This window comes from Polyodon spathula, chromosome 8 (genome assembly GCF_017654505.1).
Source record: "Polyodon spathula isolate WHYD16114869_AA chromosome 8, ASM1765450v1, whole genome shotgun sequence".
NCBI classification, from domain to species: Eukaryota; Metazoa; Chordata; class Actinopteri; order Acipenseriformes; family Polyodontidae; genus Polyodon; species Polyodon spathula.
This window is the reverse complement of record NC_054541.1, coordinates 24,604,833-24,710,520: the sequence shown is the minus strand read 5'-3', so window position 1 is coordinate 24,710,520 and position 105,688 is coordinate 24,604,833. Positions and strand designations below refer to the sequence as shown.

General features: G+C 38.2%; 1 protein-coding gene across 1 annotated transcript; it reads right to left on the bottom strand.

The window, feature by feature from the left end:
- Positions 1-9,311: 9,311 nt before the first annotated feature.
- On the bottom strand, positions 9,312-104,254 carry LOC121319641 (protein O-mannosyl-transferase TMTC1-like). The gene is made up of 19 exons (XM_041257271.1): positions 103,886-104,254; positions 99,919-100,096; positions 93,025-93,098; positions 92,199-92,375; positions 68,153-68,234; positions 59,540-59,643; positions 56,630-56,819; positions 49,530-49,651; positions 34,916-35,083; positions 33,861-33,974; positions 26,849-26,992; positions 20,997-21,105; positions 18,484-18,586; positions 18,077-18,212; positions 17,566-17,710; positions 15,315-15,452; positions 14,601-14,723; positions 13,174-13,251; positions 9,312-12,833 (listed from the first exon to the last, which is right to left on the bottom strand). Exons 1-19 carry the CDS (start codon positions 104,176-104,178, stop codon positions 12,687-12,689), a joined length of 2,625 nt encoding a protein of 874 aa, XP_041113205.1. The 5' UTR covers positions 104,179-104,254; the 3' UTR covers positions 9,312-12,686.
- Positions 104,255-105,688: the final 1,434 nt, after the last annotated feature.

Sequence of the window (105,688 nt, the reverse complement as noted above, 5' to 3'; positions counted from 1 at the left end):
TGCAGCACCAAGCCCCCCCTTTGATCATTCTAGAATAAGCTCAATAGGTTGAGAAATTGAATCTTACCTTCATTTACATATGCTCTTCCTGGGGGGGTAGGAAGAAGGAGACAAACAGTTTAACTTACAAATCTAAGTGGAACAGATTATAGAACAGACTTAAATAGAACAGTTGTGGTGCTGTCCTTGGGTTGACCTTTCCTCTCTACAGCAGGTACCAAGCTCACCATGCACCAGCCAAGAAACAAACTACTGTAAATGGATTTCCTTGGACTAGACAAACCTTCACCCAATGTTTAACAAAGCAAAATCAGACTATGCACCAGAAGCCACATGCCAGAACCTTCAAACTATCTGCATTTACATGAAAGTCCCACCAAGACACATCAGTTTAGAAATATAAACTTACCAGAGCTAATTTTTCCTAGGATATAAGGCAATAAGTTTGATACTTTGGCGTACACTCCCGGAGTTCCTAGATTAGCACTACTTGCATCATCTGCCCATTGTCTGGCACATCCAACTCCCCAGGAGGTGACTCCTATTAGGGTCCATACACCACTGTCTCGCTTACACACAAGAGGCCCTCCAGAGTCACCCTAAAATTTAAATTAAGTTACATTAAGAGTCTCATGTAAGCAATGTCATTTTGGACCAGGCCATTTAAAATACTACCCCCCTCATTCTGTAGTTTACAATAATGGAGTGTACCTGGCATGCATCACGGCCTCCTTCTGGAAAGCCTGCACATGTCATAGTCTCATCCGTGGATGCAAGCTTTAGGGCTGTCAACACTTTGTCACACTGCTGGTTTGAAATGAGGGGGAGATCAACCTCTTGTAGAATCTCAGAGACAGCGCCACCTGTAAACAAGCAGTTAACTGGAGCACAAAAGTTGCTTGCATAATGAAACAGATGTAACAGAGTCAGCCACTAAATGCCCAGTGACTGTGCATTCAATGCACAAATCAACTGTCTACAATTGACTAGAGCAGTCTATATTAAAAGCACAAGGCAGAATTCAAACTACTAGTCCAACAGCTGTGTAACTGAAGCCCACAGGAATTACTGTGCTACTTGCTGCAACTTCAAAGTCAACAGGATTTGAGCAAGGCTCAGGAGGACTGTCACAAGGATTGCCTGTTTAATTGCAGCTTTTGACTTCCTTGCATCTTGCTAAGTCACATTTAACTTTTAGTACTCCGAGTGCAATAGTTTAAAGGACTAAATAAAACCAAGTAAAAAGGTTTACCTTCCACTGTCTTTCCCCATCCGCTTCCTAAACACATGGTGCCAGCTGGAAGGACTTGAGTTTCATCTGGAAGGCAGACAGGCTGAACTTTTGTTCCTGAAAGAAAGGGAAGACAAGGTTTTTGGAATGGGGCAGCTTTGGGTCCCATCTCCCAATTTAAGTGGTAGACTATACCATGCAGTAACAAGCTTGATTGGGGAGGCTAAAGATGATTTCATGCAGCGATACAAATACCTTCATAACAAGGTCAGCTTACCCTTGCTGCTTAAACATGTACAATTTCAGCTCAGACTACAATCAGAACATTTGACAGTCAAAGGGTTAACTAGTGAAACATTGTAAAATGATTTCTGGATGGGCAAAAACTGCAATCATGCTGGCAGGGATCAAGTCAGCTGACCCTTCTGGAAACAGAAGATAACATACATGTGCTTCAACTAATTTCCTGTCAAGGATCAGAGACTAAGTTTTATATATTCAACTTGCTCACCAAATGCAATTTTGCCTTTCAGGTGTACCAAGGCAACATCAAAATTGACAGGGTTTTGGACATTAAACTGCGGGTGAATGAAGTAATCCACCACTCCAAACTGCTGCTCCTCAGAATCTAGGGAATGCAGCTTGTACTCGCCAACTGTTATGATCAAGTCATTTATTCGGGACCTGAAATGACCAGAACAGATTGCAAGTTATAACTAGCTGCCAAATCAGAATAAGCCTGTCCCCACACACAAAAAGCATGCTCACTTGCTATAACTGGCAAAGCAATGTGCTGCTGAAATGACCCATTCATCATTGAGGATGCTGCCACCACAAAAATGAAAATTCCTCTGTTTAACAGAAACCTAGGAAAAAGAAATAAAAGGCAGGTTCAGTTTTGAGAAGCAGCCAACAGTTACATAGCTATTCCAATTTTGGCAGCCATTTCATATGCAATTATTGGTTTTTTCCTGAAAAAAATCTCCATGTCCAAATCTTCCACAATTCTATAAAACAAATAATTTCCATCAGCTTCAGATCCAACAGCAAAAAGGCTGCACAATATTTTGCTTTACAAGACCTGGCCAAGATTAAACTGGGTAACACTTAGTTTTATGCTTTATTAAATCTGCTTCGCATACCTGCCAGGGATTGCCTCCTTCCACAGAGTTTCTGCCTCCAACAATCCTGAAGGAACCGATACCAGAAAAGCCAGACACCGCTTCTATTGGCCGAGATCCACATTTAAATCCTAGAGGACCCCCAAAAGTATAACTAGTTAGTTAATTGCCACCTCTACCAGCTTTAGGTCGCTGTGGATTATTTTCTCGTTCAGACCTAGGGCATGCAATCAGCTCAATTTGGTTTTAGAACAATTAAAGAATCACACCCAAGTTCGATTTTGTGAAGTTGCTATGTGATGACAGATCGAATTTTTTGAAGCACAAAAGAAAGTTTCAGTTCTTACCAGGCAAACTTCGTTTAAATACATGCTTCTCGTTATTACTGGTGTTAGCTATGGACTCCAGCACTTGCTCAATTGTATCACCCTCCTTGGATTGAAGAGTTCTAGGGCAAACTAAGTACAAAAGAAAGCCAGTTTCAAAACAACTTACAAACAGTAAGTGGCCTAAAAAACACAATATTTAAAAGTAAAAAAAAAAATTAATAAAATATTACATGTTGTCTTACCACGCAAAATCTCTATTGCAAGCCAAATCCCTACTAAATAAAACATTTTCGAATGAATCTTCATAGTGAACCGTTTTCCAGAAATTCAGTAACAGCGTGGTCCAAACTCCATGCCTAGAAAACAAAACCGCAAATTTAACTTACAAATGTAGATTTAAAAAAATAAACTCGTAAACAAACATAATCCCAGGAGTCTATTTCGTTTACCCTTTGATTGTAAATGCTGACAGTAGAGATAATCCACCCCGATGCTCTTTAAATAGGATTTAATTTACAGGCGTTCAGTGAAAACACGTGACGGTTATCACCAGCTTGTTTAGTTGAGCACTAGAAGAATTAATTTGAAAAAGATACTGTTTCGTTATTGAATAATTAGCCCTATGTCTATAAAATTAACAATTCATCGGCAATAATTAATTCCCTTCAAGAGAAACTATTTTCACCCGCCAATAATCTAAATGGAAGTATTGAAATTATAATGATGTGCAAAAACAGTAATTGTTTGAAAAGATTTAGCAGCTTTGAACACACAGTATAGTTGCATTTCTAAAATTACATTAATAATCGACGCCACAGCATTGAGGTGTCTATAGTTTCAGTCACAAGACATCACTATTTGACACTGCATTCTTGCATTTAATTGTTAGACTACTGAATCAGTCCATTTTCATTGCCTTCTGCTAAGATAAAGGAGCACAATATTGTTTTCTAACCTATACATTACTACATGCAATGTTTTTCTTGAAAAATGTGTTCAGACTATTTATTTATTTATTTATTTATTTATTATTATTATTATTATTATTATTATTATTATTATTATTATTATTTATTATTATTCAATTTTTGGGCTGTAACTTAAGTTTTGAATTATTTCCATTCACTTTCTTTAATATATCATGTATGTAAATTAGACAAAACGTGGATGGTGTTTTTTTTTTCAGTTCAATTTGTATTAAATTCAATTGAAGGGAAAATAAGATCCATGCATCACTAACAATTGCAAGAGCACGTCTTAGTCGAATTCGCTCTTACTTCTCAGTTACTGTATACTTTATTTTGCTCTTACTTGAATTGATTTTATTGTACTTTCATATCTGCTCTTATCTGTATTATGATATTCTGTAATGTGATATTTTATAATGTGATAACCTGCAACGTTATATTTTATAATGTGATATTTGTACTCTGATAACTTGTAATAATTGTAAGTCGCCCTGGATAAGGATGTCAGCTAAGAAACAAATAATAATAATAACAATAACTTGAACTGCCAGGCACTTTTATGGATTACAAGCTCGGTACTAGTTGGAAATTTAGCAAGCTGTAGCATTGCAGCACAAGTGTCGGCAACAGATGTATGGAGTAGTTTCAATTCAAAATCCTGCATTAGTTCATTATCTCACAATGCTTTATAACTTTAAACAACATAATAAACATGACCCTATCTACACACTGTAAGAAGTTATAAGCACATTTTACATTTACCTTAGAGAGCGCAACTGTCACAGGCAAGGTGATTTTTGGATAGCGCATATATGGTTTCCTATATGTGTTCCATAGTAACCATTAACCTATTTGCACTTTGTAAGGAGTTATAAGCTAGTTTTACATTTGACCAAAGATTTTGAAAGGTTTTTAAAGAAATGTGTCAGATGTCCATATTGGATTACGCACAAAAACAATTTTTGAAAAAGTTAATTGTAATGACACAAGAATGATGCTAGTCAACTTTGGAGTTAATCAAATAAACCATTTTGGAACTGAAGTGGTTTTAAATTTAAAAAGAAAACATCGGTCTAACGACCATCTTGTTTTACAAAAGAACACCATTTTTCACTATTTGAATTCCACTGCCCCCAGGATGATGCCTACCAAGTTAAGAGTTAGTTGGTTAAACGGTTTGCAAACAGAAGCAGTTTGATGTTTGGGCGTATATTGGCAAATGTGGTGGCAGCCAATTTGATAGTAAAATCTATTGCAGTAAAATTCTGCTTCGCAAACTTGAAGAGGGTTTGGTTGCTGATTATGTATGCGAAGTTTCATATTAACCGGTTCACTGGTTACCAAGAGAAGATTTTGAAAGGTTTTTAAAAAAAAGTGTCAGGCCGCCATTTTGGTTGACACTGGAGCACAATTATTATTATTTTTTTGCATCTGAACTGTAATCTACACGGAATGATACCTCCCTTGGCTACACCACGTGCGGACAGGAGCAGTTTAAAGTTTTCTGAGGAAAAACGGCACAAAAAAACAACAAAAAACAATTTTATTTATTAGAGTTATTTTCAAAGTTCACATTTTAAGCTAACAATTAGCCGACAGCAGCGACACTTTATGGTAAAAAAAAACCCTGACTAAAACAGACTTAGTCGGTCGGCCTGGAAGAAGGCGAGACTCCGTTGCAGGAATGTATTGACCTGGAAGGTAAACGAGGTAGCAGCTGCAATTGTTTACCAAGGGGTCATGCGTGATAGCATAAAGGGGCTGGAGAATCGTAAATCTTTTCCTTCTCTTGGTTTTGCTTGTATTAAGAAACTTAAAGGACCGTGAAAGCAGCAGAGAAAGCGTTGTAAAAGTATTTGTGAGTGTTTTGTTTGTTTGTTTGTGTTTGTTTGGTAACTGTCTGTGTTTGTGTATCACTAGAGAGCTAAGCACCTATCCGGGACTGTCGCCTTGGACCTGCACAAGCTGGAACAGCACTTCACCACAGTCACAACATAAACCTGTTTATCATCCACCACAAACACTAATACGCACATCCCGAACTGGTGACCGTGTTTAGTATTGTGGGGCGGATAAGGTGTTATTATTTGGACTGTAAACCTGTTGTTATTAGCGCCGGTCATTACACATTGTTGTTTATTGCCGGGGGTTATTATTTTGGTCACCACACCCGAATTAAAAAAGAAAAATAAACCTTTCCAATCCTGATTACAGTTGTCTGTGATTATTCCTGCACTGCATGACCTCTGTACCTGTTCACAATCAGCAGCCACTTTGCCACATGCATGCATGTCCAACTAGCATCGTTCCGACCCCTATTGATAACAAATAACAATTTAATTTTTTTTTTTAAATTTTTTTTTTATATTATTCATTTATTTTTATTTTTTTTTTTTTTTTCTTCCCAAAACTTTAAACTGCTGCTGCTTGGATGCTGTGTGACTGATCAGGTTCAGCTTGACAGGTAACAAGCTGAATACATTGGCTGTCAAATGCTCAGATGCTGCAAGAATTGTGCTGCTATGTCCCTGCAATTGGTGCCCTGGCGCATTTTTCGATAAAACCTTTCGAAATTTTCTCGGGAACCGGTGAAGCGATTGATCTGACACTTGCCATATATCAGCAGCATCCAAACCTGCATCAAGTTTGCGAAGCAGAAGGATAAATTTTAATGTCAAAATGGCTGCCACAAATCTTATCGAAACGCGCCCCTAACAACAAACTGCTGCTGCCTGAAAACCGTTGGACCAACAAACTCCAAACTTGGTAGTTATTGTCCCAGTAACAATGGGATACAAATATGTGAAAATGGTGATGTTTTATAAAACAAGATGGCCGCCAGTTATACATTTACATTTGAAATTTAAACCTGCGTCAGTTGACAAACAGTTTACTTGACTAACACCAAACTTCATAAGCATCATCCATGACACTGTATCAATACAACTGACTTTTAAAAAAAATGGTGTTGACCTGAAATGAAAATGGCTGTTTGACACATTTTTTTAGAAACCATTTAAGTTCTCCTTCTTGGGAACCGGTGAAGTGATTGATATAATACTTGGCATATGTCATTAAGATCCAAACCCACTTCAGGTTTGCGAAGCAGATGTTTCTGTGATAAATTTTAATGTCGAAATGGCTGCCACAAACTTCAGCGAAACACGCCCTTAACAGCAAAGTTTTGATCTGGAGTAAGCCTTCATTTAAATTACTTGATTTAAAAAAGAAAAATCTGATTTAAATATTTTTTCTTTTACTATTTATTTTAAAAAGTTTTTATAGAAAATGTTAGCCAACATTAAAATAATAATGTGTATAACAAACCCCCTAAAAACACTTGAAAACTAAAAACTAATGTTTGTGAGTCAAACAAAATGGCCACATGACGCATCTTTGAAAAAAAAAAAAAGTCTTCTGGGGAACTAGTGGTTGCTGATTTCAAACTTGGCAAATTGAGAACTCAACTTGCTTCTACTGGTACTGTTACAGGGGCTTGGGAGCCGTAAAACTGGCTGGCAGTTCTAGTTGTTATTGTGGTCGAGCACCTTCCATCTTTTATTATTTACTGTTTGAGACCGGCGAAAAAGCCAGTCTTATAATGTGTAGTCAGTGGGGATGGGGTTAAAACCCCTTCCCTAGTACCGTCGTGGGAATGTGGCTGGAGCCTTGAGGTAATTATTGTATCAAATTAGGTAATTAAGGCTCCAGCCACAGACTATAAAAATACGCACTCCAGGCTTATTAGACGGAGAGTGTCAGATGAGAGATGTAAGTCTGTGGAAAACGTGTTAAACCAGAGTAAACAATTGCTATATGTGATGGCTAAAAACCTTCAACATGTTTGTTTGGCCAATGCGCCCTTTATTTTGCAGTGCTTTCTGTTTGTTCAAATCTTTAGTTTGTTTATGGTTAATAAAACGCTGAGTGCCTCAGTTTCATCCGTCATTTCATTGTTTTGGAGTCTGTGTTTTCTGGTCTGATGTCACCCCTGCAAAGCCACCCTTTCACAGTGGCCAAAGTGATATTTTGGACTTAATTCTAGTAGAAATGCAATGCTGTTTAACGCCATTGCACCATGATATTGAAAATACTACTGAAAATATGTAGATTGATTGCTATCTTATTCTGTCATCCAGGGAAACCCTGTCTTCAACATGCTTGCGTGTTCACTAAGTCAGATATATGCACTGTATCAGGTTTTTTTTGTATGTGTGTCTTTTTAACATAACTCCTCAGTACCTGTGATCTTAGCCATTGTTACACTTTAAGATCTACCTGTCAAAATGATAAATGCCTTTATGCTATACATTTGACAAATCAATAACTATATTTAACTGACGATAGAAAAATAGTGCGGGCGGGAGGTGGCTACAACCTGCAGCATGTATTGATATATGTGTTTCTGGTACATTAACCGCTGTGTATTTAGTAAATAACTCCATATTCTGCATACATCAATAGATTCAGAGTGTAGAGTCCATGAAAGAAAGGCTGCTTATTATTAAAACATTTAATGACTGGATTCATTTCACAAACACTTATCAGCTGATGGAATAGAAAGCCATGTACAGTGCAGGTATGCTGTCAGATTTGTTCCTCTGGGTTACATATTTGCACTTATGTACAGATGTACTGTAATTATGTGTTTCATTTACACAAATTCACAGGAAATTCAACTGACCATAGAGCGCCATACAGCATCTTTTAAAAAAGAGAATCACAAAGGCATATCTGTCAACACTGGGTTTTCAAAATAAGGGAGCTTTTGTAAACTGAAATCTTAGTGGCCTGAATTGAAGTGAATACCTAAATAAGACAAAGGCATATTATTCCACTTTATTGCTTGGTAGAATGATAGACTGTGATATGGTGCTTCTTATAATGGCTTTTAAAAAGGAAAAATATCAAACAGAAAAACAACCATGACATGCTTCTCAATCCAATCCTCTCTTGGCCCCTGCGGTTCTTATTGTATTGTAGTTGTAGGTTGCTGATTTGGCAGTATTCAATACTTTGTAAACTTTGTAACAGTCCACTGTAGTCAATTTTTTCATGATAGCAAAGCATACAGTTAGCATTGCTACTTTCATCATACAACAAACCTAAAAAGGCTGAGTTTGGCACTGTATTGACCTTGTCATCAAAGGACGAGCAGTGACACCTACTTTATAACATCTAAAAAAAACCCCTCTAAATTCAGTAAGTCCATCATAAAATGTTTTTTTTTTTAATAATTAAAAAATTTAAGAAAGGAAGAAAGCCAAAATAAACAACAGCGTGGTATTGCAGCGTTATTCATTACATTGCATATATGTGGCGGAACGATTATTCCACTGTCAGTAACATTTCATTGTCAACTATCTTCTAGTTTAAATGAAAAACCTATTCCTGTATATAAACACATATTACCAATCAATCTGAATTTCTAAAGCAATGCTGATGCTGAAATTGTAATAGAAACGCTTCACTATGTACACACCCCCTCTTGATACAGATAGGGGTTGCAGTAACCATGTTAGCGTGAAATTGACTTTTGCAGAATTGACTTTTGCAAGTAAAGGTTTGCTGACCTAAAGGGGTTTAACAGCAAAGTTTTGAGCAAAATAAGGGGGAAAAATCTGTCCTGGGAGTTGTCTGGGAGAAGTGTCCAGAAAAACGGGAGAGTTGACAGGTCTGCAAAGGTTGGCTCTGACAAGGTACAACAAAGGAAAAATGCCAATTAGGTTGTATTCAGCTGCAGGTATGGAAATATTGAATATTTGTTGACATTCAGGCTGCTGGTGTGCTCCAATAATAAGGAAACAGGTATCAAAAAAAGGTTTTATTACATTGCATAATACAGTAATATCAATTGATACTACACAAACTTTTTACAGTGAAATGCCACATGAACATATAGTATAGAAAATCCGAAAAACAAAACAAAAATGTCTTCATTTAGTTTGTTGTAAGGAGTAGGCCATGAAATAACATAATAAATGCGGCAGGCAGCATTAGTACATGAAGGAGTACCAGGGGTGAGTAATGATGAAGGATGCTAGAACTGTGGTAATTCTATGTCTGTCTACTAAAATAATTGAACTTTAGTAATGAGGATGCAACATTCAAAATAAAATCATAATGTTGTCATGTCCCCATTTAAACTTATGAGTGGTGACTACACTTATGTGTCACCTCACTGACAATTTCTTTAGAATTCTGTCAAGAGTTTAAATAACAGGATAGGATTAGAAATCAATTAGGAACACAGGTGAAAAATGGAAACTTTCAAGCACATTTTTACTTATATTTTCCTACGTATTTGCTGTCAGATACCTTGGTTCCCTTTCAATTATAAGACAACCACCAAAACATGCTTATGAGATGCCTTCCTATTGGCAGGTATTCACTGAGCTCTTTATATCAGACCTGCCAATAGGTCCCTTCCTGGGGTGACATCCTCGGTCCCGTCTATCGAGGGATTAAACAGTCAGTCCACGGAAGCCGTGTTCTATTTCTGCTTCTCAAGACAGTAAGGTAAGACCTCTGTGTACAAACTGAGAGTATTTGAAAAGAGCTTTTTTCGGTGTAGAGTAGACCTCGCCAGGAAACCTCATGCCCACCCCCCCCACACACACACACACACAAAAAAAGTGTGTTTCCTCCTGTTGTTTTTCAATTCGCCCACTGAGGCTTTAGTCTGTGTGCCTCCCTGGTATATGCTATGCGCTGACCAGGTGTGTTACTACATGCGGTCAGGGTAGGCACTGCTGCTTTAGCTGCCCCCCACTGCTCTTCAGGTCTTGGTACTCCAGAAGGAAGTGGCTGCCTTGCTGTGCAAGCAAGCCATTTGTCTTGTAGATCCCAACTCCCACAGAGAGGGGTTCTACTCAATATACTTTCTAGTACCCAAGAAGGACGGCGGATTTCGTTCCATCCAAGACCTGAGACTCCTCAACCAGTTTTTGAATGAGAGGAGGTTGCAAATGCTGACCCAACGTCACATTCTCCAGTCCATCCAGCCGGACAACTGGTTTACTGGATGTAAAAAGAGAACATGGCTTCCGTGGACTGACTGTTTAATCCCTCGGTAGACGGGACTATGGACGTCTCCCCAGGAAGGGGCCTATCGGCAGCTCTGATATACAGAGCTCAGTGACTACCTACCAATAGGAAGGCAGATCCCATAAGAATGTTTTGGTGGTCGTCTTCTCTTTCATGGAACCAGGGTTATGGTAAGTAACCTAACGTTCATCTTGCATCCTTCATGTCACAGACAAGTATGTTTAGGGAATCACTCTCAATATGATTGGAGGTAGCAAGCACATGCAGTTTAGGTATATGAAAGGCAGCTGTGATTACATGATATACCGGCAACAAGGCCCTATTTTGAAGTGTGTGCCAATTTCCCCTAATGCTTGGCATGAAGCCGTCTGAGAGCAAGAGCACATCTCATTATCAGATACAGTAGGTTCTCACTAATCAAAACCAGCTGGGACCACATCGTGTTCAGGTTAGTTGCTTGTTTTTCAGAATCTGTGTAATACTAAAAATATCTTTGTTTTATGTTTTGTTTTGCTTTTTTCCCCAACTTATATTTCATCAACAATTTACTTGTGATCAGCATGCATTTCATTATGATTGCAGGGTTCATGTTATTTATGGTCAGTTCGGACTGCCGAGGTTGGATTAGCGAGAGAGTGCATACTGTACTTAGCATTTTTACAATATTATCTTAGTAATACTGTGGTTTAAAATAAAATCACAACCTGGTTTAACACATTCAGAATAAAAAATGCAACAGTAATAATGATAATGAAAATTAATTATACACTTTTTTTTATAATAAGTTACAATAAATAACAGAACATATTTTACATTTTTTACTTGTTTTTCACCTCACTTTGAGCTGATATGCAGCTCTAAATGCAAATTTAAAAAAAAAGAAGTTTCAGAAATAAATAATAAAATACTTCCATATTAATACATTTTTTTATTCCCAGAAAAGAACACTAAAACTTCTCTACATTCATCATACATTTTAGTATGCATTTTGTCTTTTATTTAGGGTCACCTGGGCTTAATTTTTACAACCCTGTCCTAATTTTTGTACTCTCTTGTGATTCTTTTTGGCTTCTTCTGATTCTCAGTGGGTCAATTCACAATAAGTGTTTGTCATGCCAAATTATGCGTAGGATTTATATCAGTATGGCTTCAGAGTAATCACATGATTCAAGCAGTGGGGTTATTCAATTAATCTAAATGACTCGGTGCCATTAAAAGAAGTTGACTGTTACAGTGTATTTTTGTCTTTAAATGTACAGTAAGTAAAATTTCAGGATTGGAAATATTATATTATTTAAATATTATTAAAAAAAAAGAAATAAAAGAAAGCATATTGAGAATACTGGGTATGCAATGCCCAGATAGGTCAAGCTAAAGAAAATGTATTGAAAATGGAAGGGTGATTAAAAAATCAATGGAAAAAATAGTTATTTGCTGGTACCAACTGCCTTTGGTCAAAATTTACAAAACCACATTCAATAAAAAATACTGCAGCTCCCACCTTTTCTAATTGTTGTAGCAGAATATGTAATGTCACATGTTTGCTTCTGCTCTGGGTTTTATACCATTGACTTGATCATTATTGTTTTTCTGGGAAAATCGTTAAATCAATTAACTCCAGGCTTTTACTGAAGGTAATTTATGACTTCCCAAGCTCTCCATAGAAGTCCATTGTACACCAAGTAAAAAAATAAGAACTTTAACAATGTGGAGTAAACACATTAAAATAAGCTTCTCAAAACTTTAAAGTATTCATTTAATATAGTGATGTTATCTGAGAAAACATTGTTTCCATGCTCACAGGCTACCCCAAACTTTCAGCACATGTGTAGGTGTTCTTTTCTCCTTGATATTCAGATACCAGAAAAGGAACAAATCCTCTCCATAATTTCTTTGTCCTGATTTGGCAGTACACCCAAAGTACCTGATTAGGTCTCCTAATCCAGTTCTGGTCATCCTGGTTTCTTCTTCTGGCAATATATTTGCTTATTCAGGTCTTAAGCTGAAAATCTTCTTTCTCTCCCTGAAGTTGCTTTTCTAAGCGGTCCAGCTTGGCCAAGTTCTCTTTCAGAAGCTTGCTGCCCGGAGACAGCTGTAAGGCTTTTGAGTAATATACCCGAGCTGATATGTAGTCACCCTGCAAAGACAAGGCACAGCCCATTTTGGAAATACACAAAATATGTTAGGAAGAAAGTCACCATTATAAAAGTTGCAACTGTATGTCAGTGCTCACCACTTGTAAAAGGCTTAAGTATGTGAAAGGCACTACAATATACAGTATAAGTGGCGCTGATACTAATTTAAAATGTCACTCGTCAACAATGCAGAAGAGACCAAAGCTCTTTTCTTGCATTCTATTACTATTTCTGGTCCAAACATCTTTTGAAAAATTGTACTATTTTATTTTACTATTTCTGCATTCCCACGTGGTTCAGCACCATGTATTTCTATACATTAAACTTTTAAAAACACGGTACCTTGATGTGCTGGATTCCTCCCATGTTCATCCAGGCTTGTGACTGATCTGGGTTTAATGCCACTGCTTGCTTATAGCTCTGGTATTTTAAAAATATAAATAAAAGACAATGCTGATGACACATGTTGCCAGAATGCTATGACTCGTATCTATTCTTATAGATTGAGGTAAATAGCTTCCTATCTGTGTCAATCCATGGGACAGATGGACATGAGGTAATCAATTTTAAACAGGAATTATTTTAATACAGTAATTTGTCGCATATCTGACTGCGGTGGGACAACAGTAAGGGCGGATAAGTAAAAAGTCGGATAAATGAATCCTGTTTTATATACCATTTATACACAGCTGTAACAATTACTATATTCACAAAGTTATTGTAGTGAGATTTGGCTTTTATTAAGGAGCTACCCTAAATCCCTTGTTTAGAAAGATACAGGTTACTAATGCTTATGACAGAGTAGCCTTCTGCCACGTGGGTGCGTGCATTCACTGCTGAGTGACAGGCAGGAGATCGAGACGGAGGTTGAAGTTGATATGCCCCGCAGGTGAACAGGATTTATTTACATATCAACACACTGAACAGCTCACGTGACACTACCAGCAATGGCGGCGCACGGAGCACAATCAACGCAGTGTACGAAAACCTTGGTAGGATCTACACTATCTGAACTACTCTGATCAATAATGAACTAATGTTGCTGGAGAGGTTGATCATGGCCGATAAATGGTTAGAGTGGATATGGAACAGATTATTGTAACTAATGTAAAATATGAACATCTAGAGGGGAACCAAGACATTAAAAGCACATCTTCGTATTTCCATATTTGCAATAATGAGTAGTAACCCAATGATCAATTTCTTGAGTGTGGGTATCCAGGTAATTACATCCAACTGAAAATAAATTAAAACGTTATCTAAACACAATAAAATTTGTAAAAATCCTGAAAAACAACTTATTTTTTTGTTCTAATTTTGTAACGCTAAAAATAATATGCCCACAGCCTATGTGCCACAACAATGACGCTGCCTGTGGATAGGAAATAGGCGGAAGTTGCAATTCTAAACAGAGTACTTCCTTGTTGACTTCTTGTATCCGGATAGGGATTTTAAATGACCCATTATCAGCGGGATTAAAAAATAGTCAACCCAGCTACGCCTTATTCCTTGCAGGCAGTTATGTAGCATTTCATCTTCCTAGTCGTGACATGTGTATTAAAAAGGTGCAGACCTGGTTTGTTTGATTCAGCCCAGCCCCTTTACAAATAGTATAGACAGATCACTTTCCCTTTTTAGTGAGTGCTAAAAACAAATCAACGCAATTTAAATGGCATTTGTATCTATAGACCTATTTTTAATGAACCAGTTTATCAGTGCACTTATCCAATAGTGAATGTTTTATAAAGTAGACAACAAAAAATAGATACCTCAAAAGCAAGGTCAAGAAGATTCATTTCTCTCAGTTGGTTTCCTTTTGAAAAGAACAGCTCAGCCTTGACCCTGGGGTCCTTGTGATTGACCTGGATGGCTTTTTCCAGAGCATCAAGAGCCTACAAAAACAAATAATATTCATCAATGGGTCTGAAAACTGGCTTGTAATCCTCAGTAACAAAAATAAAACAAACACTATTAATAGGAATTAACAGGGGTTATTACACATCAATGTGACACAGGCAAACCAAACAAGCCTGTAATCCATGGGAATTATCAATGTAATAAACTGAATATAACAATTATGTAAAGATAGTATTTGCTCAGAGTTATGCACTACGACAGTGTAATTCAAAATCTCAAATGTGACACAAAAATGCTGGTCAGTCTTGTATTGGGCACTTTTATAACACCACAGGGCACAAACTTACCAGAACATTACTAGCATTATTTACCTATTTAAATCCACATAACAGTTTCTCTTTATTTTGGGCTGTGGCAACCTACTGTTTAGTTTGGTTTTGATTAACCATACTGCAACAACCAAAGAGAGTCCCAACATTGTTTATAGTCTTAATCTAATTTAACAGTTGACTTCATAATGGACCCTGACAAATGCAGAAAACAAGCAGTAAGCAGTAAGGGTCTTTCATAGAAACACAATAACAAAAGATGCATTGTACAGCCTCTCTAAAGATTTCTTTATGTACCTCATTATGACTTCCCCACTTGTTGTGAATTGCAGATAAGAGCCGATAACAATCTATACAGGCCAAGTTCTTGGATATGATCTCAAGAGTCATCTTCTCTGCTTCTTTTGTTCGACCAGCCATAGCCAAGACCTGGGCCTAGAAAACACATGTATATTAAATCAATCAATCTTTATTTTTATAGAGTGTTTTTCACGATAGATATCCGCAAAGCGCTTTACAAGGATACAAACATACATAAATATTACAAAAAGTAACAATAGGCAGTAAAAATGAACAACAGAATAAAAACAAACCAGTAAAACAGTAAAACACCCAGGGTGGGAGCTAGGGCTAGGCAGGTCATTCCATAATTTATAACTGAACCACCTGTGTCTTATTTCTGAATTTTTTGAATAGTAAGTAACCCAGCATCCTTTGATTGGTGCGAGCATCTAGGAACATATGGGGTTAAAATATCATTTAAGTAAGAGGTTTACATCACTTTAAAATCTATCCTAAACCGGACATGAAGCCAGTGCAATGATGCTAGCACAGGGGTAATGTGTTCTTATCTCTTAGTCCCTGTCAAAACTTTAGCAGCAGCATTTTGTACAAGTTGCACATGAGAAATAACAAGACTATGAGTACCAGAGAATAGAGCATTACAGTAATCAATCCTTGAAGATACAAAAAGCATGCATCAGTTTATCAGCATCTGGTTGGGAAAGAATACTTTTCAATTTGCCAATATTTCTTGGTTGAAAGAGCGATTTTGGTAACATTTCTAATGTGTGGTTCAAAAGAAAGGTCTGGGTCAGAGATAACTCCTAAGTTTCTCATTTCCACTCCACATTCAGGAAAGAAGCTTTCAAGGATGAAATCAGACAAATGTATATTATTTTGTTGTTTCTGAGATCCCAGAATCATCACCTCTGTTTTATCTCAGTTTAACATTAAAATGGTTTTAAATATCTATTTTTTGATGTCAGCAAGACAGGTATTCAAAATGTTTGCAGCATAGGTATAACCCTGTTTGACAGATAGATCTAATTGGGTATCATCAGAGTAACAATGAAAATTAACTGCATGTCTAAGAATATGTTTCCCAAAGGTAGCATATACAAAGAAAACAGAATTGGGCCAATAATCAAGTCCTGTGGGGCCCTATATGTAACCTTTGACAAAAATGAAACAAGTCCTCCTCAATTTTAAGAAGACAGGACACTATCTGACAATCCCACCATATTTTTAAGGCAGGCAATTAAAACAGAAAGATCAATATTGTTGAACGCAGCACTTAAATCTAGTAAGAACCAAAAGTGAGTTAATGTCAGAGGATAACAACACATTTACAATACAAGTGCGTGCTGTCTCAGTGCTATCAGAAGGCCTGAACCCAGACTGAAATTTCTTATATATGTTAAGAACTCCCAGAAATCTGCTGAGTTGCTCAGCCACTACTCTTTCTGAAACAGAGATGGGAGATTGGAAACAGGCCTATAGTTAAGAACATTGGGATCTAACACAGGTTTCATGATCAGAGGTTTTAATGACAAGAACAGTGCCTGATAAAAGAGAACTGTTAACAGTATTAAAAACTGCAGTATTTATTTTGGGGAGTCTTTAAAAAGTGAAGTGGGAGTACAGTCTAATGCACATGTTGTGGGTTTCACCTTTTTTAACTATAGTAACCAGATCCAGTTCACAAAGCAAGGAAAAATGCTCTAAAGTTTGTAAAGTGTGTTTGGATGCTGTATGACTAATGGTAAGAGTATCATTATTATTGTTAGATGACACAACTAAATTTAGTACGCAGTTAGGTATTTGATTTCTAATGTTAGTGACTTTCTTGTTCAAGTGATTCATAACAGCATTGATGAGCATTTGACAGAACATACTCTAAATGTGGATTTGTTAATTTTGCTATAGACTGAAAGAGACAATCTAGGATTGTTCTCGTTTGTTTCAATAAGATTGAATTATAAACTGATTGGGATTAAACACTCTGTTGCGCTTCCTGTTGAGAACAGTGAATATTGTTTTTATTTATTTTTTCCACTTACAAAGTACAGTAAACTATAAATTAAAGCACTAAGTAAATTTAGCTCTTAAAGGGTAATCGAACAGGCCTCTTAACTGTGCATCACACCTTTGCAATGAAAATAACAGAACAAAATATACAGTCCAAATCCAAATTGCTGCGCTCAGTAATGGATCCGGAGCTCACAGTCCATATTTCATCTGTCAGGTAATCCTTAATTGGACTCACCAATGCCAGCCAGATCTCACTGTTGTCTGGCTGAAGTGCAGCAGCCTCTCTATAGACCTGCAGCGCCTCTTCATATCTCCCAGTGTTATAGTAGAGTGCCCCAAGGGGGGTCAATATTTCAACCTTACGAGTGATCTGCAAAGCCCTGAAAAGCAAAAGAGGAGGCCCCCGTTTAACTGAGAGAAATGACACATCATTGTATTAATAAGAGATGTTAACAGAATTCATTATTGACAACATTTTGGTTTGAAGTTGCAAATTCAACCATTCTGTCCTTGATGCATAATGTAAAGGGACTTGCAACTCTTTGAACAATTTGTTTATAAAGAAGTAGTAAGTGTACACAGTACTCTACTGTGTAAAAAAAATGGCCAAAGGTTAAAATGATGTGATAGTGAAACAGTTCATTTTTATTGGACAATAGAGTTGGTGTAACTTAACACAGACAATCATTGAACAGAGCTGAGCTCAAATGCGAAGATGAAAAATGTGTACTGTAAAGTGTACGCACTTTTTGTACCAGGCTTCAGCCTCTTTGTTCTGATTGGAGGATCGAAGCAGTCTTCCTAGGTTCACCATAGCTACATAATGTGTGGGTTTGAGTCTAATGGCTTGCTGGTAATGCGTGGCTGCTCTATCCCCATCTCCTGGAAGAAACAAATGTTAAATGCATGATTGCGTTATTACAAGAAAGTGTGTTATATGAACCATTATTTACATAAAACACAGCCAAGAGGTCTGTTGCGCTGATTTGAAATAATAGGTACACTTTGCCAATTCTGATGTTTTGAATGTGATGTCTTATAAAAAGTACTACACACAGTGCACAACAAAGAGATGCCAATGCTGCCAAATGAATTTCCTGATTTTCACTTTGTTACTTCAGACTATTAAGCAGCAATGCACAATCTTACCTACCTGTGTCCACCAAAAAAACTCCATAGTTATTATGCAGATCAGAACTGTCTGGACAGTTTTCAATTCCATGCAGGTATATTTTATTTGCTTCTTCAAATTGTTTCTGAAAAAAAAACAATGAAAAGAAAAAAAGGAACAGTTAAAGCTACCATCACTGTGTTAATACCAGCTCCACATTCCCCAATGTTCTCTGCTCTGAACTAAATACATCTCTGTTCCACGAAAGCTCCCCAACAGCTGGTGGCTAGCTCTCAGAGATTGCGCGGCTCCTGATTGTATTATCCTGTAAAATAAACTCAGCAGAGAAACTGTAGAGCTTAATCACCTCAGGGTAAACAATAACAGTTCATGTTTTACTAGTAGCAGCAGCTATCCACACATGACCGTAGATATATTTGTATTGTTGTGTATGCTGCTATAAGCATTTGAAAAGTTACACACATAAATGTGGAGCACCTGCAATGCACTCTTTGATGTAATGTAATATAATATCTAATATATAATATATATATATTTGCAGAACTCTTATTTCCAGAAAGTACACAGGTTATCCCCATAAATTATTAAAAATATCTATCTAAAGTCATGAATTCTGTTTGGTATGCAAAAATTACATGAAAGTGCAGAAAACAAATTACAAAAATGAATCTAGTGTTGAATAACTTTTGAAAGAGTAATTTTTTTTTCTGCCATGCATTCATTCAAGTCGAACGGTGCTTAATTTGTGCTGGGACTTGCAGGGACACAGCCCCAGTACCTCTTATGTCAAGCAACAAGGCAGCTGAGTGATGTGGAAGTGGAGGCAGAGTGTTACTCTGAGGCTATTTGTTCGGTATGCTGTAATAACATTAGATGCAAAGATGAGAGAGCAAACCCTGGCAGAGTACGAGTGTGTAGCTGGAAAATACATCTAGACGTTAAAAAATAAATGCAAAGTCTGAAATTACTGTCATATTTTCCTCTCCTCTTTTGTTGTCCTGCGGTTGCTTTTAATAACTTTTTCTTTGCATGCTACTACTTTGTATATGATGTGAAATATGTGATTGTGAACTTGTATCACTAGTACATTACTCTTTCAAATACACTTGTTATGATTTTGAATGTGCAGTTCCAGTTCATAATTGCCACTGCTTGCACTCTGGCACCTCTCTGTACAAATTAAGCACTGATTGTACTAGTTACATAAAAAGAATAAGCCTTGAATGGTCTTGGTGTTCATTTCTCTCTTCTTTCCTCTATATAAATTTAGACAGTACATGTAGTAGGTCCTGATATCAATGTGATGCATCCATCTGAATTTCTTTTTGTTGCTTTGCCAATAATTTCTTTGTGGCAAATGACGAACTTAACCCAGCAACTGTACTTGCCACAAGAAAATTATATCGCAGAAAAAAAGGAAACAGGGATGTAGGTAATGTATCAGTGTCTACAAGAGTAGCTGTTTTAATGTAAAAGGCTCTGTAGTGTTGCTTATCTCCCTTGGTCACAAATACGTGATAGCAAGGGATGTCTTTAAAATCATCATCTCAAACTGCCAGACTGTTTCACACAATAAATTTGCTGGACCTTGCTGTCTATACCCTTACTGCAACTGCAATGGAATATTCCCTTCAGGTGTTACACCCCAGATTCAAAGTTGTCCAAGAAGACAGACAGCAAAAGTAAATCAATTATACTACTTGCATGTTGGAATCAGTTAAAACTATAGGACCGCTATAATAATGGTAATGTGCCACATGGAAACCTATGTATTTGCACTGGCACTGGTGCTGTTGCAATACAATAGCAGCAGGAGCAATTTAAACTGTTCAAACTGCTTGTGAATTTGATGTAATTCGGTAAAATATTCCATTTAAAGACCCAGAGAAAAACCATTTGCAATGATTAGCAAGAGATTTTATCTTTCAGGGGTGATAACAAATAATTAGTGCATTTCAGTGTCACAAACAATGTCACGCAATGATTTATGTACAGCATTGAGTGGATTGTATTTTTGTTTAGCAGAGGCCCTCATGAGTGCAGCTGCAGCAATTTCTCCAGTCGATCCTTGCACAAGTTTACCATGGTATTTTTGCATGGTATTTTTGCACTTTTACCATGCTTTTTTCCATGGTAATACCATGTATTAACCATAATTTACCCTGGTTTACCATGTTAATTAATACTCTTGAGGTAATACTAAATGCCAAACAATTTAATTGATAACAGGATGAAGCATAATTCAATTTAGTCAGTTTATCTCTCTACCTAACTTCTGTTTACATGTCATGTTTCTATTGTGAGAATTAGCTTGCAATCTTCAAAGAGGTAGAGAAAGAGAAACTGGGGGGCAGGATGTAATCTTAGTTAATGAATACAATACAGGAAGACTGTGTGTGGATTATCCTAAATGCATTTACTAGACTTTTAAATTCACTGTGTTATGTTACCCGTTCCCCTCAGTTTAATTCAAGTGGATATATTGCTGCATGGTCTTACTGCTCCACTTCTGGAAACGGAATGTGGCTGCCTACCTGCTCAGCGAACAGTGATGCAAGACTAGAATAGGCATCTGCAAACTGGGGGCCAAACTGAATGGAATCTCTCAGCAGCTGCTCAGCCTCCGTCTTCTTTCCCTGGGATCTGTAACCATAAAAATGTATTGACTGCACAAGCAGGGAGGGGTATTGATTCAATCCCAATTGTGAGAGTTTACATCAATTTAACACAATCAATACAGGAAGACTTATATCAAACAGATGAAGCAGTCAATTGAGAGTGATTCAATTATGTGTGATTACACAACAAATTACAGAATCTATTTATGAGATATTTATGCATATACTGTTCAGTTCATAAACCAGCCATCCAATTTATTAGAAATGACAATGTAAGACACTAAATAGACACTAGATGCTTGGTTATTTTTTTTGATGATTTGGGTTAGGGTTAGGTTGAGCATCAGAAAACATACATCCTGCCCCACTACTGGCATTTTCTGACAATGTTCTTCTTGGCAATGTTCTTCAATGTCTGTTTTATGTGCCACCATCTATTTCAGCACATTGCATATAACAAAACAAAACGCCGTCAAAACAATAACAAAACACTCGGCGTTCCGTCGTCATATATATACAAATATACAATAAATAAATCATAATAAACAAACCACACGGCTTTCGACGTCATTTATATATAAAAATAATAAATAAACAAACACAAAATAACACAGGGGCGGAGGGGGAGACCCTGCTCTAAAAACAACTGAACAGGGCTGCTCACCCTGTTACATATCCCCCCCTTGTGCAATGCACACATGGCCTCAACGGCCACCTCCTCCCTCAGTCTCAAAGTGCCGGAAGAGGGGTCTGGAATAATCCATGGGGGTGGCCATGGTGGGAGGCCGTCCTCCCCCATGTCTTCCTAGCTGGTAGCTCCCTCTTCTGGGGCTCCAGCTGAACTGTAGCAGGGGGGACTGGTCTCTTGACCTCCCCCCCCCCTTCATGTCTGGCAGCTCCCCTTTGTGGGGCTCCGGCCACTGTACTTCTTGCCGCAAAACTGCGGCTGTGGGAGCTGGTCTCCTAACCTCCTCCCCCTTCTTTGTAGCCGGCAGCCCCCTTTTCTTAGGTGCCAGCCTCGGTGCTTCCTGCGGTCCACAAGCGGCGCAAGCCAGGCAGCGGCTCCAGGCAAAGCAGAGTCGGCAGCGACCCCAGGTGAGGCAGAGCCGGCAGTGGCCCTAGGCGAAGCACAGCCCTCAGCGACCCCAGGTGAAGCAGAGCCCTTAGCGACTCTAGGAGAAGCAGAGGAGAGATAGGCAACCCCAGGCGAGGCGGGACCCTCGGCAACCCCAGGTGAAGCGGGACCCTCGGCAACCCCAGGCAAAGCGGAACCCTCGGCAAACCCAGGCGAAGCGGGACCCTCGGCAAACCCAGGCGAAGCGGGACCCTCGGCAAACCCAGGCGAAGCGGGACCCTCGGCAAACCCAGGCGAAGCGGGACCCTCGGCAAACCCAGGCAAAGTGGGACCCTCGGCAACCCTAGGGGATATAAGAGAGACACAGGCAACCCCAGGCGATGCGGAGCACCAGGCAGCCCCAGACGATGCGGAGCAACAGGCAGCCCCAGGCGATGCAGTTGTGGCATCCTTGGGTGGTGTGAGGCAGGCATCCTTGGGCGGTGCGAGGCAGGGCCGTTTCCCTCCGTGCTCCCCTCAGCAACCTATGCAGGGGCTGCTGAGGTCCGGCAGAATCCTGCCACGTCCTCCCTCTGGGTGGCGAGAGGGAGAGGAAGGTCCTGCTTCTGCTGTCCAGGTGGACGTGGCAGGCGGCAGAGGGGCGACAAGCTCTGCTCCAGGTTGCGAAGGCGGCAGGGGCGCCTCCCCTTCTGGCTGCAGTGGGGGAACCAGCAGGCATGCTGTCTCTGCTGGTGGAGGTGGGAGTGGCAAGTAGTCCTCCCATGGCGGTGGAGGTGCCACCAGCAGGTATTCTCCCTCTGCTGGTGGAGGAGGGAGTGGCAGGCAGTCCTCCCACAGCAGTGGAGGTGGAACCAGCAGGTATTCTCCCTCTGCTGGTGGAGGAGGGAGTGGCAGGCATTCTTCCTCTGCTGGTGGAGGTGGGAGTGGTATGGAGTCCTCCCACAGAGGTCTAGGTGGAACAAACGGATATTCTCCCTCTGCTGGTGGGAACTTGGGCTGCGGACGTTCGGCCTTCATCCTCTTGGGCTGTGGACGCACTGACTCCCCCCTCTTGGGCTGTGGAAGCACCGACTCCCCCCTCTTGGGCTGTGGACACACTGACTCCCCCCTCTTGTGCTGTGGACACACTGACTCCCTCCTCTTGGGCTGTGGACACACCGACTCCCCCCTCTTGGGCTGTGGATGTTCGGGCTCCTCCCACTCAGGCGCAGGACGTTCAGGCTCCTCCTACTCAGGCGCAGGACATTCAGGCTCCTCCCACTCAGATGCTGGACGTTCGGCTCCTCCCACTCAAGCTCATGATGTTTGGGCTCCTCCCACTCAGGCGCAGGACGTTCAGGCTCTTCCCACTCAGGCGCAGGACATTCAGGCTCCTCCCACTCAGATGCAGGACATTTGGCTCCTCCTACTCAAGCTCATGATGTTTGGGCTCCTCCCACTCAGGTGCAGGACATTCGGGCTCCTCCCTCTTGGGCTGTAGTGGGGGTGGGCACAGAAGGCGTTCCTCTGGTGGGAGGGGGCAGTTCGCTGGGAAATGCCCCCACTCCCCACAGATGCAGCAGCAATACTGCACTCCCATGCTGTTGAGGAGGGCTTCCCAGCTAACCTCCTCCTGTGGCTGTAACCCCAGTTCCACCTCCTCCTGCTCCTTCCTTCCTCTCTGCCTCCTTCTCCTCACCTCTGCTTTTGTTTGAGGGCAGCGGCTCTACTGGGTTCTCCAGGGTGCATGGTTTTGGGTAATTTGGGCAGCCAACACCTCTCCTGGATATTGGGAGGGGCAGATGGCCACTGTGTGCCCAAACTCCCCACAACCAGTGCACCACTCCTCCAGGATATAGACCAAGCCGACGTCCCTCTGCAGCTGCTGTTGCTGCTTTCTCCAGCTCCTCCTTTACCCTTCCATCCTCTTCTTCACTCCAGACAAAATAATACAAAAAACCCCCCAAAAAAACAAACAAACTGCAGTACCCTTTCTCTCTGGCCTGAGTCGGAGGCTGTGGTTGATTCCGCAATGACACCACGTGTGACAGGAAATGGCGCCGCGGTGACGTCAGGCCAGAATGAGGAACAACAACAGACAGGCAAGTACTGCAGTTCAAAAAGGGAGGCGTGGTACACCGTTTATTAAAGAACAAAAATAAATAAAATATTTAAACAAAGACACTGATCACAGAGCGAAAATAAAACAGGTAAACAAAAATAATCACGAACACAAAACACTAAAGGTCCGGCTGGGCAGTAGCCTTCAAGGTTCCTTTATTTTTTAATTTCTCTCCCTCTCCTCGCTCCTCTTGTTCCTCCTCTGAACACACCCACCTTGAGGAGAGAAAGCTGCAGGTATAACCACCTTCTGCAGGCGGTTAATCAATCCTGGCAGAGGACAAGTTACTCCCTCGCCTCTGCCAGAACACGTTTCATAATAATAACAAAACAATAACAAAACAAAACACAGCTATACCGTCAAAACAATAACAAAACACACAGCGTTCCGCCGTCATATATATACAAATATGCAATAAATAAATCATAATAAACAAACCACACGGCTTTCACCGTAATTTTTATATATAAATAATAAATAAACAAACACAAAATAACACAGGGCCGGAAGGGGAGATCCCGTTCTAAAAATAGGTGAACAGGGCTACTCGACCTGTTACAGGCAGTTATAAATATTGACTTGCTAAGCTTTGATTTGTTTGCCAGAAAGCAAATATAAATAGACATTTTTAAGAGTGTAAATAATATTGATGGTAAAGTGCTCGTGGATAGTATACATATTTTGTTTTGCAGGGGAAGTGAATTTGGTAAGGCATTTTTTAATTTAGGTTAGGTTTTCACATACTGTATTAGACAAACTTTTGTTATCAACACGCTCAAGCTTAATAATTTTGTAAAAAAACAAAACATACTGTATGTGGCAGGGTAGAACAGAGCCCTGCATGTAAATAAGGGGCAGGGTAAGGCCCTGCTAGAAAATAAATGTATTGTTATGGCTTTAGAACGGGTGAATTTATGGGTGTATTTAATGAATGGTTTGTAAAGATATGTGATTTGAAGGTGGTGTTTTGTTGTTATTGTTGTATGTATTATTTGGGATTATTCACTGGGGTAAATATTGTTGCATAGTTTAAGTGTGGTCTGGCGGAGGCTGTGTTGGCAGCTCATCTTTGCCAGACAGCTCGTGAGAATGCGTAGTCGACAGTCAGTGATTATTGACAAAGTGACTGTTGACCATGCAGATCCAAAAACCCTGTGCAGAATGCGGCTATATCCAGACTGACTGATTAATTTATTGCTAAACTGGAGATGGTCACATGTATAAAAATCTGCAGCTTTTGTTATTCAGGTGTGGGTGTTCAAGGAGGAGGAATGTGAGCTAGTGAGAGCTGAAAGAGAACAAAATGAAAGTAAGAGAGGAAAACAAACACGTGCTAGCACAATAGTGTAATAGGATCAGTGAAGATGACTGCCCAGCCTTACATAAGTATTATTTTATTTTATGTGTTTGAGACTTTGTTTTGTTAAACCTTTTATTTTGTTCGGTGAGCTGTATGTTTTGTAAAAGTGTTTTATTTATTTTTGGTTGCAATAAATATGTGCACACCAGCGCTTTCAACCATGCAAGTACCTGTCTTCGTGTCAGCATTCTGGTCTAGGGACGTCATCTTTACTCTGCCGTCCTGTCACCCTGTACTATTACGTATAGTCAGGATTATGACACATGCTGTATAATAAATGGCTCACTCACTGTATAATACTTTAAATTGCAGTACAGTATTTTAATTTATATTCTTGCATGAACATACATACAAAACTAATCAGCTGACTTTAATTATTACTCTTTTTTAAATGTATTGTTGTAGTTATTGTCTGGACATTTATAACTTTGAATGTTTGTCTTTAGCTATAGTAGAATGAGATTTTGAACTAAACAACAAACATGCAACACAAACAGTATATGAGAATGACTGGTGTTCCTGCTACCTGTAGTGATAACGCAGTAGAGGGTTGAAGGGTGACATTTAAATCCCTACTAGCTGTACTTCCCTGCTGTGTAGGAATCATCATTTCTGAGTAAATATATGCCTCCTGGCAGATTCTAAAGCTTTGCCCACAGGAATTCATTAATATTAGACAACTGCATGATAACTACTAATTTATATTCTGTACAGATTGGGTTATCTTTTTAATCCAATGAACTAAAAGTTAATTTAATAATGCAGATATTTATTTAATAAAAAAGAACTCTACCCATCAGCTATTGAAGAATTGTGATACTGTATCTATACCAATAACAATTGCCAGTTTTGTTTTGTTTTGTTAAAACTGATAATTGAAAGTTATTTTCGTTTTTTTGTTTTGTTTTTGTTTTATGTTAATAAATTTTACCCTTTTTTATAGTGTTTTTTTCATGTATTTTAATGGTGTCTCAAATTAATTCAGAAGACTTATTGCCATGTACTATGTTCTGGACTGGAGTATTATTCTGCTTTATTTCAAAAGAAAAAAAGGCTTTTATACTGTTTCTGAGAAATCTTTGTGTCACAGTGTAGTCCCTTTCTTTACAACCAAAATAATTATATTTAATATAATTATATTTTATTAATAAGTCTACTGCTTATTTTGCCATACTTCATAGAGATTGCTCTACGGTTTCATTAATCAAACATTGACAACTTGTTAAACTTACTTGAGGAGATTCCCGAGGTTGAATAGTGCCCGGTTGTGCTGTGTGTTTATGCGCAGAGCCTGTCTGTAGTACAGCTCTGCTTCCACTGGGTCTCTAGTCAGGGTTCCCAGGTTATTCAGAGCACTTGCATGGCGTGGGTACAGTCTATAACAAACAGGACAAATTTAAAACTTACTACATGTAATCATACATAAGAGATAGTGTCAAGAAATGCAGAAGAACAGACTTGGTGTTGAGAAGATGGGCCAGTCACCTTTGCTCATGTAACCCATTTCAACCATAAAGTATGAGAATAAAACCTCTTGGAATGATCTGATGCAAAGTTGAAGCTCAATCTGATAAAGCTGGAAGAAGGGTAAATTGTTTGTGTTATTCTCAATAATGCACTAGTTATTGACTAGGAGAAACGGCACGCGTACACTTGCTGTAATTAACTGTTGTTTGTTTATTTTCTTTTGGGGATAACACTTTGGGGAATGCTCACACTAGCCTGGATCGGAACTAGAATCTGAACAGGGCATGGCTCCCCCATGACCCATGACCCCCTCAGCTATTGGAGCTATTCCAGGGATCATGTTACAATAACTCAACTGGAATAAAACATAACTAAAACCCAGGGGACTAAACTATTAATATTCCACAGAGTTATTGAATTTCTAAGCAAAGGCTGACATCAACTGGGTTTGTCTTTGTGACCAGGCCTGCACAACTCATTTACATCGCAACTCTGTGGTCAACGAATGCTACATCCTCTTTTCACCGAGAAACATTTATCATTGAATCATTCAACAGAGCAGCTGGCTGGGGAGTCGCACTTGTTTATGGAGGAGCTATCCTTGGCTGAATGATGTACCTTAACTGAAGATCACGAAGCAGTCTTGACACGCATGGTCAAGCAAAGCCTGCAGACTCAAGCTGCTATGCCTCCTTCTGACTAAAGTTTTGAACAGAATACTAAGTCCTGTAATACCTTTTTTCACACTAGCATTTTAGAGCGTTGAGTGCGCACTGAAGCAAGACTCATAACATGTTTTGTTCAAGTTTATCTTAACAGTGTGACTGACTACTGGATTAACATTCACCTCCCAGGGGAGTTTCAAGTCTGCATTAATAAATACCAGAGTCATTTTACCCTGCATTAGCGTGTGTAAACAAACTAAGCCACTTTAAAAAAATAATGCAACTCACTTTTCTGATTGTGCATGCTTCATGCTCGTCAATTTGTGCATTACACATGCACAGACCAAAGAACTGCACTGCCAAGTCAACTTTAGCTTTAGTGTGTCTACACGGAAAAAAACTGAGCTGCATCAAATCTAGGATTAGTTTATAGTGTGAACAGACCAAGAAGCAAAGCTGCGTTAACTGCTCCTGGACTTGACTTTTGGATTCAACTAATGGATTCATTTTGCTCAAGTGTGAAGACAGTGTAAGTGTGCTTCAATTATGAGACAACAAAGGGGTAAAGAATGCTCCTATATAACGGGTACTCCACACCCCTGTGCATGTTTTGTATTATTATTTAAAATGCAGGATGGACGAAAAGCTGTCCGCCATTTATTATTTGTATTTTTCCCTTGAGACGGTGTGATTGGAGGCGGAACAAGGGTTGGGAGGTAAAGCGAGGTAAAGCTTAAAGAGAAACTAAAAACCAATAACAATTGCTACGTGTTCTGCTTTACCACCAGCACGATAGTTGTTTGTTCTGTGCCCATTTATTTTGTTTGTCTCTTTTGGCCAACGTCCCGTTTTGTTTTGTTTGTTCTGTGTTTTGTTTAAATATTTTATTTAATAAAAGAAAACTGAGTACATTTGCGTCTCGCCCTGTAATACTTGCTGTTGTGAGGTTTCATTTCCTGGCCTGGAGTTACCCCTACAGCCATCCTTATCACACTGCACAATAGCAATTAATACATCTTATTTCTCAGTGATAAATACTGTCAATAAGACCTTCCAAATGTATATTATCAAGGTTAAGAAACCATAAATCCGATCCTCTATAATACTCCTTGCATCTATTCTATTTACTTCAGCAGTTGTCCCAGTCATAAATCTGCTACAACTAAACAATCATCTCACACAGTGCAAAGAACAGCAAAGGGCTGTTAGCAGTCTGTTAGCATTTACTGCATTTACACTGTAGTGAAAGTGATGCCATTTCCACTTTTGTTGTTCTCATCACAATATATATTTTGAGGGTAATGTTTTACTTTTTCTAACATATATGTTCCTAGAAGAAGAAAAAAATGAAATGCAAACCCCCAAGCATAGCAGCTCACACCTGCTGCATAATATTATAATAATACATTAACTTATTGTAATTATAAAGAAAATGCTCCCTTGAAAATGCATTTTTTTGAAATATATATATATATATATATATATATATATATATATATATATATATACTTAAAAATAAGCCATTAGTGTGCCAGTAAGCACAGCAATTCAACACATTTAATGCCCTTCAAATGTTTCATAAATACAGTGCTTCATTTTGGCGTCCAAATACCAGTTTCAGAAAGATAAAATAATATTAAACCGTACAGTACTTAAACTGACACAAGCACTACCTTTTTATCCAGAACAGAAATGTGAATATTTTAGCACATTTAGCAAGACATTTTGCCACAGGAGATCCCAATGGCCATTTTCCTTTTCTTTGAACAGTTACAATATTGGATGTCTCAAAAGACTTATAGAAATAAAATGGACATTTAATCAACTCATGACAGAAGGATTTAAATCATTAAAATTGACCTGAACAATTTGTCACTGATATAATACAGTGTCTACCAAGCACTGTGGCTAAGAAATAAAACCTAGTACAGCAACGTGATTGTAGGATGTTTTTTCCTAACAAACTGCAGCAGAAAAGCCATCGTTCCTGTGGTGTCCTTCACAAAGAGCTCTGACTAAATTAATGGAACCCGTTGCCATGGAAGCTTAATCAAATTGAATCATAAAACAAATACCTACATGTTGTCTGCCTTAAGGTTAACGCAGTGGCACAAACTGTTCTTTCAGCCTTTTGTTTACTGACAAAACATTTTAATAATGTTGCTAAAACTACGAACTGCCTGGATATTTTAGGCAATGTCACTGAGTTTTACATTTTTTAACTCAATTATATCTTCAGAAATTAACATGTGCTGTGTTAAGTCGTGATTGATGACCATTACAAAAAACACCCCATTGTGTTCTGGCATTTACAAACACATGTATTTTACAGGGATTGTTGTATTGTACAAGCTGTTCCAGAAGAAACAACAACAAACACATTTTGTGCATCAAGACATCAAGCTGCATCAACCCCTTAAACGGATAGGAGAATGTGACAACTTTTCAGAACTCAGTTTTCACTGGCTTTATTATTAAATACTGTGGCAAAGTAGGGGGTGGAAGAGAAAAGTTGTAGTCCAGGAGAGTGCGGCCGGACTACATTCCCCAGAATGCCACGTGAGTGAGTCAGGAAGAGGTTCACCTGGCTCTAATTTTAATGAGGGACAACTGGCTGTGATTAGTAGCACAAATGTTTGGTAGGGGCTGTCTGTGTGAAAGCAGAAGTTGCGTGTGAACTTTAACATATTCTTTAAATTTGTATACTCTGTGTAACATTTTTTTTGGCTGGTAAACAGCTTAGCCATCCAGTGTGTTAGAAATGGAAAAAACCAAAAAAAAGTTTAGTTTAGCACTCCAGTGGGAGTTCGGTTTTGTTTTTATTTCTGTAAATAATACAAGGGCACGTAAGAGTTTTAAATCTGCAGTTCTTGTGTCTGGGTCTGTATTTTACAGGGCACAAACGAGCCTTGGCTGAAGGCCTGTGTTACAATACCTTCATCAGACCACCACCCTTGTAGCCTGTCCACAGCTCCTCATGTTCCATCCAAGCACAGTCTGTCCAAATGTGCACCGATTCTTAGATTTAGTGAGATTAGACTCCAAGGTGGTTTGATTGTATGTAAATCATCTCCCTCAGTAATGGGGTTAGATGGAAACTTGAGGTATGTAAAAGGTTGCCACCTGGCCCCATAATTCCGGAACACTCTGGGACAGGACATGGTTTTTAAGTTGCCCTTAAACTGAAAGTGAATTGAGCGCTAAGCACTTGCTTAATTTATACTGCTTCTTAATTATCTGAATCATTGTGATAATACAAATCTTACAAAAAAAAAAAGCACCTTGAATAAACGTGTGTAGGTTTATTCAAGATATTTATTTTTATTTTGTACAAAATTATATTTCAGTTCTCAATATTTAAAAGATGCTATTTATATCCTATTAATTAGTAACATATAGCACTCTTGAAAGCCTCTTTCTCTTACTTATTTGTTTTTCTGTGTTACACAGGAGAATTGAGCGTCCCGGATCAGTCGTTACTGAGCCAGCAATCACCCAGAGCACTTACCTGCACAAACACCACGTTTTCTTGCACCACTGTACCCAGAACAGAGCAAGCGGGACCGAGCAAGTTCACTGGACTATTGTTATTATAATTATTATTTTTGGGTCTGCAAGCCCAGCTTTTACCCCCATTCCCTCCAATACCATTGCTGGTAAAGGGACAGATTACTTTTGTTATTATTATTAAAATACACTGACTGTTTTTGGGAGAAATACTGCCTAGACATTACTTTTATTTACTGCACCACTTACACCTGACGACGCAGTTTCAAAGTAAAATGTCAGAGTCTGAAAAGCACAACTTTGTAGCACAACAGCAAAATACACTATAACACTATAAGGAAATCCATCCCATATCATACATGGCAGTGAACTGAGACTGGTAGTCTCTGTTGCAGCGCCAAGCAAAGGTCATATATATGAAACTCTACATTACACCCTCCAGAGCATTTTTGGGTATAATTACACTTTTAACAACCCAAAAGTCAGTGTGCAATTTTATGAATCTGATGTTAGCCAAAAGAAAAAGTCAAAATACTAACCGACAGCGCTTAATTATAAATTAATTTTACCCCATTTTTCTCCCAATTTGGAATGCTTAATTGTATTTAGGTTCAGTGCATCGCTACCATACCTGCGCTGACTCGGAAAAGCAAAGCCGAACACGCGCTGTCCTCTGAAGCGTGTGCAATCAGCCGACCGCTTCTTTACACACTGCAGATTCACCATGCAGCCACCCAGGAGCTACAGCGTAGGAGGACAACACAGCTCTGGACAGCTTACAGGGAAGCCCGCAGGCACTTGGCCAGTCTACAGGGATCCCTGGTGCGTGGTGTCCTGAGGACACCCTGGCTGACCTAAGCCCTCCCCCACTGGGCAGCGCTTGGCCAATTGCGCGCTGCCACCTGGGAGCTCCCATCCATGGTCGGCAGTGGAATAGACCTGAAAGAGTGACGTCCAGGCTATAGGGCCCATCCTACGCTCCATGCAGTATGTCTTTACTGGATACACCACATGGGAGCCCCATAGTTTGTGATTTTTAGTAAAGAAAAGATTTGTTTAATTTTATCTGTGCGTTGCTTTTTTTCTTTTTGTGCTGTCTTGTCCTTTGTGATGTCACAGAACTCCTTGGTGGCTTTTTACTATCTGATTATGTACAGTAGCTTGTACTTTATTCTCTATGTAATACTGTCATATACACATTCTGAATTACACTTCAGCTTCAGGATGCAGTCTAACATAAATAATGAGCTTGCAATATGGGAACTGCATTGAATCATTGCAATACCAATATGATCACCTTTGTGTTGACAGAGATTCAACTCCACTTTGAGAACTAATTTCTCACTATACTGAACATATTGTCTTTATTGTGTATTTGATACTGTCCCAGTACTGCATGGATATCCTCAAAAGCACTTACTTAAATATCATATAATGCTTGAGGGTTGAGCTCATATTAGTCAAGTATTCTTTTAATGTATTACAAAAGTTTATTTTTTTACTTTGTATATGAAATGGTTGACTATGGTCTTACCCACATCTTCAAAGATTTATTTAATGGGTCTACATGTGACCTACGTCCTTTTGGATAGACAGATACTCTCTGCAATTCATGCTTAGATATGTCTTTATCAACACTGCTCACAATCTAGTTTATTATTTAGGTATAAAAATTATATTTAAAACCCTATAATCTGTAGCCCACTGTATTAGTTCCACTGCTGCCACATACAGATTCAAGTACTTTTGATCCCATAAACATGTATTAAATTAGAGGTGTAGAAGTCCAAATCCCTTTTGAAGAGAATGTAGAATACCAGTGAACAGAATAGGTTGGACAAATATTGAATCTTTAAATACGTGAAATTTGGTACAGAACTTCACACTGCAAATACTTGAGAAGCCTGTGAATTATGGTACTAAATACACATACTATGCACAAAGGTTAAGCAAACATCTGAAATTTGCATTAATACATGCTAAACCGTCAGAAGATTGCACTCTTCATATACAGTATGTCAATCCTGGCAATGACACTCTGTTAGAAAGGTGTAGCTATGGAAACTTTTATAGTGCCTTGTCATCAGGGTGCACAGTCACCCTGGAGTTAAGCCAGCCAGCTTTCTTTCAAAAGCAGGACTTGGATATGGATCGGGAAGCCATTCATACTGTGCAGACAGAAAGCCAGAATAAAATTGGCTATTATGAGAATAGGCTTTTAGAATGCCAGGAGGCCACGGGTAAACAAACACTACACGAGGAATGTGACACTGAGGTCAGTGCAGGAAGTACGCAGAGAAGGGGTTCCTTTCCCTTAAATATGACATGATTGATATCTTTTAACGAGCTGGAACCCTGTACAGGCACAAGCAAACGGAACAGTCAAAAATGTTAACGTTGTTGAAATATTAAAAACAAATATGAGTTTCCTGTGGAGCTAAACCTATCCCTTGACTTAACAGAGGTATACTTCCATCCCAACAGTCTAGCCTTTCCTTTTATCCTAATCCCAGGGGAAATGCTGCTCTTAGAATGGTCTTTTAACTTCAAGCATAATTAACATTTGAACTTTAGACACATACTTTGCTGTGAGCTACTAACTTACTTGAGAGCGGTCTGGTAGTGATAAACAGCTTCTGGGTTTCGTCCTTGGTCTTTCAGGAAGTTGGCATAGTTGTAGTGCACCTTGGCATTGTGGGGTAAAGTCTGAATTCCAGATCTGTGGAGACCAATAATGGGAGCTTATGTTTATTCAATCAGAAATTGCCAAGTGCTTGAGGGTGTGGTCTTGAGAGATTGAAAAAATACATCAGAGTTCGGTAAATATTGAAAACCTGGGGTGATCTTCCAAGAGTAAAAGCAAGAGACTGAGAGGAGTTCTAAACCTAACAAGACCAAAGAGGCAGGGTCAGAATCAATTGTAATTATCAGTAGACCAATCACAGAGAGCAACAGACAAACCTGACACTATTCAGAGTGCTCCTGTCACGTGGCTGAGTGCTCTGAGCAAATAAACAATGGCAGTTAAAACAAAGACTGAGTATAATACCATATTCTGTTTTTCAAGTTATTGACATGGAGAACAGCACCCGATTCCAAACTGTAAGCTGCATGGATGGTAGTTTTATATTCCTGGAGGTTCTACCCTTAACCAACTAATCTAACTATTGTATATCAGGACACCTCTTTATCAAAGACTTCACAGCCCACATATATAGTGACAAATGGTTCTTCTTCCCCTTTCTAAAACAAGACTACAGGGGAGGGTTGCATAAAAAAAATTGAAAGTTGAAGCCTAAAAAAAAGTTATTTTAAGATTGGCAAGCTTTGTCTACAGTTTTGCAGATATGACTCACAAAACTACGATGAAAAAAAATCCAATTTGTTTCTAATCAATTTCTAGCTAAACTTTCATTAAGGTAAATCAGGGAAAGTTAACATAAGAGTCAATGTTTTTTAAAATACAAAGTTGGAAGACATAGAAAAGCAAGTTTAACTCTTAAAGATAACCACCAGACTGCCTATACTGGTAGATACTATGCACTTTGAGTTTATTTTTTATTAAAAATACAAATATTTTGAATATGACAGCATCTTTGACAACATGTTTAAGAGTTAGTGAATATAGAGTACTATTCAGTATGTACTTTGTATATTTACCTGAAGAGAGATTCTCTGGAAAACCAGATTTCATTCTGCTGCACTGTCTTCCATGAGAACAGCAACAGAAGCAGCAGCATGGACACAGTCAGGGCAGTTGTTCCCAATTTACCCATTAAGGTGCACAGCTTGTTAAAGCCATGGACCACCAGGATGCAGTACCCCATGCTGCAATGGAAAGGAACATAACAAGGGTTAGTCAAAATTGTTTGCCAGAGCTCTCGTCTGAAGGAATAACTCTCACACATGCTAAAATTAAATGCCTTATTTAACATTAGCAATAATAAATACATCTAGGCTCCCCCACCCCTATATTTCTTCCAGAGTACATAACTTAATTGTTCTGGTCTCTTTCATGTTCCCTCTTTGATGCTTGTAGGTTTTCTGTTTTTTTTTATCCTAAGAGATACAACATTTGATGTTGTGTAGTTTCCATTGTGTTGATATTTTGTCATAGCACACAGAGTGCTCTTTTTTAGTAACACAAGCAGCAGAGGGACTGTCAACTATCAGTCATCTTTACGGCAGTACCTGCATTCTGCTACGTCATTTCACTTCCTTCTGGGCCAAACTGGGTGCAAAAAATAAAAATAAAACAAAGAACTACTCAGCAAAAAACAAAACCAAACTATAATAATAATTTAAAGGTATCCAACTTCTCAGTTATGCCGATTAACCAACGTGCCATCTACACTCTCCCCAGGATAACTTACTGGAATATACTATATTTAGATGGTGTTAATTGTAGAGATGTTGAATAAATTGTAAACATGATGAAAAAGGTTGACTGCCATGCATCCAGTGCAGTTTCTTGATTTCTAATCGTCCCAGTTTAGAACAATGCAGCCATTGCAATTCACTACTGTAACAGCGATCCGTGATGCAACTGTGTTTCTACTGCAAACAAACTAATATAATTTCTAAACATAAAGGACTATTCTGTGATTATTTTCTTTCTGCATTTACTATGGTCTAAAGTTGACCATTATTGGAGGCACTGCATAGATACTAAACAGAACTAGCCTCACTTTGGACAGTATACTGCACTTTCAGCATACGCTTGGCTGCTGACAAAGGTATTTAAAATGACAGTCAACTGTATGAAAAGACTGAGACAACAGATAATTAAATTATATAGAATTATCCAACATAGCAGGACTTTTCTGAGATACCTGACAATTATCCACACTGACCCCTCTGTTTTTACTACCGTCTGTATTTTTCCATATTCCTCCAACAGGATTTCCAGTGTAAACACATACTGCAGGTGACACCCTTCCTGGAACAGGTTGTTAAGTACCTGAGAAAATATCATTGCCTCTGATAAAGGTTCAATGGTTTTACTTTCGTTTTATACATTTCCAGAAACATTACAAAGACAAAACCGGGAGGACCAAGCTATCTAATTTCAATACTTGTTTGCATGTGATTAAGTTTCATAATAAGTTCAAAAAAAAAAAAAGAAAGAAAGGAGTATAAACGTACAAGTTGGAATGGGAAGAATCATGTGCTTTAACACAATTGTGTCATAGAGAGATATGCATACCAGTCCTGAGTCTGTCAAGAAATGTAGACTTCAGAACAGTCAATGCATGGAACCGACTTTTGATTACTACCGACTCATTTTCCAGAAAAGCTCTAGTTTTGTGTGAGGCTCCCAGTGCTTTTCACCAAGCCTGTTGCTACATCAAACATGTTTTTTTTTTACAACTATGGGACTGAACAAATTCCAATTTATTCCATATGATTTATGTTACAAGATACTATTCAAGAGCAAGGCTAAAAGCATTCATTCTTGACAGACCTGATTATATATGCCCCCTCCAGTCTTAGAATACAATACAAATATTTACTTACAGCAGAAGCCAAGTTTCAGGACAGATTGCATTCATTAATGAAACCAGTGACCTATAAATGTCCTTTTAACTGGACCTGGACCGGAACATTAAAATATCTTCTGTTTTGTTAGGCATAAAAATTAATCATCTAGTAAATGGATTATAAATTATGTTTGAGTATTAAAGTATTCAGGGCCAATCCTTACTAAGGTCTTAGCATTGATAAGCTTGTATGCTTGTATTTGCAATCATTTCACAGGGCTAATTACATAAAGGCTTCTCTAGCCTGTGTGTATCTTATGAACCTGTGATTAATTGCTATATATATATATATATATATATATATATATATATATATATATATATATATATATATATATATATATATATACACAGTGGCTTGCGAAAGTATTGACCCCCCTTGGCATTTTTCCTATTTTGTTGCCTTACAACCTGGAATTAAAATGGATTTTTTGGGGGTTTGTATCATTTGATTTACACAACATGCCTACCACTTTGAAGATGCAAAATATTTTTTATTGTGAAACAAACAAGAAATAAGACAAAAAAACAGAAAACTTGAGCGTGCATAAGTATTCACCCCCCCAAAGTCAATACTTTGTAGAGCCACCTTTTGCAGCAATTACAGCTGCAAGTCTCTTGGGGTATGTATCTATAAGCTTGGCACATCTAGCCACTGGGATTTTTGCCCATTCTTCAAGGCAAAACTGCTCCAGCTCCTTCAAGTTGGATGGGTTCCGCTGGTGTACAGCAATCTTTAAGTCATACCACAGATTCTCAATTGGATTGAGGTCTGGGCTTTGACTAGGCCATTCCAAGACATTTAAATGTTTCCCCTTAAACCACTCGAGTGTTGCTTTAGCAGTATGCTTAGGGTCATTGTCCTGCTGGAAGGTGAACCTCCGTCCCAGTCTCAAATCTCTGGAAGACTGAAACAGGTTTCCCTCAAGAATTTCCCTGTATTTAGCGCCATCCATCATTCCTTCAATTCTGACCAGTTTCCCAGTCCCTGCCGATGAAAAACATCCCCACAGCATGATGCTGCCACCACCATGCTTCACTGTGGGGATGGTGTTCTCGGGGTGATGAGAGGTGTTGGGTTTGCGCCAGACATAGCGTTTTCCTTGATGGCCAAAAAGCTCAATTTTAGTCTCATCTGACCAGAGTACCTTCTTCCATATGTTTGGGGAGTCTCCCACATGCCTTTTGGCGAACACCAAACATGTTTGCTTATTTTTTTCTTTAAGCAATGGCTTTTTTCTGGCCACTCTTCCGTAAAGCCCAGCTCTGTGGAGTGTACGGCTTAAAGTGGTCCTATGGACAGATACTCCAATCTCCGCTGTGGAGCTTTGCAGCTCCTTCAGGGTTATCTTTGGTCTCTTTGTTGCCTCTCTGATTAATGCCCTCCTTGCCTGGTCTGTGAGTTTTGGTGGGCGGCCCTCTCTTGCCAGGTTTGTTGTGGTGCCATATTCTTTCCATTTTTTAATAATGGCTTTAATGGTGCTCCGTGGGATGTTCAAAGTTTCTGATATTTTTTTATAACCCAACCCTGATCTGTACTTCTCCACAACTTTGTCCCTGACCTGTTTGGAGAGCTCCTTGGTCTTCATGGTGCTGCTTGCTTGGTGGTGCCCCTTGCTTAGAGGTGTTGCAGACTCTGGTGTTGCAGACTCTGGATATATATATATATATATATATATATATATGTATATATATATATATATATATATATATACTGAGAGCATGTGACAGATCATGTGACACTTAGATTGCACACAGGTGGACTTTATTTAACTAATTATGTGACTTCTGAAGGTAATTGGTTGCACCAGATCTTATTTAGAGGCTTAATAGCAAAGGGGGTGAATACATATGCACGCACCACTTTTCCATTATTTATTTTTTAGAATTTTTTTAAACAAGTTATTTTTTTCATTTCACTTCACCAATTTGGACTATTTTGTGTATGTCCATTACATGAAATCCAAATAAAAATCAATTTTAATTCCAGGTTGTAAGGCAACAAAATAGGAAAAATGCCAAGGGGGGTCAATACTTTCGCAAGCCACTATATATATATATATATATATATATATATATATATATATATATATATGGAAAAAGGCTTTTTTCCTAAATCCTTATTTCAAGTTATTTTGCGTAATTCTTGTAATAAATGTTTAATTATTATAAAAACATCAGGCCAACCACATGTTCCAACCACGACTTCCTGCCGATTTAAAAAAAAAAATCCTGGTGTAGTTATTTCGAGATTGGAAAGAAAGTGCTGGTATTCTGCTCTTTCATTTGTGCAATTAAACTCTTAGCAGAGTTAACAGATGCGTCACTGTGTTGCCCTGGGGCTGACTTCCCTTAAGTAACTTTCTGAAACGACTCTCAGAAAACAGTAAAATCCAAGAAACAATTTCAAAAGTTTTGCTTCACAGCCCTTGCCTTTAAGTACCAAGCCTGTTGTAAAGGCCTGCCAAGATCAATGTCTTGAATGTTATTCAGAGCTGAGGGCAGAGATGATTTCTTAACTTAGTTGTAATGATATGGGAGTCCCATAATCTAGCAGCCAAAGCTAGACTGTCATGACCTACATCCACGTAATCCTCATGTACAAATGTAAGCTTAACATTCATACATTCTGCCACACAATAATGAACTAAAGAAACTTGTTAGTTGCTTGATATTCATAAGTTTTGTACGCAGATGTAAATTATATTGTGGTTTTTAGATCTTTTAGAGAATACAGAACGTACACTTGGCAAATGCAAACAAGGTTTCTGAAGACCAACTTCAACCCCCACAGATGCTTCAGTAGAGGACTTTTTTTTTTTTTTTTTCTTGATTGCAGCAGAATCTGACTTTGTATTGTGTTGCTAGCATGCTCTGTGTGCTAACCACCATTATCGAGACTGACATCTAAGCAATTCCCTGTGGACCAGCATTCATTCAAAACCATCTCAGTTAAACAGAGGTTAAGTGGGTCTGATTGACAAAGCTTTATTAGTGAAACTGTTCTTGACTGTCGGTTCCCTGAATTCCAAACTTATTTTACAGCAATCCAACAAAAGATACTAAGGGCCTAATTTACTAAGGGGTGCTAAAATGAGTGTGCATGTTAATTGAAATTAGCACACATGTTATTTGGTGCCCAATTTACATTTTGCAAATAGCATGCATGCTATTCATTAAAGCACATGCTAATTGCCATGCATTAAATGTAGTGCTTTAAACTATGGTAATCAGAATGTGAATTTTATGATAATGTATTTAGGTGAGCTGTATTCACTAAAGGGTGTTAATTTTAGTGTGCACCTAGTAATCATAACACTGTGTAACAAGATTTTTTTTTTTTTGTTCCTGGGTAGTAAGTGTTATTTCCTAATTGCTTATGCCTCAAAAGTATAGAACATGGCTATTATTCCCCACAAACTTTGCTTTTGTGACCAGGACAGCGATATTTCAAAATATCACTATTTCCAATGGGAAAATGGGCAAATGTGTGTCTTTTCGTTCACATAAAGTCAGAAAAAAACAACACATGAATCCAAATTAACATGTATTTATACTAAAGTAATACAAAGATGACTACAAAAGATTTAGAAGTGAGTAGTTTTTCGAGATTTACAATTATACTGTACAGTATAATTGTAAATCTTGAAAAACTACTCACTTCTAAATACATATATAAATACATGTTAATTTGGATTCATATGTTGTTTTTTTCTGACTTTATGTGAACGAAAAGACACACATTTTCCTATTTTCCCATTTTCCCATTGGAAATAGTGATATTTTGAAATATCACTGTCCTGGTCACAAAAGCAAAGTTGTGGGGAATAACAGCCATTTTCTATACTTGTGAGGCATAAGCAATTAGGAAATAACACTTACTACCCAGGAACAAAAATTGTGTTACATAGTGTAATTAAGGCTGATGTAAACCAGGCATTAACACCAATAGGTACACTATTTATAGCTCTTTTTCTGGGCATCATGTAGGCAATGCATGGATACAGAGGTTGTATGGTTAGGCTCCAAAGAGCCGCAGAAAATGAAAAGAGGAGAAAAAGGGAGCGCATTTGCAGACCCCGGCAAACTCTCTTCGGCCTTACTGCAGAAAAGATGGTAGGAAAGTATCGATTGAGAACAGAGATTATATTGCTTTGCATGATGAGCTACAAGATGATGTCGTGCTAAGAACTACCAGGAGTAATGCTGTGCCGGGTCTAGTGAAGCTGCTGTGTTCATTACATTATTTAGCCTCTGGCTCTTTTCAGGCTACTGTGGGTACAGTTGCTGGGCTTCACCAACCCATCTTTACATGGCGAGTCCAGCAGATACTGCTTGCCCTACTGAAGCTCACAGGGAATTATCGGTATATTACATTTCCCACACAAAAGACTGGTTTACTGGACCGAAAGTGGGCTTCCTCACTGTGATGGGTGCTATTAATTGTACTCACATAGCACTGTCACCACTAAGTGAAAGGAAGCATATTTTTTGGAATAGGGAGCATTCCCTGAATGTATAACTGATGTGCGATTCTCAAATGAGAATCCTGAATGTGACTCCTGGCTATCCTGATAGTGCCCACAAGAATTAAATATTTAGACATAGTGGTCTGTTTGATGATTTTGAGACAGTAAACTAAGGGGAAGGGTGGCTGCTAGGTAGGCGTTATTGCATTCCAGATCTTGAAATTTGTAATTTTGCAAGAACAATCTTGTTTATTAGGTGATGCAGGCTATGGACTAAGGCCATGATTTTTAACCTGTGGCTGACCCTAGCAGTTTAGCAGAGCTCCTGTATAATACAGCACACATGTCTACATGCTCAATCATTGAGCGGACATTTGGACAGTTAAACAGTCTATTCAGATGTCTAGACAAATCAGGAGGTGTGCTGCTGTATAGTCCTGCGAAATGTTGTTAGATCATTGTTGTATGCTGCATTTTGCACAACAGAGCTAGTCAAGAATGGTTTACCATGAGACATATCAGACTGCTGGGTGATAATACAGGACAGGGAAGAGAAGTGAGGCTACGTATTAACAATCAATATTTCTTGTATAAGGACAATAAAAATACACAAGTATGCCATTGCACAACATGACTTTTATTGTACATGCATAAAAACGAGAAAGGATTTTTTTTTTCTTTTCAAGAATAAGTTGGCTCACATGGCCAACATGTGCAATGAGTGTAGTGGTTCTCAAGAAGAAAAAAAAAATTAACTATTGATTTTTGTTTACATAAATTCTTATTTGTGACAAATGAACATTATATAAACACTACGTAAATAGTGGAGCATCTGCTTATTATTTATTTCATCCGGACTTTCTCCAAGCAGCATCCTCCGGTGACTGATGGGGTATCCCTCTTCTCTGTCTTCGCAAACCAATTCTACGTGTGTGTGGAAGACTGACGTTTGGAGTTGAAGATGTTGAGGCTGCAGCTGTGGTTGTCATTGAAGCATCGTCCTCTGTGGTGGATGATGTGTTGATGCTGTTTCTGATCAGTTATCATCTCCAGACCTCCAGTAAGTGTGGGATTTAGTGCTGTGATTCCTGCTGCTATCTGTTGATTTTCACTTCATCTATTGGCTGACAATTTATAGAGCTCTGGTCTACCCTTGTAAAGCTTGTGTTTGTCTCTCCACAGCCTTAGTGAGCTTTCTTAGAGATGCACCCTGGTTTCAGATAGCTCTAGCTTGTTCTTGTAGATGTTTCAGGTCTAATAACCTATGCTATTTCTGTTGATAACAGGGGATGGCTGTATCATATTGCACTGAATTTGATCTATCTGACCCTTGTCCTTAATTTTCAGAGAATGCTTCACCATCACCTGGTGATGGGAAAGAAACGAACTCCAAATTGAGGGTCAGCTCCTGGTCATCTGTGTTTTCATCCCCCACATGTGTGAGAACATTTGGCTCCTGAGAAATCTAGTGGTACATCATGTGGCAGTTTTGAACTTCCCCTCTTGAGCTAGAGGCACCTATAATATATTTTACATTAAGATGTTATATGCTGTATAATTACGAAATACAGTTAAGCGGTTTGTGTCATATGTAATTTACCTGTATGGTGTGAATCACGCAGAAGTCTTGAGGTGTCAGTGACACCGTGCACACCTTGTAGTTGTTCAGGGGCGAGGATGCTTTCAAGTCTCCTTTCCAGGCTGCTCAGTTCCACCTGTCCTGATGGGCCTCTTCCAGGGCCTATAGCCCAGTACGTTCTGAGTAAGCTTCTCTTTAGTTTTTCTTTTAAGCTTAGTCCATTGTTGGAAAACATGGATTGAGAATTGATTAGGGGTTTGCTACGCATGTGGACTAGCAGAGCTATACTGGTGTTCTTTTCTGAAAAGAGACTAATATTGCAGATGTCAGACTGTTTGGTTCAAATTGCATGTACTGCTAACCACTGATTGAGGCGATGCGTCTACAAACTGCCCAACAATGACTGCAAGCTAATGAGATAACAATGCTGTGGACTAGAAGGGAACAGGCTCTAGACTTCAGAGAGATCAAAAGAGATAATCCCACTGGCATCAAAGGGGGTCGCAAGGAGATAACAAAAGGCAGATGTATGGACCTTTTGTCTCCAGGAGTGTGAAGAATGCACTGAGTTCAGAGGTTGTCACATTAGACTACACACACACACACACACATACATACAGACACACACACACACACACACACACTAAATTAACAGAATAAAGTGTTGTACCTTGACCACTGGTTAATGTCAGAGAAAGGGGAGGTGGACCATCTATACAGAAGGGTATTTAATGTCGCGCAAACATTGTAATTTTGAGTATTCTGCTTGTCCTGTACCTGGGACCAGACTCCCTGCATATTTCAATAAACCTGGCAACTGATTGAAGAAAAGGACTCTGTGCATTTTCTTGAATCTACTTAATCACCATCTATTTTTTGTAAGTTACTTCATCCATGTTTATGGGCCTTTGGCTGTGGCCCAGGGCATTGACCTTCGCTTGTATGTCTGCCCATATTGCCTGCTTTCTGGAAGCAGCAGTTTTGGTGGAGGCTTGACTAGACAAGGTTTTGTAATTTGAGACAACTTCCTCCACTAGAATTACAAACACATATGAGTAAAGTTTAAGTTGCCTCAGCCTGTCCCCTGCTGAGGCCTATGTCTGCTGTTTAGTCATTTTGCCAATGTAAGCCACCTCCACCTTTCACAAAAAGCCACTGACAAATATAGGCCTGCACTGCTGGGGCCTTTGTTTCCTGCCTTTCTGGGGAAATCTTGGCAATTATCTTGCACTTTAAAATTACCGCTCACAATAAATTAACACACTCGGTAGCACACGCTATGGCTTGTAAATTTACCAAAAAGCAAACACATAGATTAGTGGCTTTTAGTAAATTAGGCGGCACTTGTTAGGCTCTCTACTTAATGTACATGCTAAATCAAATTTAGCGTCCTTTAGTATATTTATAAATAGGGCCTAAATTAGATACACTGCAGATAAGGTGCACATATTATGCTGTTTGTAATTTTCATTTTCACACTAAAAAGCAGGCCATGGTATTTGTTGGCTGTAGGCAATTTAATGGTTTGAGATGTTTGGACCTTATCCTGGTGACTCTGTCTCACATGTCTGTGCACATCACCTCAAATAATGTAGTTTTATATATTACTTGTATGGTTAGATAATATTCTCCTAAAACGTGACTCCCACTATAATCTATAATTGAAAAAAATAAGTACAATAGTAAGCAAAATTGTAATGTTTGCTTAACTTTAGATACAGGTGGATTAAATAGTGTGTTTCTAGAATTGGTTAGTTTCTGTTGACATCTCACTTCCTTCACTGCAAACATGTTGCTTCAACGACTTGTCATAGTGCTCCTGGCACCTTTCAATATTACACTTTCCATCAGCAGTGCAGTGCCAAAAATAACATTTTCACTCCCCAGCAACGTTCCTGTGCTGATTGCGGTGATGTATTTGGAGTTCACTAAAATAATAACAGCACTTGCTGCACTGCAGATAAGAATATTTTTTCTATATATTTTCTAACAAAGTGTACGGCAAAGTGGTACATGGAATATATGTCAGACCTAGGGTTGTACGAGAGGGCTGTCTGTTTAAAGTGCTCTGTAAAAGTAAGTGTAGTTCACACTTCCCTAAAGCCCTGAACAACATTTCCCATAAGGCCCGAGTCAGCCAGTCGACCACGCACCCGGGGTTAATCTCATTCACCTGTAGCTAATTAGGCAGGTATAAGAACAGGATAGAGACAAACGATAGGCCCTTTTTGTGTTGGTTTGGCAAGGCTTTGACCTGCATACAGACCCAGCATTTGCTACTCTCGGATAAGAAGAAAAGGTAGAGTTTATTTTTGATTGGAAAACTTGGAGAAGTGTTGTGTTTTTTTTTTTTTTTTTTTTTTTTTTTTTTTTTAATCGGTAAATGGGCTAGCCGTCTGATAGCTGTTAGTTTAAAGACTGTTTAAAAGAGTTTAGTTTAGTTCTCCAGTGTGGATACAGGATTTTGTTTTGTGTTATTTGGTTAAAAGTGAATGTTTGTCTTGAACTCACTGCAGTAAATAAACATACGAGCCCCGCCTCGTTTGCACCATACTTTGTGTTGTTGTGAAACTAATTTCCTTCCAACACTTCGACTGTGATAAAGAGCCCAAAATCAGCAAGATTAATGGCATAGAAATCATTGTCAGGTATTGAAATTAAAGGGTTTGCTTACAGTAATCAACATGTAAATTACATACTGGTAAATATCCTGTACTAGCACCCATAGCGTATATTTTAATATCAGCATTTTAATGCTCCACTATCACATCTTTAACTTTCAGGACTGACATTCCAAAATCCATAATGACAGAAGTGTTGGGAACATAATTGCATTGTCGTGCATCACACAGCTACTGCAAAGCAGACGTTTTGGGGGAAAAGCTCTGTATTTTTCTGTGCGATGCAAATGTTATAGCTGTAACATCTGGTATTTGACAATTGTAGTATTTGTAATAATCATTTAATTGACTATTTCTTGCTGATAACGTGTGGGCATCAGTTTGTGCGTGTCTGTCTGGGTTTCTCTCTTTGTTCTCTCTCTCATGTCTTATGAGCTCATCTGAGGAATATGCAGCAGAGTCTGGGGTTGTAGAATGTATCTGTTGTGGGCTGGGGTTTGGTCTGTAGGCGTATGTATTGTTAGTGTTAAACTCACTCACAGTTGGAAAAACAGGTGAGAGGCGAGACTTTACTTTCTGTTACTCTGTATCGGGGCTAATTCATAAACTCGAAGTAGTGCATTTCTCTGTACAATTTTACTTGTATGTTGATAATAAAACCTGATTTCTATGATTTGAAATCAATGTTTCAATAGATATAAGAAAATGTTAGGCCTTGTTTTCTTACAACTGCTCCATACAAGGTGTGTGTTTATCAGAAAAAGCCCATGTGCTCAATTTGTGTTATTATATGTTCCATGACTACTTTAAAGTTATAGCGTGTCACTTTTAACAAAAGTGGTTTTAGAACACCTTTTTAAATGGCTTGATTATGGTTTGTATATAGGCTCAAAACTGCTTTAAGCAGAAACAAATAACCCACTTTGCAACAACTACTCATTCAATCAAGCCAAGTAAGAATCTGCTTGTCCTTTAGCAGCCAGTGTTATCTTTATGGCACGTAGCTGAAATTGTAAAGTAATTAAATGTCCCTGGCACCGGACTGTGTTGAGAATTTTAAGAAAATGCATTTGCGCGCTTTGGCATTATTAGCTAGCTGAAGAGGTGCTGGGGCTGAGTCCCAGCACAAATTAACCACTGGTTCTTACCTTGCAAAGAAAGGTTACGTTCATTGAGCTTGTCAAATGTGTCGGCCGAATAGCCCAGTAAAACCTGAAAGCACTGGTCGAGTAAGTGTTGGTGAAGTAGGGAATGAGAGTTCATCAAAAACATATGCTGCCCCCCCCCCCCCAGTTTGAAAACCTCTGAGCTTAAGGGTCTGAAAATTCATCGGGGGTAATTGTTTTATATCAGTAAAAAATAAAACCTTAAAAAAAAACAAAAAAAAAAAAAAAAAAAAATATATATATATATATATATATATATATATATATATATATATATATATATATATATATATATATATATATATATATATTTATTTTTATTTTTTTATTTTTTTAGCTGGAGACATTTCCATAGTTTCAACTTGTTCATGATATTACTTTTTGTTCAGTATACAGAACTCATAACTTTGCAGGGAGTTATAAACTTTCATATATGGCATTGCAAACCTATTTATAATGAGATGTAAATATCAGCCTCATGTATAATGAGCAGACATTGATGCTGATCTTACACCTGCGCTGACAGGTATGACAGTTCTCAACAAAAAACAGATGTTAAGTACATTGCATACATCAATTCTACACCAGAGTGAGGCTATGAATTTGCAACATATACAAACACATAAGCCCTAATAGTACATAGAGCCCCATATGTTCAGTTTCATGTTCATTTACATTTATTTGGGTGAAGAAAACCAAATGTGTTTGATTGTACATTTCCAATTTTTTGTAGTTTAATCTTTTTTTCTTTCTGGCATGAATCTGAAAAATATTGCAGCTTGACAAATCTATTTAACAACCTTGTAATATTTGGATGCATATTGCGTCAGCAAACTTTGTTATATAAGTGTGCGTGCAGGGTAGGTCACAGAACGTCTTTTGTTTTGACTGTCAACTGCAAATGCATGTACAGTGTCCACCTTATGTTTTTTTCTAAAATAAGGCTACTTGACTGGCTTGTGTAGGTTGTTAACCTGACATTTGTTCATAAAAGGAAAAAAAAAAAACTGAAACCCTGAGAACGACAGAACAAGAGTTGTTATCTTGTGGATGTTTAGCAAAAATGATTAATAGAAAATGCATGACCATGGTAATTATACACAATATACTACAAAGACAGTTTTCTCTGGTGCCCTGAAAGGTAAAATGAACAAAATCGCTCTATCTGACTTTTCAACACTATGAAATAAAAAACAGCATCTGGTAGAGCTTGAAGTTTGTGATTTCATACAGTACACACATTGTTTATATCCATGTATCAGCCCTTGGAGGAAATGAATGCCTTAATTTTAGAAGACCAGGAGTATAGTGAGTCAGAAGATTAAACTGCTATTGGAGATAAGTGGCTCCCATGCTGTGTCTTGGATTAATTTATGGGAGACATTAAAAGCTCACTTTGGGAGCAGGATTATTTACACTCCTCGACTATGAGCATAGGAATGGAGGGCGGCTCTAAATCAACAGAAACATGAGCAGTTTGCAAACATGTAGTAAAATAGAAATGAGAAAGTAATCTGTACCACTGACATGCCTTGTCAGTTTTACTGGACAAAACTAGTAATGGAACTTGACTGAAAATACCGTGCTTCCTTGCTATAACATGGGTCTCGGGGGACACGCAATATGAGCTCTGTAACCGAAGAGCATTATAAACAGGGGAGGGGGTGGGGGGTGCCACATGACACAACACCACACATCTGACTAAAATACAAAAATAAAATATCTTCCACTATAATGCACATACGGTGAAGTGAATATGTAACTTTCTGTGAATTAACCATGCATAAATCACCATGTAATTGACACATTTTTTTGTAAAAAATATAGCAACATTCTCACTTGCGAATCATTTTAATTAGCAATTTTTAAACTATAAATAGCCTGGCTAAACAGTAGTTCAGTTCGAAGCGACAGAAAAGCAAACCAAGTGCGAGAAGGAGAGCGGGTCCAAAGAGGGAATGGGCTCTCCCCAGATTCGGCTGCCGGAGTGGGGCTGAAACGTCTAGTCTCCCAGAGAAAGCTGCAGCTCCGCTCACAGCAAAAACATAAATACATTAGGAAAGATAACCACATAATAGGCCTAATATTTATTATAAGATGTCTGTGTTATAAAGTGCCAGTGCAGCTTTTCTTCAGTTCAGATACTGTATCAAAAGGGAGAGACAGAATCGGAAGTTAGACTGAGAAGTTGTTTACAGTTTGAACAACACTGGCACTGTATGTACTGTAGAAATATTGCATGAATCACTAGTATAGGGAATTGGGGGACATGCTGTAGGAGCTTTATATTTGGGACACGTTATAACAGAGAGCCTGGTAGCGAGGGAGCACTGTAACAGAAAAAAGCTGTAAACTGTAATGGCACCATCTCAAAGTGTGTGGTCTGTATTGTTACAGAGGTTTGAAGGGACCCCTGTGATTGGTTAGAGACTTTCTGTTAAAAGAATCCAGAAATTCAGTGCTGGTACTCTACCACCTGAACTGGCAAAATGTATGCTATTTTATTCATTTTTTTTTATTTTTGGTCCTGCACATCATCAATTCCTGGTCTTCCAAAATGTTTACAAATAAAACAACACTGAAATTAGCATTCACCAGGCCGAAGGACCTTGTCTGCAAGTCAAGACACCATTCAGACATTTGTGTCATATTGTTAACATTTCCAAGATGTGGAGGACTCACATTGAGTATGAAAGTAATTTAAACGGAAGTCAATAAAACATGTACTACATATCGGTACATCTTAAGACAGGGATGGCTTTTCAGCAGCATTTTATAATAACATTAGAAGTACAGGAGACAAGTGGGATTGGAAAGTTATGCTATTTAGAGAGACTTGAAATTTGACAAATCTAACCATTATGATAGTACATATAGGGTACAAAGCATGTGTTATTACCTGGGCATGTAGAGAACTCTTTCTGCAACTACAAAGCCTACTCTGAAGAATAAATTGCTGGCAGGAATGAATGGGAAAACCAGGAACAGGATCCCCACTAACACCTCTCTGTTGTTCATTTTCTAAAAAAGGAAAAATCAAAAGAAATCAAAGTTGTAATAAAGCAATTAATACAGTATATCATATTTTGCAGTTGATAAGACCAAAGACTGTTATACATAGGAGCTGACACCTAAACACAGAGGACGAGGTGGATCATCAATGGAATACCCAAATGGACTGTCACTCATGCTCACAGTACTTCTACCTGTAGGTAACTCTGGAAGGTGGCTATAACGGTTAACTGCTCATTTATGTTCCTTTCCAGATTAGCAGTGTCAAACCAAGCATGTCCTTTTTCAAAAATAAAAATCTCTCAAAGTGCAACAGCCACGTGTAACTAATCATACTTAAAAATATAACATCAAACCTCTCTGAAGCACCATGTGATATTAGTCACAGTGTTAAAATTGAAAGCCACTTTAAACTTACAAAAGAGTAAAAGAGGACGTTATCCACACTGCAACTATTAAAAGTTGAACACAGCAATCCTTTGTCCTTAAGCTCAGCCCAATATTAAAACATAACAACACTGCAAAGCAGCTCTGAGCAAAATAGTTCATTTAGTACCCATGAGAGCTCTGCCAACAAAGAACTGGTGCACAGGTTAACGATGGCCTAGGGGAGTGATTCGAAATGCGAAGTCTTACACATGGGTTATGTAAAGATGGAATCAAGGGGTTCCAAAAGTTTCCATGAAATTAATTTAAAAAAAGGTTTTGCACAAGTGTTCAAATATGTCTACTGTAATCCACCAGTTACTGTACCGGTACGCTTCACAACTCAACAGGATAGGCAAATGGTTAGAAAGTGAATATAAAAACATGTGAGAAACAAACTTTTATGGAGGCATCCAGACCAATCATGCGACCGTCATTACAAAAACGAATGTCTGGGCACTTTAACCTAGACCTCAGCTGCATCTAGAGTGTCTTTGACTTTATACTTTTGGTTTTAAATTGAAAATGCATGCTTGCTATAACATGTGTTTATTTTAAAACTGCACATTTAGACATTATCAAATGCAAGTGTACAAAAGATCTATGGTACAAATTTGCATTAATACATGTCAAAATTCGATTCAATGAGAATGTATCCCGATTCTGATTAATAATGTAACGTCTTCACTCGTCGCAACAATCAAGACATCTAGGATCCCCATCATTTATAATTGCATCTTTAAGAGTAAAAGATGTCAGTTTGATCTGCATGCCATGCAAGATTTCTTCATTTGCCTCCATTATCACTTATTTAATTTTATAGGTTATTCCATATCTGAGGATTAATTGTGCTAAGTATCAATCAAATCTGCATTTACTGGTTAAATGTGTAACTATTAGTTTATTTTGTTGTGCACACTGTAACACTATACAAAGCAGGCGTGTCATTTCTTAAATTATTTCTAAAATCCCTTTCCACTCCACCCCGAACAGAAAGTTGGCAGCAATATTAAATTGTGGTGAAAATAAATTACGGATGCTGTGTGGTCCAGTGGTTAAAGATATGGCCTTGTAACCAGAAGGTCCCTGGTTCACATCCCAGCTCAGCCACTGACACACTGTGTGATCATGAGTAAATCACTTAACCTCCTTGTGCTCCATCTTTCAGGTAAGACATTCTTGTAAGTAACTTTGCAGCCAATGCATAGTTCACACACCCTAGTCTTGTATCTTGTAAAGCTCTTTGTGATGGTGGTCCACTATGAAAGGTGCTATATAAAGATTATTATTATTATTTGCATTAATTAGAGGATTTGACCTCATGATTTGAACCAATCAAGAAAATTCTGAACTTTCAACCTCTACTCCACTCTCAAAAAAAAGGTTTTCAATGACAGCCAGAACTCTGTTACAGCACCAGTTTATATCTGCAGCACTGCAAGGTCATGAGTTCATAGCTTGGCTGTGCATGTCAGGCTATGAAACAAACTGAAAACTTTTGCTAGACAGAGAAGACAATTTAGGAAGAATTTAGAATTGCATTGCAAGTCTGGGAGGTCTGACAGTCCAGTGAGGAAAGATAAGGGCTTGATATCAGCAGGTTTCTGGTTCAAATCCCAGCTCAGTCACTAACTCACTGTGTGTGACCCTGAGCAAGTCATTAAACTCCTTGTGCTCTGTCCTTTGGATAAGACATAAAACCAAGGTCCTGTGGTAAGTAACTGTAGCAACAGTTGTTGATGCTAAATGACCATTCAGTAATAATAACTCAATTCAATTTTCTCAGTGTAGCTACTGAATGTACTTTACAGCAATGCTGGAAAACAGATCACACTCTGTTTTCAGGATGACCCTGCAATAGATGATGCTTGAAAGTCAAAATAACCTAACACTACATTTTGGAGTGATGAAAGAATAAAAAACATTGACTGAGTTGACACTGTTTATTAGATTATCTGTTATACACAGTACAGTACAAACCTACCTAGTTTTCAAGATCTCAAAGGTCTCTTCTTAAGATGTGAGCAGAAATTTAAATAAACAGGTGTTATTTATATTTGCTTATCCTAATGTATTAAATTTAATTTCTTCATTTACACCTGAAGAAAAATTGTTTAGATCCTTGTACAGATAACTGAAATTAAATTGCATAAAATGTCAAAGAAAACCAAGATATTGATACCAGTACAGAATTCTTCTCTAATTTGTACAACTATGCATTTGTAATGGTTTTAGGATCAAGTCCATCCTTATAGTATAATGCTGAGTTTTTTTATGTTTAAAAAGTAGACATAGTATGAATTATAAACAGCTCTGTCTACAGATCCTGCTGGCTAATGTTAAAGAATTATACAGTTTGATGTAATTAAATTACATTTTCACAGGAACACTTTGCTCGACATGACCTCATTCCAGTCAAATTCACTTATTGTTAAATATTAAACACAATTTAAAAGAAAGCATGGTAGAAAGTGATACCAAGTTTGGTTTTCAAAGCATAGACAGGAATTTATTACACACTGTCTGACATCAGAACAGTGTAGAAAGTCATCATGAATAGCAAAAGATATAACTAGGGCTTGTGATTTTCAGGGCTTTTGCTTTTTATGTACTCAGTGTTCCATTTTTATATACTTAAGAGTTTATTTTACAAATGTTAAAATCAGTAAAAATGTGTTTTTAATTGAAAGATCTGTAAACATTGGAGGGAAAATTATCAGTATACACACTTTACATGTGGAATATGATGTGTAGCAGTTCTGGTTTCTGATTAATGTCCCTGTATGATGAAGCAGAATCTGTACAAGTCAAGGCCACATCTTCCCAAGTTAGCTGGTACTTGGAGAATGTTTGGGCAAGCGCTGTGCTGACCAAACATAAATGTTCATTTATTCTATTGGCATGAGCATGTACCTTTTAGTGCAGCAATATTTGCAGCCTTGTGCATCCTCTGCCTCATCTGGCTACTTTTGCTACCTGGCTTTTTGTGTACTTCGAAACCTTTGTTTTCTTTTGAATATTTATTAACTGATTTACATTTTCTCCCCATTCCTATATAACATCCAATATAACATGTTCTTGTCAGTATTCCAATTTATTTTTTGATCAAGCTAGTTACTATGCCCAGCACAACAATCAGACTTTGACTGGCCAACAGACTCAGTGATAATGTGTTTGTGAACAGAGAACCAATTCTCTATCCTCTGACATCTAAACGTGACTGCTGTATACAAGGATTCAGAGTCAAAATAAAAGAGCATTTTAATCAAACTATTGTGTATTTCCTATAAAATGGTACCATGAAAATATGGTAAAAAACAAAAAACAGGTACAAATTGACATAAACTGAGGTTCAGTAAAAAAAAAAAAAAAAAAAAAATTGTGTAATTTTTCAGTAAAATTTTTTCAAAATTCAGTAAAAAAACGGAAATGTGGAACACTATATATTACCTGTATGAAACTATTATTTTCGGTTACTTTCTCAAACACTACGGTATTTTTTCTGTCACAATATGTATAGTAACTCTACAGTACACTTCAACACCTTTTTTCCTTTGCTTTCTTCCACAACAAAATCCTCATGGTCACGGGTATATTCTTCTGGGGTTTTTGTGTGTTTAGGCATTTTTTTACATTTTGCCACAAACTGCAATTCTGTTTTAAATTCCACAAGTGTGTAACAACTCCCTATCGAACTGTACTACAGCTTTGAATCTTGCGAGCAAGAACATGTTTCTAATTGTAGTTTTGCTTTAAATCTTGCACGTGTGTTACAATCCTCCAACCAAAATGTAGGAATTTGCTGCCACTCAGTAGTTGGGGTGGGTTTGAATTAATCAGAACAAATCAATGCAAGAGACAAGTCAGGAAGGAGGGACATTGCCCAACTGCACTGGGAAAGTGTATTTTTTTTTTTTTTTTTTTACAATTAAAAGGGGTCAATGCATCAGGGGTGTTTTATTGTTTTTTATCGGTTAAAACCAAAAAAATGAAAAGCCCTAGGTATAACACGTTTAGGAGTTCAAATAAAGTGTAAGCTGGTGTACAGTATTAACTTTCTTTAAATCAGGGAGCAGGGGATAAACTAATTACTGCTTTAAATGTATTGCCCAGGGTTTTGCAATCAGACCCTGTTCAACAGTAAAACACCTGACTCTATTAAGCTGTCTGCTGTCATAGGTATTCGCTGTCTTGAATACCAAAGTAATTGCAAAAGGTCCTCTGGAGAAAAAAAAGCTCAGCACAATATTTCAGTGTCTGACTTAATACAAAATAAAAATATAGAATAATTTTTGCAACAAAACATTCATTTGATATAAGGATCCAAGGATCACAGAATGCTTTTATTTGATCAATCTTTCTTTTTATAAAATGCCTGCAGCAGTGATTTGTATGTAGTAAAATACTCGCCTATCAAAAACAAAACAAAATGTACTATTACTCCAGGTACCACAATATCTCCAGGTATTTTGCATTAATGGCGGTGATGGATGTACGATTTGAACCCCAGACATCAATGAGGATGTAGTACACCTTAATAGCACCAGAAGATAGCTCACATTGCCAATAACTTTTTACAAATTCACATATTTTGTTTAATGGCTTGAAGGCTGAAAAATGGTTTTAATTTGTTAGTTTTCTCTGACTCTGACTGTTTAGCCAGATAAACCAAAAAGTATATCCAATAATAGCATTAGATCGGCTTGATCTGTCCATGCCCAGTACAAACAAAGCCAATTCTACGCAAACCAAATCTCTCCCACTCATTGTACCTAAACGTAACAATCTAAATTAAAAGCTACCACAGAATGTTATTCATCTGGCCTCTTAGCAGTGCTAATACCACATTCCTTCGAATTTAAGACGCCCTCGAATTTAAGACGCAGCCCAAATTCACCACCCTCAATTCGAGGAAAAATTGACAAAGATACAACCTTAATTACGCTGTTGTATCGTACAACACTGACCCGAAACAGTGACTGTTTTAGATTAACCGTAGAGCTTGTTTATTGTGCTGCGCACTTGTGACAAAGAGAGAAAGAATCTAAGCTGTAAATCTCCTCCCAACCAGAAAGGGCGCTGGGTAAGGTGAATGGTATGCTTCCCCGTGGACTGGCTGACTCGACTGCAGGCAGAAACCTTGTGATCGGCTATGGAGCAGATAGCAACTGGAGAAACTAGGGCATGGGCGGATTGCAGGGAGGAGTTGGGTAGTATAAAGGGGACGCAGCTACATGAGTACGGCTCCTTATGCTGAGATTGTAGATTGTAGATTGTAGATAGACAGCAGATTGGGAGCTGCAGCCATGGAGCCAGCTCATTATCACAACTCACAGCCTCACTGCACAGCACAGCAGCACACGATCATTGGATCACTTTCCCTTAGATCACATAGCAGTTTTGTGCACTGAAGATTGTGGTTATTGGAGTGTTATTTGTTTGGTAGTGCAACCCGCTGTATTTTCAGACTCTCCTACACCATTGCTGGTACACCATTGCTGGTACACCATTGCTGGTATAGGGGTGGCTTGCTTTCTGCATTTTGTGTGTTATTTTCCTTGCCCCACTCACCACCCTGTCACAGCACTGTATAATACTTAAGATGGCGTCTCTGTCGTTCACATACCACCACTCACTTACGGCATCACACATCCTGGCAACAGCAAGCATGACACAACATGTAACCCAGCAACCACAACAGCATTGGACATTGCTTGGCATGTCAAATAATACAGCATATATCAGCATTTCCGATCTGTCCAAGATGGTACTGTTTGTTAGAAATGCTAACATTTTTTTCTCTTGGAATTCCTCAGGAAGCTTGGTTTGTTTTTTCTCAGCAGTGTCACATTGCTGCTTGTGTATTCTGGCAGACACCTTTGTTGTCTTTTCTTGGCAGTCAGTCATGTTGCTGTTGTCTTTTGTTGGTGATTTTAACACATGCATCTATACTGGACTCGAATTTAAGACGCAGGATATTTTTGAGATGCAAAAAGTGGTTAAAAAAGCGCATCTTAAATTCGAAGGACGACGGTAATTGCTACTTCACAGCTCCTCTCACAATGGTAGCTGTCGACTGGGGAGAATTTACTGAAACCTATGAATTTGTGCTGCTTTCATTATTTTAAGTGGGAGGCAGGAAGACTCAAATTCACATCTCATTATACAAAATAGATGGTTGACATTTTAAATCGGCTGAAATTAAACTGATCGTTGCTGTTTAGTTTGCTGAAGGCACAATATCAAAAGAAAAACACCTCACTCTCTAAGCAGCACAAATACTAATAAAATGGAGAGTTTACTTCATAGAAAATGAAACTTGGCAAAACAGTATTGCTAGCCAAATACCTCCAAAATACATTTAAAAAAATGGCAATCGTGTTTGTAACCCTTTTATAATGTCAAAATTATCACTATAAGAATCATATCCCTGTCTGAATCATATACAGTACTTTATATACTTTACAGTAGTCAAGTGCTTAAAAGTACATAATACAAGAATGGCTCTTACTTTCACGGTTATTATCAGCGTAAAAAAAAAGATAAGACAAACGAAATTACCTGCAGTGATGTAAGGCAATGTAGGCACAAGCATATCATCACAACTCCAAAAAGGACTGTCGCTACGTTTCGAACATCCCACACAGACTCCACCAGCGGGATGCTCCCCACCTGCCAGTCATAGCACAGCACGATCGGTGCCAGCAGAAGCCAGGCGTTGAAGGCCAGAAGGTACGAATAAGTCAGGAATCTAAAGACAGAACAGGAGAAATGCCACATATTATTTTATACTTGTCACCGTAATAAAAAGCCTCTTTTTTTAATTGCAGTCGGTTTTTTAACAGGACTTAAATTCGTTTTTTTAATTTGGTGAAGCAATATAATAAGGTCTATTTAATGATCCAAAGAATCTTGACATATTGAAGACTTTTTTCATTGCAGTTTTATTGTATTCAGAAAATCACCTGATACACGGAATTAAAGGTTGCCGGTTGTTAGATTGGCTCAAGTTTAGATCACTAAAATAGAGTACCGCCTTATATCTACAACTTCCATACATCATAGGCAGCTGTGTTATCGCTGTGGTAAAACTGTATACACTAAAGTAAAAAGATAAACTTTCCCTGTACAGTAAGGGGGTTGGTCTAAGATAAATCAGTTTGATTACAAATATGCAATTCAAAAAGAGTACAAGTTATATAATGTAATTAGAAACACTGTAATACATATTTGATCTAATTTACTGTAATAACAAATTTAAACAGCGTACAAAATAAGTCTACTTGTGAGTCTCCTGGCAGTTGCGAAAAATATAAGTATACAGTAGCTGCTGAAACTATTGAGGTGTAAACAATAGTGAGGACACACAGTAGATGTTTGCATTGATATTCTCTTCATGAGCCAGCCACCAACAATGCTCTGATGCAAGTTCAGCCCTCAGTGCAAAACAACTGTTTGCAGTGGGTCTTGAATGACAGTGATAACCGTAATGAGCTATCTTTCAATGCATGTTTGCAATGCACGTAACTAAATGAACCAAAATGTAGGAAATATATTTTACTTTATGTGTGCAAGTGAACCAGTTTAACCAAAAAAATGTGAGGTACTAAAATTAAAATAACTGCCAGGTCAATTCAAAATGGTGCTGTGGTAACACCCATTACATTACCATTAAAGAATTAGACAACCTATTTCATAATGTACTTTTGCCCGAGACCCCTTGGTCAAGTGATTAGAAGAGAGGATAAAATTACTTCTGACCACTACAATATTCATATTTAAACAAATAAACATTAATTACTCTTTTTACTGCTTGAAATCATTGTCCAAATAAGCTTTTTCCCCTAGCTACAAAAACTGTGACCTATTGTGCCATTGTCCTATTACCTTTCAAAATGAACTAGTATGTAGCCTTTTAAGATAACACTGTAACCACTGCACATACTTTAAACAGTACTGTATCATGTGAAAAAACTAGACCGATTAAAAATGGTAGGTGTTTTTTCTAATTGAGAGAGATTGCTTTCCCATTCACTTGAAGTGGAATGACCTCATGTCTGTACAATTCGTTGGCAGTAAAATATGTGAAACACATGTGGATGTTAAGGAACTCCAGCGGCTCAATTACAAACGCATAATATAAGGTCCTGGAACATTAGAAAAAATATTAAATGATTTGTGTTGATGTACAGATCTACACAAATACTTCCTATGGATATCTATGATTTAGCCAGGATTTCACTCATAGCTCACTGTTTCTAATGTTTTCTTTAGTACATTTGTATCCCAGTCTTTCAGGGGTCCCCAGCCACTAACATATAAGTACAATGTCGAATAGCCAATCAGACCAATACTTTGAATCAAGGAGTTCTTTATTTTAAAATCTGCCTCTTTTTAAAATGAACTCTCATTGTTTCCTGGCACCAAAAAACAGCCACCCAAAGATGTCAAAAATGCATTCTACTCCAATGACTTAATATAAGCATGTGGATTGAGTCAAAGCAGTCTAATGAACACCTGAAGAAAAAGCCAGTTTTCACACAACTGATGCTCTGAATAGTGAGAACTACAGAACTAAACACAAAAGATCTTATCAATATCAATCCAGGTCTAAAAGAACTATAGAACTACATACATGAGATCTTATCAATATTAATCCAGGTCTAAAAGAACTACAGAACTACATACACAAGATCTTATCAATATCAATCCAGGTCTAAAAGAACTACAGAACCAAACACATGAGATCTTATCAATATCAATCCAGTTTCTAAAAGAACCACAGAACTACATACATGAAATCTTATCAATATCAATCCAGGTCAAAAAGAACTACAGAACCACATACATGAAATCTTATCAATATCAATCCAGGTCTAAAAGAACTATAGAACTACATACATGAGATCTTATCAATATTAATCCAGATCTAAAAGAACTACAGAACTACATACACAAGCTCTTAGCAATATCAATGCAGGTCTAAAAGAACTACAGAACTACATACATGAGATCTTATCAATATCAATCCAGGTCTATTTTAAAGATCTTTCAGGTGTGGGATGATAATACCATCATTCTTCATTATAGTTAATAAGCATGTAAATAAATCACCCCTGAAGGGGAAAACTCCAACTGTTTGTGCATTTCTTTTCCTTAATATATAAATGATAGTTTCACAGTCAATACACTTAGTTAAAACTGTGCACTTGGTGCAACCATGAGCAAATCCAAATTTAGCTTTATTCATAATAATAATAATAATAATAATAATAATAATAATAATAATAATAATAATAAAAATAGAAGCTTTGCAGTATTATCACCCAGGAAGAGAAGAGTATTTCAAAGCTGGTGCTCGGCCCAGAGTTAATGAAAAACTAGCTGGATATTTTCTACACACAGCTGCCTGCCTCCAGGCCAGGAGACTGGCTGTATTTCAGTGTATGGTTCAAATGTGAGTGATGTTACCTTGTGAGTAGGTGTGGAGAGAACGATGCTGGGTTGTCTTGTTCAGAGAATAAAGGCATCGATCCTCCCATCATCCACAGGCGAAAGAACATGATAACAATCACCTGCATGAAAGAGGAATAAGCATCTACATTATAACTAGGCAGCGTCTGTTCATACTGTGAGACAGGGCATGAGGCCCTGTGAAAAAAATTAAAATGTGCATTATTGTTAATTAAGTTTATTATTGCTAATTGTTTTGTTAATTACTGTCAGCTGGTGAAAATTGCAAATTGCAGCCAGCTGCGGTGTATTTAAGAACAGCAGGCAGTCTATGCAGGGCTCTGCTGTGGGAAGAAGCCCGATTGAGAGCGTGCTCAGTCATTTGCAAAGGTACTGTGTGAAACTGTCTACTGTTTTGTCAACCGGTCTGGTAATTTAGGTAGGTTCCTGAAACGTGTAGTTAGTGCTCGAAGAGAGCTGGGTTTTTGTTTTCCTTTTGTTTATTTTCTAAATTAAAAACAGTGCGTCAGCGCTCAAAACCTCAAGTTGTGTGTCGGGTCAGTTTTTAAAGTAAAGATGGGTAGTGATAACTCACAATACATATTCTGGAACTGAACAGTCCCAAATTTGGGTGGGGACCCAGGTTGCACACAGGCCCACCTAAATCTGTGTCTATGTGAATGCCAAGTTTAAGTACATTTATAAAAAAAAAAATAAACGTCAACTGTCTGCCCCAAAGGCAAAAGTCAAATTAAGCTATTTTTTTTAAATGTGCAGGCTTTAGCCAATCAAATCAAAGAATCAATTGTGATGCAATATTTGGGTGGGATCTTCCTCTCACACAACGAATCATGTGCAAGTCACGTTTGACTGACAGCTTGCGAAGCTGTTGGCACTGATCTCTTGAAAGTCTGTTCAAAAGTCACAGATATTTATTTTAATGTACATTTTTAAACCCAGCCGTGTGACTAACCCAGCCGTGTGACTGGCAGCAGCTACACGCCGGTCCCAAGCCCGGAAAAATGGGGAGGGGTGGGGAAAGCAATGGCAAACTACCCCACTATTTCTGCCGAAATACTTTATGGATCACAACGAAACGTCTTCAAACATGGTGCTGGAAGGTGGGCCCCCTGGGCCGGAAGGCACCCAACAAGCGACCAGGGAAGGACAAGGACGAAGTTCGAATAGCTCAGGCAATTATGACGCGGACGGGACAAATCCACCAGGACACCGGTCGGCTGATGCAGACCCATGTGAAAGAACTCGTCTGCGTCTCACGAAGGTTCACAACATCGGAACTTGGAATGTCCGTGGCATGAATACGGGCAAATTGGACATCATAAAAACCGAAATGGAACGACTCAACATCGACATACTTGGTATCAGCGAGCTCCACTGGACAGGAAGCGGCTATTTCAACAGCGATGATTATACGGTATACTACTCCGGGAATGACAACATCAGACGCAATGGAGTAGCCATCATTGCAAACAAGAAAATTGCAAAGACCGTTCAATGTTTCAACGCTGTCAACGACAGAATCATGACCGCCCGCTTTCACGGGAAGCCTCGCTCGCTCACAATCCTGCAGGTCTACGCGCCGACCACCGACGCGAAAGAAGAGGATATCTTAAAATTTTATTCGGATCTCCAACAAGCAATCGATCAAGTCCCGGCCAAAGACATCATCCTTATTGGCGGGGATTTCAATGCAAAAGTCGGCGCTGGAGGAGAACCACCAGTCGTAGGCAAATTCGGACTAGGTGAACAAAACGAGGCTGGCGACCGTTTGGTTCAGTGCTGCCAAGAAAATCGATTACTGATCGCAAACACGTGGTTTGAGCGGCCTAAACGCCGCGCATACACGTGGATAACACCGAATGGACAATATCGCAACCAGATCGACTACCTCCTCTGCCAACAACACTGGAAGAGCTCAGTGCAAGCAGTCAAAACGCTACCCGGTGCAGATTGTGGATCCGACCATCAGCTGTTGGTCTCGAAAGTCAAACTCCGCTTCAACACCAACAAAAGGCAACCAGCACAGCTACGTTTTGACACCTGCAACATCCCAGCAAAATATGCGGTTGAGGTACACAACAGATTTGAGGCACTCAGCACAACTGAAAAAGCCCCGGACGAATTGTGGGAAGAAATGAAATCGATCATAATGGACACAGCGGAACAACTGATCCCGCACAAAAAGCCAGTGAAAGGATCACAATGGCTCTCGGATGCGACGATCGAAATCGCCAACAAAAGACGAACAGCCAAAGCCACTGGCAAGAGGCTCGAATTCAGTTTGCTAAATGCGGAATTTCAGAGAGAAGCGAGGAGGGATAAGGAGCGTGTGGCAGAGCAAAGCTCTGCTCTTTAGAAATTGGCAGGGATGGGGTTAACTTCCCCTACCTGCCTGGGTTTATTATGTTCAGGTGGCTGGGGTTGATTAGTTGATTAGGTTGATTAACGATCAATCAGCGCCCAGCCACCTGATATAAAAGGAGGCCTCTGCTTCTCATTTGGGGAGAGGGAGCTGAGGAAGCAGGTTGGTGTTTGTTTTGTGGTTTTTGAATTTTCTAAATCCAGTGAAGACATTGCCCAGCCTGGAAACTTTATTTTTGTGAGTTTTGTTTTTGCTTTATTTGTGTTTGAGTATCTGTTATTTTGCCCTTGTGCACTTTATTTTTGTTTATTTATAATAAAATAGTTATTTTTTGAACTGCAGTCTGTCTCTGGGCCTCTATCCACTCGCCAGCCTGCCACAGAGCGTTACTGGAACGAACGGTGCGCAAAACTGGAAGCTGCAAGCAAACAAGGACATACCCGTGAGCTTTTTGCCCATGTGAAGCAGGCACGGGCACCTTTCGCACCCCGAAAAGCAACGACCATCAAAGATCAGAATGGCAAAGTACTACAGAATGAAGACCAAATTAAGAGGAGGTGGCAAGAGTACACAGTGGAATTATATGCAGGAAACGGACCGAGTCCATCAGCCAGTCAGGAAGATTCGATCGAGCAAGAACCAGATATTCTGAAGGAGGAGGTAGCCTGGGCACTGAAAGAACTCCCAAGCAGGAAAGCCCCGGGCATCGACTGCATACCAGCCGAACTACTCAAGCCAATACCGATCCCGATACTCACAGTGCTTTGCCAACTGATCTGGAAGACCAAATCGTGGCCCAAAGAGTGGAAAAGATCAGTCCATGTCCCGCTTCGATCATGAGACGATGTAATCTGGAAGAATCACCGATCGGAGTGAAAATTGGAGGGAGGAACATCAACAATCTTCGATACGCCGACGACACGACTTTGCTCGCAGAGAGTAAAAAAGACCTAGAATATCTGGTCCGAAAGGTCAAAGAAGAAAGCGAGCGCATGGGTTTGTACCTCAACATCAAGAAAACAAAGGTAATGACAACAGCAGATAATGGTACACTCCACTTGACAATTGACAATGAAGAAATCGAATCAGTCCAAGATTTCCTCTTCCTTGGATCCAAGCTCGACCGAGGTGGCGAATCGGGACCAGAAATCAAACGCAGAATCGCACTTGCAGGGAATGGCAAAAATATGGAAGAGCAAAGACATCAGCATAGCAACAAAGACTCGCATAATCAATGCAATCGTTTTTCCGATTTCCACATACGCATGCGAAAGCTGGACGCTCAAGAAGGCCGACAGAAGGAGGATCGATGCTTTTGAACTTTGGTGTTGGAGACGATTGCTGCGAACACCATGGACGGCAATGGTCACAAACAAGACGATCCTTGAACGTGTCAAACCACAAACATCGTTAGAGGGAAAAATTACGAAACAGCGGCTCTCATATTTTGGACACATCATGCGAGCTAATTCCCTAGAAACAGCATTAATGCTCGGCACAGTCAGTGGGTCAAGAAGAAGAGGGCGTCAGAGAACCCGCTGGCTGGACACAATCAAGGCTGACACAAACATGCACATGAAAGATCTGAAAGAAGCGGTCAAAGACAGAAATGCGTGGAGAATGATGACCCATAAAGTGACCGAAAGTCGGCCTCGACTAAACGGATTTTAATAATAATAACATTTTTAAAGTAAGTTAGTAGCTGTGTGGCGGTTAACATATCGATATAAATATGCACACTTTTAAGAGTTTAGTAGAAAGGCTTGGGTGAACAGGACTAAGACAGCTGGTCGAATGCTGACAAATAGCTTAAAATGCCTGGTCTTGGAAGAGATATGTGCGATTTTTCTGGAGTGTCATGACAATATAACTGCAAGCCCAGATGCTTTATCCTATGTACGGTGGAGCTGAGATGAGAGGATACTAACTAGGCAATGGTAAGTAACTGACTGACTTTCACTGTATTTAGTAATTGCTTCAAATGTAATACTGTGTTCTCACTGGTTTGGTGACGCAGCCTGTTTGACTTTAAAGTGCATTCACAGCGAATATATTTAAATACTTATTTTCTGTCTACTTAAAACATTTTAAATGGTTTACATGGGAGATATAGTGGATATAGGCGGTCACATGCAGTGGCTGAGGGAAGCAGCAATGAAGTGGGACCGTGATGTAAACTACCAGCCACCAATCAGGGGAAAGTAAGAGACGAGGAAGAAAAAAAAGGACAATAGAGGAAAAGCTTGTGGTTCTGATTTCTGGTTTTCCAGAGCTGTATAATACAACATTAAGTAGGTTTGAAATCTGCCTTCATCAAAGCGGAGCTCCTGAATCAGCCAATGATATTCAGGGTGATCGCAATTATCTTTTTTTTGTTTTGTTTGCTGTTCATTGTTCCAGGTATTGTGTTGTTAGATGCAAAGTACCACTGATTGTTGCTGCGTTTACAGTCCTCCCTCCGTCCGCACCCAAAAAGTCTGATATGATCGGGTGGCAGTAGTTGCATTTTTTAATCATCTGTATAGGATAATGCTCAATAATATCAATGCATAATGATGCCTTTAACTCGCACTGTCTTGGGGAGGAGGGGGGGGGGTAAAATTAGGTTTTATAAAATATATATTCATGCAGCCGTGATGTAACAACAGACCGCCCACTGACTTTCCCGACCCGTTCGTTGTGAACTGTGGTCTGCGGCGACTGCAGAGCGACACGCAAGGAGGTGGCATGCGCGCCGCATCTGGTGTGAACGGCCCTTAACAGTATTTCACACAGTGAATTCATACTTTTATCAGCGCCATGCATTTGGTTACTATGGCAACATGGTAAAATAAATACCGACTTCATGAATGGTGTTCAAGTCATACTACAATGACCTAGTGAGTCAGTGATATGTATGATGTTACAATTTATTAATAATTTGATAGTATCTGTGGTTTTAAAACTTCATAATTCTACATTGTAAAGAAATATAAAAACTTTTGTTTTGTCTTTAAGGTTCGGCGTTAACTTTTTTCTCCAGTGTATAAGATTTATTTTAAAGGCAGCAAAGTATGGAAATTGCTTCATTAGCGTGACAATAGAATTTTAAAAGGTTTACAAAACTTGAAAAATGTTGCTGAATTTGTCACATCAATATATGTTTATAAAATATATATATATATATATATTTCTGTCTGCTTGTTATGTTTTTTTCAGCCAACGGAATATTTGTTTAGCTGTACCTGAGAAAATGCAGTGAGAACAAAAGCAGCCATATTTAGCTGGAAACAAGGTATTCTCAGCACAGCTTAGCCTGATTTTAAATTTTTGCAGGGCGAGTTAGAGGTAACAAGTTATTACAGTTTAGCGAAGAGATTACAATACAGCTTAGAAAAAATCAATAGTTTTTTTTAATATTCTGTTTGCACTTTTTTGTCAAATGAAACGGTTTTTGCAGTTGTTGTGCAGTGGATTTGTTTCTGTAGGTTGTATGCATACCTGTGCTTTGTATTTCTACAACTACTGTTAGAAACTACAAACATGTCTGTTTAGAGTACTAAGAACATGAAATCTTGGTCTTGCTATAGTCTGATATTCATGGAATTACACTTGTGATTGTATTTTGACAAATGGCACATTTTACAAAAGCCACTAAGGATAAATAATAAAGTCAGGATCGTTTTGCCAATCTCTCCTATCTCTAACAATACTGCTGTAACAAATTGTTGGACTTTGCTGGACTGCATTGAAATCATCAGGAAATTTGCACTACTGTATACATTTGTATCTGAAAAATAAACCCAAGACCTTCTGGGAAATGTGTTTAGAACCTTTGCAACATTCTGATCGACTAAGTTTGTGTCCCAGTGTTAATCCTTTGCATTAAAAGGTTACAGCATCAAATCAAATATGTGATGGTCAGACAGGCAGGAATGCACATCGAGCCCTGTGGTGTGCAAAGAGTTGACTAGACTTGTTTTGGACAATCAATAAAATAAATAAAACAGTTTCCTTTAATGACTACAGGATAAAGCAGGTTTAAATATTTTTAAAATAAAAATATTAAATAAAGTATATACGTCTATAGATATATAGATATATAATATATATATATATACTTGAGTAATTTTAGGTATATATATATATATATATATATATATATATAATATATATATATAATGATATATATATACTAATATATATATATATTGAATATATATATAACTGTACTTTGTGCAGCTTTTAAAAGTGCACTTGCAGACAGACTGGTTGAATTACTCATTTCAATGGTCTGATGGTAATCAGAATAGGAGCCTTTAAGTCTAGCGCTATAGAGGAGACAGCATTTAACATGCAGATACAGTCTTGTTTCAGCACCAGCACAACATCCTTTGGGATTTCAAACGCATGAAATTTAAAACAATAGAATGCATTCACTATGGGTCACAACAGTACTACATTATCTCATGATTATAGAATTGAAGAGCACTTTCTGGACGGAGGAATGTTGCTTCAAAAGAACAAATCTAGTTCTCAGGCCGGTACTGTTCTAATTATATTTAAAACAGATCCTTCAGACACCAACAGATTCAATTGATTACTGCTGCAATGTTTTCAACATAACCCTTCTATGAGATAAACATAATTTATGCTCTTTTGTTTAATAGAGTTTTCTAACAGCTGTACACATTTTATTTTACGTTTTATTTTTTGATTAGTTATTACCACAATAAAATATTTAACCCTGTAATGTCCAGATATTTTTTATACAGAAAAGAAACAGTACTATACTGATTACCAAACCCTGTTCCTTGAACAAAACACAACATTAAAGGTTTGTCAAGCAACATATGTATATATGAAACTGTTATTTTTTTTAAGGCTGGATTGTAAACACAATATGCTACAGACAATATTGAATCATACAGTACTGTATATGTACAACTAGCCTCTCAAGGTATAGATCTACAGAGATGCAACATCTCATTTACAAGCACGTCTTGTCCCTCTTTTACGGAACTGGGGATTGAAACCTTGTTTCTCATATTTTTCCATATATGAAATTCTATTTTTGGGGTGGGAACAAACAGTCCCAATGGTGCTACAGGGAAAATAACCAAACACAGAATGCCTGATGTAGCTGCTCCAATTTTTTTCAGCCTTTTTCAACTGTAGCCAATGTCAGATCACAGGAAAGAAGAAAGTATTTTCAAACCAAATGAATCTGAACTCCACTGGATATCCTCTGTGCATTTTTCAATAATCCATCTCTTTGAAGTGTCTTGAAATACCATATTAAATCGGTACTGTATGTGACCTGTATGAATGATGAGAGTGGCTGTCACAGTGGCTCAGCAACTGCTTTCTTTGCAGTTTGTGATCCAAATTGTATTCACCTTGTTCCTAGTCTTCTAATGGCAACCACCTTATGTGTCAGTGCAAATCCCCAGTTGCTTTTCTGAAAAACTACACTTTCCTCCAGCCTTTCTCCTCAGCAATGTTTTTGGTTCTACTTCACTTAAACTTCCTGTCTACCCAGAGACAGCACTACAATATATGTACATATAATGTGAGGAAACCTCACAGAGCGAGAGAGAGTCAAACTCCCAACCCTGTTTCAGTTTTTTCTGCACCAGCCAATTTTTTTTAAAAGAGAAAATTAAGAAATAAATAGTTTTCTAATAGTGATAGAACCCTCTCGATGCAGGCTCTAATGTTTGGTAGATGACCTTGACTTTCGTTAGTGGCCTCGCCTACGACTCGGGATGCATAATTCCAGCCCGCATCGACAGGCTCTATCGCTTAATTAGTATGTGCTTATACTACAGTCACAAAGTCTGGGCAATAATGTCAGTCCCTTGTAAATGTCCAAAATAGATAGATCTATTCAAATGATCCAAGTGTGTCAAATCTAAATACTGATTATTCAATAATTGAAACCATTAGAAGAACAGGACCCTTTGGGATGTTATAAATATTTTTTTATAGACTGAAATACACCAAGGAGATTCACACGCAAAGTCTAATTTTTCATTCTCTTTTCATTCTTAAACTAGCTTTGGGAAATGGAAATAATCAAATTGATATGGTGAAATGAAATTAGTCAACAAGTTGTGCCATTTGAAATGTGGGTCACAACAGCTTTAGCATGCTTCATACTGACATGCTAGATAAAAGTCACGCTAAATAGCTGCTGCATCAATTTAAAAATGAGGTGTGAGCGTGTGATGTGTACAAATGGTAAATCTGTTGCCTCTCATACTTACATAGACAGTAACAACTGTGGCTCTTTTAAAAAACGGTCCAGACACTCTCAAGAGACCTTTGATCGTGGCAGAAGACATATACCTGGATAGAGAGAGAAATACATGCACTTTTAATTGAAACCAAGGCATAATTATCCAAAATCATTTCTGGGTATTTTCAAAATACCAGACTGGCTGGCAGACAAACCATGAATCAATATAATGATCAGACTGATTCCAAAATTACAACACAAAAAAATTATATGGATTCAACAGAATAAACTGGATTATTGTTTTTTTATGCAAATTTAACTTGGAACTAATCTTTCAAGAATTCTGCCAGGTGTAAGATTAGATTATAGAGATTTACTGTATTATGTTGCTGGTCACTACCTCAATGCACCAAAACGGCCAGGTTAACAAATGGCGTGTTGTGACAAACATCACTGCTCTATGGCTATGTACAGAATCTATAAATGCTGGTACTTTTATGCACAAGTAGCTATGGGTTAGGGGGTCTCAAAAAAAAAAAAATAAATAATAATAATGGTCCATTTTAAACAATAATTTTTTTTTTGCAAATCTTAAATATTACTATGGTATGGAAAACGTATAACAAAACAACAGTAAAGACTGAAATTAAGCCCCTGGATAAAAGATGAGAAAAGAGGTTTATAAATAGATATTTGATTTCTCAGCATCACATGGCATTAAACCATTCAAACACAACACAATACCAACTATTTCTAATAAAAAGAGGTATTAGAAATGAGGTCATGTTGGCTGCCTTTCTGAAAAAAAGACCTAAATTGAAGCTTTGTGAGAGGTGGCTCGTAATAGGAAACTCCAAATCCCACTTCGCTTTGAAATGGAACAGAAAAGTTTTGCACTCTGACAAAAGAAAGGGAAACCTAAGTGTTATTAGGGAGGTTCTGGAACAGGCAACAATCCAGCCCTACTTGGTTATACAACAGAAAACATACATAGAATGAATTACCTTAAGATAAAGGTGCAATAACACAGTGTTCAATCAGCCAAGTTGTATTTCAAACAGATACATCCAACCAGCCTAGTATTTTGTATCCAGTTATACTTTACATAAAAAACAATATAAAGAAGCACAAAGCATCTCTGGTAGCGTAATCTAAGGGATATGGCTTATCATATTGAATGGTTTGTAAGCATGCAGTAAAATTATGTATCATATATCTACTCTGCGATTTAAAACAATGTATCGGTGAAAAGGTTCATATCTACAGCTATTGTCAAAAGTTCTGCATCACCTAGAATTTTAGGATTGAGAAATCTTTTTTTTTTTTTTTTTAAAGAGAGCATAATGTAGATCTTTTATTTAAAATCATGTAGTATTTATTTATTTATTTTTAAATGTCACTGTGGAAGGGTGTTGGGTAATTCACTGACACAGGAGACAGACAGGTGGATTTGGCAACACCGCACAGGTGCCCAGTTTTATTTTGGGTTGCTATTTTTCGTTTAGCCCACAGATGGTGCTGTTGGTCCGTGGTCTGCTTACCAACTATGGTAAACAGAACCACGGGAATACCAAATAATGGTAAAACAGTTCAGGGTGCAAGCGCACTCGAAGGTGCTTCAAACAATAATTCTAGAAGGCGAAAAGAAAAAGGGAAAATAAAATAGTAACAAAACTACAAAGAAAAGGTGCTGCACTTTGCAGCGATATCCCGGTCGCCACTGCCCGTGCGACCCGGATCACCGTCCTACGCTGCCGGCTAACTAGCCTGCTCAGCTATAATATTCAGGGGTCTGCCCAAGGGTTCCCCGCCCTCACTGTCTCGCTCTGAAACTCTGTTTCGTTCTCTCCAACTGGTTCTCGGTCGTGGACCAGCGCTTCCGCACTCTCGGCGCGTTTAAAAGGGCAGACCTGAGGAAACAGCAGAGCATTACTTTATAGGGCTAACAATCTCCCAAGACTCGCCTCTCAGCCATTCAGAGAGGGGGAAAGTCCACACACCCACTTTCCCACCTCCTCGTGTCACTGCCATGACTCACAGGCGGTTGTTGGACGACTGCCACCCTCTTCCTGCAGCCCTGTGAACACGCCAGCAGAGTCAACACAGATCTCCCCCTGCTACAGTCACATTTTAAAATTGTCAGTTTTTCATTAAGTATATATATATATATATATATATATACATATATAAAGCGGTATGTAATTCAATATGTTAACGTAACATTATTTATCAGGTTTCATTCGACTTTATGAAGCAAAGTTATTTAATTCTATAGGGTGATGCAAAACATTTGGCCATAGCTATACAGTACACCACCTGTAATTGAAACTTTATTGGGAGAATCATAGAATAGAGCTTGTAAAGACATGGATTAAAAGTGAGTGGTCTGTATCATTAATATGTTCAGAGGTTAAAACAATGTTCACTGGACACTGTATTGAGAAAATCACAGAATACATCTCTACCAACTATAAAGACCCAATGTCAAAGCATGTGGTCTTTTTCAATGTGTGCAGCGTATTTCACTTTGTTTGCAAAATCCCATGGGTTTGACCCGCAACCAAAAGTCCAGTTTATACGAATAAGTGCGCATGGTGTATTACAGTTCTCTGTGAAATGCAGGGGTGAAAGTGATGTCCGGGTTTATGCTGGCTTTCGCTACAGCTCCGGATTGTGCTACTGGTATCTATTCAAAAAAACAAACAACAGTTAACAAACACTCAGACTAATACAAGACAAAACTCACGGTTCACAATACGGCAGCACAGACTCCTTGTAGGTTAAAACACTAACCATTTACCAAGGAACAGATTACTCACGCTATGCCCCCTATTAATACCCTCGCTCATGACCCCTAGGTTAATGAGCGCATCCGCTCCTCCAATACTGAACTCCATTAGGCCCAGGAGTATATGTATATCACCGTGTATCACTGACACACCGAAAAACCCAGAGGGGATCAAGTGTGCTGGGTGAAGTGGTGCAGGCGTCGAAGCCTACTTCCAGCAATTAATTGCATGGGAACTCGAAGAAGGAGGTCTAAAGACTCAATCATAACTGGAAAAGGTTAGGGTTATACTCACCTACCTAACCTACCTGTCTATGAAAGGCAAAAGAGACTGATGTCTCTGCGCAGTGACTATTTATTACCTTGGTGAGGCGGGACCAACGACATCACTCCACGGAGGGGCCTATTAGAAGCTTTGATATAAAATGCTCAGCAAATACCTGACAAGCCGGTATATCCCAAAAGTATCATTGTAGGTCATCTTTGAATTGAAAGGGAACTATATTTTTTTATTTCTTACTGGTTTAAAATCTGGTTATTGTGTGTGTGTGTTGTGTATGATTCTCTATTGTTTTTTTTCTGCTTTTGTCATTATTTGCAATGATTACAAAGGATTACAGTAAATTGCACTTAAAAATCAAGGCTGATTTTGAAGAACTGAGGGCAGGAAACATACCAGTGTTGCACAGGCTTCCTGTGCACAGCACGCTACCATGTCTCCCCCCTCCTCACTTCCTCACAATCATCCTGGAAGAGTGTTATTAAAAACATGGCCAACAGTGACGTGAATTGTAGTGATTCTTTAGATAGATGGAAAAACTGTTAAGCATGGTACAGTCAGCACTCACATATCCGACCCTATAAAAGTTTGACTTCAGTGGTGGTTAAACGCATGTGACGCACATCTGATCATTTCATTTTGGCCTGTTCCAACCCTTGTCCGTTTTTCAGGGAATGCAAAAAAGATACAATATCAAAAATGCATATCTGAAAGGACTTTGTTTTAAAATAAGTAGGCTTCCATTTAGATGTACTCTATTGGTTTTGTTAGTATTTTCAAACAGAAGTTTTTTCAACAACTAAATTAAAATACATCATAGTATCTAAAACTGTTTAATGATTAATTGTTACATTACCCTAGCTTGTCTCGTTCGCTTTGTTTTGGCTGCATTTTTGTCAGGTGAAACTGGAAGTACCGCAGAGAAAAAAAAAGAGAACCGCAGAGAAAAAAAAAAAACGTGGGCTGTGATGGATATTCCGATAAATCGTAACATTGAAGAGATGGGCTTTGTGTCAGAAAACTGGTGACGGAGTCGGGAATCGCGTGTGATGGTTAATTTGTTACATATATATGTAATGGGGACTGTTTTTATTCTTAATAAGGGTGGTAAAATGTGACTGATGTGTATCTGGGTAACAGGCATCGAGTGCTGACTCTATCAGTAAATTGTTATCCCCAGATTCTGATACATATAGCGGGTACCTTGCATTTTATTTCAGTTGACTCTTTGGAATTAATAGAAATACATAAAATAGACACTTATTTGGTGTTGATGGAAACACAAGTTTAGGATGCAAGCTTCAGGAATTGTGCAACATTAAACTTAAATTTAAATGTATTCAGAAGTCTGAAAATTCAGACTTGGCTTAATATTACTAAATTAAATTGCTAGCCACTGTTTGAGGCAACACTGCAATGCCTTTTGTATCTGGAGTTTTACTTTGGCAAGGGAAAATGTCAAGATTTCCAAACACCACAATTTAATCATGAAAACCTGGACTCCATCTTTTTTACAGTTCAAAGGAAGGTCAAGTGTGGGCTTTTGGCAACCAGTTTGTTGTGTCTAATGAGAACCACAGCTCCAGCAGAACTGCATTACATCAACACTGAAGGCTGGCTTTTTTTTTTTTTTTTTTTTTTAAACAAAAGCACAAAGCATCTAGTGATATATATTGTACCAAACCTGGTCCTCTTTGTGGAATGAAAGAAAGTCTCAAAAACTGTGGAAAACATCCATACTACATCTTTATCAATATGTCAATATATCTGGAAAGTAGAAAAGAACTTCTGTCACAGCGATCATATTTGATTAGATCCTGGTCATGAGAATCTCTTTTAAATAAATGCCAGTTTAGTCCAGCAATCCTAAGGGCAAGATCAGTTTGTAACATATATATCTAAAAAGAAGCTGATACTCTATGTGTGTGTGTGTGTATGTATCTATCTCTCTCTCTCTCTCTCTCTCTCTCTCTCTCTCTCTATATATATATATATATATATATATATATATATATATATATATATATATATATATAAATAGTTTAATTATGTTATCAGTCTACACATTATTATTCCCTCAAATAGAAATAAAGCAGATTAAGTCATCAATGTTGATTTGTACATTTCTATTGAAAAACCTAAATGCCAAGGAAGAATTGCTTCAAGACAGCCTATTAGCACAAGAATGACATTTAATTTTTTTTTCTGCTTGACCCTTGGTATTGATGCTAATAAAAAAGTACTGTTCAAAGGTGTGAGTGCAGCAATGCAAGTAGAAAGCAGGACCAGAAATGACCATGAAATCCAGCTGTAAACAAACATCATAATGCACAACACTAGCCTTTGGTGGTGATGATTGCCATGTTTCACATCTGTACAGCACTGATGTCACTAGTCAAACCAGATACTTCTGTGGTATTCTGTCTGATAAGGGTCTGGACTCGAGCAGCTAATCCCTTTTTTTAAACATAGTGTTGTGGATGGTGTCTTGCAGTTTGCTTAGAATCATTATCCTGGACCAAATCAACATCTTCCACTGGCTCTGGTATGTTTAACCAGGATAGTGTGGTTCTGCTGCTTTGTCTGTCTTATTCTGTTAAACCATGACCAGACCTCCAACTCAACTTGTTTGAAAAAACAGCCTCAGCCCCAATAAGTTGTTTATCTGTAGATCAAACTTCAGTCACTTGCTGTACATTGCCACATTAAAGCCTTGTCTATCCATCAGTTCTGCATAAACTTTATTTTACAATTTCTTATAATACACTTAAGTATTATATATTTTTAAGTTATACACAGTGCGTTTCTTTATTAATATGCTCAACCACACTAATGACTGCTTTATTCAACAAACCTATGAAAACCAACACAGGAAAAGACTGACTACATTTAAAAGATAGCTGGTACTCTACTATTATAATTATTACATTTTTTTAATGCGACCCATGTCACTGCTTTTGTTGCTTCCCTCTTTGTATTTGTTAGAATCTGGTTGCACAGCACAAAATTATACTAAAGAAATGTCAATCTACTAAATGTCAAACTGTGACCACGTTTCCATGTAGAAGGAATAAGAAATCCTCTCCACTGGTCTTAATGAATCAAGGTCCTTCTGTAGAAACTTAAAGAGACAAATACACATTTGAGAGTTTAGAAATGCCAGTGCTGCTTATATTCTCTCTGTAGCTGTGCCAGCTGCACTGCTTTGCTGTGCCATACCCAACTAGTAATCAACTTACCGATATCACCATCTGTCCAACACATTTAATCATGAAGATATACAGCTAATATCTTTTACTAGCTAGAATGTCTTAAGTTGGCACATACATTTTTAAATTCAATTGCCTTTTTTATACTGTCTACCAAACTAACACTGCAAGATGATTTTAATCAAAAACTTTAATTTTCAAATAGAATAACTGCAGCAAATATAGATGGCATATTTGCATAATGGCACCCCCTAAAAAAGTGCATTCCTGTTAGTATTACGGTTACTCTATACTGGAAAAAGAGGCTCAGATTAGAGTTGGTTTATACACGCTGAAAACCGCCAAATTGTGCACTTTTTATTTTGTATTCTTACTTTTGTGGTTCTGTTGCATCATTACTGGGACTGCTCTACAGTTAGGTTCATTTTGAAACCATTTATTCTTTTGCATATTTTAGCTCACGAGTCAGAGTCTGCAAAATAATTTTTTTTTTTTTTTTTTGGTGGGCAAGAAAATGGTTACTGAAGGCTGTTAGCACAATGTTAAAATTAATCTCCATTTACATTAACATAATAAAAGTATAGAATTATGTAGTGAAAGCCCTAAAAATAATAATTTTTTTTTTTACCATTTCCTTAAAGCTTATTGATATTTTTCGCAAAGACTTAATGAATTTTGAACATCTTAACAGCAATCATTTACTCTCTTGGATTAGCTAAATTAACTGAAAAGTACACATTTGCCAAGGACAACTGAGCTGCTGCTGGCAGTTTCCAGCAAAGCCTCTTTAAGACATTATGGAAAAAAATAAGATGGAAAAAATGTCTTATATTGAGATAATTTATTTAATTTTTTATATCTTTGTAGTTTTACACCAAATAATTTCCCTCGAGTTACTAGATCATAATTCCTATCAGCATTTCAATAAGGGTATACAATGCAGTTAACAGGATCTGGTGCATGACGTGTGGTCCCTATGAAGATCAGTCTGAGTGACACTCAGGGGTTGGTAAATAATTTTCCAGTGAATTAGGTTTCTCCTGGGGATTACACTGTCACCTAGAGAAGGAAAGTCATGGCTGAAGCAGAAGGAATTATCATTTCCAGTCTGGAATACAATAGCCCAGTGAAAAGCAGACTGTCTCAATTAACCATGACATGGCCAAACATAATTTAAAAAGAAGCAGCTGCACAAGAATATTATTTATATATCTGAGGAAACACAGTATTCTGTAACTCACAAGTTCCTTCACAAAACAACCCTGATGGGATAAGATTGCTGTAATTGGGATACTGAAGCATTTTCTGATGCAGAGAATCACTAAAAAGCTTGGATAACATTTATAACGAGTTTTGGAGAGGCCTGACCAGCTTGGATCACGGAAAAAAGTACTGTTATTGGTTGTTAGCAAATCAACGTCAAAAAATCGACCACAAATTTTCACAATAAAAACCTGACGTAGCTTGAAGGTAAACAGCCAACCTTGTCAAATGTCCATCATAGTTACAGAACTCAACCTTGCCTCTCGCTGTTTGTATGTAACTTCTGAACTGTGCAATACAAACAATATTAAGATTTACCATTCATAAATCCACATACAAGCAGTTGCTGAAAAAGTTAATTGCATTCAAACTGTAATAAATAAAACAGTAAAATTAATATGTTATATATATATATATATATATATATATATATATATATATATATAATATTATATATATATATATATATATGCACAATACGCTGAACACAAACTTACAACCATTGGAAGTTTGTTGGGATAAATGTGTTAAGAAAACTAGGTTTACTCAGTCAGCAGAGGAATGTATTTATACAGAAAACAATTAAATATTCGGTACATCTTTATCTCCAAGAACACCCAGACATTGAGACAAAACAGGTGAAGTCCCTTCATAGCAACACCAGTCACGACAGAACGACCAACATGTGGTTACAAGATGCAGGATGCCATTTTCTCACACCTCTCAATGAATGTAAATGAAAAAGCAATGCAATTTTTCAGTGGAGCTGTGTCTGAAATCTGGCAAATACAGCAGAGTATGGAAAGAATGTGGTTTTAAGGCAGTGTTTAAACTACAGTTAAATTATTACAGTAATCTATCATGTAGCACCACAGTGGTCTACAGTTTTGAGTGGAGTTATCTCTCCTGGACCTCTACACTGTCTTGCAGTGTTGAATGAGTTAAACTGCAGCTACAGTATAGAATACACAATAATACAATTTCACAGTTTAACTTCCATTGTGGGGTAAAGAAAATAAGTAAGGCAGATTAGAAGGCAACAGATGCATGTTATGTTCATTCATTTAATTGTATCACAATAGGTACTATTGTAGAAATTAAGGATGGTGTTTGTGTGTGTATAATAGCTTAAGGTAATGAACCGTGATGAGGGGGTGATTCCAAACAGTGTGGTCATGTTCGCTGTCCAGTGACCGTCTTTATTAGCATAACAGCAACATGCATAGACAGCACATAAACAATAGCCCTGCCAAATAGGAGGGTGCTCAAAACCAAATTCACCCCAAGACGTTCCTCCAGTCCTGGTTTGGTCTTAAACCACAAATCTAGTTACGTAAATGCTTTTGCTGCGATATGGAGATCCAATGCTTTCCAATAGACCAATACAACTTATGGTTTTGGTACACATTAGATTTAGAATAATACACATTACAACTGTACATCGTCACCACAACAGCTTGATAGGAAACGTACATCAACAAGTGTAGTCAATCCAACACCAATCCGTAAAATACTAGAAGACCAGATGACCAAAATGACCAGTAAAACAAAACATTTTTCAATCAGTGGGTTTCAAAACAATCTACTCTGCACCCAAATCAATTTATAATCTATGTGCAACTCCAGTTAATTAAATGTTAATTAAACTGCATTTCATAAAAAGTTTTCCTGCTGTGGGTAAGTGGAATTTGATTGCAGAGTAGATAAGAAAGCCGTCTAATATCGATGAGTTTGTAGGGTTTCTGCTGGCTCATTACTTGGAATCTGTGATCTGTCGTCATTCATTTTACATCAACATGTTTTGTTAACTGTAAGGGTTAAAACTCTTTTAAAAGGCAATTGTTCAAGCAAGAAAGGAAGGAAACAAGAGGGGAAAAAAAGTAAAGGAAAGTTCCAGGCCATCAGTATGACCCCTCCCCGATGCTAATACTCCATCATATTTGCCTTTAGGCTGTGCACCTGGTCTCTGTTAAGGTCATGTCTATTAACTCATTAATCTCGTCAGGATTGTAAACTCATACAATGTAATTATTACTATTTATTTTTTTTAGTAAAAAGATTAAGCTTGCTTCTATGTGTGAACTGAGACTAAATATTACTGGTTTCACAGGTTACTTAAATTAGAGTCTGGGTGACGAAAACAGTTCTATTAACTTTATGGCTTTGTTTTATTAACAGTTGAAAAATGTAGGAAATAAAATTATAACACCATTCACTAAAAAATAATCCTGATTGAGACCACTAATTAAAACTGACTTAAAAGAAAACTGCAGTAAGTTTTGGGACATAACCATCCCTTCTCCAGGTTCTAATTTGAACAGAATCTCTCCCCTTAATGGATCCCTGTCCCGTCTGCACTGCAACTATCTTATGCTTTAAAATATAAGCACATTATCTCTTACCCAATGCTGCTGTAAAAGGTCAACAGTATCCACAAGCTTCTTCACAACACAAAAACTGTGTCAGTTACCATAAGCTACTGGCATATGTTATTACAATCTGTTATTGCAATTTGGTATTACAGTTATCAAATGTTATTGTTGCATTTTATTACCACGTTTTTACTATCTGCAATTAATATATATGACCAAACCCATCAAATTTGCTACAGATTTGTTTGTGAGGGGATAGAGTCAAAATGTGTGTATTTACATTTTGAAGAATATAAATTATAATACTGTTAACATTCCACATAGTTTCACTAACATATAGCCATCTAAGAGGTAATTGTACCTGCAGCTCCCTCGCTCTGTTTTATATACTATGACCAGTAGTAGGCACTAAATACCCAATATAAAAGTATAGGTACAGTGAATGTTTATTTACAGGTTTTATTGCTTAATTTCAATGGTCTTCAGGCCTTTCCATGGAAATTGCATGTTTACTACACCGATATTAAAATAGTGGCAAGGCCAAGATTTTGTGTTCATGACGCTACCCTGAAAAGTCTTACCATTCTATTATTAATAACTTGCCATGATATGGCCCCATATTAGTAGCTGAACAAATGACACTGAGCCTCAGGCTAGTGGTCCTGGAGATTCAACCTTTATTAGTGTAACCAATCAGACGCCACAACTTCTGCCAAAGTCGGTCGCCAATACCTGGATTTTAATACTCTCAAAAACAAGTGTAGAATAAACCTTTGTTCCACAATTAAGTGTACTATTATTATTATTATTATTATTATTATTATTATTATTATTATTATTATTATTATTATTATTATACACCAGACAACTGGATGCTGTCTACCTATGCATCATTATAGTATTTATAATGACTGCCTTCATGTTATTATTGTATGTGTATTGTGTACAAATGAGCATTCAAAACAAGCCATATTCTGAACAAACCTGCTGAGAAAAAAAAAGAAGTATATTATCCTAACCAAATACCTTAAGTGTTCTTTGGCTATGTTGTTTATACCGAGATTAACCAACCACAGGCAATAACTTGAATTATAAAACGGGAAATACTGTAGGAGATTAATTGCATGGTAATTTAATTGTCTTTCATCATTTTATTAAAAGGGGTTTATTATGTTCAAAGCATTCTCCGTCATTTATAATCATACAGTTTCAGCAAGCTGATTTAGCCGTTTGACAAATGTACTATAAAGTAGCATAAGAGGTACTTTCATGAGGTGATTTGTTTTATTATATAGGATAAGAATTAATATTTGGGATTTGTATCAATAGTGAGTAAAATAAATGTGCAAAGCAGGAGAGGTAGTGTAACATTATACTTAGAGCAGCCTGGTAGTGAAAAGGTTAAGTGCCTATGATTATCTAACATTAACAGTTGGTACACTTTGAGCGTGATCCATCATGGTAGTAAATTTGCTTTATTACAATCATTTCTCATGTTTATACTTTTATTCCAAAGGTAGTTTTTTAAATTATATACAGTACACAATTTGCCAGAAACTTTTTCCAAACAAGATAAAAGAAGTCTCAACGTGGTCTACAGCAGGGTTTCAGAACCCTGGTCCTGGGGACCTCACGTGTCTTCTGGTTTTCATTCCAACTGAGCTCTTAATTACTTAACTAGAACCTTAATTGAATAATTAATTTGGATATTAAACCTTTTCACTTGTTTTCACCTCTTAAACAGTTGCAGATTTCTAGCTAGCTATAACATTTTATATGAAGTCTGCATTTTTTTAGGAACAATTAAAGGAGTGGCATCTAATTAGGAAAACGATTAGTTCAATTAAGGGTCTAATTAAGTAACTGAGAGCTTAGTTGGAATGAAAACCAGACGTCCCCAGGACCAGGGTTGGGTCTACTGTTTGGTTTTGTGAGGTCTGCTATGGTTTGAAAACAGATTTAACTGTATTCCCAAAACAAGGTATAACATACTGTAGATATACACAGGGCTATAAAATACCATTATTTTGAGACATTTTTCTTTGCTGACACAACCAAAATACACAGCAAGGCCTTGTGCATTCCAAGCAAAATACAAAACATGTTAACCTTTAACATGAATCCTGCATTACTTGATATAGATTACTTGCATCCATATTCATTTTGTCCTAAAGGTCAGACCACGACAATACACATGATTTTGATTGAAGAAGAAACTCACTGAATGAATTTCTGTTTTTTCACAATCTCTCATGGAGAGGCTAGATGAAAAACAAAACCACTTATCTTAATAACTTCCCTGAAATGAGCTGCAGGGCCCAAATATGTGCAATACAGTAACGTTGCAGGATAGCTCTTAGAAGAAAAATAGCAGCAAACCTGCCTCCAATCATGGGCTTGCTCTGTTCAGAGTCCCATTATGCTTCTACTAGTGAAGCAACTACAGGTTCAATATTGAAAGATGAAGTGAACTGTCTGCTCTGCACCTCGCTTCTTATCACATCAGTGTTCAGCTGGCATTTTAAGAAGTGAACCTCCCTCTAAGCAGGCACAAATAAATTCCAGTGGTCTCTTGGATAAGAGTCAGTGTGTGGTTGTTAACTAAATGTTTCTGGCAAAAATCCCCCAAGATAATACTCTTAACAGCATTCCTCTTTGCCCTTGGGATTATGTCAACCGCTGCATCCATTTTCAGAACCAAATTCACATTGTACCATATCACAAAGTATGGAGGTGAATGTCAATACGAGAAAATTACTGCAATAGTTATGTTTGAGTTGTCTTTATATTTTGACAGCTGTACAGCTATGGCCAAAAGTTTTGCATCACCTTACAGAATGAACTAATTTTGCTTCATAAATTGGAATGAAACCTGCCGAATAATGTTATGTTAACATATTGAATTAAATACAGCTTTGTAGTTTTCCATATACTTAACAAAAGTGACATTTCAAAATCTAACACCAGCTTCTGGTAGAATTTTTGCGATATCATTTGGTAGTTTCTTTGCATACATGATGTTAAATAAAAGTTTATGTCAGGTTTTTTTTTATTTTTTTTTAAATTGTCTCAATCCTAAAATCCTTGGTGGCAAAGCTTTTGGCCACAAAACAAGCAAACATGGAATGTAAATACTATACAGTAGTTTTAGTTGCACTTTACTATAACGGTAATATTTTATGTTTAAAAAATATACAACAACAAAGCTTATTTCTGTTTTCTATTAATCGCAGTTTCTAAAACCTAAAGCCAGGCTACAAACATAAGTTGTGACCGGCTATTACCTTGAATGGCTTCAGATGGACTGTCTGAGCCAAAGCTTTCATTCAAATCAATCACGAAATGCAGCACAATTTGTTTTTCACAGGAGAGGCCCCAGATGGAGGAAAGAATGGAAAATACATTATCCCTCCAGGTCAGGGTTGAGGTGAATCTGTAGAGCACTGCAAGGGAAAACTGGCATATTGCCCACCTTACGTCTGCTAAGCTGCACGCACAAAGCAAACTTCATTCGCCAATCATGGCAATCATCTACATATTACTAAAAACATTACTTAGCAAAGTTAAGAAAACTAAAACAAAATATTTCTGTCAGTTTGCAGTAAGCTTATACTCACTGCTCCAAAGCTTCAATTCACTGGATTATGATCTCAATAGGAAAGCCTAGTTTTGAAGTAGCTTCCTCATACACTAGTTCAAATAACAAGGACTGGATGGATGAAGCTTTACAGCAGTATGTAATATACCCATCAGTACAGAATAAGAGATATCACAGGGAACCCTGAGAAAAGAGGACCACCTTGTGCAATAGTTTCAGTATCAGTTTACACACTGATCTGTTGAATTCTCCAGTTTACAATATTTCCATCGAACGTCCATGTCAAAAAACAAAAATAAAGGTTTGTATAAGATAATCATTTATTACCTTGTGCTTTTTTTTCCTCAACTGGCCCCTCAAGGATAAGGTTACAACATATAGCAGCGCCAAACCAAGCACGCAAGCAAATGGTTCTGCATCAATTAGCTGTCCCGTGCAATTCAGTAATCAAATGAAAAAAAAAAAAGGAAAACCACAACATTTTCATCTGGAGTGTGACTTGTTTTTTTTTAATTTTTTTTTTTTTTTTATGAAATATGCTCTAGCCCACTAAAGAGAACCTCCTGTATAAAATGTAATACAATCCAATGGACAATCAGCATCTCAGAAGTTAGGATTAATGGTTGGTTTCACAGACCCTGATTAGCACTAATCTTGGACCAGCTCATGTTGTTTTAGGTAAGGTCGTCACAATTAATGCTGATCTGGGACTGTAAAACCAGCCCTATGTGTTACAGATGTTATATTGTTCTGATATTTGTATCCCCATGTCCTGGGCCATTAAATCAACCGGGGAATTGAAAAGCAATTTCGCTGCTCAACCCCGAACTGTCTCCACAGTTTCCTATCTGACTGCCATAATGATATTCACTCTCCACTAGTATTGTAACTGAGTAAATGGCAATGTGGGTCACAGGAACTTTTATTTAGAGAGAAGCATGCAGAAAATAACATTCATGCGGTTCAGTGGTGGGGTAATGACATTACTTCACCGTTTCCTACTTGATTAACATCCAACACAAACATTAACCATCCATTTCTCAATATTAGGACTACCATAAGACATATAGTAGGACTAAAAAGAAACTTCAAAATAAAGTTATGAAAATAAAAATAAAGTCTTTGACACTGTCTTTCCGTTGGTGAAAATACCAAAACAATCAGGATAGCTTTTAAAAAATATATACATACTGTAGAGCACAGGAGGAAACAGTAGGAAGTGTTCTGAGGGTGTTCAGAAGTGCTTTAAGATGCATGGTAATGACAAGGCTGAAGAAATACTGTAGCTAATCTGTGTAAAGCAGCAGTACACAGCAGTGACAAGCTGTGACAACCCACACTTTGAAATTACCCTGCTACTGAATCATCTCTCCACACTTGCTAGATATGGTGTTTTAATGAAATTAGTTCCGAATGACTAAAACACTTGGCTAAGACAGTCTGGGCTGGATTTGTTTTCACAGAGATATCCTCAGATGTAAGAGGCAAGGGAAAGAAACACTGCCAAGATGACAGATAGGCTTTACAGGACTAGAAATCCTCCCATGTGTATGAGACAAAAAGTTGACATATTAGAAACCTCTACAGCTGGCAGTTGCACAGTGCTACTAGAAAGTTCAAGGAAGATGAAAGCACCTAAGAGTATCTGAAGGTCTTACCCTTCGATAGCATTTGTATATGAGCAACTAATTTCCTGTAATTTATTAACTAGTGGACAACATTGGCAAACCTAACTGAAGAAACCAAGACACTTTACCACCTCCTGTGTGCTGACTAATGTTCCAAGCAGACGTGTTTAAAATGTAGGTGCCATAACACCCATAGTAAATCTATTGGTAATTATTCAACAGCATTGTGTAGAAACATTTCATAGACAATGCAGGTAACGCTTTCACAATACACGCATCTGTTTGGTTCAACTAATAACCTTGGTAACCACTTTGATTATGAGATGTTATTCTACATGCTGTTATGGTAACCTACTTTTTCAAGGTACCAACACCTGTAGTGTGTTAATTATATACTTGGCAGAGATATGCATTAATGGAATAATTGCCCATTAGGACTTATTTTTAGACAGCCAGTGCCTGATGACTACTTCTGCTTACTACAGAAGGAATATAACAATGAATCAATATCACAGGTGTGTTTTTAGTGTAACCATCCATTAGGTTACTTATCATTTTACACCACATGCAGAGATTTTTTTTGGATTTGTAGATCTAGTGAATCTGCCTCAATTTTAATTAGAACATCATTTCTCCATTTACGGTCTAGTTTCAAATACTGGATAAATGTTTGCCCTCTGCTGCGCATCGTCATGCTAAATCTATGATTGACAAGTTTTCAATTTATCATAGTACATTTGCAAAATACAGTTATTAAATAAACTGTGTGGATAATGCGCAATGTGTATGGTATATTAGTACAAACCACGCCACCAATTATAAAATCTCTAGTTGATTTCAAACATTAACTTCTTAGAGTGATGGAAAATAAATAGCGCGCAAACACTTCTGTCAGGGAAGATTTGTCCCAGGCAGCATATGTTAGTCTTTAATTCAATCCAAACTAAATCAGCTACAATTAAATCATCCAAAAATATGAAACACGAAGTATGTCAAGCACCGGAAAGGCCTGAAAATATAAATGATGTTATCGCGGCTCATCACCTTCAAAATATGCAGATTCAAATACTGATATTGTTGGATGCTGTGCTTGAAATTCTTTCGATACTTTTCTAATTGGTACATTGTTTGAACAATCAAAGCATAGCGCAATCTGGACTGTGCAGTCGCAAACTGTGTTATTACAAAAGCTTAGAGCAATTATTACAGTATAATTAGAAGTTACAGTAAATACCAGACAGACTGTCCAAACCTTATTAATCAAAATAGGCATTAATTAAAGCTTTGCAAAGAGTGTACACACAAAATGGATACATTTTGTTTTTATTTTAAATCAGTATAGTCTAACTATAAACTTTATTCAGTATATACCGTGAGAGAAATGCATTGGATCAAAGCTCGATAACCTGACTGTTTCAGCAAGGTAAATCTATTATACAAAAGACCTGTAAAGTTAATTTCCACATTGGTTGTGACTATTGTTTTCAAATATCAATAACAGTTTTATTTTTCTTTCACAAGAAAATGTAAAACCCTTACTAATTCTGGCCTGTAGTAGCAATGTGAGGGCAAAATCCTCACTGTAATATTGAACTATATTGTGATTATTATTATGATTGTTATTCTACTGGCGATAGAGCTGTGGATTTATTATGTATTATGCATGCTGCTGATTAAGTGAGTTTGATATATGACAGTGTATTGCTGTGTTTAGACTGGGGCACCTCCCTAAAAGAAGTTGCCGTAGCTACACATGTGGGACAAGGGTTTTGTTATAGCCATATGTTTGGTAAGCTTCCAAGAGAAGGGGTAGTCAGCCTTTACTGGTAACAGTTAAGGACTAAAGAATAATAATGACAATGTTAATAATAAGTAAGCAATATAATAGTTTAAGGATCGTTTGTGTAAAAAATACAAAAACAAAAAAAAAAACTGTATTCATGCAGCTTAAATAAATACGTATAAATGAGAAGAAACATGTTTAACGTAAAATATGTGTTTTATTGTAAAAGTACACATGTTAAATAAGAGTTTTGTATAAAATGATTCCAGGTGCAAATAATGAATCATGTTAGGAGTAGGCGTGGCTGGAGATTATTAAATGCTGTGTCTATCTTTAGGAGGGTGACAGGATTATTATGTTAGTCAGTGTAATTGTAACCTGCTAGTCGAACATCAGTTGTCGTTGTAATTTGTGTGACATTTCCAGTGCAAAATAAACAGTTATACCTGTGAACGCGACAGTGACTGTTTCCTATATTGTAAATATCTCCGGGCTCCTGTGAAGTGATGTGATCGAGGGTGGGGGTAAACTTGCACCTTTCACCCAGTTACACACACTATTATTGTATTCTTTTTTCATATATCAGAACATATTTCAAATGCTCTAGTACTTTTTTAATTTTATTAATTCAGATTGGATGTTCAGTTTTGAAGATACAGCCTTTTGTCATTGAAAATGGATCACAAGCCTATACAAACACATAGGTGATAAATATGTTATTTGTTCAACCAAAGGCTTGTTTTATGCCATATTTGATTGTTGTCTCCCAAAAAAAAAAAAAAACCCTAGACTAATAAAAGTTGGTACATAAATGTAATAAATCTTCTCCGTAAAGCTGATTAATTATTAATACACACATCAAAATGAGACACACACTTGCCTCTTGACTACAGAGCTTGCTCTTCAGTTGAATGGACAGAGTGTGGTGTGTGATTTGCATCTAGCCCTTGTCTTTCCAGTCAATTCAACGGGCTGAAATGCCAATTAATTACAGTGGTGACCGAGAGGGATGAACCCTGACCCCTGTGGTTGAAACAGGGAATGAAATGTTCTTTCCATTATTATAGGTTGTATGCTAGCTTGTGAGCCACGTGATTCTCTAAAATCACGGTCGCAGTGGCAAGTAGTTTATCAAATGAAAGCAAGACTGGGGCGAGTGAGATTCTTATTACCACTTCCATTTTGTCTTCTTTAAAATGTAAAACTATAAATTGAAAATTAAAAATCCAGGTTGCTAATCTTAATGGTGGTACTTTCTAAACTCTTCACAATGAGATATTATATGGTGTGGTACAATATCCCTTGTAGTACAGAATATATTTATATTTAGACAAACAAGAGAAACAAGGATTGCTGAAAAACCAATGTTGTAGTTGTAAAATGTAGGCCTCAAGATTTTTACCAAAGTTCTCCTACAGAAACACATTACTTTACCTTTGCTGTGTCTCTGGTTTTCCATATCGTAGAAATTTATTTCAACATACTTGGGATTTTTTTAAATATGTAAATTCACACATCTTCGGTAAATCATCCAAGGAATTACTTTTTTCAATTTGTATGTTTGCCAGGAGAAAACACATTTTTTCTTCCAAACATCAGTGTATCCAGTTCATGCTCCCTGCTGGTGCTTTGACTGAAATCAAAGTGGCGTCATGTAGGCACAGAGAAACAGAAGTTTTGCAGGAGGGAGAGTGATCTGGCCACACTGCAATCCTTACCGAAGTAAATATTGAGAAATGTATTTTCAGAAAGAAGACATCCACTTAGTAGTAAAAATAAGTTTATTGGTTGCGAAAGATATGCCTGATGGCACATGAACAATTAACAAACAGTTATAGCTAAATAGCCGCCCCTTTGCTGGCCGAGCTGAGATTAATCCAATACAGTGATTAAGAATGGCTCGGGCAGCGGGCGGGACAAGTGGCACTTGGGGCCTCCTTCCCCCTAGACAAGGCATGCTGCAAGGTGGAGGCAGGGAGGAGGAGGACCAAACAAAGAAACGACAGGGGTTTGTGGGCAGAGAGACCTATTTAACTGGTCAAACTGGTAACGTATGAGATTGATGGGTGGAGTCTCCTTTTGGAAAGACAACAAGTTTCCAAATCCGGTTGATTTGTGACCCATTATGTGTAATTAAATGAAAAAGAGCTGGGATTATGTTTAAAATATAACTCTGCTATAGAGACAACCTGGGACACAGCAAAGGGAATGTAATGCTTTTCTTGTAAACTTTTGAGGGTGTTCTGTTACACTTTAACAACAAACTGTTTTCAGTTAAGGAAATGAATCCTTAGGAAGGGGACCCGTTAGAACATTTTACGATCGCTAAAAATAAAGGCTTTACATATGTAAGTTTTGGTCAAGACTGGCAGGGCTATGCTAGCGCTTCTGTTTACATTGTGTAGAACTATATCTGTATCACTGATAATGCTTGCAAAATACACACAGTAATCTTTATAAAATTGAGCCACATGAAAGGATTTTTTTCACCTGGTTTACTGGTGAACTATAATAATGCTCATCGTTGTTGACCTTAAGTCAATGTAAAGCTTAAATAGTAAAATAATACATTCATTTTGAGGTGGATATACAGTATCTGGTGAACATGAAAGCCATGAAAAAATATATATATATACATACACACACACACACACACACACACACACACACACACACACAAAGTGCAACGATCATGGGATTCCTTGAGCTAGCTGCTGACACACAGGCGAAATATATTTAAAAAAAAAAAAAAAAAAAAAAAAAAAAAAGCAGAAATATTCAGTGAGCTTGTGCAGAAATGTTGTGAAGGAAAGCAATTCTGCAAAGCTGCTTTAGCAAATGGGACATTAAAAAAATGCAGTAAATACCGTTAATACGGAGGGATGGCAATATTTCTTACTTCCGAGATTTAAAGGATAAAAGAACATTCTGACTTCATTACCCAGAGTAAATAAATTAGAAAAATACCTATCTGGTGTACCAGTGACACAGGGCACAGACTTCAAACACTGGTATTGGTTTCACACATTAAAGAGAAAAGGGAGTGTCATTCTCCAGGGTTTTAAGTTTCTGTATAATTTAAATTTAAATTGCTGTTCTCTGGGTAGTTACTGGAGTCATATTTATTTACCAATGCCATTAAGCAGTGGTGGATTACCTTGCTAATGTTAAGGCTTTTCTGATATTCAAAGTAACACTGACCTATCCACTGTGCATCAGTATTCAGCTTGCCACTGTTTATAACATCCAAGCATATTTGAGGTTATGGATTTTTGGGACTTTGGCTACCTTAATTCTTGTCTTTCTGTATTCCATTTTGTGGGAACAAAATTAAACTTTATTACTGAGGTAACCTTTCAGTTCCCTTTCAATTCGAAGATGACAGCCAATGATACTTTAGGGATATGCCTGCTTGTCAGGTATTCGCTGAGCATTTTATATCAACGCTGCCGATAGGCCCCTCCGCGGAGTGACATCCTCGATCCCGTCTCACCGAGGTAATAGTCATTATGCAGTGACGTCAGTCTCTACTGCCTTTCACAGACAGGTAGGTAAGGTGAGTATAGCGCTAACCTTTTTCCAGTTGTGATTGACTCTTTCACAGCTCCTTCTACAAGGTTTTCTGGAGTTCCCTTGCAAGCAATTAAATAAATAAATAAATACTCTTCAACAGCCTACATCGCCTGGCGATTGTAGTCTGTTGCTAACCCTGCTGCGTGTGTTTTCTTCTATTTCCTCTGCTTTGCAGCTGTGTAAACAACATTAGAACGGAGATCATGATTCCAGTGAGGCACAGCTCTACTGTGATCCGCGGTCGACTCGAAGCCCTTTGGCAGCCTCAGTACAACCACTCAGTGCTGCGGCCTACAGCCCCTACAGGTTGTCGATTACTATTCTTTCTTACTGTTTACAGAAAAAAAAACAACTCCAGCTTGCTCTTGAGTCTCTCTTACTACTGCCTTGCAGTTTTAAAAATAAAACTAAAATAAATATGACAACCGTGACAACTTTGGCCTTATGGTTGAGGAGACCGTGTGCATTACCATCCCATAAAGCAGTGTGTTATGTTAAAAAAAAAAAAAAAAAAAGAAAGATGTACGTTTTTTTTTTTGTCTGTTCTTCTCCCTTCTCCAGGTCCGTGACTGTACTACTTCAGTGCAAGCTACGCTCTGCACTGGTTGCGAGCTGCACACGGTTCGGACGCCATCTCCGGTGCTCCACTCCACTGCAAGCTTTGTGCTATACTGGTCGTGTGACTGCACTACAACTGTCTGAACGCTCCACACCGTTGCAAGCTACGTGCTGCCCCTGGCTGTGTGACTGCAAGCCCAGACAGAGACACTCAGCCCAATACCTCGGTGTTTTGCCCTCGATACTTGATGCTTCGGCGCCCCAGTCTAAGCCTCAACTGCCCGCAGTACCTTCAGGTCCTCGGTGTCTCAGAGCCTCAGTGCCTCATTGCACAAAAGCCTCAGCACCCTCTGTGTTCAAGTGCTTGAAGCCACCAATGTCGTGATGCCTAGGTGCTCCATAGCCTCAGTATCCTTGGTGCCTCAAGAGCTACATGCCTCTGTGCTTCGACACGTTTTGAGCCTGTGCCGCGGCGCCTTTGGTGCCACGCTGCCCCAGAGCCTCGGTACCCAGACACTTTGACGCCCTTGGTGCCTCGAGGACTCCACCCCTTGCCACTTCGATGCCCTCAAGGCTTTTGAGCCATGGTGCCCCTGTGCTCCATAGCCTTGGTACCTCAAGACCTTAATGCCTCGGCACTTGAACGCCTTCGAGGCTGGTGAGCTCTATGCATCAGCGTCCTCAGTACCCTCAGTGCCCCAACACCCCACAGCTCGGTACCTCAAGGAATATATGTCTCAGCGCTTTGAGGCTTTTCAGCCGTGCATCCCTATACCCATCGAGACCCTCGGGTCTCTGGTGCTCCATAGCCTCGGTACATCAGTGCTTTGTCACCCTTGGTGCCTAGAGGACTTGTCGCCTCGGTGCTTTGATGCCTACGGCGCTTCACCCAGCACACTCGATCCCCCCTGGGCTTTTTGGTGCCTCAGTGATATACAGGCTTGACACCTCTGTGCTTCAGCTCCATCGACGCTACAGAGCTCAACACCTCGACTGAGAATGTCAAACTTCCACCCACGCACATCCTACACACAGAAATTGCCTCTGCAGGACAAACACACCCTGTCTGAGGAGCCTGGGCATTGATCATGCCTCTGCTGCCTTAGCAGACAGGTCATCTTGCCCTGTTTGCGCCGGGTTCAAGGAGAAGACCCTGCAAAGCAGAATGGCTCACTTCTCGGGCGAGACTCTTGCGGCCAGCCTAGGAGAGCCATCGTCGGTCTCGGGATCCAAGACCGCCCCTCCCCGCCCTCTGAGCCCTACGCAAAGTATTCCTTCTGCACAGACTCCACAGCGCCACCGCAATGGCTCTAGATCTCCAGGTGCTCTGGAAGACAGTTTCTGAGCAGTGCAAGTCTGTTTTTAGACCAGTGCAGACTAACCCCCCAACCTTTTCTGGCATTACCAGACCTCCTGGAGAAGGTCAAATCCTCTTGGTAACACCCGGCCTCAGCGCCCAGGGTGTCCAAGAGCGCAGCCGCACTTGCTCCATGGAAGGAGCAGAGACGGTAGGGCTGGCACAGTTCCCTCCGGTGGACTCCACCATAGTGGCCCTAGTGTGAACCCCCCCAGTGGGAGGCTGATGCAGCTGAAGTGCAGGTAATGCATCTGGCAAACACAGGAGGCTTCTTAATGGCCTGCCTTGATGATATGCTCTGTAACCCTCCTCAAGCCACTAGCTTCAGAGCTGCAAGCAGTCTCGGGCACTCTGTTACAAATCTCAGGTTTCCAAGGGCAAGTCCTAGGCTGAAGCCTGGCAGGCTTGGTGGTGGCACACAGAAAGCTGTGGCTTTCTCAAGCAAGGGTCCTGGATACGGACAAGTCTGCATTACTAGATATGCCTATTTCCCCTTGCCATACTTTCGGGTCAGTGGTAGAGGAGATACTACAACGCTCACACAGAGAGCTCAACGCGCCATGGCAGGCAGCTAAAATGCTCCCCTCTAATGCCTCGGTACGGGGAAGGCAGTTACCATGGTAACCTGGACGGCTCCAATCCCCACGGCGTCAATAGGCAACCTGAGGCACCGCCTCCAGGCCTCCGCGGCAGCTAGCACATGGGTCAGTCAGCAAGAATGGGGATACACTGGATGAGGGACCCCAGAACACCAGCGCCCAGGGAGACAGTTCGGTGAGGCAGGACTGAGGACGTCACTCCCCGGAGGGGCCTATCGGCAGCTTTGATATAAAATGTTCAGCGAATACCTGACAAGCAGACATATCCCAAAAGTATAATTGGCGGTCATCTTCTCTTTCAGGGTTTCACCCCCCCCCCCCCATTTAATAGATTAAGAAAATATAATTTTAAAAAGGTTCAAAATAATGATTTAATATATGTAATTTTTTTTTTTTTTTTTTAGGTACAAATGTAATTACCATACAAAGATTACTGATACAACAACATGTGGCCATTTGTTGTGATACAGTGTGTGACACTGTATGTAACAATACCTTTTTTATGCATATTTGAATTTATTAACAGATTGACCTGTTTGCAACCATGAGCCACCATGTCAGTTGCACCACCTCTATGTTGCTTTATCCACTGTTAAGCAGCAATTATTCTGTTTCCTTAAAAAAATAAAGAAAGAAAGAAAATAGAAACCAAAACAGATGAAGACTGAACTGGCCTTCATTTTGATCCATTTCCCTTTGCTCTCATTTGCAGCAATTGTAAAGGTTACTTTGTGCCCCAGTCTGCTTGAAACCTTCAACAATCGAGAGCACCAATTAATTCCTATAATTGTACTGCATCAGACTAAACAGTGCTTTCAAAAAAGATGCAGGAGTGGCTAGGGCCTCTAACACTGCTGCCTGGTGAAAACGATCACAATAGCAGAAATCCAAAAAACAACACAGGAGATTAGCATTACTTCACCTCTGACTGCAAAAACTGTGCCAGAGAAACCGCCAAGGACTTAGGTTTACAATGAATGTTTATTTAATGTAATATATACATGTATTATCTTGCCTCCTAAAAAAAAGTTTGACTAAAAGCAAAAAAGGATAAAAAACAACTTACACATTAAGTTGCTTCTGGCATAAAACCAACAAATCGTAAACCAGGCACACTCCAAAAACAGTGATTCCAGTTTCCTTCAGCAGCATTGCACAGGTCCCCAGGAACAGACTCAGCAAGAGGGCACAAGAGGAGGCTGTAGCAGGGAATCGTTCCCCAAGACAACTTGGATCTACACTCCTATTAATAGAAAAATAAATACATTGTTGACACTGGGGCACCTTTTTACATTTCAGATTAATGGTACTGGTATTAATCCATGGCAATGTGCCAAGAGGTAACAACATATTTCCAGTCAATCTTGTATGTAATACCAATACTTCATAAATTGCCTATTTTTCTATTTGAAAAACACATACTTTATGGAAAACACTTTTTATGTAATTTTTCCACAGGAATTATTGGAAAATAGAAAGTGGAGTAGAATATTTAGTGCCAACTGTAATCCAATTTCTTAACAAGCAAATGAGAGCACTTTGCCAATAAAAAAGTAACCCTAAGCACTCTGCAGGCAAACAAAACACTTTTAAAATCACAAACTAAACAAGTCTGTATTCCTAACCTAGGCTGGCAGAAATTCAGCTTTTAGGAGCCCAGTTGATGTGGAGTGATTTCAGACTTACAGACAATAAAAGCAGTAAGGTCAAGTAAGATAGAGCTAAACCAACATATTCTTAAAAAAAGACCTATGGCTTAATATGAAAGGGGTCAGTCTCAAGCAACAACTACAAAGTAAAGACAGTTGGACCAGATATCTGAAAATTAAATACAGTATTAATTAGAATGAATTAATTCTATAAAAATAAAAAATAGGCCAGCTAATACTTACTCAATATAAGAGAGAAATGTCAAAAGGAATAAAAAGCAGGCCAATACATCTGCTCTCCCAACAATTCCAGACACCTGCAAAAAAACAGAACAAAAAAAAAATACAATACATTAGTTTTGTCAGTGTATCTGTATTGCAAAAATGTAATAAAAAAGCTTAATACTGTCTTGGAACAGCTGTTAGGGGTGTGGTGAAACATTACCTCGCACAGTGTTATTAGTGTACTGCACAAAGAAAAGGTGTAGGTAACTGTCTCCACATTTTACTCTGGACAGTCTAATCAATAATAAATCAATGGATGATAGATTCAGCTAGCACTTCACAGCAATTCACATCTTTATGTTTTATTTGATTTTTGTAATACTAACGGCGGTGGAGTTGACTGTAAACAGCAGCACACTAAACTTGCTTTTGGGAGAGCAGGACCAAAAACACTTGCAGTTGCTTTGGTAGATCAAGATGGAAAAGTATTACTACATATTTAAGCAGGATCCACTGAAATGCAACATCTCATTTCAAAAGCTGCCCTGCCCACTTTCTGAATTAGCCAGAAAATGAAGTTCATACTCAGGAACTGCTTTTAAACATAAACAGATTACTTCTTTACACGGGATAGGTCGAACTGAGTTTTGACAAACTCAGAACTATGACTGGTAAACTAAATAGGTAATAATCCACGATTTAGAATAAATATACTTTTCCTAATGTTAATTCACAGTCTCTCTGTTTTTGGTCTAAATAAAGCAATAGTGTTTTTTTTTTGTTTTAATGGCTTGGATATGTCTGGCTGTAGGACAATTTTGACTCATGCAATGTAGAATACATTTTCTGGCCTTTCAGTTATTAAAAGACTTGATATTCCAAATAATTACTGCATTCCAAGACAATGCAAATACAAAAAACAAGCTGTGTATTGCTGACCAGATGACAAACCAGAGAATCCAGCCGCTACCTGATAAAACACACCCGACAGCATCACGCTTGAAAATAAAAACCTACCAGCGTGGAGCGGCTGTAACAATATAGTTCCAGAGAGAAGGGCGAATGTGTTCTCCTGAATCTGTGTGGCTAACAGATTAGCATATTAATTTGATACATTAATGAATGCAATGGAGGAGAAAATTAACAATTTTGACGAATCATAAAAAAGTTCAAGTTCATGAAAAATCACTAAAGCAACAGAACCTGAAGTAAACGTTAAGGAAAACATTTGTATTCATTAGCAACAGAAAAAAAGTGCAGGTAAAGCCCTCTTATGAGGATTCTATTGCTATGAGAAAATGGATAGGTGAAAATTAAACAAACAAACAACAAAAAGATTTAAAGATTTTCTGTTTGTTTTTTTCTTTCATGGTTTTATGCTGCACTAGTTTTGGTTGCAAATGAATACAACACTGATCCACAATATACCAAGAGTAATGCGGTTTGATCAGAATTCCATTTGTAGTCTGGTAGCCTTCATGCCAGTGTTGCCAGATCAGATGTTTTCCCTCCAGATCTAGATGTTTTACATTTCTGCTAAGGGCAATCTGGAGGTCAGCAATGTGCAGTTTTTTTTTTTTTTTTACATTAATTCTAAAGGATTTTCTTGATGTTTTCTTTTCTGTCTGAAATCCCCCCCCCCCCCCCCAAGGATTTATTCAGTACAATAGTTTTCAAATAGCTTTTTTTCTGTGGACTTTTTTTTGTTGTGTTTATACAGCAAACTTTCCTCTCCTAAATGGGATTTGAGAGCTTTTCATCTGTATATCCTTGGTGTTTTTTCACTGTGACAACAGGCGATCTCTCTCATATATATAATGCAAGCAACAATATAGCTAGTGCTATAAACGGAGACTTTTCCCAAGCAAAACAGTCTTGAGAAACTTAGTATTTTTTATGATTTGCATACAGCTAAATTAAGCTAAGCCAGCCACATGATAGGTGGTTTGTACTTCCAAGGTTTTTGCAGAAGAATGTTTTCAGTTCGAACCCCAGCTGTATAGATTCAGTCCAGATTTAATAATGAATGAATGAATGAATTTATTGAGTTTGTAACATTTCCAGTTTTCCTTCAATTCCGAGCCATTTTAAAAGAGAATTCAAAGCAGTGCCTGACTGTTGAATCTTGAATAACTGTGTTATATTTACAGTAATTGCTGTGTCCTGTTATCTGTCTTCCAACACTTTCCTTCAAACAAGGCTTGGTCTGTTTCTGTTTGTATAAATGATAAATAAACAGATACACCATGTCTGGTGTTTATATGAACTAGGTGACCCTGACTAGGTCAATGACATTGGTCCATCACAAAAACATTGCTTAGATTGGACCACAAACAGCAGTCTTGACTCAAAGGCAGCCACAGAGCACTGAATAAACACGAAGACAGAATTATTCATTCACGCTTGTGCAGCACACAGCATGTTTTTCTGGTCACACTTGAGTTAGAGGAGACAGAACAGTGTAAAATAGGGAGGAAGATGATATTCATGTTTGCAATAGTGGTCAGGGAAAAGAAAAATTAAAATGTCTCAACACAAAGGAAAGTAAACCAGTGCAGCATCTAATACCGCAGTCCGTGGAACACGACACTGAAAGGTCAACATTGCCTCACCAACCTATAAGAGACCAGAGCAATGTAGCAGAGAAGACAATGGGAAAGCAAGAGCAAACTCTCAGATCAGATTAACCCAGAATATTTTCACGATGACTGTTGGAGACTACAAATGGACTGATTTAAAAAGAAAATAGAAAAGGATACCATGCATAACATTGTTTTGATGCAATACTGTCCTTGCATACCCTTCTGCATGGGAGAATTAAATTAATTTGTGTTTTTCTCCACAGCATGTTAGCAGGAATGAGTCAGTGGTGTACTGTGCACAAACCAAAACTAAAGAAGTGGATTAGGTTCTGGCAATACCAATACATCTTTACAGCAACAAACCGCAGATCTGATGTTTCCAATGTAAAATCTATTTTTTTTTTTCTACTAAACCAGCACTTCGCCTTTACTATTGCATCTTTTTAAAACATTTTAATATGGTTTCAGATGTTTCTTACCTTTAAAATATCATTTATTCTTTACAAGAACCTTCTTTTTGATTAGGAATGGTGTAATTTAGACATAATTTACAGTACATTGTATGTAAGGTTGTCTTTATTTTTCAAAGGCTGTTGTCAATTTTGCTCATGTTTAAAAAGCCTTTTCTTTAAAATCTGACAGCAAGGCAGTGTTATCTCTTCATTTCCCAAGTGTAAATCAAGCCCAGTTGGAAATCACCAAAAGAGCCAATTGCAAACAGATAAATATTGTTCACAGAAAAATTCCTTGTGCAGTCATTAAAAACACCACCTCAAATGAGACTACTTTGCATATCATTTATAATACAGTATTATTTAGTTTAAGGATAAGAGACTTCCTTTAGGGCTTTGTTGTTGTTGTTGTTGTTGTTGTTGTTGATTTATTATTATATTATTATTATTATTATTATTATTATTATTATTATTATTATTATTATTATTATTATTATTATTATTATTATTATTATTATTATTATTATTATTATTATGTGTGGTCCTGTGGTTAAAGAAAAGGGCTTGTGACCACAAGGCCCACGGTTCAAATCCTGGCTCACTCATTGTGTGACCCTGAGCAAGTCACTTAACCTCCTTGGGTCTGTCTTTCAGGTGAGATGTTGTTGTAAGTAACTCTGAAGCTGATGCATAGTTCACATATTCTAGTCTCTGTAAGTTACCTTGGATAAAGGCTCTGCTAAATAAACTAATAATAATATTACCTGTAGTGTATAAAAATATACACTTTAGTCCTTGTCTATTTTTTTACATGGGCTGGTTTCACAGATCCTGAGTATCACTAATTCTGAACTACCTTATTCAAGGTTACACTGAGATAATCAGGGTCTGTGAAACCATCCGCAGAGGTTTCTTCCCTCTACATTATGTGACAAACAGAGCCCTATATATGCCACCTATGTTGATGGTCATGTTGATGCTCAGGGTCCAATTCACATGTGAGTGTGCATCATTTTAATGACATATAGTTTCAGCACAATGCCACTCCATAACAAACATTGCTCACTGACTTGCTTCTAGAACTGTTTATGCTTTCTGCTGCAAATTGTGTTCTGATTCCTTTGAAAAACACCATGGAAACCAGACAAGTCATCATCCATCCTGCCTTTCTGTGGTGAACTCACTCCCTTTGTATACTGAACTACTAGTCATTAGGAAAAATATAACTTTTGATGAACATTAAAAAAAAAAAAAAAAAAAAAACAACAACAATTTAGAGAAGCCATGTTGTGGGAAAAACTCCTAGTTATAGCTGAATATATTTAGTGAAATGACATAAACATTCTTAATCTATTGGACTTGAGATGCTTTGATGCTAATTAAGGTTACTTCACCCAAAACAGCATACATTTACTTCAAAAGGACTAGATATTAGTAACAGGGTCATAAAGATTTAAATTGGGGAATGGTTTAGATTACCTGCTATGTTGACCTGTCTGTGTGGTCTAAACAAACTAAAGCCCTTTTCACACTGGCATACTCTACCCGGGTAAGAACCCGGTATACTGCGGGTCGGGTACGTGATTTCTCACTGCTTTTGATAAAGCAGGGTTGACCTGGGTGACAGACGCAAGTACACAATGCGCGTATCAACACCCCAGAAGCAGCTTGTTACAGACGCTTTTATCCAAGCTTCTCTGGATTGAACCGTCGGCACAAATGTTGATTAGAGCAAATGTTTCTTCATCTCTGCTGCAATCTGGCTCATGCTGTGTCTCAGTCAACCAAAATATGGCTAATCAGAAAAAAAAACATAAATGGACATAGTGATGCATGTATTAAATAGTGATAACAACACAGTGAAATAGTGAATCGGCAACAAAAAACATGGCTACCCGAGGACACAAACAGCAACGTGACACTGCTGAGAAAATTCCAAGAGAAACGTTTACAATTTCAGCATTTCTAACAAACAGTACCAGCTTGGACAGATTGGAAATTCTGATCAGACCCTTGTATTTTTCGACATACCAAGCAATGTTCAATGCAGTTGTGGTTGATGGGTTACATGTTGCCTGATGCCGTGAAGTGTTGTGTTGTGCTTGCTGTTGCCAGGATGTGTGATTCTGTAAGTGAGTGGTGGTACGTGTATGACAGAGATCTTAAGTATTATACAGTGTGCAGCACAATAAACAAGCTCTGTGGTTAATGTACAACAGGGGTGTCAAACTCCAGTCCTCGAGGGCCGCAGGGTCTTCTGGTTTTCATTCCAACTTAAGCTCTCAATAAACATAATTGATCTAATTATTTGTTGAACTGGAATTATTTGTTGAATTCATATTTCATATTTTTCAAGGTCTTTTACAGTTGATAATTTACAAAATGCACTTGAATCAAGATACACTACACTGAAATATTTTGAGGCCGGAGAGAAGTGTTAAATGTGTCCAGTTAATAAAATAATTAGACCAATTAAGTAATTGAGAGCTTGGGTAGAATGAAAGCTAGAACATATTGCGGCCCTCCAGGAACTGAGTTTGACACCCCTGATCTACAACTACACTGTTTTGTGTCAATTTTGTACGACACAACAGCATAACTGAGGTTGTATCTTGGTATATGTATATTTATTTGATGTTTTATTTTTATCATCAGATTGAGGGTAGCAAATTTCGGCAGCGTCTTAAATTTGAGGGCATCTTAAATTCGAAGGAATACGGTACCTTGCGGAAGTGAAACCTTCACGCAGGCATGGCTGTTTCTTATTGAGTCGACTCACGAACAGCTATCAAGCATTTTGTCTCACTCAACTCGGATCAAAGCGTGTCAACCCACATAATGAGGTGGGTTGCTGGGACCCGGGTTAACCCAGGTATGATACAGGTATGTGGTTTCACTACGCGGGATTGTAACCCGGGTAACCAGGACCCGGATCCGGACCCGGGTAGGAGTACCAGTGTGAAAGGGGCTTTAGCTGATCCTTATCTTTTAATTAAGAATGTCTGTCTGGAAGACAATATACAGTTTTCTTCCTATAAAGGGTTAAGAACTGCAACACCTGGTGGATACAAGGTGTCATATGACTCTCCCATGCTCATGACATTAAAATGAACATATAATTGTAAATATAATTTTATAAGAAATATGACATTTCTGAAGGACTGAAACCCTATATTTAAATATTAATCACACAATGGAGGTGGCGTCCTGTATATTAAGAAATCAATATTAACCAATATGTTTGTATATTACCAACATAGTGGGGTGTTGCCTAGGATATTGAGGTATTAATGTTAAATATTATATCTTCAAATATGTACTACAATGTCTGTGTGTCTACACATTATGAAATTATTCTTACAAAGTATTTCTGCAGTCGATAGAATAGCAAAGAATCCTCCAAGAAGCCCTATCCCTATGTATGACTGCTGGGGAGGATGGAATCCATCCAGACAAACAGTGTTTCTGGAATGTATCCAGGAGACCAGTGTTAGTTCTTTTTGGATCCGTTGGTTCCTTAATGCCCACAGAGCAGACTGGGCATTGGGTTAGCCTCTCATCTACTGAGAGATTGGCTCTTTCGTTTTACCTTTACATTGGGGCATCCTGGGGTCTATGACGTTATCTAAATAGAGGCCAATATAATTAATGCTACTGTTTAGATAATAGAAAAGACTCATTGTGTGCCTGTAGATCATGATAATCAAACCTCGAACAGTGCTTGTGTCTCTTTAATGCATGTTGGTCTGTTAAAGGGTGTAGGTGTAATGCCAGTTTTTTGGAAAGAGTTGAACGAAGAGTGGGATTTACATAAATCAACTTGCCCTCCACTTTCTTGCAACATGCAAAATGCTAAAACATCTGGATACTGAGCCTACCGCTTCTGTGTGTATAGGGTGAACAGCAAACAACAGCGCTGCAAGGAAGGCCAGGCGACTGTCATCAAACACAGTCTTCTCACAGGTATACATCAACAGGGCAGTCACTGTGCAGTGCAAGAATACATTCACCACATGGAAGCATAAGGGTGTCATGCCGCTCAGTAGAATATTCAGTCTGAAAGAAAATGACGGGGGAAAAAAGGCCATTTATTTAATGATCAGAACTAATGAAGACGTACTCATTACATTGCCTTGATCAGTGTTCATTACAAATGCAACACATGGAAATGTCTCACTTAATATTCGACTGTGATATTTTGTTAGAAAGAAATCTGGATGAAATCAGACTCATTAGAGTAACATGAAATCTCAAAAACTGCCTGAAGGTTATGGAAAGTGGAATGAGGGAGTCGTTAGGGAGAAGGTAGAATTCATCTGCAATAATATGTGCCTCTCTCCTCTAAGGAAACCAATCATCAGGGAAATACTGTAGAATTACTTTGAAGGTTTTCAGGTTTTCAGGATTGCCTTTTTTGTAAACGTCAGACAGATGATGACATGCTGAAGTAAAGTCACATCCTTGTTGGAACCTATAACCAGCTACTACACTTTCATCGAGTGTAGATCTTGCACTCAGAATGTCAATGACAAAGCATTCTAAACATTTACACCACAACAGGATACCTATCATTTATATACTTTTAAAATCAGCTTCTTATCTATGTATAAGTGTTCGATGGCTACCGCTAATCAAGTTGAGAGTGTACTTTTTCTTGCATTCTTTGCTGGCAGGCTTGAAAGAAAAGATAAATGCCCTCAACTTGATTAGAGGTAGCTACAGAACACACATTAACATTTATTATCTTTTTCAGGCACAACCAATTATAACTGACATTAGAAGCAACTATAAATATGGGTGGCTTTGACCTATTAAGATTCACCGTCCCCTTGATAAAACACGGTTCTTAAATGGGTTATGAGCTGCAAAATATGAAAATAAAACCCTTCATAGAAAATGCACAGTATCTGAACTGGCAGCTGAGGTATTAGCATATGCCATGCGGTCATTGTCTCTGCAGTAGTTGTTTTCATTTCTATAAAAAAAATTACACAGCCTACTTCTTTTGGATTGACTTCTACTATTATTATGAATTCATTGTTTATTATTTGAAGCAACACCCAGACAGATTTTCAGGGATTAAACTGAAATCTTACAGAAGCAGCAAGTTCAATTCTTTTACATGTTTCATCACAACAGACTCCTCATTTAAACATTTTATTTTTCTTTTCAGCACATCTATATACCTTGTAACTGAGTTTTTAAAAAATTTTGATTATTATTATTTTAGTTAGAGGAGCTGAATCCTTGCTTGAATTATACAGAGGCGTGTGGTAGAATTTATCCAGGGTAACAAGGTTGCTTTCTTGAAGATGTGAACATGATCTTTAAATGTCAAAAGAGATGACAGGACCTTAAGAATCACATCCAAAGGACTACATGAACAGCATTGGTTTACTCACAAAGAGGGAAGAGTGCCCCTATTGAGTCACTGACAACAATCTTCATTTGCTTGTCCATGGTGATCCCCCATTAAAATTTGAGAAGCTGAAAACTTTCTTCCCCGACATAAGCATAGTGCAATAGGGGCATCCACATAAGCACCGTGCAATAGGGGCATGCACATAAGCACAGTGTATATCAAAACACAGTGAGATTCATGGGATGAATTTGACAGATACCTCCAGGCAATCTCCATATTTAATGCTGTGCACCCTGTATGAGATGTCCACTCATGCATACAGTATACGTGGCCAAACAGAAAAGACCTTTGAAAACTATGGAAAATAACTGTATTAAACCTTTTGCTTTCAAATAGCCCTCAGGAAGATTCCAGGCATTGAATAGATTTTTCCAGGGCATACAACTCATTTACCTTGAACGATCCATCTGATTTGGCAGTTATGGGCCAACCAAATTGTCACATAAATCCAGATTTGAATAGTTTGTTAAATAATGTGCAAGGTAGCGTATTCTTCCACAGGCAGGCTGGTCTCCCGCTGAGGAACCATGAAGGTAATTTCAAGCAATCATCTGTGTTGCTATAGAGATCACCTTAATACTTCAACTTTCTTATTGTCATTTCATCAGACAGAGAGTAATACGGTAAATTCAAAAGATAGCAAGGTTTTTCTTCAGCTCTGACCTGCTGGCTCTCACACGGAGCACCTTCCTCCCACATAACAGAGAACTGGTAGACAGGATGAAAGTTACCATCCAAATGAGGAGGATTTGATTGCAACCTATTGCTGAACAGCTGCTGTAATGAAATCCCTCTGCATTCTTTTTTTTCCCCCATTTAGTCCATTTTGATGTGTTGGGAGAGCAGGAAAAAAATCAATGTTCAAACCAGCCTGGACATTCCATCCCCTCTATTCTATTCTGATACACAATGTGGACCGTCACCGTGAACTGCAATCTTCCATCTCATCCACTATTCTCCATTGAGATGAGAGCCAATTGTTTTCAAAGATCCTTAAAAATGTGGTTTATTTACTTATGAGGTTTTGGGATTGTGCATTTATTTTTATTTTCATCATCAGTTATACCCTTCTGGTAAAAAAAAAAAATAAAATGCAATCAACCAAGTTATGTGTTATTTAACCGGGACCCATGTAGACATGCAGGCTGTGGATTCTGAATGAGATCCCAGTCTGATGAACAAATAAACTGTAGCAAAGGGATACTTTTTTTCAGCACTTTGGCTTGTGTGTTTGATTTTTATACACACAAAAAATGAAAACCGGTTAACATGGTCATATATATATATATATATATATATATATATATATATATATATGTGTATATATATATACACACACCAATGAAATAATTAATGGAAATTATTATCTTCAAGGATCATTCAATTGTTTCCACTAAAGCCTGATAGGTATCCAGTGGGCTGTTATAGCTATATCTTAATTCATTTAGCCTACAGAGTGAACCATGAGCCTTCCTCATTCACATAAATGCCTGCTTTATATTACCATTCTGGGGTGAAGGCGGCTAGAAGTACTGCTGAAAGTCATACAATTGCTGGAACATGAGGGTGAACAATACAAAAATGATTAATGACTCGCGTATGGCTTGGTTTACTGGTACATGGATTATTATTATTATTATTATTATTATTATTATTATTATTATTATTATTAAGGTAACAGGGACACGCACAAATAGTTAAAACATTTTGCGTTGTTATGTTTTGGTCTTGGGGCTAGAACATTTACTGTATCTGTCATGTAAAACAGAAAAGCAACACGTGTTTAATGCTATGGATTAACCCTAACCCTAACCCTATCGAATGTTTTGTATAAAAATTAAGAATGAACGAACTTGCACTGTATTATTATACTCTGCTGTTGCCTTTGTAGCCAAATATTATAAAACTGTTAAAATTCCGTATCTGCGCAACAGCGTAAAGCGAGCTAGCGTTTGATACAAATGTTCTGGGTGAAAGATTGTACCCACAGTAGACTGCAATGCCTTTTCATACGGTATTTAACGTAATGTGCTTTTTGCTTCCAGACAAACGAAAACTAGTAGGGAGCTTCGTGTAAACAGTTAATTATAAATACATTGTATAAAATATTTACACTTGACATGAAGCGATGATTCATGTTTCCGCTCCAAAGATATTTGCATTCCATATAGTGTCCGCTAAGCGAGCGCCCAAAGGGTGGTACAGTATTGGATTGATTCTGTGTATAAGCAGTGGGTATAAATTATTAACTTTTACAGACAGGAAGCAGACGTACAAAACTACTCACGATTTTATTTTTATTTTTTTTAAAGATTGAGCTGCATCAAATGCAAAATTCTGTTCAAGACGTTATTCATAAACAGATATTAACCAATTGCAAGGCGCTGCTTATAGACAAACTATCATAGAAAGACCAAACTTACTTGAAAGTGAGAATACAGAGGGGTCTGTATGATTTGTGGCTGGTGTTATCGGCCATTCTCTTGCCCCAGAAGTCGTTGAAAAATATGTTTTTCATACTGGAGCCGGGTCTGACATCAGGATTGTTACTGATAGCCCACACATCATCATGTACAAACTCCCCTTGCAAAGAGTTACTGTAGCATAAAGCGCAGACAGAAAACAGGAGAATATAGCAACAAATTCCTTTGCCAGGTCCGAACAGGATGGGGAGAAAGAGAGGACGGGACGCCTTGTCTTGTGCGTGCGCTGTCATGTCTCTTCCCGGTTCGCATGCTGGTTAAACTGGTTTGAAATGGGAGATGCGTAGAACACCATCTCTACTCTCAGCCGCCGGACTGCTCGAGTAGTAAGGAAACAGCTGGCACTGAAGTAAAAGCAGCAATGCGAACGGCCACCTCCCCGCGCATGCGCCATGAGCAGGGCATGTGTGAATTACCGTACTACTACCTGAACTAGAAAACCAGTAAAACTATGTGGGCAATAAGACAGGTGCGCAGAGCTCATACCTGTCAAGTCTCCCGTTTTGACCAGGACCCTCCCGTTTTCAGGACCAATCTCCCGATCAGGAAAAATCTCCCGGCCGGGACCCGTTTAATATTGGGACCCGTTGTTACGATTCAGACATCAGTGACAGTGTCTTGAACCACAGAACACAGCCATGATTCAACACCGTCATCATTAGCAATTAAGGTTGCCAGTTTTCGTCTCAAAAGACAACAGAATGCATCTCAAAGCCTCTATATTTAAAACAATTTCCAGACCCCCCTGCAGGAGGGGGTTAACCCCCTCACGCACCCTCCCCCTCGTTAATCACTTAACGCTATTCGTTACACAAAATCTCCTGGACTTGTCCTGGGACAGGTACGAGCGCTGTATAGTGTGATCAACTTCCCATCAAGGAAGACTTTATTGCGAATTTCGCCTGACATGCCTGGATGCCAATTTGATCTCATGTAGAAAGTTGAATCGGCTGGAGCCTACCTTCAGGGAACTAGTTTAGAGACACAGACAACAGTAATACTAGATTATTTTACTTATTAGGATTCATTTATGATCTTATGAATTAGCGTCCGTGTCAAGCATTTAACACATAATGTAATCTAAGGGTCATTAAGCCTCCTAAGCTCTCAGTTAAAAATATACCCCCTGAATTTTTTAAAATTCTTTTTTAATGTTTTTTTGTTTGTTTGGGCAAATATGAGGGCATGTGTATCGAACTAATAAACCATGTTATTTAAAAAACAAAAAACAAACAAACAAACAAACAAACAAAAACATTTGTCTTGGCACTAGAATCCACGCTTTTTATTTTAGTAACAGCAAGCCATTGCAGATACTCTGATAACATAACATAGCCTACTTTATTATCATTATACTTAAAAATAAACAGCATAAAAAGCGGAAAACATAGTGCTTCAGTATCGTCTCTGAAACCCGGAGGAAGCCACCAAGGTCCCGCCTACCAGGATGAATAACAATGAGGTAAGTCACTGTGGCTCTTGGCAGAGTTCAGATCTCTTAACATTTACTGACAGCTAGAGTCTCAGGATTCAGGCTGAATCCTGAGGCTGAATATAGTCCTCAGAATGAAGAGATTAACAGACCTCCAGGGTTTCATGAAAAGCTTAAAAAATAAATTAACATCATTTGCCATGTTATTTTTACTATCCTATTTCATTTAGTTCTGGTACTTGCAGTGTTGAGTTTCATTCACTGAACAAATAAGAAATGATGAGGCTGCCGACGGCCCCAGGGTGGGGGGG

Coding starts and splice junctions, on each gene's coding strand:
- LOC121319641 (XM_041257271.1), bottom strand. CDS start 104,178: ATGACAGCGCACGCACAAGACAAGGCGTCCCGTCCTCTCTTTCTCCCC. Junction 26,993..33,860: donor CACTACCAGACCGCTCTCAA/GTAAGTTAGTAG, acceptor TGTTTGTTATAG/ACTGTACCCACGCCATGCAA. Junction 18,587..20,996: donor CATCACTGTTCGCTGAGCAG/GTAGGCAGCCAC, acceptor TTTTTTTTTCAG/AAACAATTTGAAGAAGCAAA.